At 38.8% G+C, this 144,179-nt stretch overlaps 2 protein-coding genes and 2 pseudogenes across 4 annotated transcripts in view; 1 reads left to right on the top strand and 3 right to left on the bottom strand.

The window, feature by feature from the left end:
* Window positions 1-39,909, top strand: part of LOC125261249 (alpha-tectorin-like) — a 41,720-nt gene extending 1,811 nt beyond the window's left edge. The window contains exons 5-13 of the mRNA XM_048179865.1: window positions 1-144; window positions 254-349; window positions 428-548; window positions 6,750-6,851; window positions 6,959-7,143; window positions 7,266-7,420; window positions 38,679-38,921; window positions 39,276-39,438; window positions 39,585-39,909. The exon at window positions 1-144 is cut by the window's left edge and continues 129 nt beyond it. Coding sequence (XP_048035822.1) covers window positions 1-144; window positions 254-349; window positions 428-548; window positions 6,750-6,851; window positions 6,959-7,143; window positions 7,266-7,420; window positions 38,679-38,921; window positions 39,276-39,438; window positions 39,585-39,665 — 1,290 coding nt within the window. The 3' untranslated portion in view covers window positions 39,666-39,909. The remainder of the gene's footprint in view (window positions 145-253; window positions 350-427; window positions 549-6,749; window positions 6,852-6,958; window positions 7,144-7,265; window positions 7,421-38,678; window positions 38,922-39,275; window positions 39,439-39,584) is intronic.
* A 14,087-nt stretch (window positions 39,910-53,996) lies between these two features.
* Window positions 53,997-111,963, bottom strand: pacsin1a (protein kinase C and casein kinase substrate in neurons 1a). 3 transcript variants are annotated; one of them, XM_048179867.1, is made up of 10 exons: window positions 111,819-111,963; window positions 78,249-78,369; window positions 75,382-75,538; window positions 73,486-73,721; window positions 71,868-72,011; window positions 70,747-70,922; window positions 65,295-65,415; window positions 64,632-64,747; window positions 58,717-58,913; window positions 53,997-56,173 (listed from the first exon to the last, which is right to left on the bottom strand). In XM_048179867.1, exons 2-10 carry the CDS (start codon window positions 78,306-78,308, stop codon window positions 56,064-56,066), a joined length of 1,317 nt encoding a protein of 438 aa, XP_048035824.1. In that variant the 5' UTR covers window positions 78,309-78,369; window positions 111,819-111,963; the 3' UTR covers window positions 53,997-56,063. The 3 variants fall into 3 exon arrangements, with proteins under 3 accessions (XP_048035824.1, XP_048035826.1, XP_048035825.1); XM_048179869.1 differs by lacking the exon at window positions 111,819-111,963 and adding an exon at window positions 110,938-111,270; XM_048179868.1 differs by lacking the exon at window positions 111,819-111,963 and adding an exon at window positions 85,387-85,572.
* A 5,594-nt stretch (window positions 111,964-117,557) lies between these two features.
* On the bottom strand, window positions 117,558-120,696 carry LOC125261246 (annotated as a pseudogene).
* Window positions 120,697-137,762: 17,066 nt separating this feature from the next.
* The window catches only part of LOC125261255, a 6,488-nt pseudogene continuing 71 nt past the window's right edge, over window positions 137,763-144,179 (bottom strand).

Below are 144,179 nucleotides of genomic sequence, written 5' to 3'. Positions count from 1 at the left end.
TATAGAGAGGATACAAACAGTGCTGTATTGGCACAAGTCAATGCTGCTCTTAACCAATATTTTCCTAACCTCCCCCTTCCTTTTAACACTACATCAGCCTTTGTGGCTACCTGGGACAATGTGCCATACTCCTCTGGTGAAGGGGTAAGGCCTAATCTTTAATTGTCAGTACAGTACTCTATCAATATAGATTATTCAGTACTGTGTGTTTTACTTTGAAAGGTTCTGAATGCTGTTCATCTGTGTTTTGAAGGTAGTTACTTTTCAATTGGTTTTGCTCTCCAATGTTGACCACTCCTTCATCCTCTTCAATTATGGCAACATTGCAGAAACAAGACAACAATGGCTAGTAAGTCACAATGTGTTGTTGCAATATGCAAGAGAATCAGTTTCCAAACTGTCAGTTTACATATCTTTTTTTATGCAGGCTCACTATGGCACAGTGGACTTTGAGCACTCATACACTTGTTCCCTACTGACATCCTCTGAATTGTCATACAATAGCAACGTCAACATTAATGGTCGCTGGGTTTTTCAGGTTTACAATGGTAATGTAATTTATTTTGATTAATATTTTTTTGTATTCTCTGTATGGACCCTGCACAGTATTTCTTTTGTTTTCATTTTTCTTGTTATGTTGATACCTGTAAAGGTACTTGTGTGTCTTAAATTATTCTGATTGAGAACAAGTAGAAATGGATTTGCAGAGAAACTGAGACCCAATCTGAGGAGATGTTTGAGAACTGAGGCCTTCGAAACATAGATAAAACGGCATATTTTAAGTATAGTTGTGTCAAATCAAGTCATCTTTATTTATATAGGGCTTTTTACAATGCAGATTGTGTCAAAGCAGCTTTACAGTGATAACTGGTATATAATTTTGGCTCTTAAAGAATGGTGTCAATGCAGGCAGATCAAAGCACTGTTGAATATCAAATGTCAAGTCAAATGTCAAGTGTCCCTAACTAAGCAAGCCAAAGGCGACAGCGGCAAGGAACCCAAACTCCAACAGGTGACAGGTGATTTACATGCGGGACCACACCCCCGGCATCCGGGTATAAATAGGGCCAGCATACTCACCTTCATTCATATTTTAGCTGAGGAGCCGAGATAGATATCTGGCCACTCAGCGGTGACTCAGAGCTATGGCAGGGGAATGTAACGTCTCCGTTCTCTCCTTCTGGGAACGGGCTTACAACAGTAACCTAGACATTCCCATTCAGTCCGTCACATTCAACGTTACGTCGATACTGACGTAATGGGGTCCCATGGAAAGCACCATAGCAACTGAACCACGTTACGAGTGCTATGGAGGCAGATGCTGGCAGGCCGTAGCGTCCCCAATGCAAGTGCGGCCCATACTCGCAACCCTCCAGCGCCCAGAGTAAGCCCAGGAATGTCTTCCATACCAGTGGGATGGAGAGGACAGGGTGTTACAATGGAGAGGTCGAAGTTGCTGTTCCTTACCCATGGGGAAGAGTGCTTCGGAACCCAATTCCCTCGTTTTTCAGCCATGACCAAAATGCCAGGAAAGCGTTCCCCGAGGAGGGGAAAGCTACGGAGACCACACCCTGCCCGAGGGGAGGTAATGTGTGGAAAACACATATGGAGTGGCCTGAGGACAGTAACGCATATGGAAGATCTCTGATGTAGGTCCTACCTTCCGGGAGGAATGCACTAGCAATCAGAGACAGGGACAAAATGAAGCTGCCCAGGGAAAGACACGGGTTTACCATCAGGGAAACCATACCGTGGACAAACACATATGGGATTACCCGCAGGGAATCACAGCATATGGGCATCTAGCCCAGGACAAGGGCAGACCAGTCGGGCATACACACGAGTACTGGACCTAGCAACGGACACCTCCGCCACGTCTGGCCGCTGCAGGATGCAGGAGGAACTCCACAGGGTTCACCGTTACAGGGAACTGAACTGAGGAGCGGGAAAAGTGCTCGCATTCCCTCTCCCGAGTGAAATGGCACAGCAAGCGAACACCCATGGCTATCTATGAGTAGACAGCACACGGGTGGACACTGGTTCCACTTGGAGATTGTAATATCTCGCGAATGTATTTGGTGTCGCCCAGCCTGCAGCTCTGCAAATGTCTGCAATAGAGGCGCCGTGCGCCAACGCCCAGGAATAAGCAACACCCCGAGTGGAGTGAGCTCGCTACCCGAGGGGGCACGGCTCACCTTACAACTGGTACGTCAAGGCGATGCATCCACTACCCAGTGGGCCAACCTCTGTTTGGAGACAGCCTTTCCCTTCTGCTGACCTCCAAAACAGACAAAGAGCTGCTCAGAGCTTCTGAAGCTCTGCGTGCGGTCCACATAAACGCGCAGGGCACGAACGGGACACAGCAACGCGAGGGCTGGGTCTGCCTCCATCTGGGGGCAGTGCTTGCAAGTTCACCACCTGGTCCTGGAAGGGAGTGGTGGGAACTTTGGGCACATATCCAGGCCGGGGTCTCAGGATAATGTGAGAGTAGTCCAGCCCGAATTCCAGGCACGAATCACTGACCGAAAATGCTTGCAGGTCCCCAACCATCTTGAAGGAGGCGAGCGCAGTCAGGAGCACTGTCTTGAGAGACAGATGTTTCAGCTCAGCTGACTCAAGGGGCTCGAAGGGAGCTCTCCGTAGGCCCAAGAGGACGACAGAGAGGTCCCAGGAGGGAATGAGGCAAGGCCTAGGGGGATTTAACCTCCTGGCGCCTCTGATTCAGCCCACTCCACGATGCAGCAATTGACATCTGATCCTCCTCCGGAGCGCCGAAAGTGACAGCAGGCTTAAAATTGCTGTTTTCAGGACAATTAAAATTGCTGTTTTTTGCTCTCTTGTATCAGAAATTCACTCTATTAGAGGTGAAAGAAAGATTAGCCGATCGGCTCCTAAGCAAAAGTATGAATGAAGGTGAGTATGCCTGGCCCTATTTATACCCGGATGCCGGGGGTGTGGTCCTGCATGTAAATCTCACTGGCCAATTCCCTTTGGCTTGTTTTGTATCCTTGGAGGTGATTGGGCTCCCAGGCGAGACCCCATTATGCCAGTATCGACGTAACGTCAAACGTGACTGACTGAATGGGAACAAGGCTTAGTCGAGGGGCCAGTTCTCCTCTGGCGAACAGTGCTTTGTTACGATTCAGGTAGCTATCATAAGTCCGATAGGATCTTAAATTATAGGAAATTTTCTGAAGAGACATGATCACTTTATATGATAAACAGATTGAATTTAGTCTCATATTCACATTTAAACATTCATCAACTCACACATCAGTTGTGGTAAATGGAAGCTCAAGCATGTTTGCTTGACGTGCAAGAACCAATGAGATTCATTCTCGTGTGTTATGCAGTACGTCTGAGCTTCCACAAGAACCAATTGAGGTTCATTCTCATGTTACGCAGCATGTTTAAGCTTCCACAAGAGATTTGTTCTAGCAAATCAAGCTGGTTCGGTTGAGCTTCTGTTTATATTTGCTGATCAATGTTTATAATGTGAATATAGGCCTAAATTAAATCTGTTCATCATATAAAGTGATTAAGTCTCTTCAGATTTTTTTTTAAACCGCTCAATTCATATGGATTATTTTTATGACCTCTTAATTAACTTTTTGAAGCTTCAAAGAGTCAGTTGCGTAGCTGTCTATGGAGTGAAAGAAAGCTTTCTGTCCATCCAAAGACAGCTACGCAAATGACTCTCAGATTTCATGAAAAGATCTTTATTTGTGTTCTGAAGAGGAACAAAAGTCTTACAGGTTTGGAACAACATAAAGGAGAGTAATTAATGACAGAATTTTCATTTTTGGGTGAACTATTCCTTTAAGTAGTTCTATATACAGGTGCTGGTTATATAATTAGAATATCATCAAAAAGTTGATTTATTTCACTATTTCCATTCAAAAAGTGAAACTTGTATATTATATTCATTCATTACACACAGACTGATATATTTCAAATGCTTATTTTTTATTTTTTTTATTTTGATGATTATAACTGACAACTAAGGAAAATCCCAAATTCAGTATCTCAGAAAATTAGAATATTACTTAAGACCAATACAAAGAAAGGATTTTTAGAAATCTTGGCCAACTGAAAAGAATGAACATGAAAAGTATGAGCATGTACAGCACTCAATACTTAGTTGGGAGCTCCTTTTGTCTGAATTACTGCAGCAATGTGGCGTGGCATGGAGTCGATCAGTCTGTGGCACTGCTCAGGTGTTATGAGAGCCCAGGTTGCTCTGATAGTGGCCTTCAGATCTTATGCATTGTTGGGTCTGGCATATTGCATCTTCCTCTTCACAATACCCCATAGATTTTATATTGGGTTAAGGTCAGGTGAGTTTGCTGGCCAATTAAGAACAGGGATACCATGGTCCTTAGCTTTGGCACTGTGTGGAGGTGCCAAGTCCTGTTGGAAAATGAAATCTGCATTTCCATAAAGTTGGTCAGCAGCAGGAAGCATGAAGTACTCTTAAACTTCCTGGTATACGGCTGCGTTGACCTTGGACCTCAGAAAAGGCAGTGGACCAACACCAGCAGATGACATGGCACCCCAAACCATCACTGACTGTGGAAACTTTACACTGGACCTCAAGCAATGTGGATTGTGTGCCTCTCCTCTCTTACTCCAGACTCTGGGACCCTGATTTCCAAAGGAAATGCAAAATTTACTTTCATCAGAGAACATAACTTTGGACCACTCAGCAGCAGTCCAGTCCTTTTTGTCTTTAGCCGCTTCTGACGCTGTCTGTTGTTCAAGAGTGGCTTGACACAAGGAATGTGACAGCTGAAACCCATGTCTTGCATACGTCTGTGCGTAGTGGTTCTTGAAGCACTGACTCTAGCTGCAGTCCACTCTTTGTGAATCTCCCCCACATTTTTGAATGGATTTTGTTTCACAATCCTCTCCAGGGTGCGGTTATCCCTATTGCTTGTACACTTTTTTCTACAACATCTTTTCCTTCCCTTCGCCTATTCTATTAATGTGCTTGGACACAGAGCTCTGTGAACAGCCAGCCTCTTTTGCAATGACCTTTTGTGTCTTCCCCTCCTTGTGCAAGGTGTCAATGGTCGTCTTTTGGACAACTGTCAAGTCAGCAGTCTTCCCCATGATTGTGTAGCCTACAGAACTAGACTGAGAGACCATTTAAAGGCCTTTGCAGGTGTTTTGAGTTAATTAGCTGATTAGATTGTGGCACGAGGTGTCTTCAATATTGAACCTTTTCACAATATTCTAATTTTCTGAGATACTGAATTTGGGATTTTCCTTAGTTGTCAGTTATAATCATCAAAATTAAAAGAAATAAACATTTGAAATATATCAGTCTGTGTGTAATGAATGAATATAATATACAAGTTTCACTTTTTGAATGGAATTAGTGAAATAAATCAACTTTTTGATGATATTCTAATTATATGACCAGCACTGTACATGTATTCTGGTTGAGAGAAAACAGGTCACAAAGTAATGGTACATTATTAAAGGGTTAGTTCACCCAAAAATGAAAAAACTGTGATTAATTACTCTCCTTCATGTTGTTCCAAATCTGTAAAACCTTTGTTCATCTTCGGAACACAAATTAAGATATTTTTGATGAAATCCGAGAGCTCTCTGACCCCTCCATATACCCCTCCATAGAAATTTAATTACCACTTTCAAGGCCCAGAAAGGTAGTAAAGACATCGTTAAAATAGTCCATGTTACTACAGTGGTTTGACCTTAATTTTATGAAGGAAAATAATTTTTGTGTGCAAAAAACAAACAAAATTAATGACTTTATTCAACAATTTCTTCTCTTCCCTGTCAGTCTCCTACACTGTTGATGTTGTACATAGTACAGCGCTTCCAGGTTCAGAACTCCAGCTCAGTAATGGCCGATGCTGTTCACGTGAGTACCACGATGAATGCATGCGATGCTGCTGCAGGAGCTGGCCAATAATGAGTCGGTGTTCTGACATAGAACCTGGAAGTGCTGCACTGTGTATATAATGTCAACAGTGTAGGAGAATGACAGGGAAGAGAAGAAATTGTTGAATAGTCATTATTTTTGTTTGCTTTCTGCTCACAAAAAGTATTCTCGTCACTTCATAAAATGGAGGTTGAACTACTGTAGTAAAGTGGACTATTTTAACAATGTCTTTACTACTTCTCTGGGCCTTGAAAGTGGTAATTAAATTGCTGTCTATGGAGGGGTCAGAGAGCTCTCGGATTTCATCGGGTTTGGAACGACATGAGGGTGAGTAATTAATGACAGAATTTTCATTTTTGGGTAAACTAATCCTTTAAGTCTGAATGTTAATGTAATCAGGTTTTTTCATTGCAAAAAAAAAAAAAAAAAATATATATATATATATATATATATATATATATATATATATATATATATATATATATATATTAATGATTTAATGATTGTTTCATGTGTTTACAGAGATAGTTTCAAAATTTCATTTGTATAAAAAAAATCAGTGCAGTTGCAGTTTGTTCTGCTTTTTTCAATAGTCAAAATCTTTCAATCATGTCATTTTTATGTCATAATTGTGTGCTAAATGCATTTTTGCTATGGTGCAATATATGCCAACTTAAAACCAAATTGCACACACATTAACATTTTTATGGGGGAAGGGATAGGAGGGGAGTTGATCCATGAATTTTTTCCTGGATTTAATAGCTTACCAGAGCACATCACTGTCTTGTTTTACCTTAGCTAATATGATATTCTGATTTTTTTCTTGTTTTTAATTTAGTTTGTGATACTTTAAACTGCACTAGAAATGAGGTTTGCCATTATAGAGATGGCTATGGTTGTGGTTGCTTGGAAGGACAAAGACCTAACCCTGAAAGCTTTGGTAAGTTTGCTGAAGCACATGTACTGCACTACAAATAACTTGGATCAACACAAATGGCAGTAAGGGCCAATACAAGAGATAATTCATTGAATCTTCTTTCTGCTCAGATGCCACAGAGTTCTGTTCCAGCAGCACTGGCACCATATCTCTTTCCCGCTGTCAACTCTTTGAATCTTATTTTCCTCCTGAGTTCCTGCACCTAAATGATCCCAACTGCACAGGGACTGTTGAAGACGGCAGAGTTCTGTTTCATTTTGACAATGAAGGCCACATCTGTGGTACAACTCTATCGGTAATGCTTGGTTCGTTACCTTTTTCTCACCAGTGCTACTATTGATGATGTATTGTAATCTATAAATATCTGTGACAATTAGTAAATTTACATGAGATTGACATTTATTAATGTCCTCACAGAGCAACAACACTCACTTCATCTACCAAAACTCCATTCATTCTATCTTGCCAACGGGTGTTATTACAAGAGAGAGATGGATGAATATTACATTTTCTTGTGTGTACCCTCTGATCCAGACCCTCTCTATGCCCAAGGACATCCAAGCTGAACAGAGGTAGGAACTAAATATATAAGTTTTGTAATTGCTGTGATTTTGGTAATGTATCATTTTAACCATTTGGTTGCCTTCATCATTCTCTGTTAAATTAGAGCATAGTAACTCTGTAGTAGGGTTGGGAATTCTTTCTTTCTTTCAAAGTACATATTTATTTCAAGTGACTAAGCAAAAAAAAAAAAAAAAAAACAAGGGGATTTTATAGCTTTTTCTTTGTTTGCACTCTTACACTGTGTCTATACTGGGCCAAATTTTGTGTGCCATGCTGCAACAGTTTGAGGCTGTCTACAGTGGAGGTCAATGTGAACATTCCAAATTCGTTAGTCCTGTTGTTGAAAGTAGCACAAGTATCAGAAATAGAATGAGGCATTAGTTTACTGTTGGAATTTAATTTACAGGAGAAGAAAAATCCAGAAACTGCTCTCTTGTACTCTTGTATTTGGTAGCGTTTGGTAAACACCATAGCGAATACAAAAAATCTGAACAGCTTTTTGAAGAATTTGTAAATTCTGTGTGCAATACTTTTTTTTCTCTGTAACAAACAGGTGTCAGAAATGGAAACTTGCAAACTGTTTTTTGCAAAGTGTTTTAAGTAATGGAGTAGGCTTATGTATTTCTGCTTTTCTTTAAGTGCCACCTTAAGGCTGATTGATACTTATGCGTCTAACCTACGATGTAGCCTCTGCACCATTGGCTATGCGTCGGTTTTCATTTATACTTCTGCATCGTTGTCTGCGTCGACGTGCAATTACACATGCAGGGAGAGGTTCTAGCAGACCAATCACAGCACTTGTGGTCCGCATAGAATTGACGCATTGTTACAGTTTTGGAGAGGTGCTCATCAGGCTGCGGCGTAGGCTATGATACACAAAGCCTACGACGTAGTTTCGATGCAGAAGTATAAATCAGCCTTTACTGTCAGAGTGTGAATTCGCATTTTCATTCAGCCCATCTGCTGTTTTTAAGCCTTGGTCTGAACAGACAAATCACATACAAAAGCACATGTTGGACATGTCCTTCAGATCCCAATAGCAAAAAAATGGTGCTAATTATACAGTAGTCAACATTTGAAGTGGATCAAAACCTTTCATCAAAGTTGTCGTAAAACCAAAATGCAATACCCGTTCTCGTCTTAGGACAACTTTGATGAACTTTTGATCCACTTCAAATGTTGACTACTATATTATAATGAACCTTGTTATCTGCCTATTACAATAGAATTATTTTAACCAAGAAAAAAAAAAAAAAAACATGCAGCCCATCATACCTATGTGTATTAATCGTTATTCAAAATTTTAAACTTGCAACACAGGCACAAAAAGGGGGAGGGTGCTACAAATTGCTCCGAGACTTGTGTGAAGATCCAAATGTTACATTTAATAGGACAGTCCAGAATCATATTCAAAACAGCAGGCAATGGGTCAAAACACAATCCAAATAAACAACAAGGCAGGAAACACAGGCAAAATGGTAATCCAAGAGACAGGCAGAGAATCCAAAAACCAAGGTACATGAAATCAGTAATAATGCTCAGAGATGCAGTGTAACACTAGGCAAAACCTCGCAATAAACGTGAAAAGTGAACCAGGCTTTTATAGACAGAGCTAATGAGTAACAGCTGTAGACAATCAGTGATGATAAAACAGGGCAGAGGTTTATGGGGGATGTAGTCTTTGATGGAATTGCAAAAGTGATGGAGTGCCCCCTGGTGGCTCCTAAGGCACACCAGACCCTCTTAAAGAACAGCTTCCAGACACTCCTAATATGGTCAGAGAAGTCTAGCAGGGAGGCGGAGCAGAAGGAGACCAGGGGGTAGAGTGGAGGGCCAGGTCCATGGAATGGAAGAGGAACTGAGGACGAAGGAAGAGCAGGAAACCAAGGCAGAGCAGGCAGGGCAGGTGGCCAGGGTGGTGCAGGCTGAGCAGCAAGGGCTGAAGACCCCCACAGCAGAGCAGAAGACCACCACAGCAGAATACATGGGCCTGTAGACCCCCACGGCAGAGCAGAAGACCACCATAGCCTAATACAGTGGTTCCCAAACTTTTTAGCTTGGAGTACCCCCTGAAGGGATTACCATCCTTCCATGTATCCCCTCTCTTCCACTTCGACTGCAGTCACACCTTTGATTTGTTCAAAGCCGCAGAATTGTTCGCGAAACACAGACATGTGTTGTAGTTCTGTTGTGGTTTTCGATAGAACTATTATTTAATTGCAAAATAGAGTAAATACTGACAGTACTGTGTTTAAAATGTACGTTTTATTTTTTACCTGTTGTATAATAATGTCACGTTTGCAGTCACGTGGATATATTTGGGAACAATGCATTCTTGCTCGTTATGATCATACAAGAACTCACACAAGGTATGATTTTGTATCGGAGAAGTTTTGAGTCTTAAATCGAAATTAATCCATTATCTGTGTCTATATTTGTTCTTCATGCGAGTAAGTGCTGAATCCCCACTTTTACAAAGGTGCATTGTCGAGAACGACAGTAATTTAGTGCGATTTAAGGCAGGAGATTCTGCATGCAATCTATCATATGCATGCTGCTTGTGTGGATAGTCATTTTTGACTGCAAAAGATGAGGCCATTTGATTAAATGTACTGGATTTACAACATTCTGGCAGTTAGAAATACATGCTCGATTTTAATATTATTTTAAGGTAGAATTAAATGAACTACTCAGCATTTTGTTTGCGTACCCCCTTTTGTCACCTCATGTACCCCCAGGGGTACACGTACAACTGAGATGATGGGGCTGATGGGAACCACCAAGTTGGAGCAGGTGGAGCTGATGACTACCATGGCTGATCAGGCAAAACTGAAACAAAGCACAGAGAGGTTAGGATTGGCCTCAGACTCTTGGGCTGAAGAACAGAGTGCAGCCCAAACACAAAATGGCCATTGTCGTAACGGGGAGCGTAGTCGACACTTGACCTCACTGCAGAGATGGAGGCTCTCCTCACTGGAGACTCTAGCGTGGCGGCCATGTAGGCTGAAGTCTCTGGCATGGTGGCCATGTTGTGAATAGGCTCTGGTACAGTGGCCATGATGTGAACAGGCTCTGGTGCGGCGTCCATGATGGGACAAGACACTGGACTTGGAATCACTGGGCTAGAATGAGTCGAGACCTTTGGACTTGGAAGTACTGCGAGTATTGCACTTGCGATAACCAAACTTGGAAATGCTGGAATTCATGGTGGATCATGCTCCATGGCCACTGGAGTTTGAGGAGCTCTACAGCGAGGAGCTCTACAGAGAAACATTGACTGACACTGAACAAGGCTAACAAGGAGAGCTTTGAACTAATGAATCACTATGACAACTAATGAGGGTAACTATGGCAACAAACAGGGTGGCATAGGGCACTGAACAAGGAAGTAAACACAGAAACAATAGGGAACAGAGCACACTTCAAAACAAGAGTCCATAAACACTAAACCATGACAGAGGAACACAGACAGAAATCATGAGAGAGGGAACATGGGACATCACCAATTCATCTGCACATAGTGAGTTTTCATATTCAATTAATCAACATCCGTTCCCTAAACTCAAAACAACACTCCAAATGACCCCATTTTCTCTGCCCAGTTCATCACATAAGTTGTGGTCGATCGATACTGTTGTTTTGATGACCGATGCCGATATCTTAGAGAGCAGGGTGGCCAATGGATAATATGAAGCTGATATATTTATTTGAATTAATATTTTAAATTAAAAATAAATCTCTAAATTAAACAGACTTACTTACTTTAGATGGTAACTTCTTGATTCTGTAATATGAATAAAAAGGAAGTAAACACTGTAACCAACAAGGCATTCAGTAATCTGGTAAATTTGTGCACACTGGGAATCTTTATTTTTCTTTTCTTTTTTTCACTAAATTTACAGAGTGGGCAACTGAATATAGCACCGCATAGTCTGAAATCAAGGGTTTAAAGTTTGTCAAGCATGCATCTCCAGTTAAGCTAAACTCTAGTCTTAATATAGCACCACATAGTTTGAAATCAATGGTTTAAAGTTTGTCGAGTGTGCATCTCCGGTGAAGCTGAACTCTCCTCCTGTCCGCATTCAGTTCACACGAACTGACCATCACGCACAGAGTAACACGTTCATGCAGGCTACAGATGCACACTTCATCTGACAGCTGGATTCGACTAAGTCTGCAAGGTTTGTGAAAATGTTTATTAGATATTTATATATTTGTTAAAGATATAAATGCGTATTTCCTGAATGCTGACAGTAAATGAGAAATTATCATAGTGTTTGCCTTTCTCTTACTAATAATATAAAAGCAAACACTATAATACTATAATGTTTGTATATAGTTTACTTTCTTTGTTTAACAGTTCTATCTAGTAACGAATTAGACAAAACTGTCTAATTTGTTAATTCCTTAATTTTAGGACCTGGGTGCAAATCCCTGCACCCAGGTCCTAAAATTAACACTCGCCAAGCTCCAAAAGCGAGTAAAAATCACCGTTGGCGAGTATATGAAGAGGTGTCACTGGCCAGTTGGCCAGGAATAATTTTTTTCAATTCTAACAATGCAATGTTGTTACAGTATGAACATGAACAAACATGAATGACACTCTGTATAGTTGTGCTTCATCATCACGAAAGTTTCAGCCTTTCCAATGTAAATATTTAAATCGCTGGAACACGCAAAAGAGAATGTTACTCACGCGCTATGTGGGAAGTTTAAACATCCGATCCGAAGCGCGCACCCTGAAAGCTAACTAGTTGAGCTCTCTTTCATGCCTTCCTGTGCTTGAATGGACAAATTCACTCAAAATTATGTCAAAAAATGCCTGTCTCGGCGAGTATCCTAGTAAACATAGTCGGTTATGTCTTGAGTGAATGCAAACACAAAATGCTTGATCCATGCGTCCATTCGTTCTTAAAGTGACAGCATCCTAATAATCATGCTACTGTCTGCATTTTTATTGTTGATCAAACAAAGAACAAAGAAAAAAAAAATCCTTCACTGCTCTTGAACTTTAAAAGGGATATGACAACGTCTCAGGTTACGTATGTAACCGTGGTTCCCTTAGAACAGGGAACGAGACTCTGCGTTTACCGCATTTGGGGAACATCACTCGTGAACTGATGTCTGAAAGCCAAGAATCAAACCACTCCAATGCCATTGGCCGGCGACAGCCTATGACGTCATCATAGCACGACCCGGAAGTATATAAGGAGTGCCTAGAGAATCAGTCAGTACCTTATCGTCTTGAGGGACTGTTCATCAGGCATCCCGAGGCATGGCATGGCATCGCAGAGTCTCGTTCCCTGTTATAAGGGAACCATGGTTACATATGTAACCTGAGACGTTCCCTTTTGAAAGGGAACTCTACTCTGCGTTTACCGCATTTGGGGAATGATATACCCATGCTGCCATGCTTGAGGAGAATGCATGCCAAAAGATGGCTAGACAAATGTCAAGCAGTTTCGGGAGAAACGCCAAATAGCAACTAACCCTTGGGTCACGCAAAGGCTGTCAGTGACAGCATTCCCTACGGCCACCAGCCCAAGCTGAGCCTCAAAGAGGCCTTCTGTAGAAAGCCTACCAAGGCTGCTCAAAGCTTCTGGGACCAAACATTCCGAGGAAAGGAGGTCCCTTAAAGGGAATGTGGCCAGGGAACCCCAGCCAGTCACTAGAAGGCCACCAGAGAGGCCGACTTAATCTGACACGGGACAAACTCAGTCTTGGCCAACCCTGTCTGCACACAGAATCTCCACAATGCATTCTTCATAGAAGACAGCAAGTAAGAGCGACTGCGAAAAGGCAGTAAGCAACTCTTATTGAGGGGAGTATCCTCTGCTCAATCCTAGGATCTACTCAGCACCTGATTATATGCACTGAGGAGGCTGTGCGCTAAAGAGCACAAACCAGCCTGGGCGCTGACCCTCAACGGGAGGCCTCATAAGCCTTCAACCAATTATCAGTTTAAGGAGCTAAGCACAATTACAAAACAACCCTAAAAAGGGGAGTAGAAAGCTCAACCTAACAGATAGTCCATACTGTAGGCACATAATCATGGAGGCCGGAAAGAGGCCTTCAACATGACAAAAAGTTCTGCATAGAGAACTACATATTACACTATTATACTTAGTCACATAGTGGGAAGTCCAAGAGCAGCCTGACAAGGCTGCACACCTGAACATCTAACTTGCTGGGAGCAAGAACAAACCACATGACTTCAGTAACAGCAGATAAGACTGTGAGTGCCCACATAACAGTCCATCCAACACAATCCAAAGAGCAGTGCACTCGGTAAAAGAACCTTTTACTCTTTAAAGCAAGAGGAGTACAACATACGCCATCACGCGCTAAGGAAGGCCCCAAAAACGTGCCTATACCTCAGTCAGACACATGGTATCAGCCCGTGGCAGTGTTTCAAGCTCCAGGAGGAACAAATAACCGAACTACAAGGAGGTTAATAAGTCACCTGGGGCCCTGGCCAACCAGCAGCATACTCTGTAAAGCACCTCTACTCTCTTAGCGAGAGGCGTACACTACAACATACACCAGCATGTTCTCAAAGGATGCCCAGAGGGCCTACCTGTCAACACACAATGCTAGCTAGTGGCCACTAAAGTTCTAGGAGCAAAAATAGAACCAAGGTACTTACAAGGTAGCTACTTAAAAACCACGCTCAAGGAAGCAAAAGCAGAAAAACCGAACAGGAGTGCGGTTTAACACAAAAACTCACCCTAAGAGGCAAGTCACTCAGAAACATACTCAGTAAAAGCACCTTTTACTCTCAAAGTGAGAGGAGTACACAATCGAACTCCAACATGCTACCCAGGAGGCCTACACTATGACTTGTAAACACGTGGCGTCAGCTAGTGGCAATCACGACCCACCCATGGTGATAAGTCAATAAATACCAACAAAAAAATGTGCCAACATGTAACCTGAAAGGAGGCCTAAATAGGGCCTACAACTCCAGCCACACATGGCACCAGCTAGGGGTTATAACTCAAAGTGAGAGGTGTACACAACCAAACTCCAACATGCGACACAGGAGGCCCAGAAGGCCTACAACTTGCAAACATGTGGCATCGGCTAGTGGCAGTCACCAGCCAGCAGGCCATGCACTCAGTAAAAAACACCTTTTTACTCTTTAAACAAGAGGAGTGCATATTCCGCCATCATACTCTATGAGAGGCCTGACCTAGGGCCTACTCTTAGCAGAAAGGGGGTGTGGCCAATGGCAGTGATGGTAACCACACAGAACTGTGCCAACATGTAATTTTTGCGGGGCCTTCAACTTCAACAACACGTGGCGTCAACTGGTGGTAATCATGATCAAACCAGCCAGCAGGCCATGTATTCAGTAAAAAAACCTTTTACTCTTAAAGCAAGAGGAGTACACACTCCGCCACAATACTCTACGAGAGGCCTGACCTAGGGCCTACTCTTAGCAGAGATGGGCGTGGCCGATGAGGGTAATGGGTCCTGCAAGACCAACACAGAACTGTGCCAACATGTAATCTGAAAGGAGGCCCTAGTGGTCTTTTAAAGGGGACCAAGTTCAAAAGGGGACCAGCTCTAGACCCAACAAACAGTTGTGGGTAACTAGCTTAACACAACCTGAGCTAAGTCTACACATTCCAACAGGCAATGTACCAACTTATAATTACAGGGTACAATGAAATGCTAACATGGTCTAAGGGAGGCCTACAAGGCCTACAACCTCAAACGGACATGAGCATAAACCTGTGGCAGTGCTAAAGTATGTGAGCAAAACTCATGACCATATACCAACAGTGCCTGAAATCTGCAAACTAGAAGGAGGCTAAAGACAATAGAGCCAACAACTTCTACAGTTATATGCAATATAGCTGCTGTGGCAATGATCACATAGGAGCTAACAGAGACCAAACTAAAAGTAAGACTCTCTACACTCAACTCAAACAGTGTGCAATCCAACAGGTGATGCACTCAGTGAAATACAAACCCTAACCGGGGAGTACAAAAGTCACCACGTCCTTAAAGGGTTAGTTCACCCAAAAATGAAAATTATGTCATTAATGACTCACCCTCATGTCGTTCCAAACCCGTAAGACCTCCTTTCATCTTCGGAACACAGTTTAAGTTTAGTTTTCTGTCCATCCATTGAAAATGTATGTGCAGTATACTGTCCATGTCCATAAAGGTAATAAAAACATCATCAAAGTAGTCCATGTGACATCAGTGGGTTAGTTAGAAGTTTTTGAAGCATCTAAAATACATTTTGGTCCAAAAATAACAAAAACTACGACTTTATTCAGCATTGTATTCTGCCAAAAACAACGACGGAAAAGTGCATTACCAACGCCGACAGATAAAAGGATTCAATGGAATCAATTCAGTGGAATCAATTCAGTGGAATCAATTCAATGGAATCAATTCAATGGAAAGGATTCCGGAAGAGAATACAATGCTGAATAAAGTCGCATTTTTTTTTTTTTTTTTGGACCAAAATCTATATAAGATGCTTCAAAAACTTCTAACTAACCCACTGATGTCACATGGACTACTTTGATGATGTTTTTATTACCTTTATGGACATGGACAGTATACTGCACATACATTTTCAATGGAGGGACTGAAAGCTCTCGGACTAAATCTAAAATATCTTAAACTTACGGGTTTGGAATGACATGAGGGTGATGTCATTAATGACATAATTTTCATTTTTGGGTGAACTAACCCTTTAAATAGAGGCCAAAAACAGCCTATTATTATGAGAACAGGCACTGACCTGTGGCAGCACTAGTTAGTAAAGCTCACATTCCAGTAGGGTAAAAGCTTAGAACCCAAAGCAAACGAATGCTTTGTAAATACATGCCATCCAAAGAAGATAAATGCTCTCACCAAACAGAACTATAGATCTGTACTGAGCCCTAGAGGACGGAAGCTAAAAAGCTAGCACCGTAGCTGGAACTTGAATGTAAATTCAAGGGGCTCAGGGGAAAGACAAAATCATAGCATGATTAAAGTTCTAGAAAGTGGGGCCTAGCATACACTGCATAAACGTATCTACGCCAAGATAAGGGCCTACCACCTGAGAAACAGCACCAGGGAGACTAATAACAGCCTGCAACCTTAGCTGTTAATCTCATTCATTTCACCTACATAAACAAGGGGAAATGGGCATATGGCCTAACAACTCCCTCAGGAGGAGGCCAGAACTAGGAACTATACAACCTAACAATGGATAGTAATACAAAGGGTGGTTTATAACAATAAACACCTAAACCTAGTCCTAGCCTGGGTCGCTAAGCTGTGGGCCTACGGGGCCACACGCATAGCAAAGCCTGGGCTTTACCTCTGAATCTCCATAGATAAGAGGAAATAAAGCAAAGCTCAACAAGCAAACAATGTCAGGCGGCGATTAAGGCCGACCTAAACATGAAGTGACAAGTGCTAACTCAAACTACTCTAGCAAACAGCAGATGAGAAGCTACTCTAAACAACAGGTGGCTAAAAGGCAGCCATTTTGTGGCCTGCACAATATATCGTTCTAGCCAACCTATCAAACTTCAGCCCAAAACCCCTCTTACTTTTTCCGATTACATACTCAGGAAAAACTATACAGGAACACAAGGTCAACATATTTAGAAATATAAACATTAAATTAAATATAATCTATTAAATATAGACCCAGCTCATTTTCCTGCAGCTCGTGACCAAAGACTCGTCTTTCCCTTTTCTTTAACAAGGAAGGATGGAATCTAGGGTTCTTTAAAGCCTAAAAGAGCCTCTTCCACTATCAAGCCAGAAGATGGTCCTCTAGAAAAATATTATCAAAGGCCCAGCCATCAGCCTGACTGTTAAAGAAGCACCTGAGTATGTAAAAAGACTTCAACCCAGGAGGCGGAGGAAGAAGGGGCGAGGGCAGATGTAAAGTCACCCTCGCAATGAGAGGGAATCGATTACTGACGCTACTGGCATATGTGATTGATCACTCCCTTAAAACCTGCTTCTTCCTCCTTGAGTCCAGCCATCTCTGTGCCTTTCTCCGAAAAGGAGGTGCCCGAGTGTCCATACTGGACCTCTGGCCCTGTCTCTGAGCCTCAGCTCGAGACGGACCAGCCCCATGGCTGTCTACATGCTCAGAAAAAACTTTACAGGAAAAACAAGGTCGTCATATTTTAAAACATAAAATATAGACCCAGCTTACCTTCCTGCAGCTCGAAGAACAAAGATTCCTCATTCTCCTTTTTGCCTACATGAAAGGATGGAATCTAGGGATCTTTTAAGCCTAAAAGATCCTCTCGTTATCAAACCGGAAAAGCGGGCCGACAGAAAATAATCACTATAGGGGCCCAGCCATTAGTCACAATCACTATGGGCCCAGCCATCATCAAATGTGTTGCACTGCGTGAAGCAAATGGTGGTCACACCAGATACTGACTGGTTTTCAGAACCCCCCAATACAGTAAAACTGCACATTTTAGAGTGGCCTTTTATTGTGGTAAGCCTAAGGCACACCTGTGCAATAATCATGCTGTCTAATCAGCATCTTGATATGCCACACCTGTGAGGTGGATGGATTATCTCTGCAAAGGAGAAGTGCTCACTAACACAGATTGAGACAGATTTGTGAACAATAATTGAGAGAAATAGGCCTTTTGTGTACATAGAAAAAGTCTTAGATCTTTGAATTCAGCTCATGAAAAATGGGGGCAAAAACAAAAGTGTTGCATTTATAATTTTGTTCAGTGTATATACATATGCAAATTCCTCCTATGTTACAAAGAGAACCATGCTAAAGATTCATAAAGGATACAGTGATGAATTTCCTTAATAAAGATGAAGCTGCATGCATGTAAACACGATCACCATAATCAATTATAGATAAAAAAAAGTACTCTTAACCAGCTTCTTTCGAGCCTCATGGGGAAAGCAATTTTTAGACGATAGAGGACCACCAATTTAGGTTTAAGCTTCAGCAAATTATTCAATATGGACATTAAAAGCTATTTTTTCTTCTAACCATATACCTAAATATTTACAAGAATTGACTCTTTCAGTTTGTATACCATGTAAAGTTGAAATTGTCACATCTGTATCCTTAAGATGAGTGCGACTGAAAATCATATTTAAAAATTTAAAAAAAATTAAAACTAATTTCAGTTGTGATAACGAATGTTGTATAACATTAAACGCATTTTGTAAATTCACCAGAGCTTGATTTATAGATGATGCTGCTGTATAAATAATTGTGTCATCGGCATATAGATGTACATTGGCGGAGTCTACTCCAAAACCTAAATCATTGATAAAAACAGAAAACAGAATAGGAGATAAAATAGATCCTTGTGGAACTCCTTTTTTTACTTGAAGAAAAGGAGAATTATAATTTTCTAAATTCACACAATGAGTCCATTCAGATAGATAGTTATCAAACCATTTTAGAGCAGCTTCACTAATTCTTATAGATCTAAGTTTCTGTAACAATAAATTATGATCAACAGAGTCGAAAGCTTTTGAAAGGTCAGCATATAATGCTGCACATGACTTTTTGCAATCCAAAAAATGTATAAGGTCATTAACTAACAAAGCTGCAGTTAGGGTACTATGACCTACTCTAAAATCTGACTGGTTATCAGTAAGACTATTATTATCTGTTAAAAATGGTTTTAATTGGTCGTTTATCAATGATTCGAATACTTTAGCTAAAACTGGTAATCTAGAAATAGGATGATAATTACTAGGATCTGAAGGATCTCCACTTTTTAATAATTGAATAACTGATGCCGACTTCCATGCTCTCGGTCTAAATATTTGAAAAATTAAAAATAGATGCAATTGGCTCTGCTACAATACCAGCATCCATTTTAAAGAAAACAAGGCTCAATTTTATCAACCCCTGCAGATTTTTTGACAAAAAGCAACCATCTGAGTAACAATTAATTACTCAGATGGTTGCCTTTTTGAACGATTTATTTTGTTGATAATGTTTCTCAGTTATGACTTCAAGCTGTCAGAAGTAACACACCTCCCCTATTAGGAATGCTCTGATAGATCGGGCGCAGATTTGTATCAGCAGATCATCACCATAACTGATCGCAATTTGATTACGTTAATCATGCGATGATGTCAAACGGTCAAATACACATTGTGTCAAAATGCCCGTCTTCGCATGTTTCCTAGTAGACAGTTTTGTCTTAAGTTAACATGGTTGAGAAAAAAAACGCATGTGTATCAGCATATAAGATCCATGAATTTGTTGTTAAAGTGACAGCAGCCAAATAAAGCTGCTGCCGTCTTTGCCATTAATGTTAATCAAATAATCTCTCATTGCTTTTGACTGAATCACTTTTGTAATTTTATTAAGAATACATTTATTTAATTTACACAGTGAAGACTAATCAGTGTTTGATTTGATACAATTTATGTAGTATGGAGCCCATCTGTTTCTAGTGCTTGAAGTTTAGTGCTCCATGCATGAGTGTTGATAGTGAGTGACTATGGAGTACAGCCGCACACGTTTTGGATGAAAAGAGGAAAAGACTGTCTCCCCAAAAAGCAGAAAAGCTCAAATTTATAAAGAAAAACCTATACAAGTAGGAAGGAGCCAAAGGAAACAAATACTCAGAAGCTTGACAATCACTTGCTGAATAATATAATCATTTTTGTATCAGACCACTCCATTTTGTTTATTTAGGCGTTTCAGTGTTTCTATTTGTTTTTGTCCAGAGTTTGAGAAAAGGTCACAGAAAAGGCCACAGAAAAGGTCTAATCACCCTTAGATTTATAGCAACACAGTGGAACAGATAGGAGTAAATGATTTAGAAGATCTGAGAGCTCTAGCAGGAGAGTATGGTTGAAAAAAATCGCTAATATATTTTTGTGCATGGCCGGACAACGCCTTATATGCAAACAAGATAATTTTAAAATCAACCCTGAATTTAATTGAAAGCCAATGGAGGGATGCTAGTATAGGAGAAACATGGTCCTTCTTTTTAGATTCACTCAAAAGCCAGCAGCCACATTTTAGGGGGCTTTCACACTGGCAGTTTAGTTCAAATGGGGCACGGTTCTCATGAAAAATTGGAAATGTGAAAGCTGTCATGAAGGAGGTGGTCCAAGTTCGGTTGCTCTGGAAATGTGACGTGATTAGCTTGAATGTGAAAGCTACTCAGACTCGGGTGCGCACTTGATCAGGAAGTAAAGTAACCTGTGCACTGGGAACAATCATGCTCGGACTCAGACCTGGACTGCAGCAAACGTGCCCAATGTGAAAGCCCCCTCAGACAACTTGCAATTGATAATGTACATTGAGAATTACAAGAATAAAGAGAATTACAGTAATCCAACTGTTTGACAACTGCATGGATCACTAATCTTCGCTTTAAGTTAGATGTTTTAATTTTGAAATCAGGACAGCCTAATATCAAAACATCTTTTGTATGGCAAAATTATTTGCCATACAACTCTTAATATCATTAATGAACTTCAATAAGACATCAAATGAAAAGGTAGTGCATAACAGCATAACAAGTGAAGTTCCTTTGGGCTACATAACAAATTCAATAATTACTTGTAAAAATGCAATTGCAGAGTTAGATGAATAAAGAAAAGATAAATATATCCAGCGATATGCATATTTATTTATTCAAGGGGACCTATTATGCCCCTTTTCACAAGATGAAATATAAGTCTCTGGTGCCCCCAGAAAGTGTCTGTGAAGTTTCAGCTAAAAATACCCCACATATAATGTATTATTGCTTATCAAATTTGCCCCCTATTTGGTTGTGAGCAAAAACATGCTGTTTTTGTGTGTGTCCCTTTAAATGCACATGAGCTGCCATAGTGGAAAAAAAAGTATGCTAAGTATACTTGCAGCAAGACTAATTATTAGTATATTTTAAGTTTGTTAATGATTAGTTAACTTAAAGTGTGCTATTTTGAAACAACTAATTTTGTACTAAGTATATTTTAGTTGTAATTAAGTTGTATAAAAACACAACTTTAAGTATATTTAGTGTACATTTAGTGTACATTTAGTGTACGTTTGTGTGCTAAATTGAACCAACTTCAAGTATACTTAGTACACTTTAAGTATATGCCTGTGTAGGGGGCTAATTACATGCTTGATTAGTGATATTAAAGTGTACTTAAATTGTGTTATAAGTATACTTTATTTGTGGTATAAGTACACTTTGTGTTATAAGTACACTTTATTTGTGATTTCAGTACATTACAAAATAATTACAAGGGCCTTCCGAACACACAAGCAATATACAGTGAATATATTATTTTACAGGTAATAGTATATACTGTATGCTCAGTAACCTTTGGCTTATTCCAGATACTAAAAATCAGTGCCGCGTTAAGCCTTCGCGGGGCCCTGGGCTAACGAACGCAAAGGGGCCCCCCCTCCCCCTCCCCCACGACATCCATAATCGCGCGTCTTATGCGAATGAAGATTTTAATATGAATAAGATATCAATTTAAAACATGCAGACAAAAATGGTTAAAAAAATGGTTAAAACATTTCTAGGATGGATTGACAACAACAATAGTCTCATATGCGCTCCTCCATCATTATGACTTTGCATTGCTGATCTAAAAATGTAAAAAATAAAATTTAAATTTAAAGGCTTTTTAACAAGTCCAAGTTTAAATTCGACCGATTCGACTCTGGCTTTGGAATTTCAGAATGGTCATAGCATCATTTCAGATGTGATGTGTCTGAAGATTATTCTAGTTAATTATTCTGTCGCAGACTTTTTTTAATGCACGTTTTATACCTAATAAAAATGTACTATTAGTTTCTTCTCTAAATGTGTTTCCATGTTTTTATGTGCATTTTATTTCGTTGAATAAAAAGTATCGACCCCAACGAGTGTGCGAGTAACAATTTATTCACTTGTGCAGTATCTTAAAATGTGCAGATTTGGCCTTTTTTTTTTCAGAAAACCTATATGACTCGTTTAAAATTCTGTACTAACATTACTGCATGCATAAGTTTCAGAAACCCACCTTAAAAATGACGGTCAAATGCAATAGATCATCGTTAAGACATTGTTTGGACCCTTTCTTTGTCCATTTATTCAGCTCCTTAATGATTTTAGTAGTAACAACATAGATAAGCTTTAGCAAGTTATGCTTCATTTTTATGAACATGCACACGGCTTCTGTCTCGCGCACAGACGCGCGTTCTAAAAGTATGTGGCTGCGGAAAGATGCGTTCGGCGTGTGCGCTGCGCACTATCTAGTGGACTTTTGTTTTCAAGCACTCAATTCACTTTCGCATGGGCTGTTGTACAGTACACACACGGTCCGTGCCATCACAAAAATTGGGCTGCACGCGGACGGGGAGCGCGGACGTCCGCGAACCCTCCTGATGATGAAAATTACGCGATGCGAACGCCCGAAGTATACCTTGGTGTTAAGCCTGTAATAGCGGGCCACCAATCCACCCATATGCACGTGCATACCCAGACGCTACGCACACTGTCCTGGTTGTATTTCTGCGTGCGTGTCCGCTGTGCCTGTGACTCTTGATTCGGGTGTGACAACGATGCGTTTTAAAAAAAAAAAGGATTGTCTCGCGGGCCCCCAAGTGTTCGAGGCCCTCGGCTGCAGCCCATGTTGCCCATTAGGATAACGCGGCCCTGCTAAAAATTACACACTTTGCAGTCAATAACAATACACTTTGTTATTACTTTTACTTTGTATAATATAGTCAACATTTGAAGCGTATCAAAACCTTTAATCAAAGTTGTCCTAAACCCTTCTTAGGACAACTTTGCTGAACTTTTTTGATCCACTTTAAAAGTTGACTACTGTACTTTGAATTACATAATCTCACACAATACAGTATTATAATTGTGCTACTATTTAAATACAGTTTAACAAATTACTTAGGTGACATTTTCCCAAAGTTAAATGCATTTGTTTTCAAGGCCATTGAAATAAATAAAGTGTAACAACATCACTAATGAAGAGACATATTTCATTAACAAATCCAGTGGTTTTTATTTAAACTTAACAGAGATTCAGCAAAACTTACCATGTTTTTCATTAAAGGGGTCATGAACTGCATTGTTTTATTGTTTTATAATGTTTCCTGGGGTTCACTTATAATGTTAGTATGCATTTTACATCCAAAATTGTCATAATTTATAAATAAAAGGCATTTTTTCTACCCTGATTTTAGCCCTCTGGTTTGAACGCTTTGGTTTAAGGGAGACTTCAGTGTAAACACCCACGCTGTGATTGGCTGACATCTTTTCATTTGAAATAACCAATTATTACTCTCTCTTTTAGTGCATTTTTAGCTCTCAAGGTTAACTAATCGTGAAAGTGTTGCATTACATTTAGATCTATGGCATTATATTTAGATAGTGGCATGAAAGGTTGCAGAGATGAACACTGTAGCCAATCACAGACATGTTGTTGAGCGCATGAAAGCAGTGATCTCATCATTGCAACTCAATATCTGTACACTAACAAATGCTTTCATCTTCACTAACAGTGCAAACGCGATATAACTAAAAGATTAGTGATCCATTAAATGGGAGTTTTGCGCTTTAGTTACTGATAAACTTGGGCTGTTTGATTGACAGCTTCAGCGCGCGCTGCTCCAATGATTGCAAAGGGAGCTTTCTTTAAACGCTTTCTTTATATAATTTAATCACTGTTAAATAACAGATTATTTTCATCCTACTAAGAGAAACAACGCAAGTTGACGTTTAGTCACGGGTTTGATTTATTGACACACAGACAAAGAACATCTGACTGTACGTGAATCATTACATATCAGATCAGGCATTAGAATTTACAGTTATTTACATGTTGCGTTACTGTCGAGTCCAGGCACTGCAAAATATTTCCCTAATCCTCAACGGCATGTTTATTGCTTGGTAGCTCGATCCGGTTCAAGCACCACGTAGGCCTATGTTATTTAGGCTACCTATTCTATTGCATGTCATGCGTGAATCAGTGGGCCTTGGCTAAACAGGCAGTGATGAAGTAGGCGTTGATCTTCTTCTGCAGAGAAGGTGCTTGCTGCCCTTTGACGTCATAGATCTTGACTTTGTAAATCCTGTTGTCTGGTGTCAATTAAAGCTTTTGTTGGACTAACAAGAAAGTTTTCAACTCTAAAACTTACAGGATATTCTTAAAGTATGATGACCTCTTATATGTCAAAAGCTCAAGGAAAATTTTATTTCTCAATTCATCACCCCTTTAAAGAAAAAAAAATAATTGAACCATTGGTGACCCTTCGATCTATATACAAATACAAATTACACATTATATTCCATTTTCTGATGAGCTTTTCTCATTATTGTGTCTGATGTTCAGAAACTCGTAAAGAACAGCATCTGTTAACAGAATATAACAAAGATATAAGGTCAGACAGCATGTTCAACTTTTTATTCACGTTTACAATAGTCTGTCTAAATCCTACATTGAACCAATACTATTTTTGAACAGTAAATGAGGATTAGCAGCAGGGAACTGTATCAGTATGGCATGCCGATATTGTTTTCGGGACATAGTCAAGCATACAACACTTTCTGAATTAATATCGTACAGAATACAGGCCGATTTGATGAATGGGGCATTTTGATGCTGCATACAAACTGGGTGTACCTCATACGTCCTGAAAAGTGAAGCTGCGGGCTCTTTGATCGCCCCCTGGTGGCTGGATGCAGTACAGGTCATAAACCCCACCCTCTCCATGCAGACGAACGAGACTTGAGTCAAAACATAAAAATAAATTATGCTTCAAATAAAATTTTACGAAAGATGGTTTTGGTCATTTAAGGTAGTTGTTATCACGCATATTCAATTGTTCGTTTTTGTGATAAGTTTGATTTAGCTAGCAATTTGATGATGCTATAGAAATGGGGCATGTTGGTATGATTGACAGTTTTGACTGACAGCTTCTCTGAAGACTGTCGGAGCTTCGAGGGGAGATTGAAGATATGTAACTAACAATTAATTCTTGATTTCTGTGTTATTTCACACCGACAAAATGAGTTGTTCAGCAGTACTGACGGCCAGGGGCGCCGTTGGCACGGGGGACAGGGGGGTCAGGACCCCTGCAGTTTTGAAAAGATAGAAGTCGACCCCCGCACTTTTGATAAGGGCTGCTTCAATTAGTCACACTATATCATCTTTTAGCTTAGGATATTTTCTTTCAAATGAGACCATTTTCACGTTTCTGTAAGCGATCCATTCGTAAATAATCAGCTGTTTTGTCGCGGATGTGAACAGGAAATGCACTCTCGAACGGAGAAACACGCAATCTCCAAACCATTGATCACAGCTTGCTAACGTTTTAGGACAGGTCGATGGTATATAAACATGCCCGAACATTAGCATCTGTCAATCAAGCCAAACCGTCCATTCAGAAACCGAGAAATTTGACACTTTAAGGTAAGGAGGCTGATATCTCAGGTTGACGTGCGAGCTGGCTTGACTGAAGTTTTCGTGAGGATTTATAGTTTATGGACTGTTTTGATTTCGGTAATTACATCTTGAAAGGCAAAAGCATTGATGGCATCTATAAAAGAGATATCTGAAATAGAAACGAAAGTGATATTGCCTCATCCAGTGGAGGACGCACGAGAGGAGATCTGTGTGTTTAACTGGTATGTGTATACTGTAATACTTAATTTACAATGCTTATCAGTGGCGTGCACTTTGATCGTGAAAGTGCCTTTTGCGGTCGCATCGCGGTGCTCCCGTGTTCCCGATGTGAACGTGAGCTCCAGTCCATTACAATTTAGAGCGCCGTTGTCATGACAACCCCCATCCCCCCCCCAAAGGAGTTTGGTCCCCCTCACTTTGAAAATGTCTCCTGCGCCCCTGCTGACGGCCTACAGGATCTGACGGATCACTGAACTTTTTTCGGTAACATTAAATGTGGGCTTTATAAGCTAATTAATAAATGTTATTAGTTAAGATAACACACCTAAAGTTAGCCATGTCGGGAAAAAGCAGGTGATCGTTATCTGGCAGTTACTAATTATTTTTATGGGTATAAAATAATAATTAGCAGGACAAAACTGTTTCTAGTGGCATATTATATTGAGTTTATCTGCTGAATTTGCTGTTTCAAAAATATTATTGCTCTAGAAACAGAATAGCCTATTATTTTATAGGTAGAATTTTAAATTGTGTATAATTTATATAGCCTATTTAAAATACATCAATGATGACGCAGTCGTCTGGGCAGAAGTTTGATACCACGACTCCGCCACCAGGCTCCACTGACGATTTCTTCTGCGCATGCCCAGGCTCCAAACTGATGTTTTTGCGTAACGTGTCAGCGCCCATTGTCGTACGTTTTACATTCAGTTCATTACAATGGAAGGAAGCGGCGTCACATCGTCCATCTTTTTTACAGTCTATAGCTGTGTCCCAATTCAGGGTCCGCGCACTTCGAAGTGCATGAAAGGGGTGGGGTTTTGGAGTGGAGGGTTGCCAGGTCTGTGCAACAAAACCAATCCCAAAAGTAGCGCAATCACAGCACAGTGTAAAGTATCCCAATCCCAGACGTGGCAACAATGAGCCGAGCGTCGTTACATGGCTATCGGCTGTGTGACAGACAGAGACAGTTGATGTTTGTGTGTGCATTTTAAAGTTTTATGACTTTCTATTGGGTTTTGACACGTTCACTGCCTACGACGACAGGACACTAGACCAAAATATGTATGGTTAAACTATGTAATGTTAGTTTTATATCATTAGCAATTAGTTAACCTTGTTTGTTTTTTGTCTTTTAAAATGAAATGTTAACTTGGAAAATATATACATTCATATTTATACATTTACTCTGTATTTAAGTCTTAATTTAGTCTAAATTTCTTTAGGATTTTATTCAACTGCACTCCATCTCAGAGACAAATATTATATTTATGAAAAACTGACGATTTGGACATCACGGATATTACAGTTTGATTTAGATATATTAGGCTACATATTGGTGAAACCGGGGCATATCTTACATTTATTTGAATTCACACCTGAACTCCTGTCGCCACTGGCGCGCAATGAACTGTGGGATAGTGTAGACCGCGAAGTGTCTTGAGATGGGCGCTTCATTCCACTGGGGCTGCGTTCCAGTTCGTTTTTTAAATGCCCTTCCCTCGCTAACTTCCCTTGGTCTCGTTGACTCGGATGTACGTCATTGCTTACGTTGCACGAGTGCCCACTACTGGCGGAACCTTTGTATGGGCTGAACTGGAACGTCCTAAGCCCTTGATCACTTGAATCCGCAATGGAGCTGATTTATTATTTAATTTATTATTTAATTTTTCCCCTTACAAATTTGTTTAATACAGCATTCTATATGCATATATGTGCGTTTAAAATGTTTTAAAAATAATTAATATATCATAGAATTGTTTGTGGTAGGGTAAATTAAACGCGATATGCGGTGACGTCATAATCGCGTTGCATTGTGGGTTATGGAGCTGCCTGAAGTCGGTCCATGTAAACTTCCCTTGTCCACTTCACAAAGTGGAACGCACTTCAAAATGGCGGCAGGGATTCCCCCATAGACAGTAAAAGAAATGGACACAGCGACCCCATTGGAACTCAATTGAGACAAGTGAAGCCCATTTTTAGCGATTTTTGCACTTCCGTTTCTAGGCAGACTCAAACTAAGCTTGATACGTCCGCAACCTGTCGCAGATGTAAATCTTCTATAGCTGTGCGTGAAAACTGCCATCGTTAATCTTGCAGAGACGGCAGCTTAGCGGGGAGTTCTTTGGCGTGAGTAAGCAGGAGTAAGTATTCTGATTAATTATTTTGTATAGTATTTTAAAATTAACGCCAGTACGCCATCTCTCTTGACATCTCCCCGATTGCCTGCGAGCTTCTCCTCCTGTCTGACGGTAATTTCTCTACTGCGCAGAGAGTCGAGTGTTATGAGCAATCGTTAGCCTATTTTTCAAAAACTGTATCTACGGGGCCATATGTAACATAGAAGGTAATGGAGCCCCCGTGTATCTTTGAATAAATAATGGACAAATGGAGTCTTTAAACGCCTCAGATGTAAAGTTATTCACTGTCAAAGTGGATGGGAGTCAATGGGGATGCACGCAAGTGAAGTTTCAAAATGGCGGCACCCGGGACTTCAATCCGGTCGACTTCCTTGGGCCGATTCCCCCGGGAAGTGTTTAGAGAAGTTCGCGAGTGCCTGTCTAAAACTGGAGTGGAACGCAGCCTAGGAAACTGAGAGGGTGTTTTCCCCCCACTTTTCTCAAGAACAGAATACAGTGCATTAAAATGTGTCGATATAAATATTATTTAAATGTCACTTTGTCAATGAAACAGCCGAATTTCTGTAGTTTATTTTTTTGATGTAAGTTAGCAAATGCATAAGTTGTATACATATAATTTATTTGTAAATGAGCTGAAATAAATTTCTGTTAAACATTTTTTTTTTTTACGTATGTTCACGTGTAAATAAAAGAGAATTGTTCTGTTCTTTGTTTATTTCTTTTATGCAACTTGTAATTTTACATGAAAAATTCTACGTATATATTTTTCTCATCATGTAAATTAAATGTTTTTACATTAAATACATCGTTCTAAAGCTACATTACATAAAGTACCTTTTACAACTACATGGGCTACAACAGAACTTCGATTTAACATCAGAAAAATAGCATAACATTTTAAATTATCAGTATATAAAACAGAACAAAACATTTGTGTACACTTTCATTCGACTGAGAAGGGAGACGCTGGTGGAGCGCATTATATAAATATATAAAAATAATAAAAATCTGAAATATTTGAACATACAAAACAAATCTATCGTATATTCAAATTTTGTCTTGGTCATCATAGCTTTGCCTGTTGCCTGTTACAAATAGCCTAGTCATGCTCAGCAGGTATATTTTAAGATGTCAGTGCAAGTTTCTTTTAGTTAAAACAACTTACACTGTTAACATTTCATTTAACATAAAAACAAACAAGGTTAACTAATTGCTAACCATATAAAACTAACATTACATCGTTTAACCATACATATTTTGGTCTAGTGTCCTGTCGTCGTCGGCAGTGAACATGTCAAAACCCAATAGAAAGTCATAAAACTTTAAAATGCACACACAAACGTCAACTGTCTCTGTCTGTCACACAGCCGATAGCCATGTAACGACGCTCGTCTCATTGTTGCCATGTCTGGGATTGAGATACTTTTACACTGTGCTGTGATTGCGCTACTTTTGGGATGGTTTTGTTGCGCAGACCTGGCAACCCTCCACTTCAAAACCCCACCCCTTTCATGCACTTCGAAGTGCGCGGACCCTGAAGTGGGACACAGCTCATGATACAAACATGTGCCATAAACCACCACACACAAACACAAAAAGGAGATATTAAGCCGAAATCTCGCTCTCCGTTTGTTAAAGCAAGAAAAAAAAAGTTTGTTAACTTGTAGACTACAACCAAAGACTATAGAATAACATAAGACATGTCACTCGTATTGTTTTGAATGGGAGAAAGTGTAACACGCAATATGGCGGAATAAGTCCCGCCTTCAAAATAAGAGCCATTCGCACTGCAGCGGCCGTTAGAAGCACTGGTTTCTACAGAAACGGTCAGACGCGCGCCTCCGAAATGAGGCACAAGAGACGCGCATTTAGGTTTGCGCATGCGCATTAGCTTGATCCAGCCTAAAAAATACAGTTCCCTTTCGATACTTCACTCGTACTGCGTATGGGGAAAAGTCTCCCTTTTTCCCCGTTACTGAAGCCTTTTTCAATAACGCAGTGTAACTGCACCGTCATTGGTTCACTCATAGACAAGTTGTTGAATGAATGACGGCGTGGCATAGCTGCATGCCTATGGCGACAAAGCGCACAAACTTTCCCTCCGAAAGGGGCGGGGTTAAGGGCTATATAAGCAGGCATTTCGCCATAGGATTTCAGTCCTTTCTCCTTCAGCGACGACAACACATCTCTTCGCTGATCTCCGTTCGAAGCCTGAAGAAGCTCGCCGCCTGGAAAGAAGCTCTCGCCGCCGTCCGAAGAGGCTCCTGCAGCGGACCCAGCTGAACTCGCCGGTCGGAGACAGCGCCGGCGCCCTCGCTCTCGCTGACTGCCGCCCAGAGCGCTGTCCTCGAGACGCCCGCCTCCCGCTTCCCGCTTCCGGCTGCCTTCTCAGCGTGTCTCCTGCCGCCATCATCACGGACACAGCGAGTGCGTCGCGTGCCTGGGCAAGTCCCACGCCGAGGGCGCGCTCGCTGGAGCCTAATGCCCGCACTGCAAGTGCATGAGCCTCGGTTCTCTGCGCTCACGGGTCGCCTTCTTCACTGAAGGTGATATTACCGCTCGCGCCCTCCCGTCTCCTCTGGAGCCCATTGAACATGGCCAGGTTATGGATGCCGAGCTCTTCCGCATCCTATCCAAGGCAGTGGAAGAGCTAGACCTCGAGTGGGCCCCGCCGGAGGAGCCATCGCGTAGCCGCCTGGACGAGTGGTTCCTGCCCGGCCGCCGCCAGGTCCCTCGCCAGCGCTCCGCTCCGTTTTTTTCCCGAGGTGCACGAGGAGCTTACGAAGTCGTGGCACGCCCCGTACTCTGCCCGCCTCCACACGACTCACCGTTCAGCCCTCACTGCTGTGGACGGCTCAGAAGAAAAGGGCTATGAGCATCTGCCGCCCCTGGATGAAGCAGTGGCAGCTCACCTCTGTCCTCCCGCGGCTGTGGGATGGAAAACTAAGAGAGCTCTACCTTCTAAGCCCTGCAGGACCACCTCCACCCTGTCTGGAAGAGCCTACACCTCTGCAGGCCAAGCTGCTTCGGCGTTCGACACCATGGCGATCTTCCAGGTGTTCCAGGCCAAGCTCCTCCGCTCCTTGGACGAGTCCAGCATTGATGCACCCGCCTTCAAGGATCTGCGCAGCGCCACTGATCTAGCCCTGTGGGCCACGAAGGCCACAGCCCAGGCCATCGGTCGGTCCATGGCCAGGCTGGTTGTGCTCGAGCGCCATCTTTGGCTCAACTTGACTGAGATAAAGGATCTGGATAAGACGGCCTTTCTGGACGCCCCGGTCTCTCCTTCCGGTCTTTTTGGGCCAGCGGTGGAAGGCTTCACCGAGCGCTTCACTGCGGCACAGAAGTCATCTCAGGCCATGAAACACTTTCTGCCCAAGTGCTCCAGCTCTGCTTCTGCTTCAAGCCGCCCCAGGCCTGCGCCGGCTCAGCAGAACAAACCAGCTCCATCCACCTCTCAAGCAGCGCCACCTAAGGAGCATCGCCAGCGCTCGCGCCCTGCAAAGCGCCCTTCCTTCCCAAGACGCCAGGGACCCCGGCCCAAGATTGTGCTGGACCCGGTGACTCCGAAGACGTCCTGATCTAGCAGGAAGGAAGAGGGTTGGGGAATGTCTCGTTGCGACCGGACCACCCCAAAAGCTCCCTCGTGCAGTCTCCCCTCCGCCTCGTTTAATTCCGGGCGTGGGAGAAATGCTCTGTGTTGCAGCTGGGCCCACACATGTTGCGCCCACACAGAACACTATTTTATTTCCTCAAAAAGAGAGCAAATTTCCTCTTCCGTCCCCCTCGGTGTATGGCCCCCTACCCGGCGGCCTGTCATCCGACATTATTCAACCCCTTGTCACTCGGGCCGAGGCCTGGCAGGCCATCCCCGGCGTGTCAAGTTGGATCCTAGGGATCATAACGCAGGGCTACTCGCTCCAGTTTCCACGAAGGCCCGCTCGCTTCGGCGGGGTGCTTCAAACCTCAGTGAACTCGGACGACGCTCACGTCCTCCGGACCGAGGTCATGGCTTTACTGAAGAAAGGGGCTATAGAAATAGTTCCCCCTTCAGAGAGCGAGTCAGGCTTTTACAGCCGTTACTTTCTGGTCCCCAAGAAGGATGGTGGTCTCAGACCCATCTTAGATCTCAGACTTTTGAATCGCTCCCTCATGAGACGGAAGTTTAAAATGCTGACACTGAAGCAGATCCTCGCACAGATTTGTCACGAGGACTGGTTCTGCTCGCTGGATCTGAAAGATGCATATTTTCACATCCAGATAGCCCCCCATCACAGACGATTCTTGAGATACGCGTTCGAGGGGGTGGCATACCAATATACGGTCCTGCCCTTCGGGCTGTCTCTGGCTCACCGCACTTTTACCAAGTGCATGAACGCGGCGCTTTCCCCTCTGAGACAGATGGGAATCCGGGTTCTGAATTATCTCGACGATTGGCTCATATTGGCCCATTCGCGAGTCGAGCTGGAACACCACAGATCCGTGCTCCTCTGCCATCTACAATGCCTGGGTCTCAGAGTCAACCTAGCCAAGAGCTCGCTGCTCCCCAGCCAACGTATATGGTTTCTGGGGGCAGTTTTCGACTCAGTCCACATGACGGCAGTGGTCTCGCCAGAGCGCGCTCTGGCAATTCAGCAGCTCGCGGCTTCCATCAAGAACAAAGCCTATCTTCCTCTGAAGCTTTTCCAGAGGCTGTTAGGGCTGATGGCTTCCGCCTCCCCAGCCTTCTGCAGCTCAGCCTTCTTCGGATGCGGCCTCTACAGTAATGGCTGAAGTTCCGGGTCCCTCCACATGCCTGGCGGCATGGCCGCTTGTGTCTCAAGGTCAATCGGGCCTGTCTGTCAGCCCTGAAACCTTGGATGAACCCTGCTTGGTTCAGTCTTGGAGTACCCTTACAGGCGGTATCACGAAGGACGGTGCTCTCGATGGACGCATCCAACTCGGGTTGGGGCGCTTTTTGCGAGGGCAGACCGGCCTTCGGCTCATGGTCCCATGAGGAGAGCCATCTGCATATCAACTGCCTCGAAATACTAGCAGTGATGAAAACCCTTCAATTGTTTCAGGCTCATTTGACGGGACGCTACATCCTAGTCCAATCGGACAGCATGACAGTGGTGTCGTACATAAATCACCAGGGCGGTCTTTCGACCAGCCGCTTATGCGCTCTGGCGAAACGTCTTCTGGAATGGGCACTGCCAAGGCTTCAGTCGCTCAGGGCGACTCACATACCTGGCAAGACCAATCTGGGTGCAGAAATGCTATCTCGGAGCAACGTCCCCTCACATGAGTGGATGCTCCATCCCCAGACGGTTCTCAGAATTTGGGAGTTCTTCGGGGGAAGCAGAGGTGGACCTCTTCGCTTCAGAAGACAACTCTCATTGCCCAACCTATATCTCGAAGGAGGTCGATGCACTGGCCCACAACTGGCCCACCACGCTCCTTTACACATTTCCCCCGATCGCGCTGATCCCGCAGGTCATCAGGCGGATCAGGGAAGACAGACACAGAGTCCTTCTAGTAGCCCCGCTCTGGAGGAGCCAAGTTTGGTCCTCAGAGCTGTTCAGGCTTTCCACGAAAGCCCCGTGGCCCATCCCCCTGAGACGGGACCTCCTCTCTCAGGCGAACAGAACGATCTGGCACCCACAGCCAGAGCTCCGGGCTCTACACCTCTGGTCCCTCGATGGGAGCCGAATTACCTCCCCGGGGACGTATTAAATACCATCTCTCAGGCGAGAGCCCCGTCCACGAGACGCCTCTACGCCCAGAAATGGTCGGTCTTTGTTGATTGGTGCTCTTCACGCAACATAGACCCCGTGGAGTGTGACGTATCTCCGATACTGTCTTTCCTCCAAGAGCGTTTAGATTTGGGGCGCGCCCCTTCAGCTTTGGAGAATTTGATGTTTCCCTATTCAAAGAGATAGGAGCTGCATGGATGCCCAGGATGCCCGAGAGGCGTTTCAAAGATGGAAATGAAATTACTTGTCTTAAAGGGACTTTGCTACAACTTACCTCCAAATAGCAGATCTTTTCTCCGGTTCTTTCAGGATTGCGTAGGCCATTAAATTCCTAGCTGGTTGTCGTCGCCATCAAGGTCAGTCTGCGATGTCACTTGATTGAACTGGTCAGAATTCCCAAGATTGAGCGATGTATTGCGCTTTCAGTGTTTTATTAAATAATTTATACAATGTGACAATATAATTCACCTGAGTGACTGAGCGAAGGGGATTCAGACAAGGACCGTGACATCAGCAGCTCTGATTGGCTGAAGGCAGAGAGCAACAAAATCTGATTGGTCACAGACCAAGTTGAAGAGACATTTGAATTCTGATAAGTCTCAAGTTCAACCACTCAACATATATTTTTTTCGCATGTAACGTTACTTGTGCTGCTGGTGTGTTGTTCAGTATAGATTTGTGTGTACGATTATAAAATGATTCCTCCAGTGTAAACTTATTAAACATATTTACTCATATTTGGAAATTGTAGGCTACACTGCATACATTAAAAAAAGGGCTTTTAATGCATTAGTCATACTGAAATAAATAAGCACAAGTAATGAAATGAATTCCAAGGATAAATAAGTAAACTTAAAAAATATACTCAAATTTAACTTTAGATACACTACAACTTCAGGATATTAAATAATGTATTTTTTAAATATACTTTCAGTGCATTGTTACAATGATCATTTTCAGCACACATTAAAATATACCTCAAATATATTTTTATAAAGTGCAAATAAATACACTTTTAAAAAATAAACTGAACTTACACTTCAAGTATATTTTTCTAAAATATATTTTTTAGAAAATATACTAAAGTACAATTATTTTAAAGTGTGTTAAAAATTGTATTGTGAAAATATGATGCTAATATACTTTTTAAATATTTAAAGACATTTTTTGTTAGTATATTTGCAATGTATTATAGAAAAAGGGAATATATTTAAAATTAAATAAAGAATTATTATTTTTTTCACTAGGGTGCTGCTCCCTGCCCGCTTTCCAAAAGAGTGTGGAGCTTTAACAGCTCATGTTTCTGTTGCTCAACAACAACAAAGCTGGACATGCAGCCAAAATGACGATTTTCAGTAGTAGTGTTCAGCCTTACATTGTTCAACAGGATTTGGACACTGATGAAGAGACTCAGGAAGAAGTTACAACTTTTTAGAATGCAGGTTCCAACTGGAGGTTTCTGAATGGTTAGTGGATAAATATATGTAGTTGCTGTGGAGTTGATTCAACTCATTGACTAGCATGTGCCATCATGTTAATCTTTTGTGCAAAACCCGTATGGACACCCACTATATATAGCGTACCTCTTTGCCAAACAGAGCCATACACACCAGGCTTTATGATTACTATCAAATGCTGTGAATGGTCTAATATTTTTTTCCAAAATATTGCTCGGACAGAAACGCTCCTTTTTTAAGCTTGCCAGGGTCAACTTGCAGACTATGCAAGCTAACAAGACTCTAAAGAGTGTTCTGTGCTTGTCTGTGCAGCCAATGACAGAACAGTTAACATGCTTTGCTCTAATTTTTGCCATGGCGTTAGAACTGGTACACGTTTTTTGCTTGCGAAAACAAAATGACGGCACCGTGGGTGGAAATGTGCAGATTAAGGGGCAGTAACATTATAATAAGATCCCCTTTCTATGTCACTAGGGGAACAAAATCTGAGTGGCTTGTTTTTTCACATGCTTGCAGAGAAAGGCTTGTCAAAACAAAGTTAGCCATTGTGTTTAAGATATCAACAAATATGTCTGTAATTAGTTACATTGCTCAACACTGCAAAAGCACATTGTGAATAGAAACATTTGACTCTCTCCAGAGCGCAAACACAAATACAGACTGGAGCATTTGCCAAATGTGTTTTGCCAATATCCTATTATTACAGCTTCAAATGAGGGTGCTCTTGCTTCTCATTCTGGTAAAATAATGTGTGAAGCTAAAAAAAAATATAAGTTTATTCTTAACACAAGAGTGAGCATGAATAGTGAATACACAGTAACAGTATAATACTTATTTTTTGCTGTATTAAACAATTTTCTGACCAGCAGGGGTCACCAGCGTGTGAAATTTCAAGTTCTTCAAAACAGTGAATAATTTTGCAAAGCAACTGGTTCAATTGATTCAAAGTTTCGAAAAGCTTTGTATCTCCCATCACTACCTCATAAATCAATGCATTCAGGTCTGCCAATCCAATCAGCGTGATACATGAATGCATCAATCCAATCCAACATGATAAATGAATGCTATGCAGTGTTCAACTGAGGTCACTTAAATCAACCACCATAAACGTTCCTTCCAAATCAACTGACCATAACAGCAATTAAACACAAAAAGCGTTCACTCAAACCGGAAATCAGCATGCTTGGTGTGCATTAAACAATTTTAATGCACATGTGGAGGATATTTTATTTATTATTTAGGATCCCCATTTGGAAAGGAAAATATATAAAATTTCAACCGATTCAAAATTCAACATAGTTCATGTTAATTCTGAAAGCAAGACTGATTGTTTTAATCAACTGACAACCCTAAAAAGTAATAATAATCTTTAATCTCATGGGTCTGTATGAAGACGTGTTGAATGCTATAGTGGCTGACTTTAAGTCATACTGAGTAGTGCGCAAAGGTCACACGTGCAGCATGTGGAGTTAGCTTGCTAGCGGCAGTAGCAGCACAATGACCACATACACCAGCACCACATGTGAGATTTATTATTTATTTTAAAAAATAAGGAACTGGGCTGACATTACACAGATAAAGTGTACTTTGTAAGTTATACATAATATGTTCTATTTAGAGTAACGAGTTATGAAGCAAATGTTTCAATTGATAGGCTACATATGTTTTACTGAAATGTTTATAGAACTTTAAAAAATATTATGATGTTGTGTTATGACAAAAAAAAAAAAATACAAGAAAACAAATATTAATTATGCTTTTGGCTTTGCGTTTGCCCCCTCTTCTCTCTCTCGATTTTTGGTTTCTTTCTTTTTAATTTCTTCTTCTGGTCCTGTATTTGGGTATTCCAATGGTGAGAATTCGTGGATTGAGGATTATCCTTGCCCTCTTGTACTGGTGCAGTATTTGAACTGGGGAGCCAACCCATAGGAATCTCTCTGATCTTCAATAAGTTCGGAATACTTCAAGAATACTTCATTGCTATCATCGACAGAGTGGTAGGACAAATAGTTTGAGTCATTAATATGGCTGGATCAATTCTGTGTGTGGACTACTGGATTAGGACACCCATTACCTTTGGAACTAAAATGTTGTCAACATTTCATCTTCTGGAACAAAATCTAAAATGCAAGCCTTAGAGATATGGATCACTTATTGGGTTTAAAAAGGTGACAAATTGAGCTGAGTCTTGAGATCTATACTGAACACCCTTGTTGCTAGTTAGGTTGATTTGTAACAAACATTGCTATACCTGTTGTTATTATTATATTCTTATTATTATTATTATTATTATTATTATTATTATTATTGTTGTTTTAACACTTTTCAAATGTTCCTAAAGGAAAGAAACAGAGTCAGCGCTAGGAAAATAAATTTGGTTCTAGAATACAAATTTAACTTGGTGAATCAAGCTAATTAAAGAAAACTAATGCAAAGTGTATAATGTTGAGTGATAGTACTAAGGTATAGTGACTGTTAACTACAAGATGTGTGTGCCTGAATTAAATAGGATTACCTATAGAGGTTTAACTGTACTGAGTTTTATAACGTATTGTGAGCATTAGTGAATATTACTTAATGGTAAACCGCAATACTTTGATCTAGTGGCAGTGGGTATAGAGACAAATTGACAGTGAATATCTTAAGGTATACGTTTATTGTTTGTCTATTCTTTTTTCTTTTTCATTCTTTTTTTAAAGGTTTTACTACAAAATACAAAAAAATAAAAATACTTTCTTACTATTTTAAGTCTTATGTATGTTTATTGTTATGTTGTTGGTTCCTTGTTCCTAAAGCTAGATTTGTCCTCTGAAATCTGGTCCTTTAAGCAAAGATTGTAGTACCCCATGGCTTTGCCCAGTGATGCAACAGCTACTGCATCCACCAGTAGGTGCTAAGGGAATGATGCTACTCAGTCAAGTCTGTACCCCCCATTATAAACATACAGCTTAAGAATGCGCATTGTACAAAGAAACAAAAGAAATAACTATTATGTCATTAAAAAAAAAAAAAATATTAGAACAAAATTTCATGAAGCTCCAATAATGTTGCTGGTGACAGGGCAGTAATAAGAATACATTTCTTAATATGATATATTTTAAATATTGTCTATTGGTAAGCAAATCAGTTGTGTACCAGAATCATTTTGTGAAATTAAGTTCTTAATCCTTCCCAACCTTACTGTGCAGTTGTACTATAAGTGGTTGTTGCTAATTTTCTATATCTTAGTCATGACCATTGCTGTTCATTCTTTGCTTTTTTTTTTGCACATTTTTTCCTCATTGTGTTATGTAACTTTTACATTTTGCCCTACAGTGTGATAAGCATAGATCTTCCTGGCCAGGGCACATACCAGATCTATATGATTCCTTACCATGATGCACAGTTTACCCATCCATATGAGGGGGATGTAGAAGTACAGGTGAACCAGCAGATGTATGTGGCAGTTGAGGTGGAAGGAGTGGATAGAAGTCAGATTGCAACAGTTCTGGACAACTGCTGGGCCACACCAGTTAATGATAGTGAATATCAAATTCGCTGGAATCTGATTAAAAGAGAGTAAGTAACTGACTTGAAATTTCTATGGTTAACTGACAAGATTCATTGTCATCTCAAAAAAATAATGAAATAAAACGTGAAATAATTTGAGAAGTAAGTACATTCTATGTGTGGTCTTATTGAATTAGGTCCCCTGGGGAAAAAAAAAAGAAAGAAAAAAAGGAAACAATGAACAATGTTTTACTTGCTTCACAGATAATAATAAATAAATAAATAAATAAATAAATAAATAAACATTTTTTACTATTAAATAATTTTGCTTGCAAGTTTGGATTGTGTGTTTTTAAAGTGCACTGTGAGTGTTATAGGCTTTTATATAAGTATTCATTTACATTTTTTTTCTGCCTTTTCTAGATGTCCCAACCCTGAGGATGGAACAGTGAAAGTTCTACAGAATGGTATTGACACAACAAGCCGTTTCTCCTTCAGGATGTTCACCTTTACAGGAGCTTCTGATCACATCTTTCTGCACTGTAAGGTTCACCTCTGCCTGGTGCAGAATGGAAGATGTGCACAGGTAACATATTCAGTAACCATATAGTGATTGCTTTAACAGTAACCTCCAGATAAATTACTGTGTGAATATTATGATATCAAAGAAAACACAATTAAAATTACACTATAGAATTTGTTAAAGTAATGTTAAATGTCTTTCATCTTCAGTCATGCAACCCTGGACGTAGACGCAGAAGACACAGATCTTTGGACTTCCATCACTCTGCAGCAATCACCATAGGTCTTTAAGAGAGCTGGACACCCCTGCTGGATAAATGAAAGATGAATGATGTCAAAGATATAACTTTGTCCTTGTAGAGGAAGTGTTATTTAAAACAGTAAACCATACATTTTTTGAGGGTGGGGTTTTTATGACTGCATACAAGACATGAAATTGTATTAAATCAAAGATTTTTTTTCTTTCTTTTCTTTTTACGGTGTTCATGATGTAATACAGTACTATATCCTTGAATAAACTTGGTTAGCTTTGAAATGAATTTTTGATTTTTTCTAAACTTCAGAAAGCTTTACGTTTTTGTTCACGTAATTTACAACGTTATTAAATTATTTAAAGGATGTTATCCCTTCACAATGCCATGCACAAAAAAAAAAGGTACAAGTGCAGTCCTGTCTATCGAAATGAGTTAAACACAGTTACAGAGTTGATTTCGAGTTCAGATAGTGGTGGTGGGGGACTTGAAACAGTGCAGAAGTCAGAAGTTCAATCCTAAAACTCAGAGGAAGCCTTGTGAGAATATCCATATACTCTGCATGTGCTAATCATCATGCAAGAGATCAGCCTCTGCAGTGATTTGTGGAGGTATACAGCCAATGAGGATGCAGTATTGATCCAAAAACACTGCTATTAAAAAAAAGAAAGAAAAAAAAAAAAAGAGAGAGGTAGTTGATGGTTTTTTAAAGAGTTTGTTTTTCTGGTCCTGTATGGATCCCATTGTAGTCTTTATCTACATATACAGTATCCGTATTCAGTAAAAATGTTGGTAACACTTTACTTGAAGCCTTAAAGATGCCCTTGATTCAAAAATGTAATTTACCTTGGCATAGTTAAATAACAAGAGTTCAGTACATGGAAAAGACATACAGTGAGCCTCAAACCCCATTGTTTCCTCCTTCTTATATAAATCTCATTTGTTTAAAAGACCTCCGAAGAACAGGCGAATCTCAACATAACACCGACTGTTACGTAACAGTCGGGGTGTACACCCCCAATATTTGCATAATGCCAGCCCATGATGTTCCCAACATTATAAAAGGCATTAGACAAGGGCAGCCAGTTAACGTCTGGAGCTGCACACAGCCGAATCATCAGACTAGGTAAGCAAGAACAATAGCGAAAAATGGCAGATGGAGCAATAATAACTGACATAATCCATGATAGCATGATATTTTTACTGATATTTGTAAATTGTCTTTCTAAAAGTGTCGTTAGCATGTTGCTAATGTACTGTTAAATGAGGTTAAAGTTACCATCGTTTCTTACTGTATTCACGGAGACAAGAGCCATTGCTATTTTTATTTTTTAAACACTTGCAGTCTGTATAATGCATAAACACAACTTCATTCTTTATAAATCTCTCCAACAGTGTAGCAATAGCCGTTAGCCACGGAGGACAGCCTCAAATTCACTCAGAATAAAACTTTAACATCCAAATAAATACTTTACTCTTGTACATCTCGAACATCTTGTAAAGATCCATTTGAGGGTTATATTAGCTGTGTGAACTTTGTAAATGCGCTGTAATATAGTCGACAGCTGGTGTGGCAGGGAGCGCGCGATTTAAGGGGGCGGCGCCAAGTGTAAATCAGTGCATTGTTAATGATGCTTTATTTTGAGCTGAAACTTCACAGACACATTCAGGAGACACCTTAGACTTATATTACATCTTGTGAAAGAACGTTCTTGGGCACCTTTAATGCACCTTGTATGGTCTCATGAATTATTGTAACCACAGTTATAATACATTATAATACAAATCTATTCATTGAACACATCTTTAGAAAGTATGATACATTAAAACACATGACAAACAACCAATTTCAGATGTAACAAAGAATCTGCAAATATTATAATGCATTTTAACTTTGGATACAATTATTTAGTATTATTATTATTTAGATATAATGCATTATAACATACATTATGAATTCCTTTATAATACATTATAGTGAGCACAGGCTTTAAGATGTTACCAGTTGTTTTTTAAACTATATAGGGATGTCAAAATTTCCCAATCTACCTGGAAACAAGAACATACACTATATGCACACATGCATTTTGACATCACTATTTAGATGGAAAGTGAACACAATACATAATAGAGATAAAACATTATTATAAATGGACTTAGTATGCAAGTCATAAAGTGACTTTATACTTCGTATGTGTTGTACAAAGTATATGTCCATGCACAGGTTCGGTGAGTAGATTTACACAAGGCTGAATCCAGCTACTGCCTCCACTTAATTTATTATTCCATCCATCCATTTTCCAAACTGTTTGTCATTGTGTGGATGCTGGAGCCTATTGCATCCTGGCTAACACACATTCACATTAACTGCTTCCAGTTCACCTATACCTCATGACTTTGGATTGTGGGGGAAACCAGAGCACCCCGACAAATCCCACACCAATACAGGGACAACATGCAAACTCCACACAGAAAGGCCTCTTGGCTTGATGTTGATTGCCTTGATGTCCAGACTGATGCTGGATCATTGTCTGAAACTGTTTTTTCAGCTTTTCAGAATGTCTTTTAGCCACTTGGATCTCCTTTGTTAGTCTGTTTCTGGCCTGGTTATACAAGATTTTATCCCCACTTCTGTAAGCATTCTCATAACACCAACTCTGCAGTGGATATGTATATCCAAACTGTAGTGAAAATACTATTCATTAGCAAGGTATTAAATTCATAAGCACATAACACAAGACACTTCTCTTTAAAAAATATAAATGAGACTTCATTGATTATTATAAAACGGTTAGTTCCTGTCCTTGATTCTTATTGGACAGTTAAAACATGGCTATGACCGCTTCACCCAACGGTTCTGTGTATCACTACACCTTAGCAACTACTCTTAGCAACGTAATGTTCTCAATTGATATTGTTCATTGATGTTTACTGTATTATGTAGAAGAGTATTATGAGAAAGAGATCGAGTGAGCGAGTTTATTACCTGAATTCAGATTTAGCATTTTCCTTCAGGTCAGTCCTATGTTCATAATAAAACATCTGTTTAAATGTCCAGTGTATTATCTTGTCCTTTTAACAGTTAAGGGTTTTTCCTGTGACAGACAGCGCTAGTCAAAGCATTTGTCAGTTGCGTTTTGTTCCGTGTTTACAACAGTTCAGTCTTTTCAATGTAAAACTCTTCGCTACTGACTGATACACTCATTAAGACAGTCTTTGCCACCATCTAATGCCGTAATAATGTAGCTTTAAGTTGCAAAAAAGTTGCATTGATACATATTTTTGGTTTTAATATTTGAATTGTGTGGTAACCGTTTTATAAAAGTAATAAGGTACTCGAGGCTAGTGCTGTATCGTGAAAAAGTCACGCTTCGCGTCGTCCCTAACAATACCCTTCAGCCGTGACTTATTCATGATACAACACAGCCTACAGTATCTTATTGCATCTAACACATGAAAAAAATCTTGAACACAAGGACACACACATTCACACGAGTTGCAGAAAGAAAGAAAGTGAGGAAAGAAAGAGTTTTAAGAGAGTGAGATGATGAAATCCCAAGTTTCTAGCAATATACAGTATGTACTTCATAAGACCTGATCTGAATGAACCATCAATCATTAATTTAACCCTTCTATCGCCTGCTAGGTGAGGTTATTAGACTTTATATCAATGCATATCAATGCAATCCGGAGGTTTGGCTTTGGAGAAGGGGGGTTTCCCGGGTTCGTTGATTCACTTTCGTGTCTGAATTGATAGTGGGAAGCCAATCACACTCTGGTGTGCTGGCAGATGAATGGATGCGAAGCCTCCCTCGTGGCTGAAATTTGAAGTTTTGAGCACTGTAGAATCGTTGATTAAAACTTAACTTAGAACATGATACCCTCAATGGAAAAGAAAGGAAACCAAGTAAAAGAAAGGTAAGACAAGAGTAGTTAGATGGCTTAAATGAACCTGTTCATTCTTAACCCATTTTTATATGATCTTGATCTGCCTTTGTCTACTCGTCATCATCTCGTCTTTGTTCGTCTCTTGAATTTTTAAATTGAGGTGTATGTCCAACCTCTTTGAAGAGTTCTGGCCAATTAGGAATTAAGGTCTTTGGTTCAGAGGTGACTTTCTCCTCCTCTCACCATAAATTACACATTATCACCTGGTGCACGTTCAAGCTCAAACCGGTGTGCAACATTTTGCTACGGTTTCTGGGTTGAATGACATGTTTCCTGGAAATGGTGTGCAACGGGGTTTGAGATACATTTTCTCTTGTTTGGTGGGTGTGTCAAAAATGTCAGCCCAATCAGCAGCAACATGTATATATACCATGCGGTATTAAAGAAACAGCTTGCACAATGGGTCCAAGTAAAGTCGTTTACAAATGTGTCCGCTGCAGCACGGTATACGCAACAAAGTCGTAAGAGTTAAAATATAGTAAAAATATAGCATATCAGTTCTTCAAAAAGAACACAAAGAATGGCCTTCTCAGCTGCCATAGTTGTAACTCTTGCGTCATCAGAACAGGGTGTTCAACGCACCACTGTTTCCGTTTAAAAAACGTTTTGCAACGTTTTGTTGGGGCTGAACGCAGCCCTGGAGTCTTAACTTTTTAATGTTTGGATAGGTGCTGAAACCTAAAATATGGACGTATCAGCAGTATTTAAATGTAGCATTATTACATTTTTACAGTGAAAAAAATGTAAAATATTTACGAATCTTTCATGTCATAAAGATATATGTATAATTTCCCTTTTATCATTTTATAGATAAATGTAAGATCCCTAAATACAGACTATTAAAAGAATAAAACATAATGGATAGAAATGTCCAATGCCCCAAATGACAATTTTAGTAACAATATAGCATTAAAACGATATTTTGAGCCGCTAATCCCACATCTACCCCTAAACCTACCAATAAAACTTAAAACTACGTACTGTTATAAATAAAAGAATAAAAGACAAACAAGCATAATCACAATAATTTATTTATTGCAATAATGTCAAAAGTGGTAGAAAAACTAGTTTAAATGATGATGAGTTGCAGTCACAAGTCCTCTCTGGCTGTAATAGTTTTTAGAACAGAATTTAAGTTATTAATCCATGAAAATATGAATCCAGCTTCTCTCCGTGAAGGCGCACACCCTTGATTTATTGACTTTATTGACTTTATTTTACAGGATTATTTTAGTGATTCCTGTCACTGTCCCACGAGTGGGATGTTTGCCATTATATAAAAAATAATATCTTAGTTTAAACCTACACTAATCTTGACAAACTATATATAATTTGTAGATTGAAGTCAGATTGTAATTTTTATATGTGGTGAATTTAGATATTAGATATAAAATCAATATTTTGATCGCTGACAGCTTCTTCACCAGATCCACCATCAAGTGACAGTGACACTATTTGATTGCGTTAGGTACGCCTATTTGCTCTGTAGTAAATCGCTGAGCCATTTCAAGTTTTGCAGATGATATTGTAAAAACTGCCCATAATGTAATAAGTATTACCTTAGTATATTAATAAAATGTTCATAATGTAGTAATTTTCTCAAAACGTATGTAATAACAATTTTAACAAAAAAAAAAAAAGTCAAATTGTCATAACTGTAACATAAAAACATAAAAAAAATGCTTCACAAGCTCTTTGCAAGCGTGCAACTAAGAAGATTATTTGGAGTTAATCAGAATCACTTTAAGTGAATACAGGTGTGGACTATTACACATGAGCTTGATGATTAGTTCATTCTGCAGTTTTTTTTTTTGTTTTGTTTTGTTTTGTTTTTTTCCTCAGTGTAATTTCACATTAAAGGTGCAAAAGTTTTTTATAACCACTGTACATGATTGTAAGTTGAACTTTATGTTTCAACATGCCCTCCGATGTACAGTCATGTTTTGTTATGTTGCAATTTGTATTAAAGTGAATTTAAAAAAAAAAAAAAAAAAAGTTAGTTTGCTATAATTATAATTAATTATAATTAAATATAATAAATAATTGTGCCAGGCAACATATTTATTAGGCTGCTGATTTCCTGCATTATCTACAGTAGTTCAGGCAACCCCATCTTTTTATGCACACAAGCACACAAACGGCTCAATCTAGCAGTGAAACACTCGAACTGGGGACATTCTTGTTTTGAGGCAACAGTGAAGCCACTGAGCCGCCACAATGAAACAATCATTTCTAAGCAGTTTGAGTATGTTCTTTGCATTCAGAATATATCCTGTAAGATTTCAGCCTAATAGTGATGCTTCACTGAATGACCAATTTTAGATGTATTTTGTGTATTTACAAGGTACAAAATACTGTATTTGTGTTTTGATAAATTTTTTCCACAGATTATTTTGTAAAAATACAGTTTAAATATATTTTAATATATTTAAACTGTATTTTTATTTTGAATACATTGTACTATCTCTTTGTATGCTGTAGAACGTCTCGGGTTACTTGTGTAACCCTGGTTCCCTGAATAAGGGAACGAGATGCTACGTCATTGACGTTATGGGAACCCTCTGTGTAATTGCGTCGTGAAGCACTCTTGTATCTAACCAATGATGAGACGAGATGTCAGAGGCGGGTGATATCACGGACCAGGAAACTATAAAGCATACCCAGAACAAAGAACGTTAGCTTCTGGATTATGGCTGAAGCAAGACGCTCACAGGTATGCTGGGGGTACAGCAACGCGACGTAGCATCTCGTTCCCTTATTCAGGGAACCAGGGTTACACTAATAACCCGAGATGTTCCCTTTCATGGGAACTATCGACGCTACGTCATTGACGTTATGGGAACGCTGTCCCAACTACGCCGTAGAACCAAATACCTGTCTGTCATCTTGTGGACAGGACTACAGGTTATAGAACCTAATGAATGTGTGCTGAGATGACCATCCAGCTGCATCACATATATCATTAATTGACACTCCTGACATTAAAGCTTTCGAGGCCACAATACCCCTGGTTGAATGGGCACGGACAGCTAGTGGAGATGGCTGTCCGGTTGCCTCGTAAGCAAGTGAGATGACCACCCACTTGCTCATCCTCTGCTAAGATGCTGGGCCCCCTTTCTTAGGGGACCCATAACATACGAACAGTTGATCTGTTTTTCGACACAGGGCAGCTCTGTGGACATATGCACCCAAAGCCCTAACTGGGCAAAGCAGATTAAGTTTCTCCTGATCAGAACTTGTGAAGGGAGGAGGACAGAAAGCCTGGAGTACGATAGGACCCAGGACATTGGTGGGGACCCTAGGCACATAGCCGGGTCTGGTGTGTAGGAAAGCCTTAACCATACCAGGCGCAAATTCCAGACACGAAGGAGCAACCGAAAGTGCTTGTAAATCTCCTATTCTTTTAAGAGATAAGATTGCCAATAGAAATATGGTCTTTAAAGAGAGGAACTTCTCCGGAACTTCCTCTAGTGGTTCGAAGGGAGCCTCAGCTAACCCTTCTAGCACTATAGCCAAGTCCCAGGCCGGAGTTTTTGAACGCACTGCAGGCCTCAGCCTCAGTGTACCACGAAGGAAGCGTATGACGTAGATTGAAGCGTATGGCTCTCGACCCACCAAGGAATCCCCCAAAGGAGCATGGTAGGCCGAGATGGCCGCCACATAGACCTTCAAAGTTGAAGGAGATAAACCTTCCGAGAACTTTTCTTGGAGGAACTGAAGCACAAGGCTGATAGATGACTGGACAGGGTCCGTATTACGTTGACTACACCAAGTAGAAAACAACTTCCATTTATATGCATATAACTTCCTTGTGGAGGGAACTCTGGAATGAAGAATGGTCTCCACAATTCTTCGGAGTCTATGAGCCTGGCCCCCTCAGAGGCCAAGCCCACAGTTTCCATAGTTCTGGGCGTGGATGGAATATCGTGCCGCCCACTTGAGACAGGAGATCCTGCCTGAGAGGAAGCTCCATTGGAGAGCCATTTAACAGAGACACTAGGTCCGCAAACCATATCCTGGTTGGTCAGTACGGAGTCACCATCAATTTGTAAAGTTGACGAGACCGCAGACCCCCCTGATGGTTGATATATGAGACCACTGCCGTGTTGTCCGTGCGGACCAACACGTGATGGCCCCTCAGGTCTGGGAGGAAGTGTTTCAGTGTAAGAAATACCGCCATCATCTCCAGCCGATTTATGTGCCAGGAGAGCTGATGGTCCTCTCATAAACCCTGAGCTGAGCGACCACTCATGATCGCCCCCCAGCCTGTGAGGGAAGCATCCGTCGTAAGCATTACGCGATGACGAGAAGACCCCAGCATGGGTCCCTGGGACAGGAACCAAGGATTTTTCCACACTACCAGAGCACGAAGTCACTGCCCTCATGAGTCCTGGATGAATGGCGTCATGACTTTTTTGAAGCCTTCCTCATGATAATAATGGTCCTCAGATCCGCTTTACTCTTGGAAGGCTTCGCCTGTGTTGACCGCCCTGGTCCCCAAGCTCTCTGCGGGGGAGCACGGGTTGCCACACTGGCTTTTTGTTTTCTTGTCTCTATCTTTTATGTCTGACAAGTTGAGCCATAAATGCCTCTCCGTGGCCATAGAGGCAGAGTGCCAATTGACCTGGCCGTCTCCTTGGTGGCCCGGAGAGAGCGGCGCTTTTCTTAATTCTTGAATTGACTCAAATGTTGCTTCCCCACTCTCACCAATTTCCCCCAGCAGGTCAGCCTGATACGCTTGCCAAATAGACATTGTGTGTAAGCAAGCTGCAGCCTGACCTGCTACCGAATAAGCTTTGCCCACCAACCCTGATGTTGTTTTTAATGGCTTGGTGGGCAATGTCGGGGTCTTAAGGGATGATGCAGACTCAGGCGAGAGATAGCTCGCGAGCGTCTCTTCAACCCGAGGCATTGCCCCATAGCCGTAGTGTTTCAGCCCCACTATATTGCTATATGTAGATGTTTGGGGGCTGATCACACGATATTGTACAGGTCTCTTCCACAACCTCGACACCTCGGTGGGCCAGTCAATTTTTAATTTGTCTACTGCCCTGGTCACTACCTCCAGCAGCTCCTCATAGGCTGGAGATGAGGATGGTGGGTCCTCATCTCCAGTCTCGATGCTCACCACATCCACCTCCTTGGAGGAAGATATGTTGAGCGCCGGTGCCTCTCTCCGGGGGGAAGAAACCGCAGCGCGTGCTTCCGACACCAGAGGAGAGACACTGGGTCTGACAGGTAAGGGCAGAGATAAGGCTGGGCCCGCCTCTACCCCCTCTGTCAGATCCATTTGTGATCCCCACGAATGCAGTCTCCGCTGTGCCTCGGCAGCAGCGGGACCAGATCCGCGGGGAACAGTGGCCGCGGCACCCTCTTTGTTTGCTTCAAAGAGTGCGTGACATGATCTTAACACATCTCGTGTGTGTCCCCACCCAAGATAAATCGAGTGCAAGGAGGCACACACTTAGTGAATTGCTGCTTATTTTGTTCTTTTTCCGCCATTATTTATATCGTGTCTTTTATATATATATATATATATATATATATATATATATATATGTGTGTGTGTGTGTTTGAAACTCTTGTCCTCAGACGAAGAAATCACTGTGATATAATAACAGGACAAACAACACCAAATCCAAATAAGACACACAAGATACAGAGCTAGCGTTCTTTGTTCTGGGTATGCTTTATAGTTTCCTGGTCCGTGATGTCACCCGCCTCTGACGTCTCGTCTCATCATTGGTTAGATACAAGAGTGTTCACGTAGCAATTACGCAGAGGGTTCCCATAACGTCAATGACGTAGCGTCGATAGTTCCCATGAAAGGGAAGCTTGTTTCCACCACAGAACTGGAAAAAAAGTATTGGATTGCAACTTTTTTATCTCACATTTTTCTTGCAATTGAGAGTTTATATCTAACAACTCTGACTTTATTTTTTGCAATTCCATGTTTATAACTATTATAATTGTAGTGTTTTTCCTCAAGTATTACTTAGATAGGTGACTAATTTGTCTTAACCATTATACCTCCATCTGACTTGTGCTGAAATATGAATAATATAGTGGGGGATTTCAGATATCATTAGCTTACACAAATTTCAGTAACAGGAAACTTTACAGTCTTCCATGCAAGCGGATTGCATTCTTCACTTCATCCCATCTCTGCCCACACTTTTTGATGCCCGTCCAGGAGTTCACTGTCCAGGATCCACATCCAACCCCTCATCACTCCAGACAAATATAAGATGCTTCCTGGCCACTGTGTGCATCCCTGCTGGTGCCTCATGATGAACGTACAACTTATAATAACAGCCACCAATTGTTTTATGAATTATTTTAAGTATTCTGTGACATTAGCCATTAGGACATGTTTTTTTCCCCTCTGTTCTTGTAGCTCAACTGTTGGAGGGCCCTACTAAGGATTTGATTCCCAAAAATCTTGAATGCACTGTAAGTCGTGTATAATCCACTGTATTTTTTTTTTTTTTTTTTTTTACATCCTGAGCATCCTGAGGACAATATGCATTGTGAAAAGTGAAAATGTTATACAATCTGTATTTTCTAACCAGGTGCATTTTGTTGCAGAAATGTATTGCAACAAATACTGTTTATATGGGAAGTATGAATCTTTCCAAATGAATTAGTAAAAAAAAAAAAAAAAAAAAAAAAAAAAAAATTTAAGCATTTTGAGACATGAAGAAACTAATATAAACTTCGTTCACAAAAAAAGGAGCACACATTTTGTATGTTTTTCTCAACAAACATGTTTTCTCCTTCAAAACTAATATTGCAATATTGATATCAGCACAAAAACTTCAAATCAGGATTTTAACATTATGTTCATCATCATTAACTTTATGCATATATAAATGAACATTATGTTATGGATGAGGAGGCACTACACCAGCAAGGAGATCAATTTACATCAACTAACTATGAACATACGTCCTCTACACTGCAAGAGAAACGTTCACAACATAAACCTTCATCCCTTCATTTGCATAAAGTACAAATCAACATTAAAAATAGCATTTACATTACATGGTTCTTTCCTGTCTCAACTTAGCGTTTGTCTCTACTCAACACAGTTGTACAGTTACAGTAGAATATAATCTTAATAAATTACATCATCATATACAAATATGACGGCGTGGACCCACACGCATTTATACAGGTATGGTACATAGTGATTTCATTGCAGTCAAAATCATATTAATACAATATGGTACCTATAGAGCATTACAGTGTTATTTTTTCAAAGCGTTGTTCTTTTGTTACCCAACATTTACAATTATAACACTACATTTTTATTTTCTATACATAAACACAACTCATACACACTGAATATAATAAAGAGGATGCTCCCCAATACGATAACCCCGACACATGTACCCTCCCGTACTTCTTTTTGTGTACGTTACGGGATATTTTGACAATGCGAGTTTTTTTTTTTTTTTTTTTTTTTTTTTTTTTTCTAGACTGAACAGTTTTAGACAAATCACAAAGCTGCTAGGGGGGTTCCTCTGAATGTATTATGTCACATCCTGTTTGTTGTTCATTTTCACTCCCACACTGAAACTCCTTGAACAATACACAGATCCACATATTCACAATGTTCTCAGTACTGCAATCTGGAAAATACAGGCACACAAGGAGCACTGCTTGCATTATCAAAATCGTGGTACGCCATACAGAGATCAGCAGTAGGAGGAATAAAATACAGTGGTCACAAAAAGTACTTGGACACTTGAGTCACATTTAAAAATGTATAAATTGCTTAGCTGCTGCACATGATTTTATTGTTTTTATTATTTCAAACTATTTTTATTTATTTATTTATTTTTGTGAGAAGTGTGCTTGTGCTATCTTTCTGTCAAATAGAAATGGCTTAAATGTCCAAATACTTTTGGAACCAACGTACACTATATTACCAGCAAATCATATGTTGGCACTATGTGTGAATCTTTTAGCTGTTTTATTATTTCAAAATTGATCAAAGATTTTGTAACTTTTTTCAAACTTGATGCAAAAGCACAGTGTGTTAGTTAACAGGCTATGAAACTACAGGGATTCCTCAGAGTGTATCAATTTATCAGATGTAAATATCAGATGTAACTAGTGATGCATGCGATGGTCCAACTGTGAAATTCACTCAGCGATTTAGTCTGTTAAAGTGCCCCTATTATGCTTTGTCGAATATTACCTTGTAGTGTGTTTATAGTTGTTTGTGAATGTAAATTGTCTGCAGTTTCAAAGGTCAAAGTGGAAGTAAATGGAGTATTTGTCTCCCAAAAGAAAGAATCGATTCTGAACTGCCTGAAATGGGTCATCAGTAATTCCAGTCTTCCTGCAGAGTCCCTCAAGGTTCAATACTTGCACCCCTCCTGTTCAACCTACATATGCTGCCACTGGGCCAAATAATGAGAAAGAACCAAATTGCATATCACAGCTATGCAGATGACACCCACATTTACCTAGCCCTATCACCTAACGACTACAGCCCCATTGACTCCCTGTGCCAATGCATTGATGAAATTAAAAACTGGATGTGCCTAAACTTCCTTCAGTTAAACAAAGACAAAACTGAAGTCATTGCGTTTGGAAACAAAGATGAAGTTCTCAAAGTGAACATGTACCTTCACTCTAGGGGCCAAACAGCTAAAAATCAAGTCAGGAATCTTGGTGTGATTTTGGAGTCAGACCTGAGTTTCAGTGGCCATGTAAAGACAATAACTAAATCAGCATATTATCATCTCAAAAATATTGCAAGAATTAGATGCTTTGTCTCCAGTCAAGACTTAGAGAAACTTGTTCATGTTTTCATCACCAGCAGGGTGGATTATTGTAATGGGCTCCTCATTGGTCTTCCCAAAAAGACCATAAGACAGCTGCAGCTCATACAAAACGCTGCTGCTAGGATTCTGAGCAGAACCAGAAAACATGAACACATCACACCAGTCCTCAGGTCCTTACACTGGCTTCCAGTGCATTTAGAATTGATTTTAAAGTACTGTTACTTGTTTATAAATCACTCAATGTCCTAGGACCTCAATACATTGCTCATAGAATATAAACCTAACAGATCACTCAGATCATCAGGATCAAGTCACTTAGAAATACCAAGGGTTCACTCAAAGCAAGTGAACCCTAGCTGTTATGCCAGCCACAGCTGGAACCAGCTTCCAGAAGAGATCAGGTGTGCTCCAACAGTAGCCACATTCAAATTCAGACTCAAAACATATCTTTTTATCTATGCATTTGCTGATTGAGCACTGTGCTATGTCTAAACTGTTTGAATTTTATTTTATACGTATTATCTTTTTATTCTTTTAATTCCTTTTCCTGTTTTTATTTAATTTTTAATGTATTTTATATATTTTACCTTTTAATGTATTTTATATCTTCAATATCATCTTGTTATTTCTGACTTTTAATGCATTTTAAATATTGCTGTCTGGTTGAAAGAGCTGGGAGAATTAGGCAGAAAGCATTTGTGATTAGGTTAAAATTTGGTAAATTTGGATAAGGGGACAAACCATGGGGAAATTTGAGCTGTGGTGCATGGTTAAGATATCTCTGGGATTACAGTCAGGACACTTTCCAAAGGGAGAAATTTCCAAAGGGGAAATTTGAACTGCGTTGCATAGATAAGATATCTCCGGAAGGGGGATTAGGGCTGTGTGGCGCAGTTTGAGGTGTCTTGGCAAAAGGGGAGATTGAAACTTTGTTCATCAGTTTGAAGTGCCTTAACAGGTAGCTAGACAGCGGTCCTGTCATGTGAGGAAGATCCATTTAGATCTGCTCTGATGGATAGATCCATTTAGATCCACTCTGACGGACAACAACAACATAAAAATTTTTTAAAAAACTCCCTACGACTTCCTAGCTCTTCCATCCAGCAAAATTATGTTTTTACTGTTAATTCTATTCCTTATGTTCTATTTGTATTCTTCTTTATGTCAAGCACTTTGAATTACCATTGTGTATTAAATGTGCCAACGCAAAATCCACTTTGATGCATTTTCAAATGATGAGACTCACGCTGGAATATGGTAAAACTGATGCCAATATTACTGTTCTTTTCACTGTGTATTAAGTGTTGCGGAAGATCCAGAGCTGAAATTTAGATATGGTAATGACTGTCTGGTTTCCGACATGTGTTGTAAGCAGTCAACCAATCACAACAGACTGGGTGATCCAACCAATCAGAGCAGAGCAGACCAATCACAAGAGACTGGGTCATTTGACCAGTCAGAGTAGAGTAGACCAAACACAACAGACTGGGCCATCTGACCAATCAGAGCAAAGGAAGCTCTCGGAAAGGAGGAGCATAGAGAGACTTAATCCTTTATCAAACCATTTAGACACTTTTAAAGCACCGTTTAGATGCTTTAAAAATGATGCTGCAGTGTATATTATGAGAAAATCAAGGTGTTCTTTGACCTTTGATGCATGTAAACCTATTGTAGGGACCTCCAAAGCAAAATTAATAAACTTTAAAATAGCATAATAGGGTCACTTTAAAATGTGCTGTGCATAAGTAGCCCAAATCATTCACAGAAAACATTCATGTCCTATCTCAGAAACCTTGATTTGGTACAAGAAGTGACCATGAACACCATGCCAAATAGACAATACTTATACAAGACCTTCTTGAAGTAAAGAATAACAACACATGGCTTGGACAAACATGAGATGATACTGCTCAACCATCACCTGAGTTGGAGAACTGTGGTCATGTTCAGAACAGCACACTTACTATTTGTACTCTTTCTTCAGTATATAGTATGTATACTGTGTACAGTATGCAAATGTTATGTATGCATGGAATACCCAGATTGATGTTGTTCATTTAGCAACAGTATACTAAGATGCAATGTGCCTGACTTTCCATTTCTAGCATGATGGAATAAAATAAAAATCTAGTTTGACCTCTCTATTTTGGCAGTCTCATCCCATAAAAAGCCATTTTTACACAAATTGCAAGACAACAGCATTGTTCGACGATACCTGGACGCCACTCCATGCAACATGAAGACGTCACATGCCAACAATAGCATGCTACTTTTTGAAAAGTTTCTTGCTGCATAATGTATACTGTTTCACATACTATTTTTTAAAATAGTACACAGTATCCATTGTATACTACTACTAAGGTAGCATTCTGTTCTGAACATAAGCTGTGTTCAAAATGGCCCCCTATACCCTCATTCATTATTCCCTACATTACTCCACTAATATTGTCCACTTGAAGAAGTGAATATAAACTAGTGAGTGAAATCAGACACGGAGTGTGCTGAAAGGGTTGCCAATTTTGCATAGTTTATGCTTGCCGTTTAATAATCATTTGAAACTTAGCAAACTGGCAGCTCCAGTAGTAATGAAGTTTTATCCTGAACTCTGTCATGGAAACTATTTATAAACCTTAATCAAACAATTTAATAATCAACTAAAAAGGATTGTATACCTGTATGATATTACGCTGCAGCCACATTGACCACAAATGGATGGATGGATGGATGATTCATTTGCGGGTGCCATCTTCTGGTCAGACGTGGGAATTCATTCGGCACGACCCTCACAGTGCATTATGGGTATTCTCTAGCTGTTGAGTGTACATCAGTTGTACACTCATTATTGTGGTGCATTATGGGTTTGAATATCGAGGTTGCATCATTACACCCCTAGTTTCGAACACCACTACAAATGGCTGTCCCCTCAAATAGTGCCCTATTTAAGGGTATAGGGAGTGATTTCGGACACAGACATAGATATATTAGGTTGACATTATGTCTGCTGCCCTCTGTGGTCATGGTGAGAATTGCATACGGTACAGATGGCCTGAGGAATCAAGGGCTACATGCTCCATAGCACATGCTGCTATGCATAAAGACACAGACATCAAGTGAACAATACCTAATATAATAATCAGCGCAACAAGGCATGGACTGATGGTGAGAGTAAGAGGAAAACCAAATAGCCCATTGTGAGTATTCTGTTTAAACATCATGACACTGGATGAGTATCCTGTTTTTGCACACTGACTCTTTTATATGAATTTTGTACTAAAATAGAGCAGAATGGCCACATGAATAACTGTTCAGTTGGATATTATGCTAATTGGAGAATTCTATACTCATGTCTGTAATATAATTTTGAATAACATGTAATCTGCACAAATAATGTGTGTCCTGTACTTGCATAACTGATGGGTCATTTATTTGTTCATATCTGTTTGTTTGAATGTATATTATTTTTAAATATTTGCAAATAGATATTAGTAGTGAGCAAACTCTTCCTCGCCTTGCAGATAAGATCAATATATACAGTGTGGGTATCTTTACTAAGATTTTTTTGATTTTAAACAAGACTGCATTGCACATCTTCAGGGAAAGTCGTTCATATTAAGTCTCTGGCGTTTTTGCCGTGTTATTAGATCGGACAATCAGAGCTGCCTCCAAAGGTGTGTTGTCCTCCAGTCAGGTGATCAGATTTCCTCAACGTAATTGGCTGGGTATAAGCCTGTCCGGCCGCTGTCCAGGCGACCTCTGCACCAACCCTGGTCATCCTCCTCTTCGATCTTTGTTAATTCATCACCTGTGGGTGATACATATTATAACTGACATTCCTGCCATATGAATAGTCAAAAATAGTGGTATATGGACGACATTCCAAATAAAGGGCCCTATTTTAACAATCTAAGCGCATGGTGCAGATGCACTTAGAGCATGTCAGAATCCACTTTTGCTAGTTTAACGATGGAAAAAACGGTCAGCGCACCAGGCACATTGTCTAAAAGGGATGTAACTAGTCTCTTAATGAGTCATGGGTGTGTTTTGGGCGTAACGTGCAATAAACCAATCACAGTCTCATCTCCCATTCCCTTTAAAAATCAGTTGTGCTTGCGCCATGGCGGATTCGCTATTTACATGGCAGAATTTGCAAGTGGAAAGACTGAATGCTTCTCAAAAGAGTAATCCTTTTATTTTTAATATTTAAAAATGTTTGTGTGCTGCTGTGCATCCATGTGTGCAACAAGCAGAGTGTACTGTACGGCCGTTGTGCACCTGCCTATAGGTGCATATTATTAATGTGCCCTTGAAATAACAAAAAAATACTGTGCTATTGACTTTAGACCAGGTTTTTGTTGGTCAATGTCGCAGATGTTTTCAGTTGCCTCAAAATAGCAACACGCCAACAATGCGCCTGAACACACCTTGTTTTCAGACCAGCATGCCCATGAGCGAACAGATGGGAACAAATCACGAGCGCATTTGCTATTTAAACAACGTGGCGCTGGACATGAAAATGATAATTGCATTGGGCTGAAACTAGCAAAAAACACTTGCGTTGTGCCTGGCGTCACGTTGCGCCGGGTGTATGATAAAGCCCAAAGACTTGTTTTCAGAGAATACATCTTGAATTAGGTAAATTTTTCTTACCCCAGTGGCAAATAGTTAAAAAATATTTTAAACAATTTAGTAAGGTTCCCTGACACCACAAAATAACCTTTTGTAAAATTTCTTTGAAAAAGACTGTTTTGATTTTTTTTAACTAAATTTTAATGAAGTAAAAGGCCTTAAAGTTTCAAGTTTCTTAGAACACTTTTAAAAAACTGCACTTTGTGATGTTAAATTTGAAACTTTTTACTTTAAAGCACAATTTCAATCATAATTTGTTTGTCTTTTGTTGTGCTTTAAAGATGTACACTTATTTTGATGTGTTGACTAAGATATTAATGCACATGTAAAGTACTTGATTATAATTTTAACTGTAAGGTATTATTAGACATTATATTTAAAGTTAATGCATTTTAAATGTATCAAATTGCAAATGTGTAATTAAACATTTATTTAAAAATGACACGAGTTTCAACAAAAATGACAATTCTTGCTTTTTAAAAACAACAGAAGTAATTATGGAATCACATGTGAAGACATACTCAGGTCCTAATTAATTTGGTCAAAAAAGCATTCTTAGGTTCAACTAGCATTTAAAGGTCCCGTTTTTTGTGGTTTTTTGAAGCTTTGATTGTGTTTATATTGTGCAATATAATCTGTGTTCATGTTTCGCGTGTAAAAAAACACAGTATTTTTCACATAATTTACTTATCTGTATACCGCTTTTTCCACTGTCATAAAAACGGGCTGATGACTTCCTTGTTCTATGAAGTCCCTCCTTCAGAAATACGTAACGAGTTCTGATTGTGCCAGCGGTTCCTGTGTTGTGATTCGACAGCAGCTTAGCGCTCCTTGCCCGGAAAGGTCACGCCTCTTACCATAACGTGGAGATGCACGCACTCAGTGTTATTGTAAACATGTCTTTAATTTTACCCTATCAATTTGAGCCGGAATCAGACCCGGTGATTGGACTGCGGGATGAAAATAACAGCGTTTCGACGCCATGGCGACAAACACACTCTACAAATGCAACTCTTGTGTATTCCTGTGGGCGGAGGTTAGTCAAAAATGTTTTAGTGACGTCATTAAAGAAGGAAGTAGAGGGATGTAGTCCAAACTGGCCGTTCGATGTAGGCGACTTCTGTTAAATAAAATATCTCGCTTGGCATTGAACTTTGAGCTTTAAAATTTTACAGATTTTATTTATACTCTAACAACAACATTACACACTAACTAAAGTTTGAAACATGGGATCACGAAGAACGGGACCTTTATAAATTTAAACTATAATACATTTTCATATAATTACAATTAACATACAATTATATGTCTGAAAACATCATATTCAGTTTGCTCTTAAGCATCTTCTTTTAAATGTATTATTTCCATAATAAATACTCTTTTGGAAGGTATGCTAAAGTGTACTTGTTTTTGTTTTGTTTTTTACAAGGGAATCTAACATTTTTATGTAACCAAATTATGTAGCTAATTGGAATCCTTGCAAAAGATGTTTTTTTATAAAATGCCAAATGTAATTGAATTAGAGAAATATATAATTTAATAACAGAGAACTGTTACAGCATTTAACAAAATTGTTATTTTGAATAAGTACTTGTTACCTAAACATGTCTAAATCAAAAGGATTTCCACATGGTGACGTTTTGCTCCAATCTGCCTTAACATTAATGATGACAGCTGTTGTGATGGTGTAACATCATTGTTTAGGTAACTGCACTTTACCTGCTTTGAAGCTTAGCTCATCCTGCTCTTGCCCTTCATAGTCATACAGTGCTCGCACTCGCATTCCTCCTCTGCTGACCGTGTCATCCTCGAAAGAGTTTCCACCGCCGTTTGTCTCGTTCCCCGAGTATCCGGCAGGCTGCTCATCATCAGACCATTCGGTGGAATATGCCTGGTTCTTATCATAGCTGCTCACACTAGTCAAGACAGGGGACACATGCTGTTAACATGAACACAGAAATACAGCAACTGGTTCCACTTTAGTTTGTACACTTGTAAAGCTTCAAATTAGAACCACAAAGTTTTGAAAATCCTGTGGTTATTTAGAAAACCATCTATGTACTGCAAAAAACAAACAAACAAACAACAGGAATGCTCTAAGGCTGGATGAAATTAAATATTAGCAATATATATTCATGGTGATCTTAATGGGAATTTTAAATTAAGCTGTACTGTGAACACAGCAATGTTTTTTTTGTTGTTGTTGTTGTTGTTGTTGTTTTGTTGTTTTTTTTGAGAACATGACCATGTTGATACTGCGGTTGTGACTCTCCTTCCTTGTGAAGGCTAGAGTCCCCTCTGCTGTTACCCGGCCCACGGCCTCTGCACAAAGTAGAGCCGCAAATATGGTTAACACTCTGGGAGACCTGAGGATTACAGTGGGAGCATTTCTTCCCGGCCAGTTCCCACAGACCTCCTCCTCCTCTAGCATACCTTGTGCTGTCGAGCTGCCGGATGATGGTGCGGGTCCTTCTGATAGGGGATCCAGCGCGTCATTTGATGCTCCGGGTGAGGATCAGATGTCGATAGCTGCAATGGAGAGCAGGCTATTTCCTCTGGAGAGGAAGATGAGGCTGAGATTCACCCTTTAGTGTTGATCGCTCATGCCGAGTCAGTTTCAGAGTTGACAGTTGACGCAGGCATCTGACTCAAGCCCTCCACCTTGTCCTGAAGGCTTGCGGTTGGATGATTGGTTCCTGGGTGTGGCGCACAGTTCACAGCCATGTTCCGCCCCAGTGCCTTTCTTCCCAGAAGTGTATGAGGAAGTTCAGAAGTCATGCAAGACACCTTTTACTGCCCGAAGCCGCTTCTCAGCCTCCTCCACTCTCACTACCCTCGATGGTGGGGCCGGCAGGGGGTATATGGAGATTCCCCAGGTGGAGCATGCAATTGCTGCCAAAAAAAGTGCCCGTCTGGATCTCCCGTCCAAGGCCTGTAAGACTACAGCAGTTCTGGCTGCTAAGGCTTACAGTGCCGCTGTTTCCTCAGCTCTCCCCCATGTAGAGCATCTCTTTTCTCGGTATGGAGTTGGACTCAGTCAATTTGACAGTGAGTCTCACAAACGGGCGCACACACTCAGTACTGAACTGGAAAACAGGGGAAAACAGCAGTTCCACTGAAACAGTTTCAAAGGCTCCTCGGGCATATGGCATCGACAGCCATAGTCTTGCTGCTTGGATTGATGCATATGAAACCGTTACAGCACTTGCTACACAGTCCTGAGATGGGCATGGCACTGTGGCACAATCTTTCAGCCCTTGTTCAGAATTTGCTTTTCTATGGGCCAGAGTGACCTTAGAACCAGTGTCCAGTCATACAGTTGTTACAACAGATGCCTCCAGAACTGCCGCTGTATGAAACGGGCACGTGCCCTCTGGCTCTTGGACGGGACCTCGACTACAGTAGCATATCAACTGCCTAGAGTTGACTGCAGTGCTGCTCGCCCTGTGCCGGTTTTAGCTATTGCTTTGGGGCAAGCACATGTTGGTCCAGACAGACAACATGGCGATGGTTGCGTATATCAACTGCCAAAGCGGAGTACGCTCACGTTGCATGTCACAACTCGCCCGCCATCTCCTATTCTGGGGTCAGTAGTGGCTCAGTTGCAGTTGACAGTTAGTCACTAGGAAAGCACAACGTGGTCATCAGGTTCCTGAGAGCTGACAGGAGGTTAACACTCTGAGGTCTGAAAACGCGCCGGCGCGTTTTGCAGGTTTTTTTCACATTGCAGCAAAACAGACTTAAAATACTCCGTCATTTTTTGTCATAGAGACATAAGTAATATATCAATTGAAACTATAGAATATCTTCTTTTATTTGTATACACTCAAAAACTTCTCCAGGCCCCGAATCAACCTCAGACTCCAGAGGGTTAAATCCTCCCAGACCTAACCTCATCCCCTCCTGGAATCTCTCTGTGGTCTGGTCTGGACTGCAGAGAGCTCCCTTTAACCCTCTGGAGTCTGAGGCTGATTTGGGGCCTGGAGAAGTTTTGACATGCCCTGACATTTGTGCTTTTTTCATTTGTTCATGAACACATTAATGACACAAGTGTCATTACACTGTATTCAACACAAACTAGGCTACCATAATATGTGAGGAACATGTATGTACATGTTTGTGTTTTTGAAGGAATAACGTTTATGCGTGGTTATTGAAAAAACAAAAAACTTAAGTCACTGAAATAAGGCCAAAAAAAGTATATTAAATCTGAGTTCATAAGACTTCTGGGTATTGGAGGTTGTAGACTAGAGTTTTTGCTACAGAATTATGTAAAAATTATGCTGCCTACTCCTTCATATAAAACAATATATTGATTTAGTTTTTGTAAGTCACTTTTTGTTAAGAAACACAGTATGCGTGGAGGCGTGAATCTGCATGAATAATGGGCCATTTACACCTGAGAAGACAAAAGAATCGCATAATAATGACCTGAAATGACTTGCATATTAATGAGGCCTTTCAGTCAGGTAGGGTGTGAAAAAACCCTCTGTAATCATGTCTCAGCTCAATTTAAAATAATGGTATTCTATTATATTCTTTAAAATATAATGTATTCCTGTGATGCAAAGTGTCTGAACAATTATGTTACCTCTATGGCATTTCATATAGTCTTTTAGCGTAAAAGAATGCACATTTGGAGAAATATTGATGGATTCTTATATGTTTATGTCAAATTTCTATACAGAGGAGTAATATTTATTCAATATTTATTCTATATCATCACTATGAGTGCTGGATACTGTGTTTTTAATTCATACTTGCAGCCGGAGGGCGCTCTGTGCACCTTTAGTCCACAAAATCATATAAAGAAGAAGAAGAACCAGGAACTAACTGCATGTCTTCTAAAGCTTGCTAACCATGGCTTTAACATCCAGATAAACACTTTTCAAGATAATAAATACACGATTGAGACGATGAATGCATGTATTGCCTCTGAATTTGCGTCTGAATAGCGCTCGTTCTGTGGGCGTGGCCGCATTAGCGGATAATGAGCTGAATCACTGACTTCTGACATTGTTCTCTTTTCATATAGATTACATAAACACAAAATGTTTGTTTTCGATTTGACTTGCACGATTTAAAACCTGACATTTCAATGTTTCTTTAGACATAAGTTAAATTTTTTTGTTACAGTTCATTTTCTGAGAACTATCAGATTGGACTTTGTTCAGAGGGAGACGAGAGATCACGCATCATGTTAGTTTTCTTTATTTTACAAAAAGCACAACATTTTGTTTTTGCTCTGAGTGTACACAAATGAAAGAAGATATTCAACAGATTAAAATGGTGTATAACTCTTAATTGTATGTGCAACACTGACAGAGTATTTTGAGTCTCTTTCACACTGGTAAGAAAAAAAAAACGCGGTGGTATCGCCGGCGATACCTCAGACCTCAGAGTGTTAAACTTGCAAGCGCTGCCCCCAGAGGAGGCAGACCCAGTCCTTGGGTTACTGTGTCCAATTCACCCTGCATATTTATGTGGACCACATGCAGAGCTTCAGAGGCTCTGAGCAGCTCTTTTTCAACTTTGGAGGTCAGCAGAAGGTCAGCATATCACTGGATGGTGAATGGTATCACCTTGGCGTACCAATCCTAAGAAGTACCGTGCCCCCTCGGAGTGAGGGCTCACTCTTTGGCAGACATCTGCAGAGCTGTGGGCTAGGTGTCACCTAATACAGAATATTCTACAATCTCCAGGTGGAGCCGGTTTCTTCCTGTGTGTTGTGTACAAACAAGTAATGTACAAGAAGGCTGACTTGGTGTCTCGCTTACAGCGCTAAGCACCATCTTTGCTCGTCAGGAGAGTTTCCCACTTGATGAACCCTGGATTGAGTTTCCTCTGAGCATCCTTCAGCAGTCAGACATGGCGGAGGTGTCTGATGCCAGGCCCAGTACCCGAGATGCATGCCCGTTTGGTCAGCCCTTGTACTGGGCTAGATGCCCTATATGTTGTGATTCCCCCTTTGGTAATCCCATATATGTATTCTTCCATGGTGTGGTTTCCTTTTTGGTAAACTTGTGTCATCCCTGGACAGATTCTGCTCAGCCCCATCTCTGCATCTGTAGTAGTTCCATCCCTGTCTAGGCAGGACCTACAGCAGAGATCTTCCAGATGTAGTACTACCCCTAGCATCAGTCCATATGTGTATTTCAACAATTTCCTCCCTACGGGTAGGATGTGGCCTCTGTAGTGTCCCTCTCCACCTGGACTAAGTTTGCTTCCCCATTATTTAACAGTTAACAACTTGGTCATGGCTGTAAGGAAAAATAGGAAGAGAGCCAAAACACTCTTCCCATGAACTGCTATATCAGGAACAGCAGCTATGACCATCTCAATGGTACTAAGCCCTGTCCTTCCATCCAATTGGCATAGAGGATCATTTTGGGCTTACGTGGGGTGCTGGGCAGGTTACCACTTAACATGAGCAGTTTCCAAAAGGGCACACCACAGCTTGTCAGCATCTGCGTCTCTAACACTCATGATACAGTTCAGTGGTAGTGGTTCTTTCATAGGGACCCACTGACAGACAGTAAGGGAACATCTTGGATACTGATGTAACCCGTTCCCCTAAACCACCGCTAAATGGCCAGGGCCCCTCTCTCGGCTCCTCAGAGTAAACCTGAATGAGGGGATGCGTGCCGCCATCTTATATATCAGTACATTGGGGAGTGGCTCAGCATGCCAATTTGGCCATTTTTCTAAAACTTAGGGGCTCCCCCTATTTGTCAGTCTTCGACCATAACATGTCCCTCCATCAGGGAATGAGGGTTACATCAGTAACCAAGATGCTGTGCAATCACATTCAAGATCAATTAGATTTGAAACTAAATAAAATGCATAAATGAAAATTAAAAATTTTAATTAGAAATTTTAATTAGCCTGTCCAGCAAGCATATCATTGAAAATAACATTAATAATGAATAATAATGTATTCACTGACTAACATGTTCTGAAACTGTAAGGTATTGAAAATGTAAAGAATTGAAACATGTTTTTTTTTTTAAAGAGGCGATGGGGGTTAGGGCTTTGACACAGTTTGAACACTGCTAAAGAATCAAGTGTAATCCCTGCCAATATTACAAATATAATCAAATCAAAAAATAAATAAATAAATAAATAATTTAATTACCATGGTCAATTATTATGATAATTATTATGATCAAAGTTTAGTTTAAGGTCTAATTCTCACTATTAATGAACTATTAACTATGACCTTTGCCTCAATAAACTCCTAACTAGTTAGGTATTGTGTAGGATTAAGGGATGTAGAATATGGTCATGCAGAATAAGGCATTAATATGTGCTTTATAAGTACTAATAAACATCCATTATCCAAGTATGCATGCTAATATGCAGTTAATAATCAGAATTGGACCCTAAACTAAAGTGTTAAAAATGATTTCATTTTAATTTTCATGATTATAATGCATCCACCCTGTCAAATTAAAAACGAACCCTTTATGTCTAGAAACGATTGTTAATCAGAAGAGAGTTCTCTGTTGAACTTCAAAGAATCTTTATTTTAAAGAGTGAAGGGGACAACAATCAACCTCTAAAAAGAGAGAAGGGTATTCTCGATAAAAGAAAGGACACTGAGAGCCAATGGGAAAGCAGAAATGATGTCTGACCTGCCACGGTCACCTGCTTGACCTGCATGCTCTGTGTTTGGAGTAGCAGGAGCCACTCCATCTGGCTTCTTCTTTTCTCTCTTGGCAACAGCATTGGTGGCATCTGGATTATATTCCTGAGAGAAACAGATTCAGAACAGAAAGTCTGTGTTTCACTGCAAACAGCTACTAAACATTTCTATTTTCCATTATCTTTCAGGGGAAAAACAGTTCATTAAACACGCCAGCATATTGAAGGGCATATTGTCAAACTAAAGAAGAATAAGAATACTTTTTCTGAAATATATTAAATCAAAAGTATTATGAAAAGCATATAAAATATATCTAATAGATTATCTGTATTTAAAATGTGTATTTAATGGCTTTTAAGCAAAACTTAAACAAAATGTGAAACAAATTTCACGAAATAGCAAAAAAAAATTAAAAGATAACAAATTAAATCCTAATTTTTGGCTTTTAACACAGGTTTTAAGAAATGAACATGAAAACTTATAGAGTGCAACAACTGGACCTTTGTCTTAAAGCCTTACTGGGATATTAGAGTTTGTGACAACTTTCACATGTGACAACTAACCCCGGCCTCTTGTACCCTATAAGAAAACTCAGAAACTGGAAAAGAGCAAACAAATGTTAATACCTATTTGTTCATTAAAATTTGTGTACCTCAAACTGGGGCCAGTTCATATGCATGCCAGGACCATGATTATTACTGAACCACTTGAGATCCTCTTGTGTGTTGGCAGCCAGAATGGTGCGTTCAAACTCACGGTACACTGAGGCATAGCTATAGCATAAAAAAAAAACACAAAAACAAAAACTTAATATTAAGGTTCTGACAAATGGATTAAATCTAGATTACAGGTCAACTAGACCAGGGGTTCCCAAATGTTTCCATTCCAGGACACACCAAGACAAGTGTAATCTCAAGACCAACCAAAATACTTTTAAAGTAAAGTAATCCATCATGTCATTGCCTTCATAATCAGACATAGGCTACCGCTGTAGTCCACATGTATATTTTCATTTTAAGAAGATATGATTGAATGAACTTTTTTTAACAATGGAAATTAAATCAACACTGAACTTACTGAAGCTGGACAATGACTTCTAGAACTGCTGTACAGCCAAAACAATCCTTGTTGCATTATTTTACTGTTATCACTGTAAATGTTACACCTGTCAGCTGCTGATGCCATCATCTACCAGCAGATGGCAGCCTCTATAGCCTCTATAGTCTCTATAGACTGTTATTCCCAGACTCCATTTCCCAGAACCCACTGCTCATTATTAGTTTACTGGTTTCAGCTGTGTTTTGTTAATTTTCATTACCCTGTCTATTTTGGCCCCATCCACAAAAAGCCAGATCTTTCCCTATCCGATCTTTTTTTTTTTTTCCTCATCTCAAGAAATATCTGCGTACACACGAAACCGCTGAAACCGGCTCAAAACAATGTAGTATACATGCCAGACCAGTATGTGGCGCTGAAATTCTACCACAGAGATACACTTAAAACAGAGAATAAGACTCGGAGCTTACGCATAAACCTTGCGAGCTATATACAAACTTTAGTAAAGCTTAGAAATAACGCTTTATTTTTGGATCAGTAACTTCTGCAGCACGAACACAAGCATGTTTGTGCTGTTAGTGGTGTCTGACTAGGGTCGACAAGTGGGGTGATGACATCATCGTTTCACAAAATATATGGATTGGCTGTACACACGAAAACGCAAGGGTGACGTTTTCAGATTTATCCACTCTGGGACCCGGTTTCAAAAAATATCGGATTCACGTTCTGAAAACGCCAGATTCATCTGGACAAAACGCCTATCCGATACAAAATTTTTGCGTGTACACCTAAATGCGTCTCCATGTGAACGGGGCCTTAAATGCCCTTTACCATGTAGTCAGCATGAAGACTTGTTCGTTTGTTGTTGTTTGCATGTATTTACTGCATTTCTGAGCCTTTGTATCTTGTTTCTCCCATTTTTCAGTCTCATTATTTTATCTCTGGATTTCCCTGTTTTTGCCTGAGCCCTGAGGGCTGTTTCATAAAAGATGCTAAGCAAAGCGAGGATTAAACTCCAAAACCTGACTTGAATTAACCTAACAAATGAGTTTGGGCTAAAACGGTTTCATAAAAGGTAATTGAAGTTCACGCAGTCCCGCTAATTCGATCCAGGTTCACCTAGTCAAGATAATTTAGCGTGCACGATCAAATCGATCCACCATAGGAAACGGCATACATTTTGTGCTATTTTATGCGTTTGAGACATGGTGTTTTCCTTTCCTTCTATAACTTACTTTTCACAAGTTTATTCTCCATCTGTAAATGTTAGAAAGTAATGCAAATATTTCCATTTTGAGGCTAAACTTCACATTGAACGAGCGCTGCTGCGCGCTAAACAGACGGGACGCAATAGAAGCGCAATAATTCTAGAATTTGGCTAAAATATTTGATGTTGGACATTAAATGTGCCTTATGTACACTTTCAAACCTACAAGTAAGTGTATTTTTATGATAGTAACTGTAAATGGACTATTGTAATGGGGTATATCAATATACTTTGGACAATTACTGAGTTTAGATTCATCTTACCAATGAAAAATTTAGTCTGTGCATATTAATTTTAATTTTGTGATTTTAATTTCTGCTCTTCTAATAACCATAAAGAGTACTACTGCCAAACAAAACCAGAGAGAAATGTATTCATATATTTTAAAACAATCTAATTAAATATTGGGCACAAAACATTTAGCCAGTAAGAAAGGAAAACCTATATATATATATGAGACCAGAGTAGCTATAGATTAAATATGGGCCTTGGAAAAGGCTAGCTGACTTTATTGTGCTTTGACTACAGTGGGTAGTTTCAGTGTGGACAACAACCATGCATGCCACTTCAGCAGGCTGCATCTTACTCTGTCACTCTTTTCATAGCTTTTGCTGGCTCTGAAACACTCACTTGGTATTTCTCCCGCTCTTTGTCTAGCAAAAAATCACTCATCATTTAATGAAAGCTTACAAATGAAGGCCTGATTGTTTCAGGGGCCTTGTCACAGGTTTATTGATTTTGAATTTCTGTGTTACTTTTGCTATATTTTCACACTTAAAACAATGATTTGGTAATCCTCTTGTATTCTTCTGTGCTAAGAAATAAGTCTCTGACAGTTCTCTCCCAAGTGCTTCCATTGTTGTCAGCATTAAGTCTGAGAATGATTCAGTGGGCTATATAACACTTAATTTTTAAGAAATTACTTCTCTTTAAATGTTTTGTTTCTCATCATACTTACCTTAATAAAATATTAAAATAATAAAAATGTCTTAAACTTACACCAATATATATTTTTATTTAGCACAATTTAGTAAATGTGTGTATATATATATATATTATTATGTGTGTATATTTTATATATATATATATATATATATATATATAAAATATACACACATAATAATATACACATAGTATACACACACACACTATATATATATATATATATATATATATATATGTTAATAAAGTCAAATCATTGTATGTGAGAGAGTCAGTTGTAATATCATTGCGTTCCTATTGGTCAGTGTTAGAGGAGCTCAGCTTAGCCTGATAGTCAGCCTGCTCCAGGGCAGGCTAGCTGCAAAGTGTAAATCTCCATAGTAACTTAATGTAGATTAATTTAGCCTCCCTTCATGCAACCGAGTGAGGGCTAAATTCAGCCAGGATAACTGGAAAATCCCAGCTTAATCCCTTATCTTGCTTTTGTGCAATACCCCCCTGGACTTTATCTTTGTTTGGGCTGCCCACTCTGTGTTTTACCATTTGCCTGTTGTATGAGCCTATATTGCTTAGATTCAGCTTTTGAATATTTTGAATTGGCTTCATTTGTAAGCTTACTTTATTATGTTACCATTTAGATAAATATTCTGTGTTTTTACATTAAAAATATGCAACATGTTTAAATTGTATACTGGCTCTTTAAGAATCACGACTGTGAAGTTTGGCGGTAATGCGCTCTTTGGAATACAGTCAAAGAATATACACTAACAAGAAGCGACACTCAATAGAATGTTCCATTGCAACACAGGCGCCCAGCAGCAGTCCTGCGTTTTTTGCCATTTTGTGGTGAAAGCGACATGGCAGTCCACTAGTTTCTATGGCAATATCAGCTGCTTTGTTAAAAAAAATGTACATTAAAGCTGAAATCAAACTTGAATGATGACAACATAGAATAAAATACTATCACTAGTGATCATCAAATCATTTTAACAGTTTATTTTACAGACTTTGTGTAAGTCTTCCACTTTTTTCACAAAACCTTTTTGCTCTCTAGAAACCCAGTCAGTTTGTCAGGGGCAGCGCCAGCCGATTTTGCCGGGGCTTTAGCCCCGAATGTTTTGAGTAAAAAAAAAATAAAAGCTCAAGGATTTATCTTTTAAAAAGAAATGAGTACAAAAGTATTGTAAAAAAGATGTTTGAACCCTTTTTAATGTCCAGGTACAAGTCAATGCTGTTTCTTTGTTGAATTTGCACACTGTTCATGGGTTGAAGCTATTAATTTTGAGTTTCCAGAGTGCACCAGATTGATGCATTTAACCTTAAAATGTACCAAATTTTCTTTCAGGGGGGCATGCCCCCGGACCCCCCTAGAGGAGGTACATCCAACAAAGTTTGACAAATTACAGTGTCAAATAATGTAGGCTACATTTTCTGAACAAGAATACGACAACAAAAGCTCCTTTCATGTCAGTAAAGCTGTTAATAGAAAATTAAATTGTCTTTGGACAAATATAGATTTGGGCTAAGCCCCGAATGTTTACAATGTCTGGCTCCGCCCCTGGTTAAAATTATTGAAAAGATCTAGTATTAGCATTATATACACTGAATTAAAACTAGCATATGAAATTAAATTAAGGACATGCATCAGAAAAATTGTGAATGTTGGACAATAATTATATGAATATAACAGCTTGATTTTGCAGTTTTGTCTATGGTCCAGTTAGTATTTTCAACACATAATGGCGGCCCTGTTGCCCAAAAAGTATCAGAGTGTCGCCTCTTGGGTTCTATACTATTTGATACAGTGGAGTCGCACAGTTTTCTTCACCGCATCCGTGATATTTAAGATTTAAGATAATATTTTGCTTTTTTAATTTTATTTGTTTGATTGATCTTCTAATCAAGATTAAAGGAAGATATTTGATCAGAAAACGGAGTATGTGGATTGTTTCATTAGACACGGAGCGAGTGAAACCAAAACTGAAACTAATGCGCACTCACACCTGTTGTGGATTACCCTCTGAATAAATACTGTGTTTGGATCCTCAACCTTCAAGTCTCGGAGCAATTGATTACAGTAAAGCTGCTTTGAAATAATCTGTATGGTAAGTGCTATATAAATAAAGGTGACTTGACTTGAATATTTGCGCATACACAACAGTGGTTCACATTTGGAGCATTAGAGTATATGAAATATGTTCACAAAAGTTTGAAACACGCTCACGCTGGTCTGGATATGAACTGTAAGCCACACTGCGAGTGTTGAACTCATTGCCGTGTACAGCGCAGAAAACTCTCTCATGTTTATTTCATGCTGAGAAATGCTTTTTACAGACATATTTTCCTGTTGGTAGGTAGTCAAAGGCACACGGGAATGCGAAAAATGCATTTGAATGAACAGACCTGAAACAGATTTTCATGACATTTGAATTCTCTGGTGTAATGCAAACAAGTTTCTTCTAGTAGTATCATGCAATATTGTGATTTCTATTTAACATGCAGCCCTAGACTAAATTGTTTTTGTGTGTGTGTGTGTGTGTGTCATTCACTGAAATGCAAATTTAGCTGCAGCTAAGTGACTTTGCACTACCCACCTTTTCGCACTCTGCAACCCACAGTTTGAAAACCCCTGAACTAGACAAATGTAATGCTATCACTTCAGTGAGCTGTTAACCACTGAAACCGGATCATGAATCAGAGTAAAGTGCTAGAAAAGTCAAATTCTTGGAAGAATTTGATCACAAATGAGATCTCAACTTTTGTTTAGGTATCTCAGCAAAACCAAAACTATTTTTTTGTAAATGAGTACAGACACACTGGTTATGTGGTTTACACTGACTTTTGGTTCTCGGTGAGGTTAAGGTGTCGTTTGATGTCCAGAAGAACCTCTTTGAGGAAGGTCAGTCGTTTGACCTCGTGCTGCTGGCATTGGTCAAACACCTGCTCCATGCACTCCATGTACTGTGGTGTGCACTTCGACAACTCGTCCAGAGACTTCTCATACTTCTCCTTCGCCTACAGTACACACAAACGCACATCATGAGCTATATCCTTTATTAAATAAGACTACAAAACAGCAATGTGAATTACAGTTTAGCAATGCTAAAGCAATGCACAAAAGCACCTCTAAACATGTCATTGCTGCATTCACAACTGGCCACATCAAAATTTATTGAAGAACATCTATTTTTGTATTAACACATCAATAATTTAAGAACATTATACGACTGTAATGTAATTCAATACAGTAATGTGTGTGAGAGAGAGAGCGATTGTTATAACTTTAAATGTAATAACACTTCACATAAGAGTCACAGCTCATTTTAATGGCTCATACTGAATGTAAATGTCTCCCAGATGAATTGTGCTCCAGATTCAATTCTTTTTCAAATCTGAATATTACGTCTTTACTCAGTGTAGTAGGTAGGACTGTTATATGTACACAAGCAGGACAAATCTGAGTAAATCATTTGTAAGAATTGTATAAATTGCTCAATTCAGTTCAATGTTACAATTTACAAAAGAAAACACAGCTATTCATGCTGCTTATGTTTCATGCATTAGGCCAAATTCAAAATTTATATAAAAATCCATATGGTGGTATAGATTAAACAAAAGTTAGATCTAGTTGCATGATTCTGCCGGAAATTTAGAATCACTCACAACAAGGTTTCTCTCACAAGTGACCGGGGAGCAGCAATTACTTCAGTTTATGTAATTTGTCAGGTTGATATAGTCAGATTAAATTACTTTTTTACTTCCATGAAACCAGTTAATTTCGATGTTTCCACATAAAGCATGCTATTTAGTCTATCTGAACTGCCTCGCATTAATATACCTATTAATGAAATATACTGCCATGAATTAAATGTTCTGTGAAACTTGTTTTTTGATTTGAGCTTAAAAGTGAATAGTACTTGAAATTGTTTCTTTATGTTTGTCATTTGGCTGTTTCTGCACCTTCTGCACATCCTGTTTGCATTTCTCTGTCTTCTCATGGAGTTTCTTCTGCTGGTCTGGAGTGACAGAAGCATCTGCCTCACGGCCTGCAGCCAGTTTCTCCTCTTTACATGCCATGTGATAGGTCTTCTTTGCCGTCTCCATCTGCAGCCAGACGTGCAACATTTTAACTAACTGCAATACTGCAACTAAATGAATGAAGCTTAAAGACTGGTTAGGTGAACTGACTGTAATTGTGGAACAAGTTTTTATAATAGTCAAGGTCGGTTCTGAGGGCACTAGAATGCTTCGACTAACAATTCAATTCCTGCTATAATTTGCTTACTCGTTTTGTTCTATAGTTTATGACTTCTTTTTTTTTTTTTTTTCAATGAACGCAAAGGAAAAATACTGTACATTGTACTGGTTGTTCTTGTACATGCAATTACATTGATTGAGACTTTAAATTCAAGGATGCAAAAGCACCAAAAAAGTACCATAAACAGTAGACTGTTTAAGTAGACATAAACATAGTCTTAAACGTCTCTGTCTTCTAAAACCACTCAATAGTTCTGTGTGAGAAACAGGCCAATTTACTGAAAATCTAGCTATTGTCTAGTTCTAGACAAAAAAAAAATAAAAATAAATAATATATATATATATATATATATATATATATATATATATATATATATATATATATATATATATATATATATATATATATTGAGTCTTTTTAAATTATTCATTTGATCCAGTTCACAAACTGGTCTGAATTTGATTTGTTTTCAAATAAAACTGATCTGGTTTCTATAGTTTAAGTAACTGATTCAATAATCCACTCATAGAAGTTATTAATAGCTCACTGAATGGGAAGATTATCAGTGAATGACAACAAATATTTGAGACTGTTTTTTGACACAATGCACAAAATCTCACATGACTCCAGAATACACGGTATATAGTTTTATGGTGCTTTTCATGCTTTTTCTTTGAAGATTTAGTCCCCATTAATTATAATTGCCTGTGAAAAAAGCAAGCAGCACATTCTTTATTATTTTTCCTTTTGTCTTTCCCAGAAGAATGTCAGGTCCCACTTTATATTAAGTGGCCTTAACTACTATGTACTTACATTTAAATTTAATAATTTGATACAATGCACTTATTGTGTACATACATGTTTTTACATTGTACTTATATTTTAAAAATACTTGCATGTAATTATATCTGTAATTAATTACATTTATAATTACATAGTTGACCCATTCCTTACACCTTACCCCTACCCTTAAACCTACCCATCCCACAAAAGCTTTCCCTAACCTTACCCGTATCCCACCTCAATAGCAGCAAAAGTGTTTTGCAATTCAATATGAACCCAATAAGTACATTGTACTTTTTTTTGATGTAAGTACATAGTAGTTAAGGCCACTTAATATAAAGTGGGACCGAATGTCATACTGACTTGGAAAAAGTGAGTAAATGTTCCTTCAAACATGTAAACATATATTAAGCATAATACTTCAGTTGAATTTTAGACTTCATTCATTGATGTGCACATTTAATATACATGCAATGAAAAGATACCATAAAGTGACATTAACAGAGAATTTACATAATTAAAACCTTTTCTTTGTACCTCTTTGAGTTTCTTAGCCCAGGGTTTCTGGGCTTTCTTGAAGCCCTCGTCTGCCTCTTTGGTTTCCTTAAAGCCCCCTATTATCTGTCTGTGGTACGAGTCTTTCTGCCAGTTTTTCACCTTCTCAATGTCCTCGTTCATCAGACCGTTCTTCACCTCTTGATGAAGCTCACTCACTTTATCAGCCTCTGTCATCATAGCTAACCAGGCTCGCTCCACAGAACCGTACTGAGGCCCTGGCCAAACACACACACACATAAACACATACATACAAATAAAACAGAGACGTACAAAATCAGAAATACATAGATCAATATATGGACTTATGGAGATAACATTTATATTGCCATGGTTAGGGTTGGGTGATATACTGGTAGATGCAATTAAACGGTAGAAATCTGCCAACCAGAAGAGATTTTGGACTATCATGTAAGATTTAAAATGTCCAAAGATATTTTAAAATGAACAAAGAAATTTGCTTTACTGTTTCAACCCACTCTCTCTTGCTACAAGGGCCATTTGGATGGCAAAGAGGTGTTGATAGTGATCAAGGCCTGTAGGCCAAGATGTGTGTACATCGGGGGTCTACAAATTGTCACACCTTTAGTACAGTGGGGGAAGTTTTAATCTTCTATTTGGTCATTTTGAACGTCTCACATTTGGGTTTCAGTCACATGGTCAAGGAAGGAATAAAAGAAAATTGTAACTGTTGCTCTGTCTCTTTGATTCTTGGCTTTTCTTGGGCATTCTCTGGCTCTCTCTCTTTCTCTTTCTCTTTCTCTTTCACTCTCTCTCTCTCTCTCAGGTAACTTTTTACATACATGCTGGGTACGATTAATGGTATATGATTTTATCATCTCATACATCTATTTTGTAATTATTTTAAGTGTAACCATAATCAGATATTGTCATTAAACTCTTTCTATTACAAATGATGCGCTAACTAGTTTTGATTTAGTATTAACATTAATGTGCTCCCCATTGCAATACAATATTGCCAAACTATAGCAACGCTCTCCCACATATTTTGCTATTATAACTGCGCTTATTTCCGTCATTGGTATAAGTTGCAGAGGGTGGTAATAGACAAGAAATGTACAGTTTTCTACCATCTTGCTGATAACGTTTCTTTAGTCGCTCGGCAACCCTACAGCCTTAACCCCTGTAGGAGGTCCACCCTTACAATCATCTCTATCACGGTTACGCTCACGTGACTTTACTGTGCTGAGTTGTCTCAAAAGCATTTGAAGGCATTTGAATGCCTTTTTAAGCATTGGGGATTAAAAACAAGTGATTTTAAACAATTAAAGCGCAGGAGAGTAGCAAAAAGTAGTGAAAGGGAACTCATTTCGGTATATGTGCACATGCTGTCTGAAGACATTTCACACAGAGATTCCGGAAAATACACTGATAATGTGACCCGGGATTATTTGATTTTGGTTCATTCACACTGCCAGTGATTTTCTGGAATCTGTGCATGTGTTCTCACACACCCCTTAAAGATCCCGTAAAGACACATGACATCGTATGTGTAATGTCTCTACACACCATCTTAAATTTGCTTATGATCTGTGATTTATCTTTCGAGAAACCACGCTTGTGCATTTTTTTTCTGATTCGATCATAACCTTGCACAACTAGCTTACCATTTCACTAAGCTGGCAAATGATCTCAGCTTCAGAGTCATCACTACAACACACCCCTTATGGCATTGATCGCTCCTTTTGTTCACACAGGGTGTGTTCCGGGACTGATCCCGGCAATTTTACTAGGTCCCCATCCCAGGATCGATCCCGGGATGTGTTTGCATTCACACAGATAGCACTCTAGGATCAACGCACTACTTAAAAAATCTTAAGAGGACAAAGAAAGAAGCTTTAGATATATCTAACTGACCTTTCTCAATCAGTTGCCTCCACCTTTTAGACCATTCAGTGAGCTGTGTGCTGTAGGACTTCTCGATCTTGGCACGTTCCTGAAGGCAGTTCATAAGATCATTGCAAAGTCGATGGCCGTCATCAATTCTCTTGACTGCACGCTTATAATTTCCCACCTAGAAGAAATCATATTTCATATCACATCATATTACATATAACTTGATATGCAGTTCTTCTTATAAGTTTACACCCATGCAGAATCTGCAAGATGTTTATCATTTTTAATTTTTTTTTTTCAATTTTAATAATATAAAAGTGATTATGAAAATTGTATTTAGTTAATAAATTTAGTACTGCCCTGATTAAGTTATTTTACATAGCAGATATGTGCATACCACTACTGTTCAAAAGTCAGTACGACTCTCTAACGTTTTTGAAAGAAGTCTCTTATGCTTGCCAAGACTTAATTAATATAATATAATATAATATAATATAATATAATATAATATAATATAATATAATATAATAGACTTTTTTTTTTTTTTTCAAAATGTTTCTGGTTACGCGGGAAGACCATATAGTTCTCCTTGGTGCCTCCAGGTGGCGTAAGAAAGCACAGAGGAATGAGTGCGGGTGGGAGAGGAGATGATATGAGGGGGGATGGGACTCATTGTTGTGCATGTGAAGTTATGCAATGACTGCCACAGCTTTGTGTCCATGTGCTGCTAGTGCTCTAATCCTGCGCTTCACTGCACTAACAATGACATCACAACTGCATACACGCATGCATACATGTCCAAGAAAGCTCAGCGAGGTTTCGAGACGGTTTAAAGGAATGAAAGATGCAACATGTCCACAGAGCCTCACTGCTCTGGGAATTTATAAACAACACAGGTTATTTGAATGCCTTTTAAATGACTGAAGTTGACAAAATGCTGAAAAATCAGCAGGTATATTGACCAACTCTAGAGGGCAGTATTATTACACAGCTCTCTGAAATGCTTGATTCTGATTGGTTAGTCGTATTTGAGGCCAGCACTTATTTCATGTTTCTCGTATCGCACCACGGACGGGCTATCTCATTTCGTTCTAATGCATCTGGTGCCATCTTGCACTTCAGTTATCGATTATATTTACTGCAAAATTTAACTGGAGGACTTTAGTATTAACGATAATATTACAGTAATATTGATACAGTAATATTGATTGATTTATAATAAGTGTTCGTCTTGTTGCTAGAACGATTGTTTTGTACACTATAATGGACTAAGATAACAAGCAGGTAAGATTTTAAAGTCGACATGAAATGGTAATTTCTTCCCTATTGTGACGTATATCCGAGTGAAACGGCTTCTGGAACAAGAACAAATGTAGGACGGGACTTGATTTTGTCCGCGGGGAATTGATTGGATGGTTGGATGGTTGTGGTTTGCTATTGGTTGATCTCATGTGAGTGACAGGTTGCCCCGCCCTCATCATCAGAGAAGAGAAGAGATGTCGCTGCAAGAGAGAGGGGCAGTTGTTTTGATTAAAGATTATGAGGACACATGAATTTAAACAAATAATTAATGTGCACGGATAAATCATTTGTAATAAATACTGCAATATTCCATAAAAAACAATAATTGTCAGTTTTGATTTCATGGTGACCTTAAAACAGTTTCTTCTCAAATTAATATTTCATGTCCCTGTCATTATTTATTCAGTGAAAATTTGTGTAATTAGTGGTATGACTGTACATAACCCCTAAATGTTTTTCTTGTTTGAAAGAACTGTTTTTTTTTTTGTTTTTTTTTTTTTGTTTTTTGTTTTGTTTTGTTTCGTTTTTTCACGGAAACTTTGCATTTAATAAGCTAATCAAATAATTCAGCTCAAATCAATAGTTTGTGTCTAATTATTTACGGTTACACTTTATTTTAAGATGTCTTTGTTACAGTGTAATTATACATTTAAGTAATATTAATGAACAACATGTACTTACCATAGGGTTAGGATTAGGGTTAGTTGCATGTAATTATGCATAATTTACTGTTATTACTATAGTAACTACATGTGACATATATAACAAGGACACTGTAAAATAAAGTGTTTACTTGTGTGGCAAGTATCCGTATAATAAGTGGGACAATGTACATCTAGATACAAACCCTGTTCGTGTTTTTTTGCGTTAACAACTGCCTGGATGTATGTTATCCTTACTTAAGCTATATATTGCTGAAGATGCAGTAAGGGATATATGAGTTTTTCTTTCTTAACAATCTTTATAGAACAGTTCGCCTTCCAGGCAGGTTTTACCACGGCACTTCATCTCATATTCAGCTACACTGACCTTCAGACAAGCTCTGATGAGTCAAATCAGCCTATAAATAAAAACTCATAGTAGCACACACTGATAGAGCTCTTCATTTACAGTCAATCATACAGACACACAAAACTAGCACATACAATGCTTTCAGACTGCAGTCCGGATGCAGGTGCTGCTCAATGCAGGTGCACTAATAACTCAATAGCCTGACTGGAAGTGGACCTTGTGCTGGAGTATCTACTTAAACTGCTCAAACACAAACAAAAACACATAAAACACTAGGTCTGCAATGCTATCTGAGCACTGACCGAATACTGACATAATACTGACATGATGTTAAGATTGTTCTGGCTGCCAGACCCTCACAAAGGGTGATGTGAAGAGCTTTGGCAACATCACAGGGACAGACAGTGCCATCTAAATAGAGCTCATTGTGAGTATTCTGGCAGATGCTGATACTGTGAACACAACATCCCCCTGTTTTCCAACTATAGCTGGCTAAAACACAACACAACTATTGATGACTGGCTGAATAACTTAGCAGTGTAGCATTTAAGGGAAGGAAATGGTGGTCTTTGTACCTCCCAAAAGCTGTCCATGGCCTCATCAGCGACAGCGGATTCATCGTAAGAGCCAGACATCGTGCTGGGTGATGCGAAGCAAGACTGAACACGTCTGCAGAAAAGCGGACTTCCTCAAGGACTAGAGAGAGAGAGAGAGAGAGAGAGAGAGACAGAGACATTGTTTGGACACCTAAGTCACACTCAAAATATGTTCGAATGCCATTTTAATAGATAACTAAATATCAAACCAACTGGCATTTGATTGAAAGAAAGCACAAGCACAATTTTCAAGCAAAACATATTAATAGTGATTGTGATTAACTACACCTGTGGTTACTCTGCTATGACATCTGTTTAAACTTAAGGAGATCTGACTTTCACTAAAAATAACCAATAGACCAGGGGCCTCATTTATAAAATGTTACATAGAAACTGTCCTACATTTGATCTAAGAACATTTCTCAAATGTGTGTACATGTGATTCAGCAGATGTTAAATCTATTTCTGCATTATCCACCTTTTTCCTGACAAGTCTACTGCGTTTTAGATTATGGGAAGCACTTCCAGTTTGGGAAAGTTCCACTCAAAAACACAGAAACAAATCATTCCAAATCATAAGGTGTCACTACAAAAAATCCTTATCCATGAGTTTGATTAAATGAGCTATAATATTTCCTTCATGTTCTCATATTCAGACTTCAAGAGAATAACGTGACATATTTTAACGTGACATGGTATAACAAGAATATCTGTGGCGAGAGCTCTTTCTAGTCGCTGAAATTCTTTTCCTCCTGATTATTTTCTTTTTTTCTTTTGTATTCCGCTGTAACAGTATGAAAAAAGACAACATATTCTGCGCATTTGTGGTCTGCTCTCCGGATTTAATTTATGATTTATCCCATTAATAATTCTCTGGAATGCACTAAGAATCTCTCGTTTTCCCCCAAATCCTCATGTCTATTTATTCCAGGGTTATTTTCACAAAGATGCTTTAAAATGTAATTGTCTCTCCTTTTCACTTAATCCCTATTAGCAGTGGAATGTTACTGGAATGTTTTTAAAGCAGGTAAATACAATATTTATTGTCTGTCACTTAATGTTCCAATTAATGATTTTTGATTGTCAATGTGTTACGTACATCATACAGACATTTTACTACAGTGATGTTTAACATGTCCATAATATTGCTGCGGAAATAATCGGGGGTTAAATTCTTTAAAAAAAAAAAGAAAAAAAGAAAAAAACCTCCTATAGCCTTTAAGCACATATGACACTAAGACATGCTGCTTTGAAAGTCTGCAACCTGTTTCTTCATTAATTTAACAGTGGAAATTATATGAATGCACACAAAAATAAAAATAAAATAAATGCATTGCATCAACCTCAAAGATGGTATAAAAAACAAAAGATATTTTTACTATAACATAAATTATTCAATACTGATAACTATCAATAACAACACAAAAATAGTAAAATCAAATTATTTTGAGTTATGACTCCATGTTGAGCACTATTCGTGAGTTACTGCATATGTAGAGAGTTGCAAATCTGCCAATTATAAGGTTTCTCTGTTCCATTGGACTAAACTGTATTAGACCTATGCAAAGAATCACACTTCTATTGTGCACAAATTTTTATTGTCACCCTGAATTTTATAAATTTTGTGCTAGCTACCAATCAGTATTATGTGGTGATGCTCTGTCATAGTTCAAGATAAGAATACTTCATGAGCCTCAACAATGTTCATTTTGGGTTTATAGACAAATCACATAGCAAGGAAATATATTGGTGTTATTTAAAAAGAACTCGACACAAAATACTAAAGGACACTCTTAACTAGAAAACTGAAACAGAGTAACCATGTAATACCGATGAGAACGGACAATGAGCTGAAAGAAACAGAGAGCTTAAATGCAAACAAACCAATCAACGAAATGAATGACAGGTGCACATGATAATCAAATCAATTAACGAGAAACCATAGAAACTAACAGAAAACTAGGTAACAGAACTAAAAACCCACCCAAAACAGACAAACACAGATTACCTGTTACATGTATCTTAACACACTTTAAAAAAGTACACTTTGTAATAATGTCAAATTAAAAGATTTACCTTAATGTACATTTTGAATAATTATGTTTTAATAATCTTTTGCTATAGTTATTTGATGTATTAACTAACTATACTAAAATAAATGTAAGCACTATTTAATTTTGCATTTAAATTAATATATCTGAAATGTACTAAATTGCAACTTCATCATTACAAAAATATGTGTAATTACAAATATACATGATATATATGTTGCAATAAAAAAATGACATAAAAAAATGAAAGTATACATTAATTTGCTTGTCAGTACACTTCACTCTTTCCCCGCCATTGTTTTTAAAAAAGAGTTGCCATCCAGCGGCAGCATTTTTTAATCACTGTAACAAAACTTTCAGATTTTGTTGTATAAATATCAAAAGAAAGAACAGAGCCTCTGCTTTTAAACTAACAAATATATATATATATATATATATATATATATATATATATATATATATATATATATATATATATTAGCTTTATTCATCCTTTTTTTAATCTTGAATGAGAGTTTCATAAAAAAAAAAAAAAAAAAAAAAAAATAACATTTTGAGCAAAAAGTTAAGAAAATCGTGTGCATAAACATGCATAAGCAATGCTTTTATCCAGGGGCGCCGTTGGCACGGGGGACAGGGGGGTCAGGACCCCCGCAGTTTTGAAAAGACAGAAATCGACCCCCGCACTTTTGATAAGGGCTGCTTCAATCAGTCACAATATATCATCTTTTAGCTTAGAATATTTTCTTTCAAATGAGACCATTTTCATGCTTTCGTTCGTAAATAATCAGCTGTTTTGTTGCGGATGTGAACAGGAAATGCGCCCTCGAACGGAGAAACACGCGATCTCCAAACCATCATCGATCAAAGCGTGCTAACGTTTTAGGACAGGTCGATGTTATATAAATCATGCCCGAACGTTAGCGTTTGTCAATCAAGCCAAACCGTCCATTCAGAAACCGAGAAATTTGAAACTTTAAGGTAAGGAGGCTGATCTCTCAGGTTGACGCGCGAGCTGGCTTGACTGTTTTCGTGAGGATTTATAGTTTATGGACTGTTTTGATTTCGGTAATTACATCTTGAAAGGCAAAAGCATTGATGGCATCTATAAAAGAGATATCTGAAATAGAAACGAAAGTGATATTGCCTCATCCAGTGGTGGACTCACGAGAGGAGATCTGTGCATTTAATTGGTATGTGTATTCTGTAATACTTAATTTACAATGCTTATCAGTGGCGTGCACTTTTGATCAGTGGCGTGCACTTTGAAAGTGAAAGTGCCTTTTGCGGTCGCATCGCGGTGCTCCCATGTTCCCGATGTGAACATAAAAACATGTTGTCGTAACAACCAAAGGCACTCTTAAGTTCAACTAATTTCATTTAATAAAAATTTAAGCTATAGTACATTTTTATTTAAAAATAACATGCAATAAAGTGTCTGAAAACCTTACATTCAGTTTGCACCTAAGTATATTCTTTTAAAGTACATACATTTTTATAATAAGGACTCTTTTTAAAAGTATGCTAAAGTGTACTTCTTTTTACATGGGTTTGGCAGATGCATATATCCAAAGTGACTTGGCATTTAAGGAACGTATGCAATTTATCAGTGAAAGACTTCCTTGAAATCAAACCCATGACCTTGGCGCAGTGCTCCGCTGTTTGAGCTAAAGGAACACTCCACTGAACACTCATAGTGTTCAACACTCACTGCTGACTAAATGTAAAAAAGGATAGAAAAGCTGCCACATTACTAATTAACACATTTTATTTACCGCAAATTGCTTATCAAAGAAAAACAAACAATCGTGGCATATGCTGTCAAAACTAATTATAGTACAGCAAAAATAAAGCAGAACCTTTGTGACCCACTCTACAACAATGTGGCTTCACAAATCTAGAACTATACCTGAAGCCGATACACACAGGTTCATAACACAGTAAACCTGGACCCATGAGCACTGGAAAAGTGAATATGGTTTAATGAGTCTTTAACCCAGTTTCTAAAACCCAGATTCGTTAAGCCCACAATGTCTGATGACACATATTGAGCACAGTAGAGGAAGCATAATGACACAGGCAGCCATCTTGTGAGAGTCTTCAGGTTTCGCAGTTTTTTTTAGCTATTTGCTCCTTTGCTGAAACCATTAATTCAAAATATATATATCTATATTCAAGGATGACACACCGTACTGAAATCACTGAACAGTGATACATTAAAAGAAGGGTAAAAACAAAACAGACCATACACTCAAAGAAAAAAATCTGTACAAAAATGGAAAAGATATAGGTAATTTTCTGCCAAGACATTTTTTTTAAGTTCGCGGACATTTCCAATACAAATTAATGTATACTTTCATTTTTTATGTCATTTTTTTATTGCAACATATATATCATGTATATTTGTAATTACACAAAATTACCTATATCTATATCTCAAAATAAAGTCTCACTAATTTGAATTAGGAATTCCCATGAATCATGTCATGAAACCATATCCACTTCACTATTCTCCTTCACAACACGTTACATGACAGATATGATGATGCCAGAAGACTGACTCATTACATATCTCATTTATGGTTAACCAGTCGCCATTTAAACAGCATATCATAGAAACATAGAGGCAAAGCTGATATCAGCAATCTCTGTTTAGTGTCAGGACAACAGCAGGGTTTCAGTACAAGTGATATTACTAAAATTAATATTTAATGATTTGTGAACTGCGAGACAGTCCTTAATCAGCTCTCCTTTCATTCAGATTATGAGGACCAAATTATCGTGTCTCTGCTAGAGAAGTCTTGGGGAGTAATTCAATAAGAATTACTTACACCAAGAATTACACCAAGGATGATAATTACAAAGATAACTTAACTATAATGATTCAATAATCATTCTAGTCATTTGACAATAGCGAAGTCCACATTAACAACACAGAAGAACAATATCATTGCAATCACTTTCAGAACAGATTTTTTTTTTCTCCAGCAGATGCCAATAAAACATTGATGGCCAATCAAAATCTATGCTGAATGCGTGGCACAATTCCCATCTTGCAGGTCAGCTCTCTGTTGTGTAGGATGCAGCAGATGCTAGTCCACATATATGCTTGGATATATGCCTGATTAAATCATTCTTCTCCATATTTTGATGAATTACTGCTGCTATGATAAACAGATAAATGTAGACAAGCATCTCTTTTAAATAGCACAATATTAATTGCAGCAGATAATGCGCTGATTTTGAGAACTATAATGTGGCAAAATCTATAATGTGGTAAATTTACACAGAAAGGAGGTGTGTTTGTATAGAAGGGAATTACAGTTACTTAATTTACGTAAGCATGTCATAATGTTATACAAGAGCTGATCCTTGCAAAAAAGAAGTACACTTTAGCATTTTTTAAAAATGTTTAAATATATTAAGACTTTTGTAATGAAGTTGCAATTTAGTTCGTTTAAAATATACTAACGTTAAAGGATTAGTTCACTTCAAAATTAAAATTTCCTGATAATTTACTCACCCCCATGTCATCCAAGATGTTCATGTCTTTCTTTCTTCAGTCGAAAAGAAATTAAGTTTTTTGAGGAAAATATTCCAGTATTTTTCTCCACATAGTGGACTTCACTGGGGTACAACACGTTGAAGGTCCAAATTGCAGTTTCCATGCAGTTCCCAGCTGAGGAATAAGTGTCTTATCTAGCGGAACAATTTGCCATTTTCTAAAAAAAAAAAAAAAAAAAAAAAAAAAAAAAGAAGACAAATTTATGTACTTTTTAACCACAAATGCTTGTCTTGCACCGTATCGTCTTGCTGCAATCCGCCATGCATTACGTAATCATGTTGGAAAGTTCACGGGTGATGCAGGCGGAATTAGGATGAAAAACTTAGACTTAGTCTTTGCACGTTCGCTTTGTAGACACTGGTTTGGTACTTTTGTCATGCATGACCTTTCCAATGTAATTACATCATGCGTGGCGCATCACAGAGCAGTGCAAGACAAGCACTTGTGGTTAAAAAGTATAAATATTTTTATTCTTTTTAAAAAAGTCAGATCGTTTCGCTAAACAAGACCCTTATTCTTCAGCTGGAATTGTGTAGAGCCCTTTGAAACTGTATTAAAACTGCAATTTAGACTTTCAATCATTGGCCCCCAGTGAAGTCCACTATATGGAGAAAAATCCTGGAATGTTTTCATCAAAATCCTTAATTTCTTTTCGGCTGAAGAGAGAAAGACATAATCATCTTTGATGGCATGGGGGTGAGAAAACTATCAGGAAATTTTAATTCTGAAGTGAACTAATCCTTTAAATCTAATATTGAATAACAGTTAAAGTAGTGTACGTATTTTACGGATGACAATAGATTAATAAAACACTATGACTTAAAATGCACTTTAAGGTAAAACATTTAATTTGACAACTACAAATCTTTTTAAAAGTGCACTTAAGTGTGTTAAGAAACATGAAAGTGTTTAGAACACTCAAGCAGGATTTTATTTTATTAATATTTTATCTGCATGTACAGTTTTTTGTTTTTTAAATATACTTTTAAGATTTGAAGTACACTACAAGTGCACATTCAATACAATTAGGCACACGTCTTTTCCACAGGGGATGACACTTGATTGCAAGTGGTTAATAATACTTTTGCACCAAGTGGAACAACCCGGACACACCTGAACTGTTTTTGCTACAATATCCGCTCCATCTTACCCATGTAAACAAAACAAAATAAATAAAAATAATTTTAAAAAATTAGAGAAAAGCATAGGCACAAATCATATTTATTTACAAAACAAATTTCAAGCATCTTATCAAAAGCATGCAGATCAAAAAGATCATAAGAACATTTCATTGAAGTGTGTCCAAATGTTTGACTAGCAATATCATCTGTGTTTTTGCAGTAATTTCCATAAAAGATGGTCTACTGATCTTACTCAAAAATGCTAAAAAGACCCCTTGCAGAACCAAACATGAGGAAAAATTATTCCATTCAGCTCTTTATCATTTTAGCTCTTTGATTTAATATTAATAAATAAATAAATAAATAAACTATGAACTTACCAACGATGAACCCATTCACAAACAATGGTAGGACCTTTTAAGAGTAAAATGTTCCAGATATCATTACACGGGTCCAGCTGATTATATTATTTTTTGTTCTGTACTAGAGTCTTATGCGGTCTTGGTTTTGGAGTGTGTCTGGAGCTCATGTAGAGGATAATCCTGCGGTGTTCCACTTGAATGGCTTAGACCGCATGAGGCAAGGGGTTATGGGGAGGAGCGAGAGAACAAGAGAAAGAGTGAGAGAGAGAGAGAGAGAGAGAGAGAGAGAGAGAGAGAGGAGTGGGTGGATAAGTTGTGCTGGGAGAGGGTGTGATCACACTCACACACTGGGGAACATTGTGATGGAAAGCTGCTGGGTTGCTCTGGTGAGGGAAAATGTCCTTAAACAGAGGTGACAGCTAAGGGGCCGTTTACACATCATTTTCAACTAAAAATTGAACTTTTTAACCATTGAATTGCCGTTCATTTACATGACAACTGCGTTTTGGGGGCCTGAAAATGCAAACTTTTGAAAATGGGATTAAAAGTGCAAGTTTTTGAAAAGTATGGCATTATCGTCTCCTTGTAAACAACAAAATGTGAATTTGTGAAAACGGAGACATCGTGTGCATACGTATTATTTTCATGCGTAGTGTTTCTTTACAAAGTGACATCCCCATCTACAGGCCTGGCATGAATAATACAGCATTTTTAGTCGTTTTTGGGGATTTGTGTGAACAGGGATCATTTTGGCAACGTTGTTCATCTGTAAGCGAAAAACGAAAAGATAAAACCTTTCTGTTTTTAGTGCATCGTTGTTGTGTAAAAGTACCCTTAAATAAATCCAGTGACGAAATAAAAGGTGAACTGAGGGGACAATGTTCTGGTTGACATGAATTGACACAGGAGGAGAGAGAGAGGAGAGAGAAAGACAATGTCTCATGTTCTGTGTGATTCTGGGGGTGCAGGGAGACATGTCATTATTAGCATGACATCACCTTGACAACAGAGTAATGTAATGAGAATACATGCCATGCAGGCAGCCTATTAATTTGCCACCCTTCAGTATTCATTTACAGATATTTAACAATACTTTGCTTGCTTGCTCTTATCTGTCTTTCCTTTATTTATATAAATAAGGACTGTCAATCAGTTATTCATTATTTAAATAATGTGGCAGATTAATTATAGGAACTAACAGGCTAAGTCATTAAATTGTTCATTTCCAAGGGACAAGCGGACTTGCAAAAAGACGTTTAGCATGTGGCACTTCAAGCTTGAATTTGACTTTACATACAGGTCAGAGAAAATTATGTTTTAATTTTTAAAAGTATAATTATATAATTTTTCTAAATGAATGTGTTGATAGCCCTAATGTTTATGTTTAGCAGCTACTTTTATTCACAGCAATTTGTAGTGCATTTAAGCTATACATTTTTATCAGTATGTGCGTTCCCTGCGGCCTTGCCATTGCTAGCAACCTGGTCTACCAGTTGAGTCATCTCAGCCTCAGATGTCACGGCTTGCCACGGATCGTTGGCTGAATGTCTGAAGCATAAGGCACACAAAATGGGAAACACTTTGGGAGTATGAAGTCGTCATCTAATTGGTTGAATTCTATACGCTTGGAAACAAAGCCATTGTAACGCCAAACCACCTCATGGAAGAAGAAAGTCGTCATGTTTATAACCGTGACAATGAACGCTTATCAGGATCAACTACATGCAGGATTTTCAAAAGTATGTCAAGTTCTTGAATGAATAATTTATTAGATGCATGCCGTTCTGTTATCATAGACACATTGCCTTTACAATTTCACATCCCTAAACAAAACAAAATGAACTGTAATTGGTTGCTTTACATGTCAGTCAGATGTCATCTTGGGCAATGAAAGCTGCGACGGAATCCTTCAACTATCAGTCTGAAGGTCTGACTAGTTGAGCTTCACGGAAACCAAAGAAGAGGGGAGAAATGGGATCAGGACAAAAAAATTGTGTGACCAATGTGAGAGCCATAATTAATTTCTGGAGCACATATGCTAAATGCTGCACTGCTTTGTTACATTTTAGTACATAATCTCACTATTTCTTGAATGGTTTTCTTTGAAAACACTTGGTGTTAACGAATTCCTAGTGCAGAGGTCTCCAAACTCAATCCTGGAGGGCCGCTGTCCTGCAAAGTTTAGCTCCAACCCCAATTAAACACACCTGAACCAGCTAATCAAGGTCTCACTAGGCATACAAGAAACTTTCAAGAAGGTGTGTTGGAAGCTGGTTGGAGATAAACTGCAGAACATCCAGGACCGAGTTTGGAGGCCTCTGGCCAAGTTAATGAAAACTATTGCACATACATGTAAACCTATTATAGTAAGCAGATTTCAGAGACTGCTGCTAAATATATCGCACCTGTCTCCCTGCAGGAACTGTGTTTGCAGGGTTTGCTGCAGACAAGTCTCATGAAATTACTAAGATGAGCTGTCTGATCCATAAGAGACTATTAGATGTTGAACAGTTATTTGTTATGGGCCCTTTGATAAGTTTTATATATAAGAAAGCACTGGCTTATATAAAATGCAAAAGTAATTAGAGTATCTGAAGGAAAGGTGCATCCATAATTCGTGCCCTCGCTTTTTGTATGCAAACACTCATTGCACCATTGCAAACTCTTGTCTATTACATGCAAAATGCATTTTCTCACAAATTGCATGCATTATCAGTTCAGAAATAAAGAATGTGAAACAAAAGAAAATGGATATTAGTACTTTAGAAGTTTCTAATTAAAAGAAAAAAAAAATACATTATATTACTTTTGTCCAAAGTCACTCACAGCACTGCATTATGATTTGCAATGCCTACTCTTACAGTCATTCAATGCGCTAAATTATTTGAACAGCTGAAAGGCAGTTAAAAACACTTATGATCATAATAAGTAAACTTGAACATTTAAAATTCTGAAAAGGTGTGTGACTGGATAAATCGTTGCTCTTTTCTATCATTAAAAGCTCAGATAATGCTCCTCTCCATCATTTGATGAATTATTGCTGCCATGATTGCTATAAAAAAAGTCTCATTTAAATACAAATCTGTTTGCTTTCCACAGTCAAGTGAGGTACAATCTATAATAAGCCTAATTTACATAGAAGGGAGGCATGATTGTGCTGAAAACATTGGCAATGACATAAAAGACACAATGCAGTGACACAATGCAGTGCAGATTTGTTTTGTAAAATATAGTTACATTTTGCAAATATATTATTATTATTATTATCTGCAATCATACACCGATCAGGCATAACATTATGAGCACTGAATGAATTAACACTGTGAATAACAATGAACAGTGAACACAGTGAATAGCATGTATGATCTCTTCATCACAGCACCTGTTAGTGGGTGGAATATATTAGGCAGCAAGTGAACATTTTGTCCTCAAAGTTGATGTGTTAGAAGCAGGAAAAATGGGCAAGCTTAAGGATTTGAGCGAGTTTGACAAGGGCCAAATTGTGATGCTTAGACGACAGGGTCAGAGTATCACCAAAACATCAGCTCTTGTGGGGCGTTCCCGGTCTGCAGTGATCAGTATTTATCAAAAGTGGTCCAAGAAAGGAACAGTGGTGAACTGGCGACTGGGTCATGAGCAGCCAAGGCTCACTGATGCACGTGGGGAGCGAAGGCTGGCCCGTGTGGTCCGATCCAACAGACGAGCTACTGTACTTGAGCTCAAATTGCTCAAGCAGTTAATGCTAGTTCTGATAGAAGGTGTCAGAATACACAGTGCATCACAGTTTGTTGCGTATGGGGCTGCATAGCTGCAGACCAGTCAGGGTGCCCATGCTGACCCCTGTCCACCGCCGAAAGCCCCAACAGTGGACACGTGAGCATCAGAACTGGACCACGGAGCAATGGAAGAAGGTGGCCTGGTCTGATGAACCACGCCGGGTGAGTGTGCGTCGCTTACCTGGGGAACACATGGCACCAAGATGCACTATGGGAAGAAGACAAGCCGGCGGTGGCAGTGTGATGCTTTGGGCAATGTTCTGCTGGGAAACCTTGGGTCCTGCCATCCCTGCTGATGTTATTTTGACACGAACCACCTACCTAAGCATTGTTGCAGACCATGTACAGCCTTTCATGGAAACGGTATTCCCTGGTGGCCGTGGCCTCTTTCAGCAGGATAATGCACCCTGCCACAAAGCAAAAATGGTTCAAGAATGGTTTGAGGAGCACAACAACAAGTTTGAGGTGTTGACTTGGCCTCCAAATTCCCCAGATCTCAATCCAATCGAGCATCTGTGGGATGTGCTGAACAAACAAGTCCAATCCATGGAGCCCCACCTCACAACTTACAGATATGTATATTAGAGTATATTACAGTTTTTCAAAATTGCTAAGACACATTTCTTGAAACCTTCACTAATGTTCTCACAACATTAAACACAAATCCAAAATTTCAAACTAAATTCACAAAACCCCTGACTCTTCTGGCAAAATCAAACAATCGCTTCAAAACCATTTTCAAACAATACTTTCAGATCATACACACGTCAGTCAATAGTATAAGCATTACAGATCATTCATTAGACACTACATCAAAAAATGGAGAACACAGCATCCAAAATGTTACAAAAAAAATGTATATTATATACAGTAAACAATTTTTGCAATCACATAAAGAAGTATAGTAATTGCAACTGAGTAAGGTGAATATATTGTGTACTATATGTACTGCAAGTATAGTATTGTACTGAATATTCAATAGTACTGAATGTCTGTATATTCAGCACTATACTGTAAAAATGCTGCGGTCCAACTGCAATTGTAAAATTGCAATTGTAAAATCAAGGTCCATGAGAGATTCATTCTGCCTGAGGACTTTGTCCCTATCACAGGCAATGTCGTCTCTTACCAGGCGAAGGGAAGAACCCTCTTTAAACCTTGCTCTTTCTCGTCCTCATCCTCCTTGTCCACCACCTCTTACACATACTCTTCCTCCTCTCCTTTTTTGATTGTTTCCCTCTATTGTTGGTATCAACATTCAGTACGCCTCTGCCACCTGTGCACTCTGAATTGGCTCATATTTTGTACAGTTGGTTTGATTATTAGAAACAAGTATGAACAATTTTGAATCATTGTGTGTAAATGATGACAACTGTGTTTTAGTTGTTTAACTTTTACAGCTTGTGTTTACCAGAATGTGTTTACTTTTTTGCTAAAAGAGTGCATTGGATTTGCGAATAGTGTCTAACTGCCTGAACTTGTTTAAGGTTTTACAGAAAGAGTGATTTATTCAACAAATTGGTTTAGACTAGTGAGAATTTGGTTCAGGGAATGGGATTTAGTGTCTTAGCAATTGTGAAAAACTGTAATGAATTTAAATCTTTATTGTTGTTAAAATTAATAATCTCAATTAAAATAAAATAATCATTATTGATAAAGTACAGAGTAATATACCTGTACATTATATTTTCATTTTACTTGAAATATGCAAAGGGTACAACAAAACATAAAGCTTTAGCTTCAGCTATGCTCAAACTAATTGAAAATGATGGGAAAATCAAACTAAATTCAATCTTTTTTTTTTTTTTCCTTTTTTTTTTTTTCAGACTGGTCCAGCTAATGCACTGTGTTCTTGAGTAAATAAAAGAGTTGATAACTCTGTCAAAAATATTTTAATTGCAAGGTGGGACTTCCATTCCTATACCTGCCATATTAGAGCATTGCAATTCCTCTCAATCATATTTCTGAATCGTTCATCTCCTCTCTCTGTCTTTAGTAAAGAAAATGACTCTTGGTTGAACACTTTGGGGTCAGTAAATTTGCTGCTTAATGTTGAGAGTCTGGGATAAACAAAAAGACTGAGGAAAAAAAAGATAATTATATGTGAGGTGTAGCAAGTGTTGTCAGTGATATGGCGAGGGAGGAGTGTGTGTGAGAGAGAGAGAGGCTGATCACCCAGGTGAGCTCTGGCTATAGTCCATTATCTAAGCAGATCAGAGCAGAGACGCCACAGCTAATAACTGAGGAGCTTACAGCATGTAAGAAAAGCATGCTGGGAGTTGCCAGGAAACAGCACTCTCTCAGATATAGCTTTCATCAGAAGCAGCCTGATAGGCTGAGCTGTGATTAAGCAAGTCATGTGACTGGAGGTTCAAGGGGTCTGATGTAATGTGGAAGAACGGCCATTAAGAGATTAATCATCAGAGAGAGAGAGAGAGAGACTGTGTGTTTGTGATCCTCTGGCAACACAGTGATCGTTCGCAACATCTATTTTCCGGAATGATTTTGTGATTTAAAAATTCACTAAGCACAAGTAAGTAAACATGAAAACTAGAGATGATCTAGTGGTTGGACTGCACCTTAAGATGTTTAGTGTTTTGTCTCAGCACGTCACACACTCGTGATGCTCCCACCAGCCAGTTGGCAAGAGAAAGCGTGGCCAAAATCAAGATAAAACGTACCAAAACGTAAAGAGAAACAGAAGACGGGATGTGAGATGTAGATACTCTTCAAAGCTATAGTCCCAACTATTTACCTGAATGAGAGTAATATTTTAGTTTCTTTCATGCAGTACTGTCACAGATCATCACTCCTCGCCAACGCCAGAGGAAAACCAGACCAGAGGAAAAAACTGTAGATTATTGATGTGCCAGTAAACTAATTCATTTGTACACTGTAGTATTTTTTTATATATTAAATTACTTTTTAAAACAATAGTTCATACGGAGACCCTCAAAACTCTATATGTTATAAATGTAAAAGTAAAAATATTGTCTGTATGTACTCGAACATGAATATTTTTGCTCATTCAATTCAAGAGTACATAGATCTGTTAAAGGGGTGGTTCATTGCGATTTCACTTTTTTAACTTTAGTTAGTGTGTAATGTTGCTGCTTGAGCATAAACAGTATCAATGCAAAAGGAGATATTGACTTATAAAGTTATGGCAGTTTTAATGCTTACAAAAACGACCGGTTTGGACTACAACGAGCTTCTTCCCAGGTTGGTGACATCATAAACCCTGCAATTAATGCTGCATTCCAGACAACCCGAAACCCGTGTTTTTCCAACCTTCTACCCGTGAAAGTGCACTGGAATGGCAGTAAAAAACCTGTGACTTCCCACCAGTGAACTCGTACTAGATCGATGTACTCCCAGTTCCGCACTCTGATGTCACATGGCCCACGAAACAACAATGGCAGCTCCTACGGATGCGGTGTTTATGCAAGTGGTGCACGGTGAGAAATAGACTTTAGGACAATATAATGTTGCAATCAAATTAATAATAATATAATAATATAATACATCTAGCTACCACAATTCCTTGCATTCAGGCAGTTTGGCGTGACTTGCCTGGAACGCTACAAAGTTGTGAGTCGTGGTTTGAAGTCGTGACTTACGGGCTCAATAACCTGCCCAGAAAGCAGCATAATGGTGTGTTCAAGTCCTCCTGGGAAGTTGTGTTTACGACGGTAGGTGCGTTCAAGTCACTTTCGTCAGAGTATGATGGCGGTGTGCCTTCTCTAAATTAATTACACAAAATAACAACACTTCTAGTTCTAAAAAATGTAGAGCAAAGAATGTGCATTGGTTGTATGTTGCTTTTTTATGTTTTTTATTAATTAATGAAACCATTGTAAACTTTATCGTTACATATTATATTGATATATTATGATGCTATCGTATTTTTTGCTGGGAATTAGCTTTCTTCGTTGTAAATAGAAAAGCCTGACAAAGTCACTGGTAAATACCTATAAGTATTGTGGTATTTCGCCATGTTTCTCACTGACATGCCCCCAACTCGTTCAGGCTTAAAGAAAATCCCTAGCTCCCTGGTCTTTAGCCTCCTTGTTAGAGCGCCTGCCTCCCATGCGGATGGGCCCAGGTTTGAGTCAAGCTGTGTTTTCGTGATAACGAAGATGGGATGTAGACATATAAGTTATTCGATTGAAAGAGCAAAAAAGAGGGCAAAAAAGAGACAATATCTCCTATGACAACTTGCAGTGCTACATATCAGCAAGGCTGAGAAAAGAACATAACCCCGCAGACAAAGGCAATGGGTAAATGCTGTCAACATTAACTTTCTGGTTATTATATATATATATTAAGGTTTTGGTTAATGATAATAACCCTGCCTTGTGAATATAAATACTTTGTAAGAAAGAATAATTTTTTTGTCAAATTATCATCCCATGATGAGGCCTATAACTTTTACAGATATGCATTCCCATTTATGAAACACAAGCAGAATTTAAAATTATATAAAAAAAAGAAAGAAAAATTAAGGCCCAGACTGTGTACACTACTGAGCTGCCTGTCAGTGAGCTTAAACAAAGACAATATACACACATTAGTTTTAATATAAAAGAGAAAGACATTGTCCCATTTCCTAGGAATAATCTGCCACACAACAATACATATAAACAACAAGCTAGTCTGTAGAACAGATGTTCACTGTCCTACTGGAGAAACTATTCCCTGAAGCAGGTGTTGTTATTAAATCAAGCAAACTCATCACTTCTGTTTGGGCATGCTTCAAAAACATTTAAAAAGATAGTAACTACACATGCAATAAAATATATTTACTAATGGACAAACGTGTCATGCATTTAAGCTAAGTACCGGATGCCTTATTGGATGAGATCCCTCCATGTATATTGTTACCATTAGCATAAAGCTATAGACTACCAAACACTAAATGCTACAATGGCATACACAATTCACATCTGTACATCTTTTACTACAAAGGAAAATGTAGGCCATGTCTTAAAACCTATTGACCTGGCTCACTGTCTACAGCCTATATGAGCTCTCACATTCTGATTGATATGGACCTAATACAAGTACCATGTGTTTTTGGATATGGTATTATTACCCCCCTTTTTTGGACATGCAGTACAGTAATAATTTTTGGTCATGTAAAACTGCTATCATTGCTTTTTTCTTTTTTTTTTTTAAGTATAATGGAGAACCATTATAAATACCATGGTATATAAATGGTTGACATTCAGTGCCATGGTAAATATATAAATACCATAGTATTACCATTTGATACCATCATTATGCTGATAGGGCTACAACACATTTGAAAGGGTGGGGAGGAAAAGTCACTCATGCCATGCCAATAGCACTCCTCACATGAACCGTGCGAGAAACTAAGCTCATTTTAACCAAGCGGTCAAGGTTTGGCTGGTTAGCATGGTCCAGTTAACACCTGCTGGTAAATGCGCTAACTACACAATTCTGTGGGCAACAGGCATCTTTCTCCATTGACAACCATTCAAAGCTAACTGTGCTTTCTGACAAAATTAACACATTTGAAAAATTTAGCAAGCAACATATACTGCAAATTACAAAGATTTTTTATAGATTAATGGGAATGCTAACTAGCCCTGTCCAAGTATTATTGATCTCTTTATTTCTATCTTTAGCTAAGCTAACAACCTACTTTGACATAACAATTTGAACTACAAAATTACATTGAATACGGAGCATACGCACATAGTGGTTGGCATTTTTATGTATAAACCTCCTAATACTTTATTTACTTTAACTAATTAGTAAAAATGTATTTCGTAAGTCAGTATTTTGAAATATTTCAAATATTGAACATATATTGAGCATATATTGAATTCAAATATTGAGATATTTCTAAGTCTTATTTGCGACAGGCTTTGTGTAGAGAGCATGCTGAAAACAAAATGGTTTTTGAACAGTAGTTGTTTTTACAGGGCTTAACTAATAAGAGGTCTAAATCCTGTGTTCGAAAGATGTTAGAAACTTACTCATCTCAACTCAATTGACACTGATTCTGTGGAAGACATAGAGAAGATGGTGGAATTAATGGATTGTGTTTTGGGACACAAAAAAGGATTCATGTTCCCAAGTCAGGGTTTAAGCTAAAGTATGGCTGCTATTGTTTACCTGACCCTTATTATCCAATGAGATTTACAGTTTATTTAATACAGGGACAGCCACCCTGAAGAACCTGGAAGCTAAATGTCTTGCTCAAGGGCTCAATATTGAAAGGTTATATTCCAGTACCTGGACTAATCCCAAGTTAGACTAGTTTTTATTGTAACAACAGGTGAACAAGTGTCTATGTGTTTTACCTAATCTCTGATCAGTTTTATACATTTGTAGATGTTTTAATTATGATAATTAAATAGAATAATAGTAGTTAATAGTGTCTTATTGGCCTGTTTAGCTGAGCCATCCAACAAACAAAACAAGCCCTGAAAATTGATAAAAGAACACATATTATACAGACACTTGACATTTAATCTTATTAGATAATTAGTTAATTGCATTTGATAGATTTTACTTTCAATAAAACATTTGCAATGGGTTTATAACAGGTGTTTTTATGCAAATTTGACCTGAGCTTTTGTTGCATTTACACTGTTCAGACCAGCAGGCGTCACCAGTGTGTGGCGTTTCGAACGCTTCGAAACAGTGAATCATTTTGCGAAGCAATTGGTTCAACTGATTCAAAGCTTTGAAAAGCTTTGTTTCTCCCAACGCTAGCCATGAGCAGTTTATTGTAATTAAACAAATACAAAATAAACAGAACTAAACAATGATATGAACTTGAGCAGACATGAACTTTGAACCATGAAACCAAGACTCACAGATAGCGGATTGCATTTAACAATACACAACAAGCAAAAGTGGCAAACATGAGGGCTTAAATACAGGGACAGGGGAAAATCAATGACAATGACACGAGATGAACATGATCCAATGAAAAGACAGAAATGATAACAAGATAACAAGCCAATGAACCAACAAAACTATGACACATCAACTAGCAGGAAACAGAGGTCACATGACAGGAAAGACATGACTAGATCACATGAGAGAAGCAGGGAATCAAATAACATGAAAACTTAGAACATTAAAACAAGCAACATGAACAAAACCCTAAACAGACATCACATGACATATGTACATGGGTTTAGCAGTAGACTACTCAGCCCAAAAATGTACCGTCTTCAGCTCTCCAGCACTATAATGTCTACATATAAAAGATGACGCAGGTGAGAAACAAAATCTCTACATTACTAGATTAATGCTGCTTGCATTGTTATAAATAACAGTCATGTCCCATTTGCTTTTGTTTCTAGTCCAGCATCTGGACTACTTGCTTAGTATAAAGGTGGTTCATAAATTGAACTCAAACAGAACAGGCACAGAAACTCTTATGGCACAATGAATTGGCAGTGCTACTGCACATTGGACAACTGGTGAAGCTAGAATGGACATTCTTGACATGCAAAGAAATAGTAGTATAATACACTTCGGTAAAGTTGGTTTTATATTCGCACATTCGGACTTCTGATAAATTCAGACTTTCCAATAAATGTGCAATAAATTAATGTTTGCGAATTTTAAGCAGCGACATGATATTGACAACCAACGATTGTCAACTTACAACATTTTTCACAGTCGATCAAAATAGGCAAGTATTGTTTTAATGGCATATTTACTTGTGAATGTCCACTGAATGTCCAATGTAGTGTGATTAACAAGACTATTGAATACGGATGTCCGAATGTGCGAATATAAAACCAACTTTACCGAAGTTATAATACTAGTAGTAGTTGTTCATAGAGGTGATCCATTCACTTCATTGTAGCAACTACTGTCTATGCAGGTCTCTCTGTAACTTAGCGAAAACCCATAATCTTTTATTTAACTCAAAACAATTGGTTGTGCAAGATGGAATTAATTTGTTTTCTCATCACATTCTGCTACAATAGACCTTTGTACTAATAAAATATATAATACATTGTAAGTTGCTTTAGACAAAGGCATCAGCCAACTGCATGAATACAGTTTTCACTGAAGATTATAAACTGCCTTGGCAACCCTCTACGGACACACTGAAGCTCAAGTCGCCATTGGCTAGTACATTTTTATTTTACTCAACAGACTTTTTACAATACAAGAACAATGCAAATGAAACAATTCTACATAAATACGATATAAAATATAAATATAAAATATCAATTTCAAACACTATTAAAGGCAAGTAAACAGTCTATAATAAAATAAGAGCAAATAGTCAAACTACAAACAATAGCACACATAAACAACAGAAAAATTATACAAATTAAATAGTGCTTTTCAGGTTTTTCAGGTAGATCTAACAGTAGTTAGATACAGATTAGGTAGATTATGTACAGAAATTGAATAAAGTAATTAAATGTAAAATAGCACTGCATAGTCTTCACTGTAAAATTAAATATAGATGAATCCTTATTAAAGGTGCCCTAGAATCAGAATTTGAATTTACCTCGGCATAGTTAAATAACAAGAGTTCAGTACATGGAAAAGACATACATTGAGTTTCAAACCCCATTGTTTCCTCCTTCTTATGTAAATCTCATTTGTTTAAAAGACTTCCGGAAAACACTCGGATCTCAACATAACACCGACTGTTACGTAACAGTCGGGATCATTAATATGTACGACCCCAATATTTGCATAATGCCAGCCCATTCGACGCATTAGACAAGGAAAGGCAGTATTAACGGCTGGATCTGTGCACAGACAAGGTAAGCAAGCAAGAACAACAGCGAAAAATGGCAGATGGAGCAATAATAACTGACATGATCCATGATATCATGATATTTTTAGTGATATTTGTAAATTGTTTTTCTAAATGTTTCATTAGCATGTTGCTAATGTACTGTTAAATGTGGATAAAGTTACCATCGTTTCTTACTGTATTCACGGAGACGAGAGAGCCGTCGCTATTTTCATTTTTAAACACGTGCAGTCTGTATAATGCATTAACACAACTTCATTCTTTATAAATCTCTCCAACAGTGTGTAATGCTAGCTTTAGCCACAGAGCATAGCCTCAAACTCACACAGAATCAAACGTAACCATCTAAATAAATACTTTACTCACATAATTCGAAGCATGCATACAGCATGCATGACGAACATCTTGTAAAGATCCATTTGAGGGTTATATTAGCTGTGTGAACTTTGATTATGCGATGTATATATAGTCGAGAGCTTGTGGGGCAGAGGAAGCGCATCTCTTAAAGGGGCGGCGCGCTGAAAAAATCAGTGCATAGTTAATGATGCCCCAAAATAGGCAGTTAAAAAAATTAATAAAAAAAAAATCTATGGGGTATTTTGAGCTGAAACTTCACAGACACATTCAGGGGACACCTAGGACTTATATTACATCTTGTAAAAAAACAATCTAGGGCACCTTTAAAGAGCACTTTTTTTTTTTTTTTGCAGTAAGTCTATTGTTTGATTAACATTATATAATGATCTGTTTATATTCGCTTAATACATATTCGACTATGTTTATTAGGATACTTGCAAAGATGGACATTTTGACATAACTTTGTGTGAAAGAGAGCTCAATTCAGTATTCACGTGCTGTCAGACGAGGCTTTTTTGGCACGTGCTTCAGATGTGCAGTTTGCGCACACAAAACGTCTTAATTGGCAAGGCTTAAAAACACGTGCAAATGATCAACTTTCATGACGATGCAGCACTGGTCCAACAGTTCTGCCAACGAGCCCTACATGTGATCTCTCTTTCCTCACAGCGAGTGCACACGCGTGAAAGAAAGGACAGAGGGCGCTATTAGCCAAGTGATGGTGTGTAAAGCTCAGCAGGAAATGAAATTATATCTGTGCTAAACTTTTTTTTTTTTTGGCCTCCAACTCATTTACAGATGACTGTAATCATACAATTTACTAGCCATTGGCTAATTAAAGACATTTTTTAGTTGCCTCTAGTGAAATTTGGTCGCATATGCGAGTGATTTCCTCGCATTATAGAGAGCTGCTCAGGTCCAAAGTGTGGTATATTTTTGAGTCCATTCAATTCCCCTTCAAAGACTCAACTTTCTAAGACAAACAACTCAAATGCTCAACAAATATAATGATAATTGACAAAGAAAACTGGCTAAGAACAGTAACAATGACATGACATCCATTTCTGCACAATAATGTATTCACCATTTACCTTTCCTAAAGCACTGAAAAGTCAATGCTTTGCATTTATGCAGATTGTAAGTTCATTGCTATCATCCTAACCGCCAGTCTAAGAGCTTGTGTAACATGGAAACTCATCATTATGGTTCATAAATAGTCTTTCAATGCATCCATGGTTTGTGTTGTGTATTCATCACTTTTACTTAAAATGGCAGTCGACTCCACTGATGGGTTGTGAATTTCATCCCATCCTCTTCATTACAAATATTACCATAAATAGACTCAATTAATAATGTTGTAAATGATTTACTATTTTGCTGAGTACACACTCTGTTGAAACTTCATGTCAGTTTGTTTCCTTTGCTCTCTGTGGAGCACTTACAGCATCTGTAACTGAAGCAGCAGTTTCCTTTTTAAAACTGTTTTTCAGCAGATCTAGCTGCTTTTTAATGAGCTTGCTCAGTTGAACAATTTCCCAAACATCAGTTCAGGTTATGTTACAAACAGGATGGGTTTGTGACCTCTCTGACTTTTATGTTGGCTGTGTAGTCCACTTCTTTCTTCAACAATGACATTTTCTTTCACATTTCTCACAATAAGTAACAACCTAAATTGACCCCCAAGAAAAGGTTTGTGAAGTCACTCATCCTCACCCAGTTTCCTAAGAAACCTTTTTTTCAATAAACTCTAAAAATGGTAAAGCAATTTATCAACAGACTGTTTTTGCAAGAAAAATATAATATCACTTATGATAATCATCTCTGTCAGTTTTTCTACGTTGAAATCCTTAAATATTATCACCGGACTAGTCACCAAGTCACAAATCGTTGCATCACTAGTCACCCCTAACTACTACCACTGCTTGGGCTGCAGCCAGAATGAGATAAGAAGTCAGCATTTCCTTGTTTGTTCTGAAGTTCTGAGTGGTAGAATCATGTAAAACACAATGACGAAATAAAGAATGTAATCTATATACACACAATATGGGAACTGACTTTGTGAAGCATATAGTTCAGAGTTATCCAAACTAATATGTGCATAGTAGACATATTGTAATCGGTTTAGATTGCAAGGGGACTTTCCCAGGTCTTAGTGACTGTGGAGCTTCCTCCACTCTCTTGGTGGTTTTTCTCCACCCAATGTGCTTATCAGATCAGTGTTGTTCCAACATGTCTCTGGACCTCTCAAAGGTCTTCATGATGCATGAAGAGAGAGCAACTTGTCCTTGAAGTATGTAGGCCAAGGATGCCTACTGAGGTTCCCCATCCCAGGAACCCTCCAGTCTAGTGTTGGAACTGTAGATAAGGCCAAAGACTACGGAACTGATCAGTTACAAAAAAAACAAACAAACAAAAAAAAAAAAACAGTTCAGTTCAGGACTAGTTCCACTTTGCATCTCCATTGTGTTGTTCAATTGGACCTCCAATGATTCCCATAGCTGCTTCATCAGTCTGTAGTTCACTTCAGTTGTTATCTCCAGACCTTACCAGAAGCCAAAAATAAAGGTTCTTTTTTGGCATCTATGCTTCCATGAAGAATCTTTAACATTCACAGAAACTTTCCATTGCACAAAAGGTTCTTTCTAAAGGAAAAATGTTCTCTAGATTCTTAAAATGTTCTACAAACTAAGAAAAAATGGGTTATTTTAAGAACTGTTGGCTACTTACTTACTTTAAGAACAAATGGCTATTCTATGACAGTGCTTCTCAAATCTGTCCTAGGGACCCCCACTACAGCACATTTTGCATGTCTCTATCAAATACACCTGACTCAGATCATCAATTCATTAGCAGAGACTGCAAGACTTGAATTAAGTGTGACTGATGAGAGACAAACCCAAAATGTGTAGTGTTGGGGGGTCCTCCTGGGCAGGTTTGAGAATCACTGTTCTATGGCATCACTGTGAAAACCTTTTGGAGCCTTTATTTTTAAAAGTTCTTGAGCTCCTGGTCTTGTTCAGCAAATTGGTTTCCTTCAAAGCCATGTGATTAACAGAAATCCAGTCTCCTTGAAGCCATTCTTAAAATTCCCCATAACTTGTATTGTCCACAACCCCACATTCATTACTGTAATGGCCAGCCATTATCCAGCTTCAAGTTGGGGATGAGATGTACCTAATTGCCCAGATAGATTTAACAAAGTCCGAAATTAGCACTTATCAGTGTTATCAGTGTTCAACATGAAACATGATTGCAATCCCTAAACTTAAAATACGACCACTGCTGGACAAATAAGTGCCCTATACAGAATTCTGAAACCTAACGAATTGGCGTAACTTTATTTTAAAAGTGGGTGAGACAGGAGTGAGTGAGTGTGAGTGTCTGTTGGGGTGGGGTTCCAGAAATGAATTTCAGTAATACACTGAGTTTAATTTATCAAGATAATATTCAACAATATTACAGGTCTCCATGTATGCCTGTATCATTGTATGAGAACTGAACTGAGCTGGACATCACAGTTTTCTCCAGAGCTGCTGTATAAATAAACTAAATTAATAACTAATGATTTTCACAATGGAAATGAAACAACACTGAACTTACTTAAGCTGGACAATGACATTATTTTCTTCTAGAGCTTCTGTACAGCCAAAACAAACTTTGTTGCATTATTTTCCTATCATCAATGTAAAGCTTCTTTGAAACAATCTATATTGTAAAAAGCTCTATATAAATAAAGGTGACTTGATTTGACATAGAACTCATGTGATTGTATAATCCTTACATCTACTAATACAATATGTTGTTAGTACAGAGATTCTTCACGTTAGTGAATAAATATATAGATCCGCTATTCAACATAACACATTCCAGCACCAGATCACCTCTTATTTAACACAAATGAACAAAATTAATACTCTGACTTCTACTTGCTGTATAAGTAGGTAGCAGAATGCCAGTCTTTCTTTATCATTTCTTGGTAAAGACACAAATTCCAGTATACAGATAAGCTATAAATAACTTTCTAATATTACTTTTGCTTTCCAGTGTGCTGAGTGCTTTAAACACAAAGCTGACTTTATAAAGTCCAACTGCACATACGTCATAAACACAGGTAAATGCTGCATCAATTATCTACCTAAACCCCCCCACCCGACAAGATTAGGTCTTAAATGATTAATCCGTTTAGTTGACTAGTGAAGTCTGTAGCCAATTAATTCTGTCATTAAATAGACATTTAGCAGTCATTAATATGTTACTGCATTTGAAAGCTATTGCTATTATAGTCATCGATCTAATTCACTAAAAATCATTACAGTGCTAAGTGAACTGTGTTAGACAATTGACCAAACTTTAGTTCAGGCTTGTTAGCTCTGAGTAACTCTTCTGTAAATTAACATGTTTTGCAATTTTTTAAAAGGGACATATCATGAAAATTTGATTTTCTGTGTTTAAGTGCTGTAATCGGGTCCCAGGTGCATCTAACCACCCAGAAAACATGACAAGGACAAGCCAGTAACTTTGTTTTGGCAAGCCTTTCTCTTCAAGCATGTTAAAAAACAAGCTGCTCAGATTTTGCTCCTCTTGTGACGTAGGAAGGGGATCTTATTATAATATTATCGCCCCTTAATCTGCATGTTTCCACCGACAGTGCCATCATTTTGTTTTCGCAAGTGAAAACGGTGTACCAGTTCTAAGGCCATGGCAAAAGTTGCAAAGCAAAGCATGCTAACTGTTCTGTCGTTGGCTGCACAAATGAGCACGGAACACTATTTAGAGTCTTGTTAGCCTGCAAGTTGACCCTGGCAAGCTCGATTGCTAAAAAAGGAACATTTCTGTCCAAGCGATATTTTGGAAAAAATATTAGACCATTCACAGCATTTGATAGCAATCATAAACATTAGCCTGGTGTGTATGGCTCTGTTTGGTAAACAGGTACGCTATGCATTGTGGACATCCATACGGGTATTGCACAAAAGATTAACATGACGGCACATGCTAGACGATGAGTTGAATCAACTCCACAGCAACTACATAAATTTATCCACTAACCATTCAGAAACGTCCAGTTGCATTCCAAAAGTTGTAACTTCTTCCTGTGTCTTTCTATCAGTGTCCGACAATGTAAGGCTGAACACCGCTACCTGACAATCGTCATGTTGGCTGCGTGTGAGATTCTCCAGCTTTGTTGTTGTTGAGCAACACCCAAATAGGGGCAAATTCGACAAGCTATAATACATGATCTGTGGGGTATTTTTAGCTGAAACTTCACAGACACATTCTGGGTCACCAGAGACTTATATTACATCTTGTGAAAAGGGGCATAATAGGTCCCCTAATTAATTGGTAATTTTATGTATAATCCGATATTGGTTTCGGCATGTAATCTTGGAACAATTCAAATGCCAAATGTCTTACCTGTTTTTGTGTGGCTACCATAAGCTGCAAAAAAGAATTTTGCTTTTAATCATTCTATAAAAAGATCAAACTCCTTCTGGGTACAACATGGAAAAATGCAAGTAATTTTATTTTTACACAGCCACAAAGAAGACATATCTTCTTATTTATCTTATGTTTTTAAACTAAATGCTTTCCAGTATAATCAACAGAATCATCTGTTGCAACAATTAGTTAACAGGTGCTAGCCACATTATTATCATTGTCTGTCTGAAATAAAATGATTTAATTTACAAATATGTTACCCTTTCTGACTGTTATATCCATTCCAGGTTGTGAAGTTTTTGATCTACTAATTTAAATAATTTTTCAATTCTATTTTATACACAGCCGTATATATAACTTTATAATAATATACACCGATCAGGCTTAACATTATGACCACTGACAGCTGAAGTGAATAACACTGATTCATCACGGTACCTGTTAGTGGGTGGGATATATTAAGCAGCAAGTGAACATTTTGTCCTCAAAGTTGATGTGTTAGAAGCAGGAAAAATGGGCAAGCGTAAGGATTTGAGTGAGTTTGACAAGGGCCAAATTGTGATGGCTAGATGACTGGGTCAGATCATCTCCAAAACTGCAGCTCTTGTGGGGTGTTCCCGGTCTGCAGTGATCAGTATTTATCAAAAGTGGTCCAAGCAAGGAACAGTGATGAACCTGCGACAGGGTCATGGGCGGCCAAGGCTCATTGATGCACGTGGGGAGCAAAGGCTGGCCGTGTGGTCTGATCCAACAGACGAGCTACTGTAGCTCAGATTGCTCAAGAAGTTAATGCTGGTTCTGATAGAAAGGTGTCAGAATGCACAGTGCATCGCAGTTTGTTGTGTATGGGGCTGCATAGCTGCAGACCAGTCAGGGTGCCCATGCTGACCCCTGTCCACCCACCACCAAAAGTGCCAACAGTGGGCACGTGAGCATCAGAACTGGACTACGTAGCAATGGAAGAAGGTGGCCTGATCTGATGAATCACATTTTCTTTTACATCACGTGGATGGCCGTGTGTGTGTGCATCGCTTACCTGGGGAATACATGGCACCAGGATGCACTATGGGAAGTAGGCAAGCCGGCATAGGCAGTAGGTGCATCCCAATTTGCGTACTTATGCACTATTCTATGACGTTATTAAGTAGAAATAGTGCAAGTAGTGTGTTCACACAGAAAATTTCAAAAAGAAAAAGTGCACTTTAAATACCCGGATGATGCACAAAATTAACAGAAAAAATGAAGTGTGAAATGTTGGACACTTCATGCACTCAACTGTTGCAGCTTTAATGACGTAGCGGAGGGAGAGGGGGTATCGGGATCCGTTGTTAAATGACAAAATAACCTTATACAATTCACGCACTACATGGATGAGTACATAGTGCATAAGTACATAGTGTATAGTGCGTCATTTAGGACACAACTAGTGTGATGATTTGGGCAATGTTCTGCTGGGAAACCTTGGGTCCTGCCATCCATGTGGATGATACTTTGACATGTACCACCTACCTAAGCATTGTTGCAGACCATGTACACCCACGATATTCCCTGGTGGCTGTGGCCTCTTTCAGCAGGATAATGCGCCCTGCCACAAAGCAAAAATGGTTCAGGAATGGTTTGAGGAGCACAACAACGAGTTTGAGGTGTTAACTTGGTCTCCAAATTCCCCAGATCTTAATCCAATCGAGTATCTGTGGGATGTGCTGAACAAACAAGTCCAATCCATGGAGGCCCCACCTCGCATCTAACAGGACTTAAAGGATCTGATGCAAACATCTTGGTGCCAGATACCACAGCACACATTCAGGTGTCTAGTGGAGTTTATGCCTCGATGGGTCAGGCCTGTTTTGGCAGCAAAAGCAGGACCAACACAAATATTAGGAAGGTGGTCATAATGTTATGCCTGATCGGTGTATATTAAGTCTATTACACCAAAGAATTTCCATTGTAAATAAATAAATTGAACTTGAACCTTAATTGAACTTTTAGTTGATTGCTACATCCTACTGTGAACATTCTCATGCAGCTTTGATTCTGAGCAAACTAATGCTATAAAAAGCCAAGACTACCATGTCCATTTAATTGATGTAACTGATTATTAATAAAGCATACCTGGCATACTTAACATGCCATTCAGCAGACATTTCAGAGGCTTTGTGTGGTACTACAACTCTAAGACCACAGCTAGTCTTTTATCTACATGGCATGAGACAATTGCCAGACACAAGTCCTCATTTAAGATTCATCCTGTGAATAAAGAGCTATTTCCTCTCAAATCCGTGGTGAGACCATGTAAGGGACAGCGTGGCACTAGTGACCCAGACTGAAGGCTGGCACACCCAATCAAAGCTGCCAGAATGTAGCCTACTCAATGTTTGGAAATAAAACTGCAATTTATTTCATACATTAGTTCATTGTCTATATAGAATGTGCAACAGAAACACGATGAAAACTTTATATTAAGTGTTTCTCAAACAAATATTGCATGGTTAGTGGAAAATCTTCATTGCCTATTAATTGTAATTGTATGGAAGACAGCCACCAGCAGTCTTCAGAATTTCATTTTTTGTGTCCCATGGAAAAAACTGATCAAATTAATGGTGACACTCAATAACCATGTGTAGTGAACAGCACCTTCTAGGGCCCAGTTTATGGCCGGGCCCCTCTCTGTCCGTAACAGTGGACAAAGGTTTGCTACATTTTGATTGGATCTCGGTGGACTAACACAAACAAACTGTCCTACGCCATCAGATAAAGATGGAAGAACAACATCCAGACCTCTCTTAGAGGGTAAGAAGAAGACCTCTTGTACCAAGCCTGGGAAGGACAAGGCTTCTCATTGGTCCACAGGCAGTTACTGCCCTTCACCATCTAGACGCTACTTCCTAAGGTTAGCCAGAGACTGCCATAAAAATTCCTCGGGACCTTAGCAGAGGGTGAATGGGTGAAACAGAGAGATCACAAAGATCCATCCGAATCCATTCAAAACTATGTTTGAAAACCTTAGAACTGATGCAAACTACACATCCATTTCATACTTATTCACAGAAATAAGTATTCTCAGTGACAGCTATTTGTAGTGCAACCTCTGATGTAAAGTCAGCTGTTAATGTACAATTGAATGACAGTTCAATCTTTTTCCATCATGTTTAGTCTCTATTTGTTTAGAATATTGCCAAAGGTATTCTGGTGGTGGTTTGGAAAGTGAGAAATGCATTGGTAAACTTTAAAGACACTGTAAAGACTTCCAACTTTGTGCTTTATGCAAATGAGTTCCACAGGGGAGAGAAGGGTGGGCCACACTGTGTGTGTCCCCTCTGATGCCAGCAGCCAATCACAGCACTCGAATGGAGAAGTGCCAAAATGCAATCTCCTCCTCATCGGAAAGGGATAAAGGTACCCTTTCTACAGACACTCCTTGTTCTGAGTCTGTCCGTCAAAGGGGATAGACATTAACAGATATCGTTCTGAGTCTGCCCTTCAAACAGGGAAAGACATAACAGATATACCGTTCTGAGTCTGTCCGTCAAAGGGGATAGACATTAACAGATAGACCGTTCTGAGTCCCGGCTTGCGAAGCTGAGACACAACAGATACATCGTTCTGAGTCTGCCCTGCGAAGGGAGAAGACATAACAGATATACTGTTCTGAGCCTCTGGTCCATCCAGAAGAGACAACAACAGATCCCGTGGTCTGAGCCTACAGCTTGTGAGGCAGCAACAGAGACGACTACGTTCTAAGCCTCCAGCTTGTGAGGAAAGAGACATCAACAAACACTACGTTTAGAGTTTCCGTCCGGCGAGACAGTAACAACATCTGCAACAAGGTTAAGCTCAGGAGAGCAAACCTTCACGTCAAGGTACCTTCATCTGCGTGTTCCAGATTGTTAAGGACCTTCTGCACCTACACCAGGGCCTCATCTGCGTGTTCCAGATTTTAGGACCCTTTGGTGCTCCAGGAGATCAGCATCCCACAGAGCTTCGTGTTCAAGACTGTTGAAACAGATTCTGGCTCCTCTCCCCACTGCATTGTCACCCAGCACAACCAGTGGAAGACATCACCGTCATCGGACTCGACCAAGTGGAACGTAAATATCACTTAACCAAACCTCTTTCCAGAGACCTTGGCATTGTTTTATGTTATCAGTATATAATTTCCTAATTTCCATTAGATGTAATAATAACTGATGTTAGTTAATAACAAATAATCTTTCATTTATTTGTTTGGTGCATAATAAGGTTCTCCACCTTATTATTTTTAGAGAAACAGTTTATCTTTCCATAAGATAACGTAACTCTTCCATAGCCACACCCAACTTAATCACTTGTATTCTATGTAGCTTATGCACTTTATTCCTTTATCATTCATAGTATTCATTTAGTAGTTGTGTTAGTTATTCTTGTTTATCTTTTTGTTAATAAAATTTATTTTATTACACTTGTGTCTTCCTTGTGCTGATAATACAGAAAAGGTTCTACAAGTTAGCAATATCACCAATCTTTCAGATAAATCAGCTGACCACTTTACATTAATTCTAAATGAATGAAGGCCCCTTTTGGGAGTGTTCTCATACTGCCAAGGTAACAGACCTTGACTGGTGCCCTGAACTAGGGAAAAAGGGGGAAGTGGTCATCTGATGTACTCATAACCACACCTCAAGAGACGTATGATCCAAAAATCACAACGTCAGCGTTGACTTGAGTACCAATCCCTATTTTACTTAGCGTCCTTGGATGGACAAAGTAAAAATCACTACACATGCCATAAAGGAGCAACAAACCCAACATCAGTGCAAATAGCTCAGTAAACAGCATAGCACAGTAGTTTGCATGAGTCATTCATCCTGCAGTGCATGCTGGGAACCACAGTCCTGCCACTGAAGAAAAGGAACTGACAGCTGCCTAAGGGATGCACTCAACTCTCAAGAGACATGAATGTAGCTGGTGTAAAAACGGAAGCAGTTCCATCTCCTCCACTCAAGTAGACATCTTAATCTGTGACAACTAAAGTTACTTAGGAATATAATGAATAGGCCTACTAACATTGAAAACAGTGTTAACATAAATGCCAAATATTTAACAGGCAGACTGTCCCAGCATTTAGTGTATTCTTTGGTTGAGTTATTTAGCAGGTGTTTTTTTTTTTCTTTTTCCTTTTCCCTTTTTTACTTGTATCTATAGTCATAAGTGACCAAGCAGGTAATGGAAAAAGGTCTATTTTTTATTTATTTTTTCAGTCTGAAGAAGTGTGTGGTGCTCATGTAAACAGTACAATTATGGAGAAAAGCTGTTTGATGAACATTTAGACTTCCAAAAGTGTCTAAAGTTTATTTTTAACAAGATCCCTAATCATTTCATTCTGATCATTACATCACATCAACACATTATGTAAAGCAGCTTTACAAAGAGGCTAATTTTGAAGGATTAAAATTATATTTGAAATGACAGCAAACTCGCAGCAGTGGGAAAATAAATGCAGCAGGTTTGATATAACTTAACTATGATCTAAAGTCTAGCTTCAAAGACTGAATCTGCTGCAGAAAGCAGATAGTACATAATACAATGACGCTGATGTTGAACGTCTGAGAAGACAACACCATGTAGTGTGAGAGGGGGAAAAGGAAGCAAATTACATCCTATACTGCTTGTTCAGTGGCCACAATGACTGTCTAAATATTCAGATCTTAGATAGTGTGGTGTGGTGTAATGGTTAAAACTCGCAACCGGAAGATCCCAGCAAGGAACAAGCCATTTTGCCTTTGAGCGAGACACATAACCCTGGGTTACACCAGAGGGTCTAAAGCTGAGAGTTCATGGCATTCATGAAAGTCATGGAAAAAATCCATCCACACTGATGGAGTGGTGAGGAATTTGATAATCTGATAATTGCACATATTTCTCCCATCTCTTCTTCTTCTTCTTCAATTAGGCTTTTGAAATAAAAGATGAGGTATAAAATGTTCTAATTGTCTTGGACTGACATATTAAAAGCTTTACACTCTTCATTAGCTTGAAGCTTCTATATAAAATCATTCATAAGACTAAAGATAAAATCTCGGATCCATTCATTCACTGTTGGCTTTGGCTGTGAACACTGTTGGATCGCAATACACCTACCCAAATTATGGCTCAGTTGACATCAGCTCTATTTAATATAAAACATAAGTAAACTCTTAATGGGAAAAGCTTATTTCCTCTCTGTTGTGTTGTGGAATATCCATTTTAATACACCTGCAAATGCAGGAAAACAGGAAAATAATGCTATAATGCACTAACCTGACAAGTCTCATTATGCCTCACAGAACTTTTGCAATGTCTCAGAAAATTCAACAAACCTTTGATTTTGAAAATTTCTCTCTTTTTTTTTTCTTTTTTTTTTTGTGTCTTTTAATTTTTAATACCAGAAAACTTGTCATTTTGGCTGGTGAGAAAGCTAGAAAGTTTATTTTTTACAACATTCATGAAAATATGAATGGGAATGGAAATACTAGCTAAAAGACATTTTCTAAACACTTAATATATATTAGACATGGATGCATCACTTTTAAAGATAAAGAGGACTTAACTGGTTTCAGCACCGCGGACAGCAACCAACACAAAAGCTACCATTCAGAATTGTAAGAAACAGTTTAAAAGACACAGCAAAACAAATGGATATTTACCCAGGCAAAGTCATCACACTGCAAGAAATCTCCAAGTAGACCTATGTGATAAATATAAATGAGCAAGAACTGATTTGAAAAAGCGGGACTAGCCTACTTGTTTTTAACCTCCACAGTAACATGCATTCCATATTTAAATGAACCGATAATATTTTATTTAAATATTAGGCTACCACTCGAGGAGTCGTCGCTTTATCTAAATGATATAGGCCTACGTGTATGAAAGAGCATAATATTTACAACCAAAAATGAGCAGGTTGCCTGATAGACCGTATGTGGTCGTCTGAAAGAACGAAGCAGTGTGATTGGCTACCAAAATATGATCTGTATAAACATGCAATGGATGACGCAAGGGGGCGCGTCAAAGTCCATCAAAATCTGTAGATTTGCAGTCTCCGAGGAGGTTCTGATCGTTACACACAAGCTTTTGCCACTATATAGGATAGTGAAGTGTAGGAATAAAGCTTTTCGTGTATTAAGAGGGTTAAGGAGACATGCCGATCCAAAACATAAATTATCACAGCCTATAATAAAAATAAAAGCACAAATGCATTCCTCTTACTGTGTGGTAAATATCTCAGCTGGCGCTGTTTATGTCATGGTTCAGGCTTTTCTTCATCGATGACTGTCGAGTGTTGTTGTTGTTGCCAGCAGTTACGTAACGACCAGTTGAGATGCCTTTCTTGAATCGTGTTATTTTCCGACAGGTTTTGCAGCAAACGTGCCTGATGCCTTTTCATTTTCATCGAATATTGGATATAATAATCCCAAGCAGACTGATATTTCTGTAGTTCATATTTGATACCCTAGCCTACCTCTGGTGATATTTTGTTGTTTTGTTTATCACTCCTCTCCATCTGCCTAAAAGCAACGCCAACCAGTAGTGTTCTTGAAGAAAAAAAAAACACATCTATCTACATCATAGGTGATATTTAATGTTTGATGTTCATAACGTTAGAAATAATTAAAACGATTCTGATTATCAACATGGTCTTGATGGGATTTTTCTTTGGCTACAAATAATTCATTTGTGCTGTAGGCTATTCAACTAGACGTTTCTTTTCTTGAAATCCCCGATATTTCATTTACGACAATGACGTTTAATTTAAAACAAGCCTATTTACTCGCTGGATGGATAGCTTGAATTTATTATTTTAATGTGTAATACCAACAAGTAAGGTCAGTAAAGCCATAACGACGCACCGTTAACGCAGCTGAATCGCTCGCTATATTTAATTTTGGACACGTCGGCATTTAACATAATATCGTGCCATGATGTGCATGAAATACACCGCAAACAAGCACGAAAAAACGGATATTTAAGGTATAAAAGGAAGAGAGGTCTGAATAGAAACACATCTACATAGAGCAATACCCAGTTAAAATATGCACCATACAATAATATTCACCATGCCGTAACATGAAAATAAGATTGTTTCCTACCGAAAATGACGTATGAGCTCCGTGCGGTTTTCTCGTTCGCAGTGATAGAAGGTGACCCCGCGCGCCCGTGTCCCTCCGCATCCACCAGATCACGATGTACGCAGCGATGTGCTCGCGCACTCTCCGCCGGTGGGGGATGGTTCAAACGGAGCTGTCATTCACATACGACAGGGAACCACCGCGATCCTTAACGCCTTTTTCAAGGATGTGAGGAAAAAATACGCGCCTGATGCAGAAATATATTATTTCTGAATTATTTTGTTTCCTCTATATCACAGTGATACAATCTATTCATATTTTATCATTTTTATGCTCTATTCATTTTTGCTGTCAATTACAGTATTATTTTTAGATAACAGACTATTATCCTTCCACCACCAGAAGAGAGCATGTCACCTTGCATCTTCCTCTTCTGGAGTCTTTTGATTTCAGTCTAATAGTAACCGAGTAAATTAGAGAGCATAGAGGCCTTAATGTGTTTTTGGTTATACCCTCAGGTTGGCCAAACTTTTAACAGTTATATAATCTGTGCTCAAAGGATATAGATATTACGTAAAACACCTTAAATATTGTGACGTCAGTAAGACTGAAAGTACTCTTTCACATTGCATCTTTCTTCTAAAGCATTAAATTAATCTTCACTACCTGATTTACAAACGGATATGTGGGAGTATTGCCAGGTGATGCATTGAACATTTCTCTATAACTGAAGCGGTTACAATTCAGTGTTCATTGCCCTCTACACACTGACCAGGGGATATTTAAAGATTTTTTTTTTTTATCTTCCCTATTGTGATGTATACAGTGAAATGACTTCTCAAATAAGAAAAAAATGTAGGGCTGAACTTTATTTTGTCCAGGGGGGAATTGGTTGGATGGTTGTGGTTTGCTATTGGTTGATCTCATGTGAGTGACAGGTTGTAAACACGTAAATGGAGAAGCATTTACTTTTTAATAGTTACCTTGCAAAACTTTTGTGTTCCCCCAAGAAACTTTGTATTCACTCGTAAAACTTTTGCATTAATTCCTACAGGTTTTGCGAGAGAACACAAAGATTCTTGGGGGAATGTACACATTTTGCGATGAACACATGTTATATTGCACACTATAAACACAATCAAAGCTTCAAAAACGGGACCTTTAAGAAGTTCATGACAATACTCTGATTGGCTGTTGGCCCCAAGCATTAAAGGGATAGTTCACCAAAAAATAAAAATTATCCCATGATTTACTCACCCTCAAGCCATCCTAGGTGTACAGTATATGACGATCTTCTTCGAGATTAACACAATCAGAGATATATTTAAAAATATCTGGCTCCTCCAAGCTTTATAATGGTAGTGAATGGGAGCATTCTGAAGCCCGAAAAAAAAAAGGTCTAAGCTTTCGCTACTCCTACTCCTTCAGGGGTTACTCATTTGGCGCAAGTCGACTTGCACAGTATGCATATGGTCGTCCGCTGGAAGCTTTATAAAGTTTTAAATATGGATATTTTTCTTACAAAAACCCATCGCACCTCAAGCTGTATGGATTATATTTATGATGGATGGATGCATTTATTTTGGGCTTCAAAACAGGCCCCCCATCATCTCTACCAATGGTTCACTACAATTATAAAGCTTGGTAGAGCCAGGATGTTTAAATATAACTCTGATTGTGTTCGTTTGAAAGAAGATAGTCATATACACCTAGGATGGCTTAAGAGTGAGTAAATCATGGGATAATTTCCATTTTTGGGTGAACTAACTCTTTAAGGAAAAAGAGCATTTATAACCAAACTGACCAATTTGTTATTCTTCTTATCCTCAATGTTGATGAAGACAAAGGTGAGAATTGTTCCCCCATTCCATCAGATTTGGCACTTGTGTAGCTGCTATTCTTGCTTCTGAAGTGTGTTCAAAGGGACAGTCACCATTAAACTAAGTCCTATCCATTCTTCAGTCTTTGTCTTTAAAATGTTAGTAGTCACTGACCAGTTACGCTCCTTCTCACATCTAACCAACACAACCGAGCTGTAGAATCACTGCTTGTCTAATATAAAAGAATAAGGTGTGCTGAAGAGCAACCTCCTGTCTTTCACTCTTTGGTAGACCATCATAGGTCAGCTGGAGCTCCCTCTTCCACTACGGGAGATCCATCATCTATTTTGCCTTGATATAAATGTACAATATATAAATGTTCACATTTCCTCTTCTCTATCTAGGGGGTCAGACACTCACATACGTTGTTGACAGCCCAACCATATTAGCAGTCGTTTACATCGGTTTAAAGTTGATGCCTTTCAGACTGGCACTTATCTCCTGCTCAGGGGCAGTTGTGGCCTAATGGTTAGAGAGTCAGACTGGTAACCTGAAGGTTGTGGGTTCGATTCTCAATTCTCAACAGGAAAATGTAAGTGGGGGAGTGAATGAATAGATTTCTCTTCCACACTCAATACCCACAACTGAGGTGCCTTTGAACTGCCCACCTAACCACCTAACCTTTCTGCTCCGGGTGTGTGTCTACGGCTTGTAGTGTGTGTTTGTGGTCACTACTCACTGCTCCTAATGTGTGTGTGTGCACTAACTTGGATGGGTTTAAATGGAGAGGACAAATTCAGAGTATGGGTTACTATACTTGGCCTTCATGTCACTTGCTCATTATCTCCAGTCTTTCAGAAACCCCAATTAAGCTAAGGTCTACTATGCCATATATTTAATCATGACTGCTGTGGCCCAACAGTGCTATCCTTCTCTAAGTTCACTAGAGATTTAGAAGAACTGCACTACACTTAGTGGCCCTCATTTATCAGTCGAACATAGAAACCAATGTACATCTGAACAAAAAAAATCAGCTTACAACAACACTCACGTGTGATTCATTAAACTTTCGTATGCGGCCAATTCTATGGAAGGCCATAAAGACAAATATGTCTTTAGACACTATGTGTACAGACGTTATAACGTGTGTACTCGAATTGCGGCTAAACATGTTATTTTGTGTATAGAATATATAATGCGTGTACGCGTAATTGCGTGTAGATGTGAAAACTTAAGATTTCCGCTATCAAAATAAAAGTCACATCCACTAGCACTGCAAACCTTACATTTTTTTAATGTATCAATGTATAATATTTTATTACATTTAATTTATATAAAATATATAATATATATTTAATTGTTTTATATATATAATTGTAATTGTTAATATATATTTAATTGTTCGTTTTAACATAATATACTGTTCAGAATAACTAAAATTAATAAAGTATAATTAATTATAATAATTATATAATGAATATATTATTATATGTATTATAAGTCTCATGATTTTTATTTCAGTTTTCAAGGTAGGCTAATTAGATAAGAGGTTTAAAATACATAAACGTGTGATATTTATTTTATCTTATTAATTTATTTGGTATTATTTATTTTAGCTTGTTAAAACATGGTTTGATTCAAATTGCCACTTCCATAATCAAGCTGAGATAATCAGTGTACCTGTGTACCTTACTGTAAAGTGTGTGTGTGTGTGTGTGTGTGTGTGTAATATATATATATATATATATATATATATATATGTAATATATATATATATATATATATATATATATATATATATGCTTTCTTGTCACTTGTCCAAGTAAAAAATTTGCTTTGACATATTTAAATCTGCATATCTGTGAAAATTACCCAGAGGGATTTTTTTTTTTTTTTTTTTTTTTATCTTTAAAGGGCACCAACCAAATCTTATCAAATGTATGCTTCATCTTTCATTTTAAATTCCTAAATTTGATCAATAAATTAAATTAGAATAGTAAGACACTATAGAACTTACCTATCAAATTAAATCATTTACACTGAAAAATTACAACTGCATTAAATGTTGTTATGAGATTGTTTTAAATATTTTTGGAATATACAAGAAATGTTGGAATGATACTTTTAAACATGAAATTAAACCACCAGTAGGTGGCGGCAGGTGACCATCTTAATGAGTGAGTCACTGAGTCATTCATCAAACGATTTGCTCAAACGACTGATTTATTCAAGAATGAGGCAGTTATGAGTGGGTCATTGAATCTTTCGTTGCATTCCAAAAGAGGTATATCACCCTCCGAAGGGCACTTTCGGAGTGAAAACAATCATGGCTGCCATACTGAAGGGTCATTCCAAACCGAAGTGCTCAAAACTGGCCACTTCAAAGGGCCTGGTTCGAAAGGTACAACTGATGTACACTTCAGGCCCCCATGATCCTTTGCACAGGGAAGTTGTTTGTCATCAGAGAATGGATACAGGAAGCTCAGAGTTTGATCTTACCTATAAATGTATGTATAGTATTTTTCTATACTACTGTTATATTTATATGAGTTAGATTTGGTACATTATTATGGTCAAAACGACATTATACTTCAACAAAAATACTTTATGGCTCCCTTTATCGGTCCATTCAAATGTTTCAAATACATAGACACAATATATTATATGGTGCGATAAACCAAAAATAAATAAATAAACTAACGTAAAACAAAAGGTGCAGCTTGCACACTGTCCTCCTTGATTGTCTCGTTAAGATGACGCAGAAGTGCGTTCCATAAAAAAGATTTTTTTTGACCTCAAGCGATTTGTTCAAAACACTGAATCGTTCAGTAATGGAAACCATTTTGCAGTGGTCTTTGTTTGGAACTATTTTCGCTGCTAAAACAGAACAAAAATAGTCAATATTGCATCTAAAATGTAAGTGACTTAATTTTAACTACTTGTGTATTAAACTGTTCTATGAAATCAGTGTCACATTTTCAAATCGTCATGGTATTTAGGAAAACAGCACTCTTGGTCGTGTGATGCTGCTTAACATACACAAAGCAATGGTGTCACCAGCATAGAAATAGGGTGATATAAATGTTCAAGGTCTTTTGTATTTCCAACTATGGTTTTTGAAGGAATGTTTTTTTTTTAATATACAGATTAAAAGATGTTAGGTGCCCATGTTTATCTGATAGACACAAGTGAGAACATTTATGAAAAATTTGCTTGCAATTGTTCACAAAAGTTTCTCAAAGCCATGATTCCTCTCTGCCGCATGTATTTTGAAAGACTTCCTCCTCCTTCATTCGTAACACCACGATTATGATGTGACCATAGATAGTGTTGACATGCAACCTTGTGCTATGGTACGTACAATGGCACGTCACCTTTATATGCATTATTCATTAATGACATGTCCTTAGGTAGATATTTATGTCACTATTATATGTTTAATTAATTTTATGCAAATATTCAAGTCTTCGGCCTTTCCATTGGACCAAAACATTAACGTCTGTACACGAAATAATGTTTAGATGCAATTACACATCCACGCATTATATAATGTCTGTACACATAACATCTAATTTGTCTTTACGGCCTTCCATACAATCCCCTCACATGAATGAACGGGTGTTGATAAATGTGGTGGCTGATGTCATTCACGCATCAAATTTTAAAAGCCTCGCCCTATAGTTTAGAAACTTAACAGTTTAGCTTCAATAGTTTAGAAACGTAACCCGGCCATGAAGAGGAAGTAATCGCATGAAAAATACATTTATCTTACTCTAAAAACACCCCTCAACCTCGTAATTGCAAACATATATATATACATAACATATATATATATACATAACATATATAAACTTGGTTATTTTAGTACGTCACTCCACAGAAAATCCTTTAAATTTATTATATTCAGAACAGAACAAGAACAAAAAATAAGTAGCTATATATTATAAATTGAAACACAAATTAGGCTATAGTGGCATTAATTATAAAGCAGAAATGAATTTATTTAAAGCAAAACTGAATTAGGCTGACATAGCTTGTAACATACATCAACTCGATGCAACCTGGGCACATCATCAGTGATGTTACCTGGGGTCACGGAGTGTTTCGGGTCTTTCAAGCATCATACACTCTCACCCAGGTGACCCAGCTGGGGTTGATCAGGCCCCAGCTTGTGTCCAGGTAGCTCTACCCCAACCATGGTTCTCCTCTCCTTATCCACAGCCACCTTGAGGCAACTTCTGCTGCCTCCATGACCTCCTTGATGGCCCTTCGCTTACTGGCTTCTATGATGCCCAGGATGTTATAGGCCCTGCAGAGAGACTGGCCAGCAAAGCCTCTGCATACCACCTCGATGGGCTCACGCCGCGCTCGCCACCCATTGTTCCGGCACTCCTCCACTAGCTCAGCATATTTTGCCCTCTTCCTTTCATTGGCCTCCTCGATACGGCCCTCCCAGGGTACAGTGAGTTCCAAGAGAACGATCTGCTTGGAGGTCTCTGAGATGAGTAGCATGTCAGGCCGCAGTGTTGAGGTGGCGACAGCTTCTGGGAATTTCAGTTGCTTCCCCAGATCAACTTTCAACTCCCAGTCTCGTGCTGTTGCTAGCAGGCCAGATGAGGTGTAGCTGCTAATGGTGGCTTCTCCCTAGCCCGGACGAAAGCAATGGTGTTCTTCACTGGGCGGAGGCACTTACAGTGGCCAATTCCACAGCTGATGGTATTCGCTATGACCTTCAGAACTTGGTCATGGCGCCAACAGTAGCAACCCTCACCCAGGGCCTTCGGACAGCAGCTGAGGATGTGCTCCAGGGTCCCCCTCTTTAGGCAGAGGCTGCAGGCTGGTGACTCCACCATTCCCCAGATGAACAGGTTGGAAGGGCTCAGTAATACATCATAGACAGCCTGGATTCAGGAACTGTATGCAATGGAGGTCTGCTTTCCACAGCTCTGCCCATGACACTCTACAGTCCACTGCATGCTTCCATCTTGTCCAGGCTCCCTGCTGCTGCATTCCAACCATCCTGCTGGCCCGCTCCTCCTCTACTGCTACCCACACCTCTTGCTGCACCAGTGATCTTCTGTCCTTCCCCTGTGCCTTGTTGTAGCGAGATGTTGTGCCATTACCCAGGCCAGCTCTTCCATGAGTCACTGCTCCTATCAGTGCCCTGTGCCGTAGCTGTGACTCAGCCACATCCACCGCCTCTGCTGCCCTCCACTTCCGCCCTGTCCTCACCTCGATCCCAGCCTGGGAGACCTTCGGGTCTTGTGACTCTCTGTATTGCAGCACCTCCCTGGCACGGCCTACCTTGAACTCCTCATTCAGATTGCTGATGGGGAGCTTCAGCTTGTTGCTCTGGCCATACAGAGCAATGCTGCTCAGGCTTCGAGGTAGGCCCAGCCACTTCCGTAGAAACCTGCTGACTCTCCTCTCAAAGCCCTCGATGGTGGAGATTGGAACCTTCATAAATCAGGAGGGGCCAGAGAATCCATGGGAGGATGCCAGTGTTGGTAAATCCAGGCCTTGAACTTGCCATGTAGGCCTGACTTGTCCACTGCAGCCTTCCAGTTCAAGGTTGGTTGCATGGATGGCTGCTGTATCTTTCAGGCTGCAGTCGAACACCTTTCCCAAGCTCTTTGCTGGTTTCTCAGTGATTGATGGTGTCTGGGTCGTGCCAAGTGTGAAGCGGGACTTGTTGGTAACCTTTCCTTTCTTCAACACCAGAGATCTAGACTTTGCTGGCTTGAAGCACATGCGAGCCCAGGAGGCCATCTCTTCCAAGCCCTTCAGGATCCACATGCCCCCTGGGATGTGTGGTGTTGTCATCGTCAGGTCATCCATGAAAGCCTCTAATGGGCGGCTGGCGAATACCTGGACTTGGTGAGGGGACCTCTGCACTGGACCTCTGCAGATTTACCAGCATGTTCATGGCAAGTGCAAATAATATCACTGAAATTGTGCATCCCAGTGATGATCCCCTTTTCAAGCCTGTGCCAGTCTGATGTTATAGACCCCACAGAGACTCTCAGACTGAAACTGTTCGTAGTAGTCCAGAATGAGGTCTCTAAACTTGTCTGGGATGTGGTGCCGGCACAGGGCCTCCTCAACCAGTTTGTGCGGTATGGATTCATAGGCGTTTGTTCTCCCGGGCTTCCCTGATCAGCTGTGTGACCACGCCTGTGTGCTCCAGACACCCCGGCACCTTCGGGATCCCTCCTTTCTGCACAGAGGTGTCAATGTACGAGTTCCTCAGGAGGTAATCGGTCAGCCGCCTAGCAACAATGCTGAATAATATATTCCCCTCAACACTGAGCAGCGAGATGTTTCTGAACTGGTTGATAGTCTTTGACTCTACCTCCTTTGGAATCCACACCCCTTCTGCATACCACCACTGCTGAGCAACCTTTCCCCTCCTCCATATGACCTTCAGGATCTTCCAGAGCCTGTGGAGTAGCTTCGGGCAGTTCTTATAAACCTTGTAAGGTACCCCACTAGGTCCTGGGGTTGAGCTTGCTCTGGCCATTTTGATCACCTCCTAGATCTCCTTCCAGCTGGGCCTAGCTCCTCCTGCGTCTCACCAGGGGTGTTCCCTGAGCACTGTGATACAGGAACCATCCGCATGCATCTCATCTTGGCCAGGTGGATTTTCAGGCCATGTGGGTTTTTGCACACTTTGCCGCAAAAGCATTGTGCGCTTGTCGTCATGTTTCCATCGCTGTGTGTCTGTATTCTTTGGTCTGTCCGAGTGGGATCCTCATCCTCACCCCCTCTCGGGGATCCCTGGGGGTATAACTCCATAGGTCGATCTGTAGCTTGTGAAAATGGGTTCTTCCTCTCAGAAGATGCAGGTTGGGCTGCTAACCCTCCCTACCCCGTTGCCGTCTCTCCGAGCTGTCCGCTGTCTCTCCAGCTGCCACCACTCTGTTCTCGGTTGTCAATCAGTCTATTCCTGATCGTCACTGGTTGTTCCAGACAGAAGCTTGTAACATACATCGACTCGACACATCATCAGTGATGTTACCTGGGGTCACGGAGTGTTTCGGGTCTTTCAAGCATCATACACTCTCACCCAGGCGACCCATTCGGCTTTCTTATTCGGGAGGAATCCAAATGTTTCCATATTTGTGATGTAACATTTATTGGTTTCTGAACTATTGTTCATTATGTAAGCTAAGGTTTTGTATTTCATTCTTGTTTCAATATCCATGTAAAACATCATCCTTCGCATGCGCAAAAATTTGTTTGGTTGGGCGTTGCGCGCTGAATGGTACAGATGTATAGCGGACCATTAAACTGAGCAGTGTTAACTTTCTCTGCATTTAGTTTGCTGATAAATGGCTAAAATGTAAAGCTAGCAACTCTAGAACTGATATGTTGGGTCTGCGTGTGTTTTACGAACACACTGCTAAAAAGACTTGAGTGAAGATCCACGTGCAGCATTTATTTAGGACAATCCAAATGAGTAGTCAAAACAGGCACATGGTCAAATACACACAGCATTCCAAACTAGGCAGAATCCAAGAACACAGGCAGAGAACATGAAACACTAAAACAAGAATACAGGTGCTCAGAAATGCAGTGGTAACATTACCAAGACTACGCACCAAACCAAATGAGAACACAGCTTAAACAGACAAAGACAAACAAGATAATGAACCACAGGTGGAAACAATCATGCATGATCCAAATAATGGGAAGAGAGTTATGGGAAATGTAGTTCATGTGTGAATGTCAATGAACAAGAGGCTGGTGATTGTGACAGTGTGAGTGAGGCGCCCACGCAATCAATTGGATTTAATTAAAGAAAACGAATACAATGCATCAAATGAGCGTAGCCTGTACTAGCCCTTCTTGATGCAGTTTTTCTCTTTTGTTTTATTAAAGGTACAATTATGTAATAATTTTGTGCGCTAGAGTTCGCTAGAAGCCTATTCAAAACAAAGGTGTAGCTTGATGACGCCAAGTTTTAGAGTGGAATCTTGGGACATGTGATCTCCATCTCAATGGACGGTGCAAAAGAATAGGGATTGGAGTCAGGAAGAACTCATGTTCATGGATGAGATTATTAACGTTACTGTAGTATGAAGCAGAGCAGGACCGAGTGTTGTGGGAGCTGAATGAGGCCGCTGGAGCGATTGCGCAACACACGCCTCACGAGCAGCAGAACTTTTATTATGCCAGTCACCCGCGCCGCTTCCACTTTTCCGGTCATGAGTATGAGGTAACGCAGCTCTGTTTATTATTAGATACATTTGAGTGTTGAAAATATCATAACATTACTCCGTGCGTTCGCTCGGCGGCTGCTGAGAGACACTTGTTACACACTGCAGTAAGCTAGATCGATTTTAAATTAATTTTAAAACATTTTGTATGATGGAGAAAATTATGTATTACTGTTAATAAAAATAAAGCTGCATCTGATTATGCTATGTTAGCTATTTGACAAAATAGTGTTTTTCTCTGAGGCATGGTAAAAAAAAATCAAGAAAATTAATTTAAACAATAAGACTAAACGTGTTGTGCTATATAACAACAATTCGTTTTCTGTCTATAAATATATAAAAACAGATGTTCCCTTGTCTATTAAAATGTGTAATATTTTAAAGTGTCTTTGGTGTTTCCATGGTTTCTACAAAATAAAACCGGAAACCAAGGGTAACGCGGGTATGACGCAATTGACAGGCGACTCCTCACACGTCCCGGAGCCTTGGTTAAAATTGCAATTTTCTCACAATTTACAAATAGTTGGAAACATTTGGGATATTGTAAGTACTCAAGTGAACAAAATATATAACACTGGCCTAGTGGTTTTTGGATATTTTACTGCAAAAATATTACATATTGCACCTTTAATCTGTTATTTCAGTGAAATATATATTTTGTGTAGTCCTATTTTTCATTCCTTGTATAATGTGATTTTCTTTGCATTGCAGGTGCATGATGTGTGAATCCTAATGTTCTGTTGATGCAGCCATTTGCGCATACAAAGCGAAATCCCTGGAAAGAAAAAAAAAAACATTTGTGGTATTTTAAGACACTCATCTATTCTAATTTAATTTTAATTTTAATCGTTTTAATGGTTAATGATCGGTTAGTGAGTGATTGTCGGTCAGGAAAATAAACTAAAGGTTCTCATAACAACTCTCCACCAGATGTACACAAGCTGAGACCTGAAGTGAGATTTGATTGTAGCCACCGCTTACGCTCATATTGATAAATGCCAAATTTTGCGTTTAAACGAGCGTATGCACAGTTTTCTGCCGTACGATTGTTTGATAAATGAGGGCCACTGTCTTTTAATTAATTATACCACCAGGCCGGCCAAAGTGTCATGCTTCTGTTCTTCAAGCACTAGTTTTTATCCAAAGTCTTTTAGGGCATTTTCACACCTGGCTTGTTTGGAGCATTTGTTTCGGAACATTTTCCCCTTAGTTCGATTCATTTTAGTCTCAGCCTCAGATGTCAGGGCTGAACGTCTGATATAAGGTACACAAAATGGAAACACTTTGGGAGTTCCAAAGTCATCATCTAATTGGTTGAATTCTCCAGGAATTCCAGATGTGTGTTGCATTCAACAGTCTGCCTGAAAACAAAGCCGTCGTGACCCCAAACTCCCTCATAGAAGAAAGCCTTTGTGAACGCTTATCAGGATCAACTAAATGCAGAATTTTCAAAAGTATGTGAAATTTGCAGTACCATTAAACTTGCACAACCTTCTTGAACGAATAATTTATTGTATGCATGGTGGTTATCGTACACACATTGACTTTACATTTTCAAGTCCCTAAACAGGAAGCAGAACAAAATGAACTGTGATTGGCTGCTTTACATGTCAGTCAGATGTTGTCTTTGCCGGTCCTTGGCTGATGAAAGCTGCAAAGGAGTCCAGACCTTCTGCCATCAATATGAAGCTTTGGCTATGCAAGACTAGTGCTTCTCAATACTCAAATTGATGCTTCCCCGTTTCCTCGCTCCTACATCCTTCAGCCTGTGACCCGGAAACAGATCGAACTCAGCCATCTTGAAGGACATCTCAATTGTCTAATTGCACAGCGAGGAGGCAAGGAACGAGGAATGAGGAAGCTTCATGAGGAGCTATGAATGAGAATACACAGGTGTATACTTTGCGGAAGTCTTTCTCTTCGAGAAACCTAACGCACATATACTTTATCCTCCCCCCTCATATCTGTCACAATAACTTAAATGTATGCTTTACTTTTAGTTTAAATAAAAGTTACATCTCACATATTTCAATGGGGCATCTTGCATTACTAATATTTATTATGAATTTTTTAAAGAACCAAACTTTTACAACATAAGGACAGAATCCTTGAGTGCAGCTGATGACGCTGTGAAGTGAAGCTCGAGTGATCTAGCACATTCCAATAAACAACATTTCCTTCAATTCCCTTTTCTTTCCTTGCATCCTCCCCTCACATCCTATGGGGGTGAAGCTGAGACATGAGGAAAGGAAACGAGGATGAACAAATAAGAAAAATGAGAAGCACCCTAGTTCATTTAGGCATGTATGAACATGGCATTCACACTCTCATCCACACAAAAAAATTGTCCGATATCACCTGAACAAGATGGTCCGGGCCCACTTGAAAACGAACTCTAGAGCGGTCGCTTGTGGTGTGAAAGCAATCCAACCCGACGAACCACTCTGTAACACAATGTTTGATGAGCATTGCATTAAAAGCAGCAGTGTTTGTTTTGCTAATGCTGCCTTCACACCGAACGCGTCTGGGGAGTCAAATTCGCGTCTGACGTGTCTAGTTGGACGCTTGAACATTTTGAAGTCAGACTCTTCAGACGCGCGTCAAATTCGCTCTATTCACGCGTCTAAACAAAGTGTGTTCAGACCATAGACTGTAAAAAAATATGGACATAGCGTCCGTGACGTCACCCATAGAGTTCCGAACAGCAGTTTTGACGCGTAAATGAGGCCGCGGCCATCTTAGCTGCGCGTCACCACACGTCACTCCCAGATAACTGAAAATGGGCAAAGAGGCGGGGAGGTGGTTTGAGCTGATGTGACTGGTTGCTGAAACCACGCCCGCCTAGCTCGACGTGACCATGTTAGCAGTCAAAGGAGCTATCTATCTTAGATACGATCTAAAATATTAATGAAGATAAGTTTTATCATCAGAACGTTCTAAAGGTTTACTGTCAATCTACTGTGTTTCTTTAAGATATAGATGCTCCAACACCAGTAGTGTTGGGTGTGCAAATAACAACATGGAAAATCAAATGGGACTTCATACCTTTATAATGAAATAGAGATCGCGAGATGAATCCAATCTGTGGCACTTGGGTAAAATATGAGTGTCCATTGCAAAAAAACATTTCACATTTCTTCTGAATGATCTGCTCTCTGTCATCGTTCTTCAAGAAAGGATGCAATCTGAGCAGCCTTAATGTTGTAAAACTGTATACGATCGTATCTAACAAAATGTGCCTGTGTCCAAAGTATATTTTTTTCAAAATAGTGCAGCAGTTTTAGTTATAATATCCAAGCAGTGCTGTCAGAGTTGTATATCCTCCTGGTATTGTCATTGTAGTAAATCTCACAACCAAAACTTTCAGCCAATGCCACGATCCAACAACGTGTGTTCTGTGTCTCTTCCCCATGCATGCACATCTACACAGACACACATCAGTCTCGAATATTATGCAGCAAGCCATATTTTATAATTGTATAAAATAATCGAGAAAAAAAGCACAAAAACGGCTGAGATGTCAAATTCAGCGGCAGCTGAGGTAACATGACGGCTCACAGACAGCAGCGCAATCTACCTGTCACTCAAGTGACCACGCCCTTAATTATGCAGAACTTTAAGGCTTAATATAATTTAAACGGATAAGTTATAAAAAAAAATCCACCCCCCTCAGAGTTGTCATGAAGGGCAAAAATAGCAGTATACAGGGAGTGCAGAATTATTAGGCAAGTTGATTTTCTGATCATATTTTACCAATTCCAATCCACATCAATCTTAATAACTACTATTAATATTGTTTTTAATCATTTATAAGTGATATATAATTGTTCATGAAGGCTGGAAATGAAAAATGCCTTATATTCAGGTGTGCAGAATTATTAGGCAAGTTTTCTTTTACAGGCAAAATGAGCCAAAAAAGAGATTTAACTCAGACTGAAAAGTCAAAAATTATTAAATACTCATGAGAAGGACGCAATACTAATGCAATACTAGAAATTGCAAAGTTAAAGCATGACCAAGGGACAGCAAAATGCTCATTGGGTCAGCGGGGTCAGACAAAAACAGGTGGAAAAGAAAAGACACGTTAACTGCAAAATAATTAAGAATTATGTGTGAAACCATCAGGAACCCTTTAGTCTCCAGCGCCACCATTTTCCAGAACTGCAACCTACCTGGAGTCTCCAGAAGTGCAAGGTCTCAGGATCTCAGAGACTTAGGTTAGCTAAAGAATCCTAAAAAATGACCCGCACTTGATAAGAATCACAAGCTGAAGTGTTATAAAATACATGAAGACTGGGTTTTTATAGGCCTTATAAACAGACAGCTTGAGAGTGACTCCTGAAGGACCAGCACCACATCCTCTTGTACCACTGTTTGAAGAATTTATCTTCCAGAATCTGGCAGTAAGTTTTGGAAGATCATTTTTAGTCCATCTCTGCAAGACAGACATTTCAGGATAAGAGATGGACTAAAAGTGAACTCAAACACCTTACTGCCAGATTCTGGATAAATTCTTCAAACAGTGGTACAAGAGGATGTGGTGCTGGTCCATCAGGAGTCATTCTCAAGCTGTCTGTCTATAAGCCCTATTAAAACCCAGTCTTCATGTATTTTATAACACTTCAGCTTGTGATTCTTATCAAGTGCAGGTCATTTTTTAGGATTCTTTAGCTAACCTAAGTCTCTGAGATCCTAACACCTTGCACTTCTGGAGACTCCAGGTAGGTTGCAGCTCTGGAAAATGGTGGCGCTGGAGACTAAAGGGTTCCTGATGGTTTCACACTTAATTCTTCACCTTAATTCTTAATTATTTTGCAGTTAACATGTGTCTTTTCTTTTCCACCTGTTTTTGTCTGACCCCGCTGACCCAATGAGCATTTTGCTGTCCCTTGGTCATGCTTTAACTTTGCAATTTCTAGTATTGCATTAGTATTGCGTCCTTCTCATGAGTATTTAATAATTTTTGACTTTTCAGTCTGAGTTAAATCTCTTTTTTGGCTCATTTTGCCTGTAAAAGAAAACTTGCCTAATAATTCTGCACACCTGAATATAAGGCATTTTTCATTTCCAGCCTTCATGAACAATTATATATCACTTATAAATGATTAAAAACAATATTAATAGTAGTTATTAAGATTGATGTGGATTGGAATTGGTAAAATGTGCTTGGGAAAAAAATATGATCAGAAAATCAACTTGCCTAATAATTCTGCACTCCCTGTAGACCAACTACAATTTGAACCAACTTGTAAACATGTTTTTTTCTGCTATAAACTTGGCCAATTTAACATGGGACTCTATGAGATTCTGCTCTCTTTTGGAGCCTGTCCCTAGCGGCCAGTCGATGAATCGCAGTTTAAGTTACTTCCGTATTGACTTCACGAGAGAAAGGGGGAGGTTGCCGCTTGGTTCAGACGCGAATTCGCGTCATGGGAGGGGCTTCCATGTCTTTTTGCACAGATCCTCTGAATAAACAAATCATCTTCTCAGTTGGAAACTAGTAGCGACAATTTAACTCTGTTATGCCGGTCGGCTTTTGCTAGCGAGCAGGTGGGCTATGATCAACGGCTACAATCATGCAAAGCATTTTACAACTAACCAGATTGTCCGATTTCTTCGCTTATCACCTTCCAGGCAATTCCTTTTTATTCCTGTCTCGCAGGGGCGGTTTCTTCATTAGGGCAATAGGGCGACACACCACCAAACTGAGAAAGCCGGGGACGGATTTTTCAATCACATTCAACCACAGAGTTACGCTAGCTGTCACTGCTAGGCTGTTAGTTCTGCCTCTGGATATAGTCCAATCAGCGTCGAGTCACGCTCTGTGGAGTACCGCCTCTTTTTGGGCATTTCAGTCTGGAGGAGATTTGCCCCGACTGCTCCCATAGACTTCCATTCAAAGAACTTTTTTTTCAAACTGCAGGCGCTGCAACGCAATCTCTATGGGTTCCGGGAGGGCTCGCACTAACGTGCTTTCGTCATCATATGTAACCTTAACTTGTGCAAGCGATTGGTGGAAACAAACATACCTCTATTAATAATATTTTTTTTAAGATGAAGTGACATCCAATAATTTCCTCAGTGCATATTTACATTTCACAGGTATAGAGAATACGAACCGACGTCATGTCGTGTTGCATGCCGGGACGGCGCCGCCATTTTGACAGGATCGCCCCCTACTACTTGCACTGAAATGAATACAGATACTTGCTTACCTTTTTTGTTTCTGCCACTAAGTGGAACATTCACATTTTTAAGGGTATCGTTTGCAGGGAACAGAAGCATCGCATGATAATTTTATTTATTTTTTATTTTTTCACTGAAGTTTTGTAGAATTTCGTTTACAATGTTCATCTGTTTACCGTGTCGCACACTGGACGCTCGCTGCTGCTTCAGCCATCATATGAATATCCAAATAAAAGTATGTGTTCAACACGCTGAGAAAAATCGATTCATTTATTTGTTGGAAACGTTTAAATGATGCTTAAACGAGCATATTGAGTAGGCATACAACTGTTGTCATTGTAAATATTCCTTTCCACGATCCCAGAGAATCAGAGATTATGGGTCACTCAGCGGACAGACGGACATGAACACACTGTATTTTTATATTTATTTCAACAGATGACAAACAAAATCAAAACCCTAGGAGCTTGTCAACAGTTTAGTAATGAGTCCTTGCAAGGGCACCTTTTAAAAACGCTGGCTTAGTGTATTATGATGACATTATATTAAAAGATGTGCAGACGAGCCCTGAATATGAACGCAACGCGTTCTCCACACAGTATGCTTTAACAGATATGTACAGAATCTTGTGTTTGTCTCGGTGCATTAAGCGTTTCTTCATTCTTAAAAGCATTTGAATGTCCCCGTTCAAGTTCTACTAATTCACGAGCGGAGTGAGACTCAGACTCGCAAAAGGTAATGTTAATTATTAAACCAAAAATTAAAAAAAACACTCAGCAATGTGATTCTTTTATTGAGTGATATGCAGTGGGTTTAATCAGTGCCATAAAAGATTTGCCATCCGGCGTCTTCTCGTCATCTCTTCGACCTGCTTCCCTTGCTGTTTTTACACGTAGAAAAGGCAAAAAACGTTGCTCATTGTCCAGTTCTCTCTCAGAACAATGATCTGAGTTACTATCGCCATTATCGATGCAGCATTAATGACATACAATGGTGAAATTTTTCACAATCATGACAGAAAACAAATTACTGAACTAAACTCAATGACGGAAAGGCAGTGCCCAAGGAAGTCGACCGGAAGTTGAAGTTGAAGTCGGCCGGGTGCCGCCATCTAGTAGCAGAACTTCACTTGCGTTAGCATCCCCATTGACTCCCATTCATTTTGGCGTCACTTTGACAGTGAATAACTTTACATCTGAGGCGTTTAAAGACTCCATTTGTCCATTATTTATTTCTAAAGATACACGACAATGTATAAAGGGCTCCATTACCTTCTATGTTACATTATGGCCCCGTAGAAACAGTTTTTGTAAAAATAGGCTAACGATTGCGTCATAACCACTCGACTCTCTGTCGCACAGTAGAGAAATTACCGTAGAGACAGGAGGAGAAGCTCGCAGGCAATCGGGGTGATTATCTTAATATGGCGTACTGGCGTTACATTTTAAAATACTATACAAAATAATTAATCAGAATACTTACTCCTGCTCACTCACGCCAAAGAACTCCCTGCTCAAGCTCGCCGTCTCTGCAAGATTAACAATGGCAGTTTGCACGCACAGCTACTAGAAGATTTACATCTGTCAGACAGGTTGCGGACGTCATCAAGCTTAGTTTGAGTCTGCGCGTCAGAAACGGAAGTGCTAAAAATCACTAAAAATGGGCTTCACTTCTCTCAATTGAGTTCCAATGGGGTCGCTGTGTCCATTTCTTTTACTGTCTATGCGGAAAGGCTGCGCGATCCTCCCTGCGTTCCATTCGGAAGGGCTCATCCCTATGCCCTAATCCCTTCAGAGGGTTTACCCTCCGGAGTGAGAGCTTTGAAGGGATGAAGGGTGTAGGGGTAAAAAAAACTGTTCTTTTGGAACGCACTTCAGCGTCATCTTAACGAGACAATCAAGGAGGATAAATTGTGCAAGCTGCGCCTTTTGTTTAACGTTATTATTTATTTATTTTAGGTTTACCGCATGTAGGCTATATTGTATCTATGTATTTGAAACATTTGAATGGACTGATAAATGAGCCGTAAAGTTTTTTTTTTTTTTTGAAGTACAATGTCATTTTGACCATAATAATGTACCAAATCTAACTTGTATAAATATTACAGTAGTACAGAAAAATATTATACATACCTTTATAGTTAAAATCGAACTCCTAACCTCCTGTACCCATTCTGTGACGTCAAACAACTTCCCTGTGCAAAGGATCATGGGGGCCCGAAGTGTCCATCAGTTGTTCCCTTCGAAATCCTTCATTCCGAAGGGCCCTTTGAAGTGGCCAGTTTTGAGCACTTTGGTTTGGAACGACCCTTCAATATGGCGGCCATGATTATTTTCACTCCGAAGTGCCCTTCGGAGGGCGATATATCCCGTTTGGAACGCACCGCCTGTCAAGATGGCGTATTCACCTTATTCCGCCACGCCCATTTTTTATTCTCCGCTCTTCCGCATTTTGTCATCCGACTTCCGCTAAACTGACTCGGCACATCCGGTAGCTAGATCAGTAATTAAAAGATTGTTTATAGCGAGCTATAACTTTAGAGAAATGACAAATAACGTTAATGCAGTAAATGTTTCAAATTGGGAGCACGGAGAAAACTTTATACGACGATCAGATAGTCTCATATCGTCACTGTTAACGGCCGTAACTGGTAGACGATATGAAGAAGTGGCCAGAGTAAACCATGGGACTGTCAGGAGTTGATGGAGCAGCATGTAGAGGGTGTAGGTGAAGACGACTGGAATTATTTAAAATCAGTTTTGTAGAGATAATGTTTCACCATTTAATTTTCATATGCAATAAACCAAGATAGAATTAATTTGCAAACTTGACATGACTTATTCTATTTAAATCAGAATACTTCATCCCTTTAAATTGTAAGAGCTCACATTATATGGTTTTATTAAAAAGATACTGACAGCTAACATCTGGCCACATTGTAAAGATAAAAAACAAAAAAACATCACATATGATCATATTGTAAAGGTTTATAGAAATAATTTTAAGATAGACAACATTTGGTCATATTGTAAAGGTTCATAAAAATATCTACATACACTATTTACACTGATTAGTTAAAGCAAAACCACAGCACAGACAAACATACCTAAAATCAACATTTATTCATCCTCTACATCAGAAATTATGTTGCTCAGAAGGGTAAAATGGGCAAATTCTCGAAATGGTCAATTTTAGGGGTGAGGTTAATTTGAACTGTTGTAAGAAAGGATTTTGAAGATTTTCAGTCATATGACCCATGTACATGAGCGATGCGCCTGGTGTTGGTGGTGTCTTCTCAGAGAGTTGCGTGCGTCTCTTGGTGGATGCTGGAATGACAAGTTTCACCTTCCTTTGATATTCAACAGTGTTTTGATCTGTCTGCATTGACAACATTGTATGCGAACTGAACTTAGCTAGATGATGACATCACTGTTTACTCCAGTGCTGATATAGATAAATTATCATCCTGATATGACCACCCTATACCCACCCTAATGATCACCCTGCAATAAATTACGACGCAGCTCCATCAGAGTCGTCAGGAGCTGATCCCAAGTGTGTAGCTGGAAACTGTTGGTGTATATATTGGTAAGGTGCTCGGCGTACTTGTTTCTCAGCAGAGTTGTGTACAATGGCGCCAGCTCAACGCATTTCATTCTCATATCAGATGTAGGAGGCTTCAGATTGAGATGTGATTTTGAAGTGTAGTTGTGGTCAGAGACAGATGGATCCTCCCAGTGTGTTTCTGCATCACAGTTCAGGGGCATGTGGATGTGATCATCCTCACAGTTGATCACGCTCATCGATGCATCTGAGGAAATAATATAACCATACACATATTTTTACATTAGTAATTATTCATCATGAGAATTAATATAAGATTGCACTCATACTTTAACAGAACAGTGTGAGAGAGAGATGCATTAAAAACGAGACAGTATATACACAATCTCTAACTCTAGTGTTAATAGTTAGGTCAATATCAATATGAGAGATGTAGCTAGCTGGCCTGCTATCACCTGCAATCTCTATAAATTACAGGAATAATGTAAGTAACTTAAGCTATTATTAAACTATAATGTACCACAATCCTATCTTAAATATGTACCATTGTACTATCTTACATATGAAATATATAGGTGGCAATTGTAATAATGCAAGATTCGTTGTATTTTGTGAACTGCTCTTTACTGATCTTAACTGTATTCATAGAAGGGACTTCACAAATCTAACGTTAGGTTAACATGTACATGGCTAGCTAAGTTAGCTTACCTGAATCTGACAACCTGTTCAGCATCCACCGTGACTTATTTACCGGAACATCGTTGCCGAGCCATTTCTCGGGGAAAGGGTGTTTGTCAGTCGGCCTCCCGTCCATGAAATGGTACGAACACACATAAGGGCGCTTGGGTGGTCACTTCAAGTTTAGCGCCTTCAGCCATTGCCTCAGGTGCTCCTCGTTTTAAGGTGGTGGGTGTAAATTGTAAAGTGCACCACTACTCGGACCGCTTCACATTGTATTCGTAACATCGTTGATGCCGTTTCAACTGTTCTCTCTTCTTAATCTAATTGTTATGACAGCCCCTAACTGAGCATATAATACTCATCTACCGTTACAGCTATAGACCACTTTGGAGCAGACGTCACAATGACGTCACTTGCAGCTGCGCGCGCATAGTGGTTGCAGAAAAATAGCGGCAGCAATTGGAGGAAAATGTGCAAAATCCACAGAATAAGAGAAAAATGTTTTGTTGTGCCTCTGGATGTTGGAATCGGAATGCAAAAAATATAGTCTTCATTTTTAAAGAAAACCATCGTTGAAAACGTCCTTTGAAGCTAAACAGAGACGTTTCACAGACTGGACTGATGACACCCGCAAGGATTAGTCTACTATTAAAGCAGGAATTTGATGTAAACAGTAAGTCTACATAATATTCACATATTCAGTTCAGAGGGCATACATACATAGCAGTTACAGCATTGAAATAATATTTAAACCTATAACATTTCACATAGATAACTTTTAAACAGTCTATACAATTTTAATTTCACAATTCTGACTTTTTTCTTGCATTTGCGTGTTTATTACTCCCAGTTCGGACTTTATTACTCGCAATTGTGAGTTTATTTCACAATTCTGAGGGGAAAAAAGTCAGAATTGCGGGATAAAATGCAATTCAGAAAAGACAGAATAACGAGTATATCTCACAATTCTGTTTTTCTTTGTAAGAAATGTGAGATATAAACTCAGATTTGCGAGAAATAAAAGTCAGAATTGTGAGATATAAACTCGAAATTAACTTTTTATTCTTTTAATTCGTGACTTAAACAAAAACAAAACAAAAAACAAAGTTGTACGCGTCAAGAGGCACTCTTTTAGCTTCTCCTGAGTATAGGCTATACACTTGAGGTGTCAATCAGGTAAATATATATCTCTGGCCACTGGATGCTTGGCCATTTCGTTTCGTCATTTAACCACTGACAAGGTGCTATGGCAAACGGATCCGTAAGCTGTATCCCACTCGGTAATGTTAATTTTTTTAAATAACAGTGCTTATCGCTGGGTGAAGCTGCTGTGATATGCCGACAACATTTAAAAAAAAATAACAAATCAAAATATTCTATAATGTTTCTAAATCTTACCTACTTTGAACCGCTTCGTCGTAACTCTCGTCGTACTGGTTATCACTCCCGGGTTTTCTGCAACCATGATGCGCGCGCATCCCGAATGTTTACAAACATTAAATAGGCCTATAGGATTACCGCTAGCGACTACTAGATTCGGTCCCTCAACCGAAAGTAAGATGACAAAACGAACGTAATGGCGCCACCCTTGTTGTCGCGGAAAATAAGGTGAATAAACAAAGAAGTTACCCAGAACTCAACGCGACGTGACGTCAGAATCGTATTCTCTATCCACCTGTTTCCGCGGGGCGCTACTGTAAAAGAGAACGTGGGTACAACTTCCGGTGAGGTGGCGGAAGTAGCATACCAATGGTATTTTGTGTGCTAATTAGCAAAGAGGCTAAGTGTTTTTTGGATCATTGTTTACTTTGTAAAGTTACAAATCTTTATGAGAGATGTCGTTATGGCGCTCAGGGACAACATCTCAGTTTAGTACATTTATTAGTTAATAATATCACAATGCAATAAACAGTTTTTGTGCCCTTAATTGCCCTTTACTTTACTGACCTTACACAAAAGTGCTGCTGCATGACTAGAGCATCCTGACCCTGCAATACTTGAACCCGCTGTCTGTAACGTTACTTCCCGTCACTGATGCTAGCACCAAAGCCTTATGATGTTATATTTTGCTCCTAACGTGTCGTGCGTGCCAGAGCCAGTCGCGTTTCCACTGTCATATGCGATGCTAAAGGATACTTATGTTAACCATTGGGATAATAAATACACACGTTTATGAAAAATATCAAAGACTGCTTGAAGACAATTCTTATGATTATAATCGTGTATTTATTTGGTTTAATGTTTTATCTGTTTCTTCCCTGTGCCTGTTGATTCCTGACAAATGCATATCTTTAACTGATTCACACACTCCGGTTAACTCGTATAACTCATAACTCCTGTTGTCTTCTCATGAGCTCCCTCTGTTGCTCTGGCTGAAAGGATCAGGATAGATAGACGAGAGATCGCGCAAACGTCCTCGGATTGCAATCATCTCATAATTTAGAGGAAAATCAATAGAAATGCTCAGAAAAGTGACATAAACATACGGGTATGTTATCAATATATTTCTAAATGTGTAAGCCTTTGGATTTAAAAGCCTTAGTGGAGTTGTTTTGTGCATTCTTGTGATCGTAAATAACTGGAAGCAGGCGCAACTGAATAGGTCTGTGTTTTCTTTTTACGTCAATATAAATATCAGTTAGATTTAGCATGATTGATGTGCACTCCTGACATAAATTAATAAATTACTATTACTGTAACATTTTTTATTGTAAAACATTGTTCAAATATTGATGCTGCAATCTTAAATCTTTAAGTAAAAAACAAACGTTCGCAAGTTTGGATCGTTAAATCTTGAATGACTGTCAACTGTTGAATGAATGAGTGTCACGTCCAGCTTGTTTACTTAGAACCGGAAGACGCTCCCACGTTTGACGCAAGGCCTCATGGGGCGTAGGAAACTTGTGGATAGACCTTATGTAGCCCCGCCCCTTTTCAGCGTTGCGCTCGTTGTCTTTTGACTTCCGGTTTGTATTTCCACAGCGATCTTACATTTATGAATGAACTGCTCGTTTTAAAATCCTCCGGGTCTACTGACATTTGTTAAGACATCTGCTTTAAATATAACAATGCTCATGATAACTTTCATTAACTCTACAACAAGTAAATCCACTTAAAGTCCCTGTAAAGTCATTTTAAAGTATGTGTTTTGAGCTTTGCACACCACAGAAAAATGTGTTATTAACCACCCAGCCAAATCTGAATCATTAAAAAAATCTGCAAGTAAATGAAATAAGTTATCAAAATCTCGAAAAAATAGGCAGCGCTCTCTGCTCTCAAACGCTGGGGGCGTGTCCGCTGTCGGCGCTGAAACCACACCCACTCGCGAGAGCTGCAGCCTCAACTTACTTGTCTAATGAGTCAAATATACTGATGCATATAAACAAAAGAATCACGTTAGAGGGTTGCACATTTTAGTAGAGTTACTATGGACTACCTACTAATTATAACATAAGCACACACGACAACTTACACTCATTGGGCACGTACTGCCGGACTGTTGTCGAGTCGACAAATGACGGTGCCGCGAGACGGGAGGATGAAGGCCGGGACGGGAGAGACTCTGTCCGGCCCCATATATCATCGGTTATGGTCGGGACGGTAAGACGGCCGAGGCGGGAGGGGGGGACGAGGTCTGTTCAGTCACATTCACCAAAAACAGCGGATTATCTGTGAATCCCAGCTGTCTGATGAAAGTTTGTAAAATTGTCCGGTGTAGAACGATCACTTTAGAATCCTTCATATCATCGTTTTAGGAAATTTAAATAAGGAGACCGATCATATTGTATATTTTAACAACCATGTAATATGCATTTGCGTGACGAAGGCATTACTAGCTAAATGTACAAAGGGCTGTATGACTGTAATGACACTCGAGATTGAGCGAGTGAACCGCTGTAGAGTTAGAGGAGGTGCCACGCTCGGTGCGTCATCGACAGTTATATAGTGTTAGGGGAGGGGCTATGCTCGGGGGGACGATGTGCGTCATTAGACCCCCGTTTTAGCTCCGCCCAAAAAATCCTGAGCAGAGACTTGGTGAAAAACTGTTTAACGCTCTAACTTCACAATTAAGCATTACTCAATTCACAGACTTTGTAATGTGTTTCAGCAATACATTTGTAACATTTATAAAGTGTTTAGAAAGAATTCTCAGAATTGACTTTACAGGGACTTTAACCAACTAATTATTCTTTGACAACGATGCAATATAAATGTACAGAGCTACCGCAAAGCGGAAGTTCAAAGACAATTTTATAAAGATGGCGGCGCGCTTGTTTCTCTGGTAAATAAGGTCTATATTCTCCATCTGCAAATGTTAGAAAGTCGAGAAAATATTTCCATTTTGCAGCCAGGCGTGGACAAGCCTTCAGCAAGCACAAACTTCCGTGAACGAGCGCCGCCGCGAGCATGCACGCCAAACAGACAGAGTTCAATCTGAGTCAAATACATTTTGCTAAAAATATTTGTTGTTGAAAATTTGTTTTTGTTGGCGAACATAATTATGCCATATGTAGAATTTCGAAAATACAACTAAGTGTATTTGTACGACTGTGTAAAGTGACTGTTAATAGGGTAATCAAAATAATAATAATTAGTCTGTTCTTTTGTTTTTATTTATTTTCATTTTTAGTTTAGTGTATTTAACTTCTGCTTTAAAAAATATTTTGTTTTTAGATTGTAAAGTTACAATTTTAGAATATAGCCTAGGCCTAATGTGATTTGACCCCTTTTTTTGCACATAATATAGCATATACTACACAGTTACATTCATGTTTGTTTTTATAGCCTTCAATATGAACATTGTTTCTAGGACAATCTTGGGCAGAATGTGAAATTGTGAATTGCCATTGTGAATTTTTTTTTTAAAAATTAAATATAGATATATTTTATTTAGATCCCAGCCCTATGGCATGCTTTAAATACTGAATTTTCCATTTTTAGATAAGCAGTAATGATACATTATTATATCACTTGTTAAATGATTATTTAACAATTAGCCTATTCATTCCTGCATTTCTAAAAAAAAAAAAAATAATAATAAAAAAAAAATTGCGCCCCACCAAAAATTTTTTGCACCAGCCGCCACTGTCGCGTGAACGCTCAATTCGCGCGTCAACGGCCGATTCGCGCCGCGCTATACGCTTGATTTGCGCCGCAGGATTACTAGACGCGCGTTCAAATTGACTTAACATGTAAATCAGACGCCCCAGACGCGTTCGGTGTGAACGCAGCATATTCCTCTCAAAATGAATTGTGAGTTAACCCGGACCAAAAACGAAGCACGATTTTTCCATTTTAAAATGCTGCTCTTCTCCGAAATGGGTACGATGCCCAGACGAAGCCTTGATGTGAAAAAGTAATACATTCGCACACTGACCAACAAGAGGACAGTTTACTTACATGTGACTTGCATTAATAAATTTTGGTCAGTTGAGAAATGTTGCCTTGTGAAGCGAACTGAACCAAAAAAAATCCAACATTGTAACAACTGCACCTATGATTCATGATATTTGTTTTATTTATAGATTGTTGACAACTGTTATAGAGTCTTGAGTCGAATTTTCTTTTCCCAACATCAGATACAGCAGAGCGATACAGGGTAAAGAGTGTGCTTGAAATGTTACAAAAGGAGAGCGACTGGGGAAAGATTGAGATTCTTGAAATGTTTTCAATTTACTCCAGAAATAAAGAAATTAATACTTTACAACAACAACAACAACAAAAAACAATGCAGCATTTACAATTCAAGAACAAATCTGCCTATAATTTCAGTACAGTTTTGATTATTTCTTATTCACATTCCACTAATGATTGCAATAAACGGGTAGAGAAAGATCATATAAATCACCATTAGATGACCATTCGCCAGCCTCTGTCACAGCTGTTAAAGGTGCAGTAAGAGATTTCTAAGAAACGCTGTTGAAAGTGGATTGGACCTGAGCAGCCCAACACACTTGTAGCAAATCAGCAGTAGGGGGCGTATCCAGTCATGATGGGGGAGGAGAGGGAGTGAGTAAGGAGATTTGAAGACTGTAGAAAAAGAGATGGCTGAGAGACATTACAAAAAGAGAAAATCTCAGAGAAATATCAGTGGAAAAAGGAAGGATTCTAATCAGGCAAGAGCTTTAGAACCCACAATAATAATAGAACAAGCTTTCCAGCGCTGAAGAGATGCAAGAGATTGGGAATGGCCTGAAAAGGACGCCACATTGTTTCTGCTTCATTCGCAAGTAAGATTGGTTTTGCTATGTTTCACAGAACCAAAATATGCTGTTGTTGTAATGTTAGCTATAGTAACAGGACAGTTTTGAAGTGTCATTGTTTGTCTGGAGCTGCTGGTGACTAACAACAAATTCCTGTTTGTATAAACTCTTATGTACTATTTGTTTATTTTTTGTTCTTCCTTCTTTCATTCGTTATCTTAGCTTTATTTTTTTGCAAAGTATTATTTTGCTTCGCTTCAACTATGATAAAGAGACATCCACTCTTGCATTGAGTGTTTTGGGGCGGGAGGGGTGTGTTTGTCTGGCTTGATTTCAACTATCAACATTGTTTCTCAGAAATCTCTTACTGCACCTTTAAATGTGTTGTTGTGCCACAGGTTTTAAGTTAAGTTTAAGTTAAAGGTTTTAAGTGGGTTTAGCCAACTAATTTTATTACAATACATTTTGAGCTTTCCGATTAATAATAAAACAAATACATTGAAATACTGATAAGACAAGTTTACTTGAGACATAAATAATTATCGTTTGAAGTATATGTTTGTGAAAATTGTATAAATCAGAAACAAACAAACAAAAAACAATTTATACTTAGGACAGATTAAAGAGTTTAAGACCAAGAAAAGCACCTTTCCAAAATGAAATGGCACTATCATTAACAGTCACTTATGACAAATGAAAAGAGGTCAGTGAATATCCAGTGTCTGAAGAGAAACTACAATCAAGTTGTAAACATTTCAAATGAAATCCATCCCCTTATGCAAGAGGCAATTTATTAGGCAAACAGCTAACCTTGGCATCAAGTCTTTCGATTATTCACATTATTTCAAACATACAAACCAACATACTGTACACAGACACACACACACACACACACACACACACACACACACACACACACACACACACACACAATCTATGGTTATAGTTTATGAGTGGACGAACAATAATTTGAAATAAAACTGAAAAAACTGAATAATTGAGACATTTGTAAATTGTTGCTATTGTGCTTTGGTTACAGGTGCAAAACCCTCAGAAGAGTGAGGAAGAATCTGACATCAGCAGCTGCTGAGAAGGTCCAGTATGACCACTGACCATGAGATTTATGATACTGATGTCCTAAACAGGCTCATTTCACCTTAACTCAATTTTAGAATGTCCTTCCAAAGTTCTCTTCTCTTAAAAACAATCCTGTACCAGAACAAAACAAGTGCACTCAGTAAACTGGACTGACCAGCACCGTATTAAGCCACTTAATGAAATGACGCAACATCTGACGTGAAAAGCTTTTTCACCAGGACATCTAAGATCGCAGACCCAGAAAAACCACCACACTACACTTTAAAGACTTTCCTATCAAAATCTCCTTCAATGGTAAAAGTGGTGGACTACTAACCACTAAACCCCATCAACATTAGAACATTTTGCAAATGTGTTTTTGAAAACTAATCTGAGAAGTAGCTGCGTGTGAGAATTCCCAACATGAGTGTGTAATATTGGCAATAAGACTTCAGTAAGATTTCAACTACTTTGATCAGTTTAAGACATGACACCTATTTTTGTTTAGCAGTTTAAAGAACTAAGACTATGAATATGCAATTTTACCTACGTACAGCATACACTAAACAAACATCAATATTAGTCGAATGGCCCCATCCATCGTTACCAAGAAAAAATCTACATTCGGTTTAGTTCACATCACGAAAACCTAAGACTCCCTGTATTTTAAGATCATTAATACATGACATCCTCATGCAAAAAAAAAAAAAAAAAAAAAAAAAAAAAAAAATTCAACCAACTCTATATAACAGCATATCCATAAAGGCTAAAGGCATACACTGCAGAACGAAAGGGCCATTCGTTACCACAACATCATTATGAACACTTCCAAAAGCTTTCTCTTTAAACGCCACTTATTTCAAGACATGATATTGAAGTGTAGTTGCATTCAATAAACCTGACATTGAGGAAATGAGAATCTCATGCAAGTATTCATTAAAACGCAAGACAAACTTCATTTGCAAACTAGTCTATGACTTTTCTCTTATCTCAGACATCCCCACACTGTATTCTTTAACTAAACACTAAAAAGGCTGGTAAAATGCAATCAGATTTCATTCGATGTTGCCATTAATGTGCTGAAATTATTAAAAAAAAACAAAAAAAAAACAGTGATAGTGGATGCAGAAGGGGTTCAGTCGGGTAAGAAAAGGTAGAAAATTGTGGAGAACTTTGCAGAGGCTTCTGTGTTAGTTGTGGTGGTTATCTAATGCTGGAGAGAGAGTTTTGATTAATGTTATATGTGGCCACCAGAGCCAGTGCCATTGCTGGTCATACAGTCCTGCTGAAGGGCTTCAAAGTAAGATGCTTGCACAGGTTTATGACACTGCAGCACACGCCGGGCATCTTCTGTCTTAAACCACTCCCTTTTCCTACCTGTGAACAAAAGACAACAGAAATTGTGCATTCACGTGGTGTCCTACTTACTGTAATTATATTTTGTGCTCTGAGCATCCCCTCACTGATTTGCTTCTATGGCAATTAGGGCTGCCCCCTAATAGTCGACTAACTGTTAGTCAACGAGGAAGAGGCTTAGTCGACCAAAATTTGTATTAGTCGCAGGAAAAAATTGTGGCAAAGTCACGCAGTCTGTGACGGACAGATCGTTAACAGCTGGTCTATGTGGTAATTACAGTACATCAGGCAGGACATCCAAGCGCTTGCCTATCATTCATCAACGTCAAATATGGCTTATCAACTGGAAAATGTAAGTAGTAGCAACTTTTACATGGCCTGCTTGCTTTAGAAAAATGTGAGCTATTCAAGTGTTTGTGCAGAGTGTGAAAGCTGAATAGTAGCATGATCACTTGCACTTAAAATACTCTGTCATTTTTGGTTATACAGATAAGACTAATACATCTTTTGAATCTGTGAAAAGTCTACTTTTATTTGTGTGGACTCACAACAACAAAAGGTTGTGCTTTTGTAAAATAATATAATCAAACAGGGTCTGCTTTCTGCCATCTCTCTCTGTGAACTTAAGCGCCAAATAAAAAAAAATAAAAATAAAAAAGAGCCAAAACTCCATGTAAACTTGCCTCACAGACATGAGAAATATATCTATAAAAGCGAAATGTCTACTTTTAAATGAACCAATTGAAATGGAAAACAAATATTCTCAGGTCATTTAATAATAATGAAACGTGCATATAGGTATGTGCACTACTGCGGAAATGACGAATCACTTCATCGTTGCAGCCGAAAATACAGAAAACACTACTTAAAGCGGTCTCCTTGCTGTTTTTCCCCCAACGCATTCATAATCATTACCTCTGCCCGTGTGCTGTGGCAAACTTTAAGCGTGCTTGAGCACTGATTAGTCTATGTACGCATTAAAGGCTCTTTATTATGATTTATATGGTTTATTAATGAACGTGCGATTAGTCGACTAATGCTTAAAATGAAGGACTACTAGTCAACCATATAAAAACATTAGTCAAAGGCAGCCCTAATGGCAATGCATGTAATGGTAAAAACTGTATAAAGAAATAAATTAAAATAAAAAATAAATAATCCAAGCTTGCGCACCAGGTAACACTAGCTAAAACAAACTTGTAGAAATAGTTTGATCTTAATTCAACTGAGGTTGCTGCCACTTTCTAACTAAAATACACTAAGGTTTTGACAAACAAGGACGGATTTTTGGGATTCCACTAACTCATTACAGTAAATGCAGCACAACTGTGGCACAAGCTAAGCCTATTCGTTTTTAGATCATTTATAGATAGATAATTTATTTGTCCTCCAAGAGGAAATTCGTCCTAATTTTTATCTAATTCTCTTACCAATATTTACAGAATCCTCCCAGTCCTCCAGAACCTCAGTTACGATGAGAACATAGACATACGTTCTGTGCTTTCTGTCTCTGTTCTGTGAAGAAAAACAACTTGTTTCAGCACAAGTAACAGCCTCACAGGAAATATTAAAATCACAAGGAATAAGTGCAATGGTGTTTTAGTGACAAATTAAAATTAGGGCTTTAACTAATATTTGATAATTAATCTGGTCATTAATTCTTTGATTCATCAGATGAAAAACCCAATAAGTACTAATTAAAAATCAAACATTTTAATTAAAAACAAAAACAATTAACAATGTGCAATCTGAAGGCAATGAAAATATAGTGAATGTACAGTATATACACACCATGCTATAAATTATGTGCAAAAATAGGTTAAAATGTAAACCTTACATTCTAAACCAAAAAAATCAATTGCTGATTGCTTACCAATTTAAAGCAGGAGTTAAAATAACTAAATTAAATATGATAAACCAAAATAAAAAGCAGACTAAATATTAACATGGAATACACACTGATCAAACCTAGTAATTATATTACGTTTATAATCGAAAATAGCCCTTTTACTGTTACTGCTATCATAAAAATACAAGTGCTTGTTTTACATGTAGAATTTGAAACCTACATTTAATGTCTAACAAGAAATATTTGAGCAAAATGTGTATATAAGTTGTTGTGCTCCGTCTGTTTGATGCGCATGCAAGAACCAGTCCTCGTTTACTTGCTGTCAGGACAATCCTTCATTCAAAATGGAAATAATTGCGACTTTCTTACACAAACAGATAACTGTAAAATATAAGTTATGTGTTGAGAAAAACAAAAAACAAACAAAACATCTCAATATGCATTAAAGGATTAGTTCACTTTTAAATGAAAATTACCCCAAGCGTTACTCACCCTCAAGCCATCCTAGGTGTATATGACTTTCTTTCTTTCTACTAACACAAACGGAGATATTTTAATAAATATCCTGACGCATCCGAGCTTTATAATGGCAGTGAACGGGACCAGTGAGTATGAGCTAAAATGAGCTAAAAAGTGCTTCTATCCACATCCATCCATCATAAACGTGTACTCCACACAGCTCCGGGGGGTTAGTAAAGGTCTTCTGAAGTGAAGCGATGCATTTGTGAGAAAAAAAGAAAAAAGAAAAAAAAAAACGCGGTCTGGTGGAAGCTAGTTATTTTACTGTATAACTTGTTAAATATGTTTTTTTTTTTTTAAAAAATTTTTACACAAATGCATCGCTTCGCTTCAGAAGACCTTTATTAACCCCCCAGAGCCACGTGGAGTACACGTTTATGATGGATGGATGTGGATGGAAGCACTTTCCTCAGCTCATACTTGTGACCCTGTTCACTGCCATTATAAAGCTCAGATGAGTCAGGATAAATATTAATATTTCTCCGATTATGTTCATCACAAAGAAGAAAGTCATATACACCTAGGATGGCTTGAGGGTGAGTAAAGCTTGGGCTAATTTTCATTTGAAAGTGAATTAATCTATTAAACAGCGCACTCATCTGTTAAAGCTCCTGACAGGGCAAGCCGCATCAAACTATACACTTTAGTTTGAAGCGCTTAACATAAAGCACTCTCATGTTTGGGACAACTGTGTTGTCCTATTTCTAAAAACTTTACTACATATTACTATTAATCTCAAAACTTTCATTCTTGTAAAATGCCTATTTTGAGATTTTCAAAACATTACGACTTCTCAATTTTTTTTTTTTTTTTAATAATTCAACTTGGCACTGAAGCACCAATCTAATACACTCTTGTGGTGACAATTTCTTTTTGACTGTTGTTTACCATCAGAAAATGCTCACCTC

Source organism: Megalobrama amblycephala, unplaced genomic scaffold (assembly GCF_018812025.1).
Source record: "Megalobrama amblycephala isolate DHTTF-2021 unplaced genomic scaffold, ASM1881202v1 scaffold383, whole genome shotgun sequence".
Taxonomy (NCBI): Eukaryota; Metazoa; Chordata; class Actinopteri; order Cypriniformes; family Xenocyprididae; genus Megalobrama; species Megalobrama amblycephala.
The sequence above is the reverse complement of the archived record's forward strand: the minus strand, read 5'-3'. Positions and strand labels throughout refer to the sequence as shown.

Coding starts and splice junctions, on each gene's coding strand:
- pacsin1a (XM_048179867.1), bottom strand. CDS start 78,308: ATGTCTGGCTCTTACGATGAATCCGCTGTCGCTGATGAGGCCATGGAC. Junction 72,012..73,485: donor GGGCTAAGAAACTCAAAGAG/GTACAAAGAAAA, acceptor GTCTGGCTGCAG/ATGGAGACGGCAAAGAAGAC. Junction 65,416..70,746: donor AACCTCACCGAGAACCAAAA/GTCAGTGTAAAC, acceptor TTTATGCTATAG/CTATGCCTCAGTGTACCGTG.